This window comes from the organism of the source record quoted next, unplaced genomic scaffold, assembly GCF_019419815.1.
Source record: "Pyrus x bretschneideri cultivar Hongxiangsu unplaced genomic scaffold, Pyrus_bretschneideri_v1 Contig132, whole genome shotgun sequence".
Classification (NCBI taxonomy): Eukaryota; Viridiplantae; Streptophyta; class Magnoliopsida; order Rosales; family Rosaceae; genus Pyrus; species Pyrus x bretschneideri.
The window spans coordinates 219,462-345,254 of NW_025999427.1; the positions used below are offsets into that span (position 1 = coordinate 219,462).

The 125,793-nt window shown below is 37.6% G+C and overlaps 5 protein-coding genes and 1 long non-coding RNA gene across 9 annotated transcripts; 3 read left to right on the forward strand and 3 right to left on the reverse strand.

Moving 5' to 3' along the window:
- Positions 1-21,318: 21,318 nt before the first annotated feature.
- Positions 21,319-23,165, forward strand: LOC103963101. The gene is made up of 4 exons (XM_048579425.1): positions 21,319-21,478; positions 21,561-21,635; positions 21,817-21,900; positions 22,785-23,165. Exons 1-4 carry the CDS (start codon positions 21,385-21,387, stop codon positions 22,922-22,924), a joined length of 393 nt encoding a protein of 130 aa, XP_048435382.1. The 5' UTR covers positions 21,319-21,384; the 3' UTR covers positions 22,925-23,165.
- Positions 23,166-23,311: 146 nt separating this feature from the next.
- On the forward strand, positions 23,312-24,499 carry LOC125475086. The gene is made up of 3 exons (XR_007256403.1): positions 23,312-23,474; positions 23,571-23,639; positions 24,019-24,499. It is a non-coding gene; the product is annotated as an uncharacterized LOC125475086 (long non-coding RNA).
- Positions 24,500-73,107: 48,608 nt separating this feature from the next.
- On the reverse strand, positions 73,108-75,598 carry LOC103936489. 2 transcript variants are annotated; one of them, XM_018644806.2, is made up of 3 exons: positions 75,338-75,598; positions 74,681-74,749; positions 73,108-73,545 (listed from the first exon to the last, which is right to left on the reverse strand). In XM_018644806.2, the coding sequence occupies exons 1-3, from the start codon at positions 75,497-75,499 to the stop codon at positions 73,351-73,353; spliced, it is 426 nt and encodes a 141-aa protein (XP_018500322.2). In that variant the 5' UTR covers positions 75,500-75,598; the 3' UTR covers positions 73,108-73,350. The 2 variants fall into 2 exon arrangements, with proteins under 2 accessions (XP_018500322.2, XP_048435384.1); XM_048579427.1 differs by having other exon boundaries at positions 74,681-74,746; positions 75,338-75,530.
- Positions 75,571-77,793, forward strand: LOC103936488. Of its 2 annotated transcripts, none has more exons than XM_018644808.2 (3): positions 75,571-75,710; positions 76,056-76,143; positions 77,422-77,793. In XM_018644808.2, the coding sequence occupies exons 2-3, from the start codon at positions 76,094-76,096 to the stop codon at positions 77,654-77,656; spliced, it is 285 nt and encodes a 94-aa protein (XP_018500324.1). In that variant the 5' UTR covers positions 75,571-75,710; positions 76,056-76,093; the 3' UTR covers positions 77,657-77,793. The 2 variants fall into 2 exon arrangements, with proteins under 2 accessions (XP_018500324.1, XP_018500323.1); XM_018644807.2 differs by having other exon boundaries at positions 75,606-75,710; positions 76,043-76,143.
- Positions 77,794-77,944: 151 nt separating this feature from the next.
- On the reverse strand, positions 77,945-80,099 carry LOC103936487. Of its 2 annotated transcripts, XM_009346328.3 has the most exons (6): positions 79,817-80,096; positions 79,595-79,733; positions 79,366-79,467; positions 78,766-79,174; positions 78,576-78,669; positions 77,945-78,431 (listed from the first exon to the last, which is right to left on the reverse strand). In XM_009346328.3, exons 1-6 carry the CDS (start codon positions 79,928-79,930, stop codon positions 77,994-77,996), a joined length of 1,296 nt encoding a protein of 431 aa, XP_009344603.2. In that variant the 5' UTR covers positions 79,931-80,096; the 3' UTR covers positions 77,945-77,993. The 2 variants fall into 2 exon arrangements, with proteins under 2 accessions (XP_009344603.2, XP_048435383.1); XM_048579426.1 differs by lacking the exon at positions 79,366-79,467 and having other exon boundaries at positions 79,817-80,099.
- A 27,870-nt stretch (positions 80,100-107,969) lies between these two features.
- LOC125467958 (DIS3-like exonuclease 2) lies at positions 107,970-119,568 on the reverse strand. Its single transcript, XM_048579428.1, has 8 exons — positions 118,970-119,568; positions 118,054-118,445; positions 117,854-117,907; positions 117,669-117,737; positions 116,589-117,441; positions 109,593-110,977; positions 109,094-109,165; positions 107,970-109,007 (listed from the first exon to the last, which is right to left on the reverse strand). The coding sequence occupies exons 1-8, from the start codon at positions 119,079-119,081 to the stop codon at positions 108,624-108,626; spliced, it is 3,321 nt and encodes a 1,106-aa protein (XP_048435385.1). The 5' UTR covers positions 119,082-119,568; the 3' UTR covers positions 107,970-108,623.
- Positions 119,569-125,793: the final 6,225 nt, after the last annotated feature.

A 125,793-nucleotide genomic window follows, 5' to 3' on the forward strand; every position in this document is an offset into this window, starting at 1 on the left:
GCATTGCCAAGATGTTGAAAGCAAATCTCAATCGGCCAAAACAAGGGGACCTAAAGGATGATTATTGCCAGCAGCTTGCAACACCAAATAAACTATGACTGTAGAGTCCGATTCCACCAATAATTTATCAATTTGTAATCTCCATGCCAATTGTAAGCCCAAGTAAAGACCCCATAGCTCAGTAGTGAGAATCTCACATTGTCGGCCCAAATTGGCGTAAAACTCAAAATCCATTTACAATCAGCTCAAAACACCACTTGCTCCAATAGAATTATTACTTTCCTTCTTGCAACCATCAACATTAAGCTTAAACCAACTCGAAGGAGGAACTTCTGAATGGAGCAAAGATTCAATCCTATGTGGTTTATCAATCTTGTGAGTATTTGCCTTCAACCATTCAAGAAGATAAGTACAAATAACACTTGTAGGTTCATCAGTCATTGCAAAATCCAGCTCAAAAAAAAATTTATTTCGCCAAATACCAAATAAACCAACAAGCAACGGAAAAAACTAACCTCCACTATAAACCCCACCCCCCCCCCCCCCCCCCAATATGAGAGATTTATTGTTGAGATTAAAATGAAGTCAATCATGAAAATCAATGTGGTCTGATTTTTTTATTACAATCATTCCCAACCTTTGCCAAACTTCTTTTGCCTTAGGACAATCTTCGAAAATGTGAGCCACTGATTCAACGCCACAAGTACATAGAAACTCTAAACTTTTGGAGGAATATGAAGTTTCCAAATGAGATCCCATCGTCAATTAGGAAGACCACTTGAATTAGTAGAAAAATAATGAAAAGGGCTTCAAATATTTGCATTTTAATCAAAAACCATCCATTAACTTTACTTAATGATAAGGGACAAAATAAAAAAATATAAAAAACACCACATGCGCTGGCACACATACACCCCACCCCACCCCCCCCCCCCCCCCATTTCCACTCTGTTTTCTTGTCAGCTATCATTAAGACATTATTATTATTATTATTATTATTATTATTATTATTTTATATTTTTGCTTAGAATAAGAGAAAGACTTCAAATTGATTTACATTTTCCCAATTTTATTTTTGTGGTGTTGTTTTCCACTAGTAATCAAGATGATGAGAGGCTTTTCAATATGCCTGGAACACAGAATGATACACCACATCTCTATACAAGTGGTGAGATTCTTGTGTTAAAAAATAAAATTTCCCTTCACTTACATAATAACACGTGGTGTAGAAAGTTAAGATCGTAGGTGGAGAAGAAGAAGAAGCTGCAGATGGGCGGACAATAGAAGAAAATTAAGTAATTGATGTAGAAAGTTAAGGAAATTGAAGAGATACAGAGAAAATTTGATGAGTATCGAAGAAAATTAGAAGAAGAAAATGTGTTTGGAAGGTGAGAATGTGCCAAGAAAATTCAAGAAGAGGAGAGAGAAGACTGTAGTACCATTAAGTTTCATAAACAATGTAGTACCATTAAGTTTCATAAACAGTGTAGCACCATTAAATTTCATAAACAGTGTAGTACAGTTAAGTTTCATAAACAGTGTAGTAAGTTTCATAAACAATATATACAATGTAGTAAGTTTCATAAATAGCGTAGTACCGTTAAGTTTCATAAACAGTGTAGAAAGTTTCATAAACAATTTGTGTGAGGACGCATTGGTCCGCAAGTAAAATTTATTTATTTATTTTTTTAATATCAAAATTATGTCTTTTTCATTAAAATTTAAGTTCTTTTGTCATTTTTATTAAAATTTAAGGATTTTTCATTAAAATTTAAGTTTTTTAATTAAATATAAAGTTATAGTATGATTTTTTATTAAAATAAACTTAGCTCAAGCCATTTTCATGAAAATTCCCTCGAATTAATGATGAACATATAAACAAATTTAATAAAAAAATTACCATCACTTTGTTCCACTTCAGATACACTTATCAGCCAAAGCATCAAAACCAATTGGAATGCTAAGAGTTCGGCACAAACCACCCTCCATTATTGGCCACAAACATATGGACGTACGTATACGGAATAATATATAGGTTTTGATCTGAATTCTTGTCAACCTGATCACTATATAACTAAAACATTCAACCAATAGATATATAAAATCGTAAATACCCTAGAAATACTATATTTTTCTGCCCACGGAGTTAAAATATATATATATATTTTTTTTGTCGAAAGGAGTTAAAATTAGTAGTTATACATGCACAGCTATGTTCAATAATTTTGGAGCCAGTAAATTGTCTACTAGAGGTGGCAAGATTGGACCAATTTGGGCAAGTAAAACCACACCACCCCCCGGCCCGGTATATTCTGGTTAGGTATGGTCCGAGGACAACCTTTGAGTACTTACAAATGTAAGTTTATCAGTTTCTTCCCTTTTTCTTTTAGAAAAATTGATGGAAATATATATTTTTTTATATAGATTTTCATATGCTCACACATCAGATTATTATGGTATGTGTGTTATGAGATAAATTTTGATGGGTTGTGTCCATTTCGTGTGGGAAAAATTTAATGACATGTATCACATTCAGGTAAACACAATCATGTCATATGATAAAGAATTTGAAATATAAATAAAATTATTACATGTGACATATTTTAACTAGGTAATACTGACGTTCTGTGACAAAGAGAATGTAATTGAACGATAACCATTAAAAAGAAAAATAGTTGGAATCCACTAGAAGTATGAGAAATGCCTCAAATTTTATTGATTGATAATAAGATAGATAACAAAAATAATGCCCAAATGCTCTACTTATAACGCCTCTTACCTATAGAAGCTTTCGGAGACCAGCAAATGAAAAGAAAACATTGCTAACGATACAAAAAATCGATCCTAAAACTTAAAACCCTAATAAAACATTGCTAACGATATAAATTGGCTGAAAAAGCCCATATGTCACAATGAAGACGTGAGTATGATGCAAGTCATTGTTCTCTTCGAAAGCGTCGATTTGCCTTGTTCTTTTGACTCTAGGATCATGTTCTGCCTTTTATTGGTCTTTCATAGCTGTTCATTTTGATAGTATATTGATTGATAGTAAGACACAAGATAAATCTAAAGCGTAAATGTCTTATCTATAATGCTTCTTAGCTCTAAAAGCTCAAGGAGTTCACATAGGAATAATTTTTATTTTTAACAAACGGTATTATCTGCACTAAAGGGAGAGGTGGACTTAGCCTCACAATGGGCTAACAATAATTTGGTTCAAACTTGCATTTGTTAAGAATCGAATATAAGACCTCTCAATTACAAGTGAAAAAGAATATTATTAGATCTTAGTACTAAGTGGCCAAATGAGAATAAATTAAGTAAACACACAAAAATCGAAAATGTCCTTAAACTTCAAACCCTAATAAAACACAGTAAACGATGGAAATTAGACATTGAAGCCTTAATCTGTATTGCTCTATGCTTATTATTAATTTACGCATTTTAACTTGATCTTCAATATCGACATCAAATATTTAGATTGTGCCGAAAGCACTCTCTACCCAAAACTTTTTCGGGTGTCACAATTCTGCAGAATGCACAAACATGTTACTGACTTAATAATTTGGACCAACTGATCAAGTATTGCAAGCCAACTGAAAAGAAATTCTCAATACAAATCATTAATTTAATTAGGTATTAATTATATTGTCAATTATGTTAAGGTACACTGATTATTTTTTAAGAAAAAATTAAGTTTTCATCCTTATTTGTCATACTCTATTGATTAAAACTTTATTTATTTTTAATTTTTGATCAGGGTCATTAGATTTTAATAAACGCCATTAATTATTTCAATAATAAAATATTTTTTATTTCTAAATATATTCATTTAGTGTTAGAAACGTTACATTTGGTATGTCACATCCCGGCCCGGGGCGGATCACTTCCCGGTTCCCGGGCCCGACTCCACCACCGTAGCACGATATTGTCCGTTTTGGGCTTACCATTCCCTCACGGTTTTGTTTTTGGGAACTCACGAGCAACTTCCCAGTGGGTCACCCATCATGGGATTGCTCAAGCCCCTTTCTCGCTTAACTTCGGAGTTCCCACGGAACCCGAAGCCAGTGAGCTCCCAAAAGGTCTCGTGCTAGGTAGGGATGAGAATATACATATAAGGATCATTCCCCTGGGCGATGTGGGATGTCACATGGTATATTTATATTTATGGCTAAATTTTTTATCATATATTTTTATTTTTAGTTTGTATCCATTTTTAATTTGCAACCTTTTTTTTATTTTGTACCAATTTTCCTTTCAGTTTTCATTTGTACCCATATATTAATTCTTTTTTATGCCCATATTTTTTAAACTTTTATTTGTATTTGTACCCATATTTTTTAATTTATTTGTACCCATTTTTTATTTTGCTAAATGTACCCATGCTAATTATATGTTTTAATATATATCAATAGTTATTTTTTTAAAATATGTTAATAATTTTGTGGGTGCAGTATTTTTTGGATATAATTTTTGTGAAGAACAATATTACTCTAAAATTGATTTTTAAGTACTTATTATATTCTAAAAGTATTACTTGATTTGCTTAAATTTCATAATTTGTGGGACATTAAATGCATAAATGCATGAATTAAATCTCTTAAATGAGGCTAAAGACCTTGATCATAATATTTAAACAAACAAGATTTCAATCTAACGATTAGGCTAATTAGAGATTAGAACCAAAATGACCCTTATTTTAAAGACAAGTTCTATTGATGATTTTGTTGGATGGAATGAATGAGTTAATAGCCGAGTACTGTTTCTTAAACAACCAGCAGATCATCAGCGCAAAAATCTCATAGGCGAAGCCTGTTGGCGAGATTAATTAATTAATTAATTAGAACAAGACACTCAGGAACTTGAACTTTTTGTTTTTCTTTTGTCTTTGTTTGATCTTCATTGTTCATTTAAAAGATATTAAATTACTTACATTAGCTCATCTAATAAAAAAATGCACTGCATTATATATAATTAAATGATTGTTCTAGGTCAATTTAACTGAACGATATAAAGGATAGTGAGAGAGAGGGTGTGGCGGCAATAGAGAGAAGGGAGAGGTGTGTGTTAGCTTAACCTATTGTTCCTTTATTTATAGTAGTAAGGAAGGTAAATTTCTTATCACAATAGGTTACAACTCTAATAGGATAATATCCAGTCAATGTAAGTCATTCTGGAACTTTCATGTAGATTTCCATATTAAGTTCCCCATAGATACGCGGTTACCATGTCCATGAGCTGCATATTTAGTTTTTTGGAAACTACCAAACTTATAAGGTAGCAAACGTATTCACGTCCATTACGGTAGAATACGTCTTCTCATAATCAATCCCAGACTGTTGAGAGAAACCCTATGCTACAAGCCGTGCCTTATATCGCATTATTTCATTTTTTTCATTACAATTCCTCACGAAAACTCACTTGTAGCCAATGGACTTCACATGTGATGATGTGTGAGCTATGGCCCAAAAATCATGTGTTTCACAAGCGAATTGAGTTCGACATGGATTGCTTGTTTCTAGTTTGACTAGTTAATTCTACATCGACACTCATCAACGAAACTTGGTTCAATGTCAACGTTTAACATGATATGAGTAGCTAGTGTGTATGCAAATGCATCGTTGACTATCATCTCAACCTGATTCCAAACCTTACCTAAAATCGCATAATGGACCGAAGTTTCACAATTCTTGAGAGGCCGATTTATCTCGTTCAAGATGTCACCATAGTCTAGAATAACCCCATGCGTTGGAAAGGTTGAGTTGGCAATGGTCAGATTTATACAAAGTTCACTAGTTTGTGCTGTTTTCCTCTTCCAGGGTTATGAATCCTTTGAACCAAGAAGTTTGCCATGCTTCAAGGTAGGAGCAAATGATTGGCTAGTCGCAATGTACCTGGATGCATGGTAAGTGCGGCTGACCCTCATTTAGGGTTGACTCGTCCTTTTAGGGTGATGTTACGATGTACTGTAGGTACGTCAATCCTTGCTGGTGCATTTGTAGCTGATATATTTTATCTTGTCACCTTTGCTAGATTAGTAAAAGCATCTGGCATGCTTTGAGCAATGCTATATAGACTAGAATACAATGCACTTCAGTTTCAGAGTGGCTAGTGAAAGATCTAAATAAGACATAGTGGGGGTAATCCACGACAATTCGCAGCGTTCTACAAGAACGTTAAGATTCTTATCTCTTTACAACGATGGGAAGAATGTATCATCGAAGTGACAATCCACAAAATGTGTGGTAAAGAGATCTCTTGTCAAGGGATCTAAGTTGTGTGTAATCAATGGCAAATCATAACCGGCATAGATTCTCATTCTTTGATAAGGACCCAAACACTCGTAAGTGCAAGATATCAGGCTCGTACCCAATAACTAATGGTAATGATAAATGAGGTTGGGTAACGGTGGGCCTTAAGCGGGTCAACATGATTGCATGCAATATTTCATAGCCTTAGGTAGATACCAACAAATTGGTTCACATAACCAAGGTCTGAGTTATCAATTGAAGGCGCTTTATGAAAGCTTCTGCCAGGTTGTTTTGGGTATGAACATGGGGTACTGGATGTTCTACTTCAGTTCCAATAGACATGCAATCATCGTTAAAAGTCTATGACGTAAACTCTTCAACATTATCCAGTCGAATCGACTTAATCGAATAATCAAGGTGGTGAACCCTAAGCTTAATAATTTGAATCAGGGTGGACAGTAAACAGACATGTGACCAACATGTTGATGCATCAACTAAAACCATAAAGTATCTAAATGGTCTTCATGTTGGTTTGATAGGTCCACAAATATCCCTTTGAATACTCTGAAGAAACATAGGGGGTTATGAATAATCTTTGCAGCCAAGGGTTGAGTAATCAACTTCCCTAGGGAGCATGTTTTGAAAGACAGATGTCCAGAATAATTTTCAAACTTCGAGTTAGGAGATGCTCGTGCTATCCTTTGAGGATACAACGCATCATATCTTATCCTGGATGTTCTAAACGTTCATGCCAAAGCAACGAAATGTTCTGGAACCCTGGCACAAGGTCGGCCACATGGTGGGTCTAAATGGCTTGAATGGTCGTGATGTATCACCCACTTGGAAGACGTTCCAGCTTCTCGTGAATACTCTTCTGGCCATATTCGTAAAAAGTGAATACTCCAACGGTTTCAATATGATATTTATTATCTCAAATATCTCTAAAGCTCAACAACATTCTTCCGAAACGGCGAGAATATAGGTCCTCTTTAATGTTCAATTTGGTACCCTTAGACAACATTATAGGACCTTTCTGTATCCATCGATCAGGTTGGATGAACCTGAGAGGCTTGTTAGAGGTGCATTTTTAGGTACGAAGTTAGTAAAATAGTGTCGCCCATGTAAGATGGTGTGCGTAGACACACTATTAGCCAAACAACTAACTTCCCCACAAGACATACATAGAAATAAATTAATTGAATAAGTTACATGCATAAATATAATTCTATTGATTCAATAAACCAATCGAGAAATTTTGAAAAGAAAAATTAAGTCAATCAAAAAATAATATCCATAAAATATTTATCCATAATTCAAAACAAGCCAAACAAATCATTCCAAATACTTAGAAATTGTCTGAAAAAATAAACCATAAACTAAATGGAAAAGAGTTTTTTTTTTTTCTTTTTGTGGGGGGGGGGGGGGGGGGGGGTGGTTTGTGGTTTCCGCCACACCTAGTGGGTTTAGACACTATAGGGAATCCCTCCCAAACATGAAACATATCACTAAAAATAAATTTATTCTTCCACAGGAGCGATTTGCCTCTTGAAAATCTTAAATCTCTATACTGGTGGTGGCAATATCTTATGGATTTTCCACTTGTGCAAAGTTAGTCTTACGATGGGAATGATACTTATGTTCCCTTGTTTTTGAAGTTAGAGGCCTTAGGGGTCGAATTTCCTCTTTTGGCAGGGCCTCTGTTTTGTTGAACTTAAGCTCGTGGTTAGGATTTCTTCCCATTTCCATGGCCATGACGGTTCTTCTGTTGTTTGTGGCTGCCAGTGTTAATCGTATGTGCTTCAGGCATAGCGTTCAAGCCAGTGGGTCGTACTTAACGATTTTTTATTAACAGCTGGTTCGACTTTTCAGCGAGAAGTAAACCAGAGATTAAATTCGAAAATTTGGTGAACTTATGTTTCCTATATTGTTGTTGCAGGATAATATTGATGGCATTAAAGGTCGAATAAGTATTCTCTAGGAGATCCTCTTTAGTCAAGTCCTCGTTACAAAACTTGAGCAATGATCGGATTCTACAAACCTCAGAGTTGCATTCATTCACAGACTTCAAGCCTTTGAAACGTAAGTGCTGCCACTCGTGTCTTGCTTTAAACAAACAGATATCTTTCTTGTGATCAAAACAATTGGCCAGAGCGAGCCAGAGAGCGCGTGCATCCTCTTCAATGAGGTACTCGATTTGCAGTGTATCATGAATGTGTCTTCGGATGAAGATCATGGCCATAGCCTTGTTAGCTTCATCAACTGGAAGGTCTATAGACTCTTCAATAGTGACTCGAAGAATTTTGGTGGTGAAATGGAGCTTCACATCCTGAACCCACTTTAGGTAGTTTTTTTTCTGGATACTTCCAAAGTGGTGAAATCGAGCTTGTTCAAGTTCGACATGTCCTTCAAACGGAGGGAGTAGGAACGTGGTTATTCATATGGAAAGCCACAGACATATAGTTTAGAACATACGGGTTCTATAGGCATGTATTGATTTAATTAAAACATTGAAGCTTCGGGTTTCATGGAGTACGTTTTGATTTGGAACTTTGAGTTTCAAAGGCTATAAATTCAAAACTCTAAGTTCGATTTAGCATGAACTTCTGGTTCATAAAAGGGGTACTTTCAAGACACAGAATACAATAAACAACAAAGTGTAGTGAATTTGGGGTTTGCTTCAGGAACCCAAGTGTGAGTGTTTTGAGACAACGAAAGGAAGTCAACGATTCAAAGAAAGAAATAAAATATTGAATCGTTAATGCCAATAAAGTGGACTTTAGGCCAAAAGATTTGGATTTTTGTCAAATTAATGGACTACAGGTCATTTTAACTAATTCAATAGATCATAACCATTCAGGTTTGATTGTGGAAGCCAATTAATGACATTCAGGGTGATATAAGCTTTGTTGGCTTCAGGCCAATGATTATTAAGAAGTAGGGTATGCCAAAATATAGCGTCAGGTCGAAAAAGGACGCAACCCAGCAAAAAATGTTGGCTGTATACGGGTCACGATCCTGCAATATGTCTTGTTCTAGGCTTGGAGGCACAGGCTGGTTGCAGCGGGCCGAGAGGGGGCGAGGCTAGGCAACGCAAAGCTGCTGGCAATGGCCCAATACGTGAGATGCCCAATAGCTTATTGGCTTCTGGGATGGGTCATAGACGTGAAGCCCAGCACCAAGGACTCAGGTAGCATGCCTGGTCCACTTCGAGCAGCAAGCCTAAAAGGCTGATGATGCAGGGCTGACGTTATCCCTGTCGTTGGCTCAAGCTACAAGCTCAGCACAACTAGGATGTAGGCCAATCAGGCATGGCTTGGCATTGACGTGGCGTGATGGTGTGGCTGGGAGCCGCGGCTTGGTTGCGATTTCCCCTATTTTTTCCTTCTTTTTTTTTTTTTCGAAATTTTTAGTGTTTGATTAAACCTTAATTGCTTATATTTTCTTTTGATTCTTTGACTCACAAATTCCACATAGTAAATTCATAATTCTATTATGCATGAACATATTTAAGGTAAATATAAATGTAGGGGGTTCATATGCATCATGGGAAATGTTTTCATCCTCCATGGCCGTTGAAAATATCTAACTGGATTTTAGGAGAACCTGATTGGTAGAAAACAATTGATGAACTATAAACTTATCATGATCCTAACTCCACGATACACTTTTTTTAGGCAGCTTTAATGAAAAGGGCTTGGGTCAACAAATATTTAACCAAAAAGATCCCAAAATGTTATTTAACCAAAAGGGCTCAAAGTTTAATAAAAAATCATCCAAAACTATTGTACACGGGTCAAACTTAAAAGCCCAACCCACTACAAATCTACACTTCTGTAAATACCTCTAAATGATTTAATATTGTCTTAATTCTTCACCAACCTCAACCCAACACGAAACCGCGATAATAACTCTTTGTCTTCCTATCAAATCAAATTCTCCAATTTCAAAAACAAGCAAATCAAAGTTGAAAAAGTAAGCATTCATTAGAACAAAGCCGCCGAAACAAGTTCACAGAAGTTTAATGGCAGAAACCGGCAAAAAAGTGTCCGGAAAAAAAAGAACCAAAACATAAAACTGTTTATGGAGAACCCAAAACATAACACTGTTTCTAGAAAAAAAATAATAAAAAAATCAGATACAGTGTTTATTTTATCTGTGCACAAATAAATACTGTATTTGGAAAGAAACAGTGACTTAAATTCCATAAACAATCACTTAGATTCCAGAAACAATGACTTAGATTCCAAAAACAGTCTATGTTTTAACCTTTGACTGTTTCTTTTCTTTCATGCATTAGTTGATTATTTAAGAAACAAGGTGCTTAGTTTGCTTTGAATCCAAATACAGTGAATTTCACTATTTCTTTTCTAGATTACATTTAAGAAATAGTGTGTCTATTTCATTTGGATCCAGAAATAGTGATTTAGATTCCAGAAATTAGATTCCAGAAACAGTTATTTATATTACATAAATAATGTTACTTAAAATCCAGAAACAGTTTATTTTTACAGTCCAAAAACAGTAACCCGCCGTTATTATTGCATAGCATGCAGATCTCAAATTTATTTTCTAGAGAAACAAATGATGAACTCCACTGAAGAAGAAAAATTGAAAAACAGTACCTCGAATACACTATGAATAATAACGACGATCCCATTTCAACAAAATAATACAAAATATAAAGTAAATAGTATGAGGATCTATATTTTTGTTTCAAAGAAAAGGAAGTAGGTCTACAAAACAACGATGAACTCCATTAACGACGAAAATTTAGAACTCAATCTAAAAAAGTTAGGGGTAAAATCGACAAATCATAATTTATTATAGTTGGGTCATTTTTAGTTGGACTACTTTAATATAGGCTTTGTTCTAATCATTAAACATGGGTCATTTTTAGTTTGACTACTTTAATATGGGCTTTGTTCTAATCATTAAACAAAACTTATAATATGGTTTTTGATTAAAACTAAAAATTTTCAAGCCATTTTTATTATTCTTTCTTTTATTTTTACGATGACTTGCCATCTCGAGGATGAGCCATATAACATCACTAACCTGGTTACGCAATCGGTTTCTCTTTATTCTTTGCACTGGTCGTAACTCCTAAAACAAGTTAGCTTTTTAAAAACCCTAAATCATGACTAAGCTGATTTAGAGTAGAGAAAATTAATATACACATATTATCTTGATCAACTTCTTAATTTAGCCATATCATCATAAAATATTTCTAATATCTTCTTGAAAACTACATGCAACATTTTTGGTTTTCCAACAATCTGAACTGAGTACTCCCACTTTCCACATCTTTGAACTTAACTAATGTAGTGATTACATAATACTTATAATTGATTAAGAGTTTCTACCTCTACATATAAAGTTCAGTTCTCCCCTTTTTTAATATCTGATTCCCCAACATTGTTTGTATTAATTAAAACAAAAAGAGAATATCATATAATTACAAAAATAAGTCTTACCGACCTCTTGAATGTATATCGAATGTACTTTTTGATATTTGTATCAATTCTTAATTTTGTTATAAAACTACTATCATTTCGTCTAAAAAAAATTAATTGTTTTTCCTCAAAATTCAACAAAATAAGACTTTACACCACTCTGTTTTGCTTTTAACATATTTCTACGTTTGAACAAAAAAGAATTGTATTCCTACGTTATATAAAATGATGATATGTATATATAGGGTTAGGAATTGGAGTTGGAGATACCCATTTTTTCACGAACATTTTGACACCTATTTTGTATGGCCTAGTTAATTTTTTTTTTGATGGCCCAAACCGTTATATCTCAATTCATCATTAATAGATCATCCTTGTAAAAAATTTGACAAATTCAAAATTTTTAAGACATTCGCTTCACTTGTAGTGATTAAAATGGATAAATATGGTTTTATAGAGAAACACTAAAAATGACTATCATTTAATTCAAAGGTTGTTGTAGGCCTATTTAACTGAGCTATTCTAAGGGAATAGAGAGAGGGAGGCCAACGGTAGTGAGAGAGAGAAGAGAGAGATTTAATTGTGAGGTATGTGTTGTATTACCCCATTATGTTTTTATTTATAGTAGTAGGATAGGTAAAATCCTTACCCTTTAGAATTACAACTCTAATAGGAATTAGACTACTAAAGGGAATATACAAGATATCCCTATATACACTAGGATTTACATAATCACATTCCTATTCCAAATATGACTGCAACACTCCCCCTTGAGTGTGTAAAATAGTTGATGAAGTCGGTGGCACAATGGACGAATGTAGTGTCATATTTAAAGAAAGTATGCATTGGTAGTAAAACTCACAAAACCTCACTATGGTCAAACTCAAGGTGGGAGAAAAACCCATAGACTAAGGAGAAAAGTGAGAAGTATGCATACTGTCTAAAACAAAATTCAAACAAGATGAAAGTAGTGAACTCAATGGAGTATGATCATCCCAGGATGGGTGCCTCATCAAAACCTCGTTAGATAGCAAAAACCCAGTGGGAAAAATGCTCCTAATTGTAGGAAAAAAAGTACATTAAGATCAAGTGAGTATGCTTCTGGATACTCCCCCTGAGTTAGACATAACTTCCAAAATAAGAGAATTACAAGCAATTCAACTCAGATAACTTACGCATACCGATTTCTTAGACGAGCTTCAGAAAAGTAGACTTGGGCAATGACTTGGTGAAGAGATCTGCCAGGTTTTCCTGGGAACGAATTTGCTTGACTTCAATGTTCTGATGTTGTTGTTGCTGGTGAGAATAAAAGAACTTTGGCACTATGTGCTTAGTGTTGTCCCCCTTGATGCGTCTTTTCTTTAACTGCTTGATACATGCAGCACTGTCTTCAAAGATTGTTGAAGGAAGGTCAACGACGGAAGTAAGACCACTAGTACTTCGAATATGTTCCATGACTGCTCTCAACCAAAAGCACTCACTCGACGCTTTATGCAGGGCGAGAATCTCAGCATGGTTCGAAGAAGTCGCAACTAGTGTTTGCTTGGTAGACCTCCAAGATATAGCAGTGTCTCCAATGGTAAAGACATAGCCCGTTTGAGGACGTGCCTTATGTGGATCAAACAGATATCCAGCATCTGCGTAACCAACAAGGTGGGAATAAATCTGAGAATTGAGAGGGCGGCAACTCTCGTAGATTCGTGGGTGTAGAACAAGCCTAAATCCATCGTACCTTTGAGGTAGCGAAAAATGTCTTTAACACCATTCCAGTGTATGGGTGTAAGCGCATTCCTGTATCTAGCCAAAAGATTAACATCAAAGGAGATGTTGGGTCTAATGCATTAAGCCAAGTACAATAAAGCCCCAATTGCACTTAGGTATGTAACTTTAGATTCCAAAATCTCTTCCTCATCTTCCTTCGGACGGAAGGGATCTCGTTTAGCATCTAGAGTCTGAATGACCATAGGTGTACTCGAAGGCTTCGCTTTATCCTCATTAAAACGTTGCAACACCTTTTGGGTGTTGTTCAATTGATGTACTAGGATTTCATCCAAACAATGATCAATCTCCAAGTCGAGGCAATATCGAGTTTTCCGAAGATCTTTCATCTCAAATTCTGATTTCAAGTGCACGGTAATTTCCTCAAGCTCTACAGGAGTTCCACTGAGGTTCATGTCGTTGACATAAACTGAAACGATTGCAAATAAAAAATGTGACTTCTTTATGAACACGCATGGGCATAATTTGTTGTTCACATAACCTTGACTTGTCAAATATTCACTTAGACTGCTATACCACATCCGGCTAGATTGTTTTAATCCGTAGAGTGATCTCCTCAATCTAATAAAGAGAGTGTTCTGTGGTCTAGAACTATTTAAACCAATCAATGGAAGTCCTTCTGGAACTTTCATGTAGATTTCTGTATCTAGATCCCCATAAAGATACGCGATTACCATGCCCATAAGCTGCATATTCAGTTTTTCGGAAACTACCAAAATTGATTAGGTAACGGAACGTTATAATGTCCATTACGAGGGAATACGTCTCCTCATAATCAATTCCAGGGCGCTGAGAGAAGCCTTGTAGTACGAGGTGTGCTTTGTATCACACTATTTCATTCTTCTCATTACGTTTCCTCATGAAAACCCACTTGTACCCCACTGGCTTCACATGTGGTGGAGTAGGAGCTATAGGTCCAAACATTTTACGTTTTGCAAGCGAATCGAATTTGACCTAGATTACTTATTTCCATTTAAACCAATTCGTTCTACCTTAGTATTCATCAATGGAACGGGGTTCGATGTCATCGCTAAGCATGATGTCATTTCGATTCCAAACCTCATCAAATACTGAGTAGTGGACTGAAATCTTGTGATTCTCGGGAAGTCAGGTTGTCTCATCTAAGACATCACTGTAATCTAGAATAACCTCATATGTTGGAACAGATGAGTGACCAATGGTCGGATTCATACTAGGGTAACTAGTTGGTGTTGATTTCCTCTTTCAGGGTTATGAATCCTTTGAACTAAAGGGTCTGCCACACTTCAGGGTCAGAGCAGATGATTGGCTAGCCGCCAATGTACCATGTCACATGGAAGATGCGACCTCCTCACCTTCGGGGACGGTCCGACTTTCCCAAGTGGGATTGTGATGTACGCGGGGTACATCTATCTTTGCAGATGCGTTTACAGCAGGTATATGTGATCTTGTCACCTTAGCTAAATCATTAAAAGCATCTAGCATGCTCTAAGCAATGCTCTGAAGATCTATAATTGGTCGTACCTCAGTTTCAAACTGGGCAGTGTAGGGATCTAAATGAGATATAATGGAAGCATACTACGACAATTCATGGCGTTCTCCAAGAACGTTAGCATGCTTATGGGAAACCTCTCTCATCAAAGTGACAATCCATAAAATGTGCAGTAAAGAGATCTCCTATCAAGAGTTCTAAATAGTGAACAATTTATGGCGAATCATAACCAACATAGATTCCCATTTTTGTTTGAGGACCCATTTTAGTACGTAGTAGCGGCTCTATTGGCACTTAAATTGCACACCCAAACACACGTAAATACGAGACTTCATGCTCGTATCCAATAACCAACTGTAACGGTAAATGCGGTTAGGTAGCGGTGGGCCTCATGCGGACTATCATAGTTACGTGCAATATTGCATAGCCCTAGGCAAATATCGGCAGTTTGGTTCGCATAACCAAAATCCGAGTTATCAATTGAAGGCACTTTATGAAAGCTTCTGCCAGGCCAATTTAGGTGTGAACATGAGGCACAGGATGATCCACTTTAGTCCGTACTAACATGCAATAATCATTAAAAGTCTGTGACGTAAACCTTCCAGCGTTATCCAGTTGAATCGACTTGATCGGATGATCATGGTGGTGAGCCCTTAGCTTAATAATTTGTGCTAGAAGTTTCGCAAATGCAGTGTTATGTGTGGACAACAGGCAAACATGTGACCATCATGTCGATCCATTAACCAACACCATAAAGTATATAAATGGTCCACATGTTGGCTGGATAGGTTCACAAATATCCCCTTGAATCCTCTGAAGAAACTTAAAAAGGTAGTGAATAATCTTTGTAATCGAGGGTTGAGTATTCAACTTCCCCAAAGAACACTCTTTGCATGGTGGGAATCCAACGTAGAAAGGTACATGATGCCCATGTGATGATTTGAGGATAATGCGCTTCATATCACATCTGGGATGTCTCATACGGTCATGCCCAAGCAGCAAAGTGCTCTGGAAGTTAAGCACAAGGTCAACCACATGGTGGGCTTTTATGCCGCGAATGGTTGTGATGTACAACCCACTAGGGAGACGTTCCAACTTCTCATGAATACACTTCTGGCCATATTTGTATGAACTGATACAAAGAAATTCATAACCATTATCTTCAGTGGTTTCAATATGATATTGATTATCTAGAATATCTCTAAAACTCAACAACGTTCTTCCAGAACATGGAGAATAGGGGGCCTCTTTAATGGTTAAGGTGATACAGGCCATTTTGTATCCTTCAATCAGGTTGGATGGGCCTGAGAAAGTTGTCAGATGTGCTTTCTTAGGTACAAAGTTAGTAAAATAGTGTCGCTCACACAATATGGTGTGCGTGGTAGCACTATCAGCCAGACAACTAACTTCCCCACTAGACATATACCTAGAAATAAATTGATTGAATTGGTCACATGTATAAATATAATTCCATTCATTTAATTAATCAATTTGAGAAATAATATCCATAAAATAACAATCCATAGTTCAAAACAAACCAAAATCAAACAAATTATTCCAAGTACATAGAAAAATTGTCCAAAATTAAACTATAAACCTAGAAACTAGAGGGGGGTCCGGCCACTAGGGGTAAACTACCCTAGAAACATGTCTAAAATTTATTCTTCCATAGGAGCTGATGCCTCTTGAAAATCTTATATCTCCTTGGATGTAGTAGCATCTTCCAGATGTTCCATATGTGCAAAGTTAGAATCACGAGGAGAATGATACTTGGCAATAGCCTCGGGGGTAGCTCGGCATACTCGTGACCAATGATCCCTTGATCCACAGCGGTAGCTTGTCCTTTGTTCTTAAAGTTTAGGGCCTTAAGGGCAAGAGGTTGGTACTTTTGGGTCATGTTTCCTCCTTTGGGTAGGCCTTGATTCTGTTACCTTGGGCCTGTGGTGGGGCTTGCCACCCAATTCCATGGCCATGACAATTGTTGTGTTATTTGTGGTTGCTGAAATTGGTCGCATGCGCTTTAAGCACGGCGTTCGAGCCTAGTGGGTCAAGCTTGATGATTTTTCATCAAAAGCTGGTTCTGCTTTTCAATGAGAAGTAAAACAGTGACTCAAATCCAAAAATTTGGTGAACTTCTGTGCCCTATATTGTTGTTGTAGGACAATATTGCTGGCATGGAAGGTCGAATAGGTCTTCTCCAAGAGATCTGATTCGGTTAGTTCCATTTTACAGAACTTGAGCAGTGATCAGATTCTACAAACTTCAGAGTTGTATTCATTCACAGACTTAAAGTCTTAGACGCGAAGATGCTGCCAGTCGTGTCTTGCTTCAGGCACGTAGATGTCTTTCTAGTGATCGAAACGCTCGATCAAAGCAAGCCAGAGGGTACGTGGGTCCTCCTCAGTGAGGTACTCGGTTTGCAGTGCATCATGGATATGTATTCGAATGAAGATCATTGTAGTAGCTTTTTGAGCTTTGTTGACAGGTTTGTCATCGGTAAGCTCCTCGATGATGGTTCTAATACCCTTTGCAATAAGATGGAGCTTCACGCCTTGAACCCACTTTAGGTAGTTTCCTCCAGATACTTCCAAAGCAGTGAAATCGAGGTTGTTCAAGTTCGACATGTCCCTAAATCAAAGGGTACAACAAAACGTAGTTAGTCATATGGTAATCCATAAACATACATTATAGAACATTTGGGATCTATAAGCATGTATTGGTTTAATTTATGCATGAAAGCTACAGGTTTCATGTGGTAAATTTTGAATGAAAACTTCAGGCTTCAAAGGCACTAAATATGAAACTACAGGTTCAATTTAGTTTTATGAATGATTAGTTCATAAAGGAGAGGTTCCTACAAGAAACACAGAATGCAATATGCTAATTAAAGTGTAGTGGATTTGAGTTTCTTTGGGAATTCAAGTGTGAGAAATTCAGGACTACGAAAGGATGTTAGCGGTTCAAAGTATAAAAATAAGTTATTGAATCGATAATGTCCAGTGATCTTTAGGTCAATAATTTTGGATTAATTATAAGATTAATGGACTGCATGTCACTTTTAATTAATTCAATAGAATAGAGAGAGGGAGGCCGGCGGTAGTGAGAAAGAGAAGAGAGAGATTTAATTGAGAGGTGTGTGTTGTATCACCCCATTGTGCCTTTATTCATAGTAGTAGGATAGGTAAAATCCTTACCCTTTGAGGATTACAACTCTAATAGGAATTAGACTACTAAAAGGAATATAAAAGATATTCCTAGATACACTACGATTTACATAATCACATTCCTATTCCAAATATGACAGCAACAATGGTTATATTATTTCGGATTTTGGTGATTTTTGGTAATACATGATCATATTTGAGGGAAGACCTAAATACAAACGTTTTAGATCGTTGAAATACATTATAAAGTGGGCCCAACAAAATATGTGGCTGCGGATCCTAACCTCTATATAATACATACATACATACATACATACATACATACATACATACATATATAATGTGACTTCTATTTTATTTTTGGGACCGAAGATTAGACCGTTGCCAGTTAATATATAAAAATGGTATGAATGCATGATTCAAGTGAGAAAGCTAATTTTATTATTGTTTTCTCACTATCTTTGCCTGACTTTGTGGTGTAAACTATTATTGATTTTCTCATTATTTATGCCTGACTTTTGTGGTGTAAACTATTATCGTTTCTTGTTGATCGAAACATGCACAAACCACATGACTAGCGTGGAGTAGTCGCGACATGATGAATGGATCGATGAACAAAATTGAGGACTGCGTGATGGGCTGTATGCGCATGGACCTTAAAGTTATTAGTGTTTAACCATTTGTATTATGACATATGACGTACTAATCTGTATTTTTAGCACATTGAAAAATTTGATCTTAACACAAGCCACATGCTTAACACGGAGCAATCGAGATATGATGAATGGATGGATGAACACATTAGAGGACTGGGTGATGGGGAGTCCTTAACGTAGAGGTGTGTAGCAGTATGCGCATGGACCTCAAGTATTCAAACATCTAACCACTTGTACTATGTTATTTGGTGTATCGGGTCGTGTTGAGATTTTTCAATGTACCTGTAATATCCGGGCACATTGAAAAATATCCCATGTGTATCAGGTTGTCCTTCACGTGGAGTGATAGTTTTTATTTTGAGAGAGGTTTTGCACGTTATGCCCACTTACCAGTATGACACTACAAGAAAAATGAGCTTTGGGTACAAAATAAAGGGCACAATTGAGAATTTTGTGTCAGTTTGACCACCAAAAAGCTTAAACAATTCCCATTCCATAGAGGGCACCATCTATTGTGCCCAATGTTAAAAAAAGCAGACACAAAACAGTAATGGGCACGGAAATCGTGTCGAGTGGGATCACATGACAACTTTTTTACTGAAAATGGGCACAAAAAATATTTTGTGTCTATAAAAATTATTTGTCAAAGGCACTATATGTTCTCTCTCGTTTGTCTTCACCTCCACTAGCACACCAATAATTAAAATTTATAAAATTGTGGTAAATAATGGTATGAAGCTGTTTATTACCGTGCAATATTTTAGCCTCAAAATAAGTTAGCAATAATGTTGTTCAAATTTGTTTTTCCCGAAAGCTGAACCTCAGATCTCTCACTTACAAGTAAAGAAGAATACCACTACACCATAGTACTAAGTGGCATGTTTTAGATTTACAAAGGATCATTTACAGGTGCAATGAATGTTTGTTAGATTCGTATCTTTTTGAATTGCTTTTTGGATTGTTATCTTCTTGCATGTTTGTTTTTTATACTTGGTGATATGGTTTTTGGTTTTAAAGTCCTACCTGCAGTGACACATAACCAACAATTGTGCCCTTAGGGTTGGTCTCTGTGCAAAAGTTAGTTGGTCTTCAGATAGACAAATGAGTTAATAATTGTAGATTCCTTTTTATGACACTAATGATAGAAATTGTGTCCACTAAATATTAATAAATAATAAATCACTCTACTTCTCATTGGGTCTTCAAATAGAGAATATATTTTAATAATTATAAATTCCTCTTTTCTGACACAAATGTTAGAAATTGTGTCCAGTAAATATTAATAAATAATAAATACTCTATAGCAAAAGAATATGTTGGCACAATTATGGATTTGTGCCTTTATTCTACTATAAAACGTCCACACACTCCCTTACTAATTTGTATATGGAAATTAAGAAGGTTGCTTCATACACATATGTTTCTTTTGAATTTGAGCAAGTTCTACATCATTGACAATGGCGGACAGGCGACGTCGTGGAGTTAGAATTGGAACTGAATCTCCAGCATCACATTCGTATATTGCTTCCAACATTACAACAGAAAATTCCACAACGAATCCTCCAGTTCAACGTCCACGACAACCTGTTAATGCCGGGCGCATGCCTCGTCCTTTTAATAATCAGTACATTCTTACTACTTTTGTTGATGGTCGCCTTGGCTACGCATTACCCTTCAATAACGGATGCGTACGCGCACCTCAAGGACGTGTATTGCCAGCATGGGCAAACCCAGGTAGGACAGAACAATATCCTGTCAATTTGGTTTCTGCTGAAACAACAACTGAACAGTCTACCAATTCTGTCGTTATTATTGAAGAACCACGCACTTATCAAGCACAAATTCGTCCTAGAGGTCTGTCTGTCCCACAGTTGAGCTCACGAAATATGCAGAATGTTACCGTTGAGATTTTAAGCAGCGATGACGAGGACAATTAATATATTTTGTATTATGTTATATTTCACTGGTGTACTATGAAAATATAACTATCTTATGCTATGCTGGACTCCTCTTGGGTCCCTTTATCAACTTATGTCGTATTCCAATATAATAATGTTTTCTTTCTAATTAGCCCTTGTAGATTTACTCCTAGTATATATTTTTTTAGGTTATAATTATGTTTCTCGTCCGCTTCATACCGCAGAATTCAGTGAATTCACAGCGTGGCAACACAAAGGTTATGAGACATTTATTTCTATACTAAAACCCAAACGCCAGTGCACTGTTCACGGACAGTGTGCGGACGAAAACGCCCTCCAAATGCTTCTTTCTGTGCCATTTTTTATGCTTTTTTTCACAGTAAAAAGGCGGTTTTGCCCTCATTTGCCTATGCGTCCCTCATTGCTCCGCCTTCTTCGTTCGCTTTTCTGCTTTTTGTTTCTCTGTGCACAGCGTTGCCCACGCGTCCTCATCCGTGTGCCTTTTCGTTGGATTTTCTTCCTGCTATACACGTGTTGCTCATCCAAGAACGGAAGAAAGATGGAAAATCAGGGATCTTCCATTTGCTTCCACGGATCTCTCGATCTCTCTCGAGCTCAAGTTCGTCTCTCTCTCTCTCTCTCTCTCTCAATTTTTTTTTTTCAATTCGTGATCGAATTTTCTTTCCAAATAATGTTAGATCCGTTGCCTTCGGGAAGAAAGTTTAAACCTAGAAAAGCATGGTTTTCAGGAAATCGTCAATCCTGCAGAAACCTTGGGTTTCCTGGTGAGTTCTCCAGCTTATTGTTTTTGAGTTTTCTTTTATGTGTTCAAATTTTTGTGATTTTAAAACCTCTCGGTGGCTACAGATTTCATCGGCTATTTCATCAATTTTTCGATTCGATCAGGATCGGTTTTTTACCCACGAAATCTAGCATGTTCTGGTGAGTTTCGTGACTTCTCCGTGTGGCTGTTTCGAATTTTGTTTATGTGGTTTTCAATGTCCACATTGGTTTTTTTGTTTGAATTTTGTATTTGTGATTTTGCATGTTGTTTTGAATTTACAGATGGCTTTTCTGTTTCAATTTTGATTCTGTGATTTTGAGAGTTTGTTTATGTTGTCAGATCCAGCTTGGGTGTATGATCAGGAGACCTTGCTGTTTGTTTTTGGGCTTTGGTGTATAGACTTCAAAGCCCTTTGTGCACAAGGTAAATAATTTAGTATCTTCCTTTGAGGATTTTGTGTAACAAAATTTTTACTTTTTGTATATTGTGGAGGTTGAATTTTGTATATTGTGAACGTTGAATCTGTGCAAATCCATTTGTTCTTATTTTATTTTTTTTGTGTATTTGGAGAATGTTGTTTCCTTTTTTTATGTGTTTTAGGTGGTGTTGCATAAGTTAGTCTCTTTTGTTCTAAGTTGTAAATGATTTTCATTCCATGTTATGTTGAGTTATGTTATTGCAGTATTGAAAAGAGATTGAGGGTTTTGGTTTAGTCTGACAGAGGGGGAGATAAAGAGAGAAGTGGATTATGTTCATGAATGGGGGATGTAGTTCATTGTTTCTAAGTATTTGAATTTCAGTTTTTATTTTTGTGGTTCACCTGTATTCATTTTGGAATTTTTTTTCTTTCTATTTTTTTTACGTATTGTTTTGGATAATGTGATTGGAGCTTTTAAAAGAAAAATATAGAGGTTTTTCTTTAGCTAGAGAGAGGACGTGAATTGTGTCAGTCTTTGGCTATTCGTGTAGACCATTTTGATCATGGGTGTATTAATCTATGGAAGATTTAATGAAAAAGATGTAATGAAAACACCATGTTTACTCAAAAAGCATATTGATTCCGATTTCAATTTCTTACTGAAATGGGGATATAATGTAGGCATAATATACAATAAAGACTATAAACACGATAAAGAGGAAATCCTGATTAAGAGTGAGTTTTAAAACAAAAACAAAAGAAAAAATAAACACAATGCAATCTCCTTTAATTAGCTCTTAAACCCTAATTTCTCTCTCTCCTCTCTCTCTCTCAAATCCATTTTTCATTTTCTGAAAAGGGTTCAAGAGATAATTGTCTCTTTGTGTAGGTGGTAATCGAAGAAGTTTGTCAAGGGCCAATGGGACAAGGAGGATTGGGTTTCAGATTGGCAGAAATACAAGGCCTCCCTCTCTGTGCGTTTCCAATCTTTACCCTCCTATATTTTCATCTAAATCACAATTTATATGATTATTTTACTGATTCTATTTTTTGGTATTTGAGTTTTTATCTCCTGATTATTTTTTCCAGAGGTTGTATTAATTTTCCTTTGACTGGAAATTTTGGGTTTCTTCAGATTCGCCTAATCCTATTGGTACATAATCATATGAGAAAATTAGGATTTGAACATGTTAATTAGCTATGAATTAGTTTACATTAGAGAATATATGTGATTTTGGATTCGTGTTGGTGTAGCTAGGGGCAATTATATATGTGAATAGATGTTGGGTTGGAAGGTCTAATACTGTTTGTTATTCTTAACTCCCCTTTTAACCCTTGAATAAGGCATTACCAGTTTCTGGATTGATTCTACATTTTAGTCTGTTTTTATGCCTAATACTGTTTGTTATTCTTAAATTTTCCATTTTGTAGTTGTATAAGTTTTCCATAGGCTTCGATCATCTCCCCAATAAACCCAGAGCCTCATTTTCTCCTGCTAAGCAAAAGAAAATCAAGGAGGCCTGCAACTTCGTATGCAGTCCGCCACTGCAAATCAGTCTGGAAACTGGAAAATTCAAAGGTAAAACACACCAATATCTTTGATTTTGGTCTCTACTGCACAGTTTGACAGACAAATGATAAACCTAACACATGCATGCTCTGATTTCCTTGGTAGGTCATATTTTTCACTTTCTGGATGTGCAAAGTTTGGATAGTACACATCACCGGGCCAAACCTTTCTCAGGTAAGGAATTACATCGCGTTTGTTGAAAATATTTGCTTCCTTTCCTCTGATGTATGTATATGCATGATGTATGTGTGTGATTTTAGATTGTAATGTATCACAAATTTGTGGCATGAAAATTGATATTTGTAGACTTACCCTTTATTTTTTGGCTGTGATGGGGGAAAGGAAAATAAAATTTCAAAGATTGATACTTTTATGTGATTTCTTGGCTCTTTTTTTCATATGATTTTCATTGTATGTGTGCCAGTGTATGTCTCTTCTTGAAAAATGCATGTTGAAAATGGGAGAATTTTGGACATTGACATGTTTAGAAGTCAGGTTTTCTGAATGAAGATACTCTTATGATTTGTTTGTAATTTGTTTTGCAAATGGGTAGGAATGTCATTCTAAAAGGATATTGGCAGGAGGGGGTGGAATGTCATTCTAAGATATATATATCAGCAGCAAGGGTGTGGAAGCTCACACGCTCAGATTTCAACGCGTTTAGAAGGTGGAAATGACAAGAATGTGCAGTGTGGACCTCCAATTTCTAGTGCTATGATGCATGAGGACTGCCAAAGTGAGAATACTGGTTAGTTGTCATCAAGCAGCCCTTGTAGATGTGTATTTTGTTTATATATTGCTAGTTTAACCATTAGTACGTTTGACTTGGGGATACAAGCTTGGATATGTTATATTTTGTTGTATATAGAGAATCCCGGGTATGTCCAGCATAGGATAACATGTATTTTTTGGTTTAACATTTGGATGGGTTGTATTGTTAGGTTGCATGAATCGGTCTTAGCCGAGAACATGGGTTATGTAATATATTAACTTCACTATTTTAGTGCTAATGTTGATTTATGTTTAGTTTGTAATGGATGATTTGTAAGTTTCTAAATTTAGGTGGAAATTAGGTTCTATGAGCAACCTGATGATTTCCATGTTTAAATAAAAATATCCAATTATGCCACAAATTTTTAATTGTGCTGGAGTTTTATTGTATTTATTAAAATATAATAGTGGCACAATTTTAAAGTTGTGCCCTTGCTTTAACATTTATACAGCAATCTGAGCCTTTAAAATAGCAATTGTGCCCATCTTACACCATACATTCAGTAGCCTTTATTAGAGGTAAGACACAATAAAGGTTGTATTTGTGCTTAGCTTTGGGCACAAAACATCATATTGTGTGCTATAAGTAATGGTGACGCCCATAGAGGGCACAGATACAAACTTAGTTGCTGCACTGTTGCTATTGGTCTATGAGCACAAATGTTGGTGCTTTTTGGCCTCAAAAGGCACATATAATTTTTTGTGTGCAGTGCTCATTTTTTTTGTAGTGTGAGTTGGTTAAGCCTTATAATGTGCTAGCAATAATGTGATTCAAACTTACGTTTGGCGAGAATCGAACCTAAGACCTCTCACTTACCAATGTGCTTCTTGTATTTTTAAAATATACATCAATAAAAAATCGACAATATTAAAGAAAAAAATAAAATAGAAATTGGACAGGAATATGAAAGTTAAATGCAGTGATGTCACTGCCTGAGGTAGATTACACGATGAAACTGATAAGGGTGGTGGTTAGGGGTGGGCACATAATTGTCTTGCTAATCGAGATAGTCCAGTTGTTTATGTTTGAAATGTTTAATTAGTTCCTTAATTAGTTTTTAAAAAAGCATCAAATGGGAGCTAGCTCTCCATTGGAAAGCAGATAGTGACTTTTATTAATTTTTTTTTTTTTTTTTCCCAAAGCGTGACTTTTATTAATTAAGTAAGAAGTTGGAAATTGGCAGCAGTTTGGATAAACAGACCAAATGGAAAGATTCTTGACAATGTAGTTTTCTTCATCTGGTGACGCATGGTTTATTTTTCAAAGCAAGCGGTGTTTCTCGAATGAATCATCTTTGTGAGGATCCAGGAAATCTTCCAATCACATCAGTTCATCGTATATCCTGCGGTCAGAAATCATTGTAAATCGTTTTATTTAAAATTAAATATAAACAGAACCTGACGAAAACTAACTGCAATATGGACGATAAATGGATGCATCTTCACAAAGAAGATCCGGAGCGGATCCTCATTCGTGTTTCTCACCCACTGTCACAGAGTTTCAAATGTCTCATATTACACCATAAGGTATTGAAATTGTATTAATTTGTATCTTTGGTTTGATTGATTACATGATTATTTGAATTGATGACGTGCAAGTCATATTAGTTGACGATAAAAGGTGTAAATCGATAAAATCTTAAAACCTTAAGATGCTATATGAGAAAATTAAAACATCATGGCCCATTTTGGAAATCACTTCAAACTTGAAAGTGTAGAATATTTTTAGTCTTAAATTTTAGTACGACTTTATTTTCTTCTAAAGTTTTAGAAGCCGTTTGATAGCTAATTTTTTTTTTTTTTTTTTTTTTTGGTTCTTTAGATATAAGTCCATGCAACACTTATTTCGTTAAGAAAAACCCATCTCTTTTTAAACATCTAAATAAAACCCAAGATTGAAGTAGACTGTCATGTAAACAAATAAATACCTATTATTTTCAAACTATTTACAATTGTGCCACAACACTCTAATTATGTTAATGAATTTAATTATCCACCATAATTATGGGAAATAAGTGCCTTATTATTATAAAATTATCTACTTTATAGTTCTCTTACCATCATATGTTTCATTTATTTTATTTGTCTGACAATCATTGTAGGTAAATTATTTTGCATGTATGTATTAGGCATATTTTCTTAAAATTATATATATGCGTGCAAATAATTTATCTAAATTTTTATGTAAAATAATATGTAATTAATTAATTTTGAATCAATTGGCCAAAAACATTTATTTATTTTGTAGGTAAATTATTTTTCATGTGATATTACATATATACTAGCCACATTTTGTTATTATTATATAGAGTGTGCAATCAATCGACATTTGTGACAACCTGTTCCAAATTTTACGTTTTTATTTTATTTTAAAAACTTAAATTTATGAAAATGCCCTAGAGGCAAAGATTTTGACTTCCGTTGACCATCGTCTAGAGAGACGTATAACTTATTCTTTTAACATATCATCATAGTACTCGTTGGTGTGAACGTATAGGCGAAAGCCGTTTGCGAGTCCGGATTATAACAGTATAGTCATGGACGTTTGAAAATGGTTATTTAAAGTTTAGTTATAAATTATTTGAATTCTCACCTTGTGGGAAAGTGGCCAATCAGATTTTAGGCACAAATAAGAAGGACCAATCAAGTATAAGGTCAAGGAACCAATTGGAATTAGAGGGAGAGGGTGAGAGCCAATCAGAAAAGGAAAAAAAAAAAAAAAAAAAAAAAAAAAAAAAAAAGGGAAAGCTTCCCGTGCACCCATGCCCAACCCTGTGTGACCACTAGGCCTGGCAAACGGGTCGTGTCTATCGTGTTCGTGTCGTTTTCGTGTAACACCTGTTATCTTAACGGGTCGTGTCGTGTCACACCCGTTATCTTAACGGGTCCTTAACAGGTCGTGTCACTTTACCCAACGGGTAAAGTGACCCGACCCGTTATGACCCATTATGACCCGTTAAGAAAAAAATATATTTTTTTAAAATTTGCACATACCACACATTGCCACATAAATATTACTTCAAAACATTAAAACATTTCTCGTTCAAGTACTATATCTACACTCGAAAAATAAAAACCTAATAAAAAAAATAATACATACACTACTAATATATTACAAATATTAAATGTGCAAGGATAAAGAGTTTTTGTTTTTAAGATTGTAAGTCTTTCTCAAAAGTTTACACCTCCATTTACAAAATCTTCAATTTACATCGATCATCATGAAATTGTATTCAATTTACACCTACATCTATATAATTATTATAGTTTTTACTTTTTAGGGATATAAAATTATTAAATTAATGTATATAATTATTAATATTATAGTTGATTCATACTTTTATTAAGTATATAAATTATAACATAACATTTTGTGATATCCACATCTACTAGCGTAAATATTTTAAATTGAAGATCAAATTCATTCTTTGTATTCATATAGGGTCAAGGAGTGTAGCTGTAAAAATTCATCAAAATCAGAGTTAAAATAATCGTTAAATCTTGATTTTTCGTTTATAACCGTCGAAAAGCTTTGTCCCGTTACTTGATCTCTGAATGTTTTTTTTTTGTGATTTTTTGCTGATGTGATCTCCAAGCATATACAAACAATTTTGACGGTTTGGATCATTGAAATTAGTTTTGGAGAATTCGTAAAACAATAGATTGACTAACACTTAGAGTTTATTTATACTTTCATTAAGTATAACATAAGATTTTGTGGTATCCACTTGTGTAAATATTTTAAATTGAAGATCGAATTCATTCATTGTATTCATATAGGGTCAAGGAGTGTAGTTATAAAAAATCATCAAAATCGGAGTTAAAATAACCGTTAAATCGTGATTTTTCGTTTATAACCGTTGAAAAGCTTTGTCCCGTTACTTGATCTCTGAATGTTTTTTTTTTGTGATTTTTTGCTGATGTGATCTCCAAGCATATACAAACAATTTTGACGGTTTGGATCGTTGAAATTAGTTTTGGAGAATTCGTAAAATGATAGATTGACTAACACTTAGAGTTTATTTATACTTTTATTAAGTATAACATAAGATTTTGTGGTATCCACTTGTGTAAATATTTTAAATTGAAGATCGAATTCATTCATTGTATTCATATAGGGTCAAGGAGTGTATTTATAAAAAATCATCAAAATCGGAGTTAAAATAACCGTTAAATCGTGATTTTTTGTTTATAACTGTTGAAAAGCTTTGTCCCGTTACTTGATCTCTGAATGTTTTTTTTTTTTGTGATTTTTTGTTGATGTGATCTCCAAGCATATACAAACAATTTTGATGGTTTGGATCGTTGAAATTAGTTTTGGAGAATTCGTAAAACGATAGATTGACTAACACTTAAAGTTTATTTATACTTTTATTAAGTATAACATAAGATTTTGTGGTATCCACTTGTGTAAATATTTTAAATTGAAGATCGAATTCATTCATTGTATTCATATAGGGTCAAGGAGTGTAGTTATAAAAAATCATCAAAATCGGAGTTAAAATAACCGTTAAATCGTGATTTTTAGTTTATAACCGTTGAAAAGCTTTGTCCCGTTACTTGATCTCTAAATGTTTTTTTTTTGTGATTTTTTGCTGATGTGATCTCCAAGCATATACAAACAATTTTGACGGTTTGGATCGTTGAAAGTAGTTTTGGAGAATTCGTAAAACGATAGATTGACTAACACTTAGAGTTTATTTATACTTTTATTAAGTATAACATAAGATTTTGTGGTATCCACTTGTGTAAATATTTTAAATTGAAGATCGAATTCATTCATTGTATTCATATAGGGTCAAGGAGTGTAGTTATAAAAAATCATCAAAATCGGAGTTAAAATAACCGTTAAATCGTGATTTTTCGTTTATAACCGTTGAAAAGCTTTGTCCCGTTACTTGATCTCTGAATGTTTTTTTTTTTTGTGATTTTTTGCTGATGTGATCTCCAAGCATATACAAAAAATTTTGACGGTTTGGATCGTTGAAATTAGTTTTGGAGAATTCGTAAAACGATAGATTGACTAACACTTAGAGTTTATTTATACTTTTATTAAGTATAACATAAGATTTTGTGGTATCCACTTGTGTAAATATTTTAAATTGAAGATCAAATTCATTCATTGTATTCATATAGGGTCAAGGAGTGTAGTTATAAAAAATCATCAAAATCGGAGTTAAAATAACCGTTAAATCGTGATTTTTCGTTTATAACCGTTGAAAAGCTTTGTCCCGTTACTTGATCTCTGAATGTTTTTTTTTTGTGATTTTTTGCTGATGTGATCTCCAAGCATATACAAACAATTTTGACGGTTTGGATCGTTGAAATTAGTTTTGGAGAATTCGTAAAACGATAGATTGACTAACACTTAGAGTTTATTTATACTTTTATTAAGTATAACATAAGATTTTGTGGTATCCACTTGTGTAAATATTTTAAATTGAAGATTGAATTCATTCATTGTATTCATATAGGGTCAAGGAATGTAGTTATAAAAAATCATCAAAATCGGAGTTAAAATAACCGTTAAATCGTGATTTTTCGTTTATAACCGTTGAAAAACTTTGTCCCGTTACTTGATCTCTGAATGTTTTTTTTTTTGTGATTTTTTGCTGATGTGATCTCCAAGCATATACAAACAATTTTGACGGTTTGGATCGTTGAAATTAGTTTTGGAGAATTCGTAAAACGATAGATTAACTAACACTTAGAGTTTATATATACTTTCATTAAGTATAACATAAGATTTTGTGGTATCCACTTGTGTAAATATTTTAAATTGAAGATCGAATTTATTCATTGTATTCATATAGGGTCAAGGAGTGTAGTTATAAAAAATCATCAAAATCGGAGTTAAAATAACCGTTAAATCGTGATTTTTCGTTTAGAACCGTTGAAAAGTTTTGTCCCGTTACTTGATCTCTGAATTTTTTTTTTGTGATTTTTTGCTGATGTGATCTCCAAGCATATACAAACAATTTTGACGGTTTGGATTGTTGAAATTAGTTTTGGAGAATTCGTATGCCATCAATCAAGTTCCGTGTGTGTGTGTGTGTATATATATATATTTATTAAGTAGATTTAAATCTATTTATTTTGTACGTATAAATTATAATTGACTGGTACACGGAATAGTATATACATCACGTGTCACGTGTGTCATTATAAAAATAGTGAGATATGTTATGACAGTCATGTGTGTGATAAAAAGTTAATAACTTAAAAAAAAAAAAAATTTCTCACCACTTCTATTAATTTTCATTTTTCCCTCTCTTTTTTGTTTCCTTTTCAATTTTTTCTTATCATTTTCACTTTTCCCTCCAACATCTTTCCCTAATTCCCTCACTTTTTTGTTTCATTTTCAACTTTTCTTAACATTTTCATTTCCCCTCCATTTTTTTTTTCAAAAAGGGCGGCAAGCTGGCAACGGCAAGAAATTGATTATTGAAATTTGAATGGAAAGAAATCACATCAAATTTCAATGGATGCAAAATCATGCAATGCATCATGCATATTAAATTATTAATTAATAATTATTATAGTTTTTATAAAATTTAATATATATATATATAATTATTATAGATAGACTTAATATTTTGGGGGTATAATTATTATAGTATATATAATTATTATAATTATTATAAATTTTATAGTTAATTTAATATATATATATATTTATTATAATTTTTAGGGGTATAAAATTGTAAAATTAATGTATATAATTATTATAGTATTTTTTTATGGTTATAAAATTATAAAAATAATATTCTGCTTATCGTGTATCGTGTTACCCACGTGTATACCCGAACCAACCCGTTATCTTAACAGGTGCTTATCGGGTTACCCGATAACGACCCGATTCGTTATCGTGTCGACCCAAACACCTGTTAATTTCGTGTCGTGTCGTGTCGGGTTATCGGGTCGTGTCAGAAATTGCCAGGCCTAGTGACCACCCATTTTCCAAGGCCGATTCTGGCCAACTCCGATGGAGTTGTTCGATGCCACCACCTCCAACTTGAAGCTCTCATTCCCTTCTACAAAACTCACTAAAGAACTACCTTGATTAACCATGGTATGTGGCGGTTGGAGGCCACAAAAGTCGACGAAAATCAACAGTGCTCGGGCCACTCTTTTCAATTTTCCGGCGAATCGGCAAAGTAATGGCCGATGCCACCACTTGGGCTTTATAGTCCATCATCCCAGGAGAAAATCCCAACCAACCTTGACCCCGTTGGATCACCGTAGATGACAAATCGACGTCGGGAAGCTTTAGGCACCCGCCGGCTTTGTGGGTAAAATTAACTATCTTTCATTCACTTTTGGACTTCATGGTAGGTATGAAAGTTGTTCCTCTCTTTGAGATTTTCATTCCTATAAATTTTGGTAATTTTTGGAAATAGTTGAATTTTCTGGCGAGTCGAGGCAGCCGACCGCCACCGGCAGCGGTGCGTGGCCAGTGGACCACCAATGCTATTTTTAGGCTATATTAAATGTCTTAAATTCAGTTTTGATATTTGAATGACGTAGGTTGATCTTTGGAGCCTAAATTCTCTACAATACGTTATTAGGTATTTATGTGAATCGACGATCCGACCGTTGGGTCGTCACCAATCTTTGTTACATTGTAGTACGTAATATTTGAAGAATTTAGGAACTTACAGATTGGGAATCCGACTTATGGATCTTCCCGAATTGGATTTGTAAGCTAATAAAATAAAACGTTAACCGCTAATCAGTTTTGGAAATTGGCGGAGATCCGATTGTTGGATCGAAATAAAGTTTTAGTATGTTATCTAGAAACATAATGTGGATCTTTGGAAGTTGCGGATTGGAAATTTGATATGCGGATCTTTTGGATCGAGTTATACAAGGTTATGGACCCTACCGTCGATCTTTGATCGATGGTTGACTTGTGGTCAATGAGTCTCAAACTATTTTAGAATATCCTTGAGGGTGTGCCTTATGCAAATTATGTATTCTATTGATAAGAGTTCTAAGATGTGATTCGATAATTGTTATAGGTGCCAATCGTTCAGGATGCTTCGATGTGCATGCTAGTGAATCATATCGTGGACTCCAGGTGAGTGGATCTTTTCCTTCTTATCATATGTATATAATTGATAGTTCCGCAAACGTTTCTAAATTGATTTATGCATGTCGCATGCAAATAATTAATGTGAACTACGAATGGCTTGATCCTTGTTTAGGGTACATAGGCAGTCTAACAAGATGTTGGATGCAACCATATAATAAATGAGAATAATTAATTGGGACAATAGCCTTGTTGGGGAATTGAGCAATGTGAGGGAGATTGGTGAAAAATGTGAGATTTGACCTTATGTTTTGGTGGTGAAATGTTGGTTATAAATCAATGTATGAAGAATCGAGAAATGGAAGTAAGGAAACGTAAGTAATGATAGTTAATTAAACTAGTATCTAGTTGAGCTTATCATCCAATAAATATTCCTAAAACTAAGTAGTTAAGAAGTGGGGCGTTACAGATTAAGTATTTCACGCTATGTTATATTATATATATTTGGAAGTACTATGAAATGTTTGGGTTTAGATTGTATCATGGCATATTCATACGTATATTACCTGAATCTAATTATTTTGAATGCTTTGAAGTGCCAAATGACGCTGCGGATGCTCAGGGAAGATTCAAGTAAGTACACTTTGATGATAATGATGGTAGTGAGTACGATTGTGTTGAGATATGTTAGAGCTCATAAACCTGCACCCCGGTATTAGTGCTCCCGCCCGTGGCCAGGGCCTAGCCTTCATGTGATAGTTCACCTCCCGCACCACATGTTCACCTTGGATCCAAGGTAGGTGCTAGCCTGTCGTACAAACCACATTAGGTGCTTCCGACTCGTAGGTGACCTGCGATACTTCGCACATCCTTCACGTGATCATAGCACTTGAGCGTATTTATTTACACCCAGCCTGTCATACAGACCACTTTAGGTGGTTCTGACTTATGTGCAAGAATTGATTGATGAGCTATATGTGTTAGCAATGGTTGATGAGATATGTGATGAGATATGGATAAGTCGTATCGGTCACTACAGGTGACTCTAACTTATATGTGCTAGCAATGATTGATGAGATATGTGATGAGATATGGATAAGTAGTACAGGTCACTATAGGCGACTCAGACTTATATGTGCTAGCAATGATTGATGAGATATGTGATGAGATATGAATAAGTCGTACAGGTCACTATAGGTGACTCCAACTTATATGCTAGCATTGATTGATGAGATATGTCATGAGATAGGGATAAGTCATACAAGTCATTATAGGTGACTCCAACTTATATGCTAACAATGTGCTAGCAATGATTGATAAGATATGTGATGAGATATGGATAAGTCGTATAGGTCACTATAGGTGATTCCGACTTATATGCTAGCATTAATTGATGAGATATGGATAAGTCGTACAAGTCACTATAGGTGACTCAGACTTATATGTTAGCAATGTGCTAGCAGTGATTGATGAGATATGAATAAGTCGTACAGGTCACTATAGGCTAGCAATGATTGATGAGATATGAATAAGTCGTACAGGTCACTATAGGTGACTTTGACTTATATGTTCTAGCAATGATTGATGAGATATGAATAAGTCGTACAGGTCACTATAGGTGACTCCCACTTATATGTTCTAGCAATGATTGATGAGATATGTGATGAGATATTGATAAGTCGTACATGTCACTATAGGTGATTCCGACTTATATGCTAGCATTGATTGATGAGATATGTGATGAGATATGGATAAGTCGTACAGGTCACTATAGGTGACTCCGACTTATATGCTAGCAATAATTGATGAGATATGTGATGAGATATGGATAAGTCATACAGGTCACTATAGGTGATTCCGACTTATATGCTAGGATTGATTGATGAGATATTGATTTAGTCGTACAAGTCACGTGAGGTGACTCCGACTAACATGTCGATGAGATATATATGTTTATTAAGATCTATGGCATGATATTCATGTGGACTTTGTTATGCCGTGTATGGGATTGAGATAGATATGTATTCTATTTTCTAGGAAATTATACAGGTGTTACGGCAAGGGGCTACTGCCTTTAGTAATTGAAATTGGTTTGAAAAGTTTTGTTTCACTCACTCACATTTTCTATTTTTGTACCTCTCCAGGTTTTAACAGCAGAGTTTCATATCGACGAGGATTCGTGGCACTTTTCAGTACAGATGTCTTCTTATGATGGTATAATAATTATCTTACCTTACTATATTATACTTATGCTTTGTATCACGCGTGAAATGGGTCCAGACCCGCTCACCGCACACTCATGTACTTAACCACTTTTAGATTTTAATTTATTCACATTTATTACATTATCACACTCATGGCTTCGTCACCTTCTAGGTGTCGACCAGCACGGCTCGATTCGGGGTCCTAACGGACATTCCGGGTATTTAATTAATTTTGGATAAAAAATATTTATTTATTTTGTAGGTAAATTATTTTGCATGTATCATTACATAATTTACTAGGAACTTATATTGTTATTATATATATGTTGTGCAAAATAATTCACCTATGTTATATTTAAAATATTGATATTTTTTGAATAAAATAACAATTTTATATTTGTAGGATATACTAATTTACCTGTTAGCATAATGTGAAAACAACTATATAAGGAACATTGGTATCATGTAAATTTTTGTTATTAAATGTATAGGAATCATGGCATTTAATTTTTTTTCCAAATCCCCGTAAGGCATTTGAAGTCATTTAATTGAATGAAATAATGTAAAAGAAATATAGATAATAAGTGAGAGACCCAAAGTAAGTGTTATTAGGGGTAATTTAGACATCCAAAAATACAAGTTTTGCCAAGTCAAACTTAATTATGGATATTGTTTAGATGGAGCCTAGTCATTGGGTTTTTGTTAGAGAAATTTACTATGATGGGTTTCAGTTAAAGAAAATTGAATTCCAAGGGGTATACTCATATTTTCAGTTTTTTTTACTACTCAGCATGAAATATGGGGAGAGCATATGGGGAAAAGAAGGGATGAAAAAGGGTGGTGAGAGGAAGGAGGAGAATCAATGAAAACAAAATTTTGGAAGTGCAAACCACTCTTTTTTTTTTTTTTTTTTTTTTTTAGTTTTCCTTATTTGTCATTTCCCTTGTACATTTTTTCTATATCTCTCCCACCATCCTTACTCTACTCTTTTCTATCCATCATTTTTCATGTTGATGGCTTAAATTGGTTCAAGAACAAGGTGATATCTAGAGACTGAAGTCAGACAATTCTTCAAAACTAGCTCGACGTGACCAGGTAGAACATCATCTAGAGCTTACGGAAAGCAAGATCTATAGAGGAACACTGGTGTGGTGCCAATTAAAGGCCATCTAATGCCTAAGTCAATCTAGTATGGCGAGCAAAGTGTATAAAAGAGCTCTTGTGTTTAGAGCATCTCTACCTGTTAGTGGAAGGCAAGGGCAATTGGAGGGCAAGGGTAATGAAATTGTCATTATTATTCACTCTAAACAGTAATTGTCATTATGCAAGTCTACCCGTTTGGAAGGAAGAAGGGCAAGGCCAAGGGCGATTACTATTCACAAATATATTGTAACATCCCACATCGCCCAGGAGAGTGATTCTTATATGTATATTCTCATCCCTACCTAGCATGAGGCCTTTTGCGAGCTCATTGGCTTCGGGTTCAGTAGGAACTCCGAAGTTAAGCGAGAAGGGGGCTAGAGCAATCCCATGATGAGTGACCCACTGGGAAGTTGCTCGTAAGTTCCCAAAAACAAAACCGTGAGGGAATGGTAAGCCCAAAGCGGACAATATCGTGCTACGGTGGTGGAGCGGGCCTGGGAAGTGATCCGCCCCGGGCCGGGATGTGACAATTTGGTATCAGAGCCTAACCCTGGTGATAGGAGCATATTCATGCGACTTAATTAGCTTGTTCTCGTGCATTTATGTTGTGTTTACTTATCTATTTTAGTGTTTAAGGCCACTTTTGTGTATTTTCAGATTATAAGGCCAAAGTGTGCAAGAAGATGCAAATTGGAGTCTTTTGGAGCGAAAGAGGAATGAATGAGTTGAAGACTTGAAGAAACGACGAATTCCTACTCCAACGATGAATTCTTACCAAAACGAGGAATCCTACTCAAACAAGGTTTCCTATTTTAGGAAAGTTAACCCTAAGTTTCCCGTTTTGGTAACCTTTCCTAATCTTAAACGTCCGTATTTTCTAGCCACTTTGATGTCCTTGTAGGCGCTTTAGGACACAAAACGAAGGCCCTAGCCCAAATTCTTTCCCTCTCCTAACCTGGCCCTAGCCACACCCTTTAATCTTTCCCTCTTTAATTTCTGATTTTATTTCCTAATTCTAGAAGCCTTTGAATTTATTTTCGTTAATAAAAATAAGCTAGGAACCAAACATATTTAAAACCCTAGGTTTTACATACTTAGCCGCACCTTTCCATATCCTCCCCTTTAATCGGTAGCCTTCCATTTTATTTTCATTTTTATAAAAAAACAAAACAGCCATTGCATCCAAATACATCCACTTTGGCCGTGCATCCCATAACCCTTTTCTCCAAACCTAGCCGCAAATCTGCCATTCACCCTAATATTCTATCCTAAGCCGTGGCCCCCTCCATATATAATAAAAACCCTAATAAACCAAAGAGGAGGGGAGATAATTCAAACAGCCGCAGCCACCCTTGCGGATTGGCCCTGCAATCCGTGCTGCCACCATCTCCAGTCCAGCCGTGCATCAATTCCAGCACCCTTCTCCACCCTTCCAGCCACCATACCAACCTTCCTCCATCACTCCACCACCTTGCCGCACCACCAATCCTCCCTAAATCCATCCCCAACCCAAAATAACATCCAAATCATCCATTTAACCTCACTGCCGCAACAAGGAGAAGAGCAAAGAGGACTTAGACGCGCAGAAATTCAAGTGGAATCGTTGGGCGTTCTAGGTGTAATCCATCCTTTGTTCTTTATGTTTAAATTCAATTTTATTTTTCTTGTTGTGAACATGAGAGGCTAAACCCCTATTTAGCTAGGGGGTGATTTGAAACCATGCTTATGCTTGCAATATGATTTGATTACTTTTGGTTGGAATTTCATGAATGGTGAATTCAATTTGTTTAACTGCTTGATCGATAACTTATTTATGTATGTTTATTGAGAGTGCACGCTTAATTTTCATGCATGAATATGACGCTAGAATATAAGTGAGTTTCACCTATTAGTTATGAATTTATATTCACAAGTAGTGGAGGTTGCTTATAAACAATCGCGTTAAATGAATTCTTGGCACTAGTTTCATGCTCATCATAGTAACGAATGCCTCGTCGACACTTATAGTTTTCATGATGCTTAATGATCTTTGATTGTATCTTTATTGTGCTTTTCACGTAAAGGACTTTTGGAGAATGTTTTGAATTGCGTGGCGCTAACCCATCCAATTCATTAACTTAAGGAAAACTTGACGGTTAATTTAAGCGGACCTAATTAACCCGGGGTGTTGAGTTTCATAATTCATCGAAAGACCAACTGAAAATCAAATTGTATGCAAGTGTGACATGTGTGGAGAAGAACCTTCTAGCTAGCATTCATCCATATTTTCATCACATTCATATTTACATTCTGCCTTTAAATTACAATCGTTGCATTTAGTTTAATTTCGTCAAAACCTCAATCCCCCTTTACTTTAGTGTCCAATTTAGTTAGAAAGTGTCTTAGTTTGTGTTTATAAGCGTTTTGTATTCTTTGAGTCTTTTGATTTGTTTTAGTGTTTTATTGTTTAGCTTTGCATTCTTTGAGTCTAGTTTAGTGTTTTTAACGTTTGTTTTACGTTTTTGAGTCAGTTTCCAAGTGATTTAGTAATCCCTCCTAATCCCCGGTCTAGAACGATCCCTACTTGCATCTTTACTACAATTGTCACAAGAGGGTTTTAATTTGTGTGCTTAATTAGTTAGCATCAAATTTTTGGCGCCGTTGCCGGGGATTAGCAACTTTGCTAATCCCTTGGTTCTTTTCTTTTTGGTTTAGTTGTTTTCGTTTTAGTTTCTAACTTAGTGTTGTTTTCTTTGTTTGTTGTTACTTTTGATATTTGATTTAGTTCTCTTTCTTTGATTTTAGGTACTAGAGAAGTAAGATATGGATTTTGCTAGCATTCAAGCTCAATTGGCAAATCTTACTTCTCAATTGTCGCCGTATGCCGAAAGGACCACAATGCAGAGTGTCCCTACATTTGGTGCTTCATATAGGCAAGGATTTCAAGCCAATCAATGTCCACAAAGAGATTGGAGGGATCATTCAAACTCTATGTGGTGGGAAGCTCAACAAGTTCAACGTGAAGCATATTGGCAGCCATATGAGGAGTTCTATTCAAGATCTATGCAGCCACCACAACTTCATACGCAATATGCTCAATTAAATTCAAGTTCGTCAATAGATTATAATCAAATTCTTAATGAATTAAATTCTTTGGTGCAGGGGTCACAAAATCAAGCCAAGGAGGCTCAACAAGAAGCAGATTGGCAACCATATGAGGAGTTCTATACAACACCTATGCAGCCACCACAACCTCCCCCACAACAATTCCAATCAAGTTCAAGTATGTCCATGGATAATGATAAAAAATTTCAATTACTAACCTCTTTGACGCAGGACGAACAAAATCAAGACAAGAAGTTGGGTAAATTGGAGGAGCAAATTGGGCAGATTATGGAGTTCATGAAACAAATTCAAGAGCAAAGTGAACTCTCCAACTCAACTATTGAAAACTCGAAGGAAGATTTTGAAATCCATAATGCTATCACTTTGGGAAGTGCTATGGAGGTTGGAGCTGACCTAAAAATGTCCAAACATAGCCTAGAAGTGGATGAGGAGCTGCTAATTGAGGAGGAGGAAGAAGACATGCACACGGTAAGGGTAGAACAACCTTTGCCGCAGCCCCCTAAGCCCTCTAAACCACCCACCACAAGTAAGGACGTCCCAATTCCATGTTATTCTGATGTTATTCCACCCAATGTCCTTTTTCCTAGCGGGTTTTTGATTCCCAACCAAGAAGAGAGTAAAAAGGACATCGTGGAAGCCTTCCCAAAGGTGCAGAATGCTATTCCAATTCTTGGTGCAACACAGCAAGTTTTAGATGGTGTTGAATTCTTCAAAGGACTTTGCACACCAAGAAGAATGATTCAAGAGAAGGTAGTGGCTGGAGAAGATGTAGAAGGCATCAAAGAGGACATATTTGAAACCACAAAACCCAAAGAAGTTGAATTTGATGACATTGGACAAGTCATAACCATCACATGCAATCTGGCCAAGTCCAATATCCCTGAAACTTTCAAAGGAGTGGTGTTTGTCATTGAGTTCTTGTCGGACAAAACAAGTAAGTCATCTTCTCCAAATTCCATTACATTTTATACTAACTGGCTGATTTTGATGAATCAGGCACATACACTAGAATTCAAACCAATGCCGGTTCACTTCAAGTATCACCTTCCATTCAAGGATCAATTCCATGCCGTGGGACCTAGGGAAGTTTGAATGGAAGTTTCGTCCGGCTGGAAGACGTTAAAGCAAGCGCTTCGTGGGAGGCAACCCATGCAATTAACAAAGGAAGAACTTGGGAATCGCTCCACACTCAGATTTGCGTCCCTAAACCCTTTCCTTTGTTGTTTACTTTATGTTATGTGTAATGTGTTTAATTGTGTCTAAAACATTGAGGACAATGTTTAGTTTAAGTGTGGGGGGGGTAACATTCTGTTTTGAGATATTTTTGCATGAAATTCGTAGGGTATTACCACCTAACATGTCTAAACTTGTTTCCCACTATTTTTAAGTGTTTTTAAGCTATTTTAGAGTGCTTTAGAGTATGTTGACTTAAAAATCCGAAAATACCATAAAAATTTGAAAAATTGCTTTGAAAAACCCAAAAAGAGTTGTTTTTGTGTGTTTGTTTGTGTAGTAGTTCACCTTCCAACGCAATGATGAGGATTTGGTTTTTAATTGCATGATGGTTAAAGAAAGTTACAAACATGGATGGACGTTTGATATACTCTTTGGTTTATGCTTGGTTGTAGTTATAGTTTATGAATTCACATGTAATCACAAATGATAAAAATCAGTTTTTGTAACATGCTTGAAGGAAGGAACTCAAACAAACGCTACATCCCTGTGAGACTTGAGCCTAAACGTTATTTGGAGAGTTAAAATCTGTGCATTAATGTTTTCTAAGTCGTTGCATGATCTTATTATTCATTGCTTGGTTACTACTTAGAAGGCGTTTCATCACTTAGTTCCAAATGCTAGAACTCATGCCCATTTCATTCAAAGCATGTTATTGATTTGCATACCACATATTCAGGATGAAGTTGTGTAGTGACCACCATCAAAGCCAAATAGCCGTGTGCCCTTCACTCATTTTGTGTTTAAGTTTAACCCCCTTTGAGCCGTGTTAGCCATGTTCTTTGTTAACCCATATCATCCTCACCTAGCCTAGATTAGGACCATCCGTACCCTTGTTCTTGAAGTATAGTAAGCATGAATGAATTCCTTTTGATTACTGTGTTGCAGAAAATAAGTGTGGGGGAAGGATTATTGATGTGAGTTATGTGCCATTGCCGGCTAGTGAAAAAAAAAAAAAAAAAAAAAAAAAAACAAAAAGAAAAGAAGAAAGAAAGAAAAAGAAGTGAAAAAGAGTTGAAAAGTATTGTTTGTTGAAGTAAGGGCCCAAAACAATGAATTAGGCCCTAAGAGTTGTTTGAATCTCCCCTGTTTGTCTAAAAGTTGATTTATGCATCCTAAGGGAATTCTAGGTCATAATTTCATTACTTTACTTACTATTGCTTAAAGAACTTTTGTTTATCCCTACCTTTCCTTGTGAGCCAATACCCCAAGCCCCGTTACAACCCTTGACTTCTATCTTGAGTGTTGTGCATTTCAATTGTGGAGTTTGAATTTGGTATGAGTATATGGTGTCACTGGTTCTCGCATCTAAGTAGTAGCATCCCATTCATGAGATCATATCTAAACACGTTTAATTACTCCAGAAATTGCGTTCTTTGTTATAACATATGTGAGTACTAGTTTTTCTTGTTTACATCAATCTTCTCACATATAACTAGTGTAGGGTGTGTAGTCAGAAAATCTGAGTGAAAATTGAGTGCATAACTAGTGAGGAATTGAGGGAATTCTCTAAGGCATGTTACTACATTCAAAATGTGTTTTAATTGATTAAATGCGAATTAGTGAATGGTGACCATGATTAAGTATGTGCTTGAGGGAAAGGAAGACTAAAAACTATGCGAGTAATGATCTTTGATATGTCATGTTTCATTGGAAATCCCTGAGGCAATCGTTGGAAGGTTTAGGTTTTGTTTGTTTGTTTTGTTTCGTCTTGTTTACTTTAGTTGTTTTGTTTTGCTCGAGGACTAGCAAAAGTTAAGTGTGGGGGAATTTGATAGGAGCATATTCATGCGACTTAATTAGCTTGTTCTCGTGCATTTATGTTGTGTTTACTTATCTATTTTAGTGTTTAAGGCCACTTTTGTGTATTTTCAGATTATAAGGCCAAAGTGTGCAAGAAGATGCAAATTGGAGTCTTTTGGAGCGAAAGAGGAATGAATGAGTTGAAGACTTGAAGAAACGACGAATTCCTACTCCAACGATGAATTCTTACCAAAACGAGGAATCCTACTCAAACAAGGTTTCCTATTTTAGGAAGGTTAACCCTAAGTTTCCCGTTTTGGTAACCTTTCCTAATCTTAAACGTCCGTATTTTCTAGCCACTTTGATGTCCTTGTAGGCGCTTTAGGACACAAAACGAAGGCCCTAGCCCAAATTCTTTCCCTCTCCTAACCTGGCCCTAGCCACACCCTTTAATCTTTCCCTCTTTAATTTCTGATTTTATTTCCTAATTCTAGAAGCCTTTGAATTTATTTTCGTTAATAAAAATAAGCTAGGAACCAAACATATTTAAAACCCTAGGTTTTACATACTTAGCCGCACCTTTCCATATCCTCCCCTTTAATCGGTAGCCTTCCATTTTATTTTCATTTTTATAAAAAGACAAAACAGCCATTGCATCCAAATACATCCACTTTGGCCGTGCATCCCATAACCCTTTTCTCCAAACCTAGCCGCAAATCTGCCATTCACCCTAATATTCTATCCTAAGCCGTGGCCCCCTCCATATATAATAAAAACCCTAATAAACCAAAGAGGAGGGGAGATAATTCAAACAGCCGCAGCCACCCTTGCGGATTGGCCCTGCAATCCGTGCTGCCACCATCTCCAGTCCAGCCGTGCATCAATTCCAGCACCCTTCTCCACCCTTCCAGCCACCATACCAACCTTCCTCCATCACTCCACCACCTTGCCGCACCACCAATCGTCCCTAAATCCATCCCCAACCCAAAATAACATCCAAATCATCCATTTAACCTCACTGCCGCAGCAAGGAGAAGAGCAAAGAGGACTTAGACGCGCAGAAATTCAAGTGGAATCGTTGGGCGTTCTAGGTGTAATCCATCCTTTGTTCTTTATGTTTAAATTCAATTTTATTTTTCTTGTTGTGAACATGAGAGGCTAAACCCCTATTTAGCTAGGGGGTGATTCGAAACCATGCTTATGCTTGCAATATGATTTGATTACTTTTGGTTCGAATTTCATGAATGGTGAATTCAATTTGTTTAACTGCTTGATCGATAACTTATTTATGTATGTTTATTGAGAGTGCACGCTTAATTTTCATGCATGAATATGACGCTATATAAGTGAGTTTCACCTATTAGTTATGAATTTATATTCACAAGTAGTGGAGGTTGCTTATAAACAATCGCGTTAAATGAATTCTTGGCACTAGTTTCATGCTCATCATAGTAACGAATGCCTCGTCGACACTTATAGTTTTCATGATGCTTAATGATCTTTGATTGTATCTTTATTGTGCTTTTCACGTAAAGGACTTTTGGAGAATGTTTTGAATTGCGTTGCGCTAACCCATCCAATTCATTAACTTAAGGAAAACTTGACGGTTAATTTAAGCGGACCTAATTAACCCGGGGTGTTGAGTTTCATAATTCATCGAAAGACCAACTGAAAATCAAATTGTATGCAAGTGTGACATGTGTGGAGAAGAACCTTCTAGCTAGCATTCATCCATATTTTCATCACATTCATATTTACATTCTGCCTTTAAATTACAATCGTTGCATTTAGTTTAATTTCGTCAAAACCTCAATCCCCCTTTACTTTAGTGTCCAATTTAGTTAGAAAGTGTCTTAGTTTGTGTTTATAAGCGTTTTGTATTCTTTGAGTCTTTTGATTTGTTTTAGTGTTTTATTGTTTAGCTTTGCATTCTTTGAGTCTAGTTTAGTGTTTTTAACGTTTGTTTTACGTTTTTGAGTCAGTTTCCAAGTGATTTAGTAATCCCTCCTAATCCCCGGTCTAGAACGATCCCTACTTGCATCTTTACTACAATTGTCACAAGAGGGTTTTAATTTGTATGCTTAATTAGTTAGCATCACCTGGCAGCGTGTGTGCCGACGAGGGCGTCAGGCCCCTAAGGGGGGTGGATTGTAACATCACAAGTCGTCCAGGGGAATGATCCTGAAATGTATATTCCCATCCCTACCTAGCACGAGGCCTTTTGGGAGCTCACTGGCTTCGGGTTCCGTAGGAACTCCGAAGTTGCTCGTGAGTTCCTAAAAACAAAACCGTGAGGGAATGGTAAGCCCAAAGTGGACAATATCGTGCTACGGTGGTGGAGTGGGCTAGGGAAGTGATCCACCCCGGGCCAGGATGTGACATATGTGGCTAAATTTTTTATCATATATATATATATTTTTTTTTTGAGTTTGTACCCATTTTTAATTTGCAACCCTTTTTTTTATTTTGTACCAATTTCCTTTCAGTTTTCATTTGTACCCATATATTAATTCTTTTTATGCCTATATTTTTTTAAACCTTTATTTGTATTTGTACTCATATTTTTTAATTTATTTGCACCCATTTTTTAATTTACTAAATGTACCCATGCTAATTATATGTATTATTTTATGTTTTAACATATATCAATAGTTATTTTTAAAAATATGTTAATAATTATGTGGGTACAGTATTTTTTTGCAATAATTTTTGTAAAGAACAATATTACTCTAAAATTGACTTCTAAGTATTTATTATATTCTAAACATATTATTTGATTTGATTAAATTTCATAATTTGTGGGACATGCATAAATGCATGAGTTAAATCTCTTAGATGAGGCTAAGGACCTCGATCAAAATATTTAAACAAACAAGGTTTCAGGTTTCAGTCTAACAATTAGGTTGATTAGAAACTAGAACCAAAATGACCCTTATTTTAAAGACGAGTTTTGCTAGGCCCTCACGCCCAAATTATATTACTTGAGAAAATATGCAACCGCTTAGGGGGGGGGGGGAGGGACATAGTACCTAAACCCCGGCAATCAAAAATACAATCATATAGAACCACTCCTGGCAAAGCTCCTTGATATTTCAACCTTTAAGAAATTGTCTTCTGGCATTTTTTGAAGCAAAATCATCAATTATATCATCATACTCCAAGTCTTCAATCTCATCCTTTTCAATGCATAAGATTGCTAATCCATTTAACCTATCTTGAGTCATAGTGGTTTGTAACTAAGATTTTAATAATTTCAATTTTGGAAAACTTCTTTATGCAGATGCCACAGTCACAGGTACAGTCAACAATACACGATAAGCAATCAAGAGATTAGGACACATGTCAGTTTCTTTTACAAAGTTTGCTATTTCCATGGATGTCCACGAGTTATCAGAGAGAAATGCTTCTTCAGGTAACATCATTTGCAAAACCTGTAATTCGAAACATAAGTCGACTCCATCTACATCCATGGTATTTCCATGTTTCAAATGTGCTTCAAGATTCATACAATTTTCTTTTAGCTCTTGATCATCCAATGAAATTAACTTCGTTGCATCAAACAAGAAGCCAAAAATAGATTCAAAAGCCTTTAATTGTTCAAACTTGTGTTTCAGTTGAGAAAGAGCAATATCCACTATAACAAGAAAATAATATGTTCTAAAAGATTCTTCAGTAGACTGTTGTTCCCTCTCATTACCATCAACTTCATCATGATGTCTTTTTCTAGGTCTGACGTTTAGTTTGAAAAACAGGGTCAATTTCCTAATCAAGTGCAATTTTTTTAGCATCACACATGGCAGAAGCAAAACCAGTTTCTCTATAGTTTTCAAAAATGTAACAAGTGCTTCCAATGCCTTTACAGCAACATCAAGATGCATGTCTTCAGATTGTAATTTTGTGTCCACCATGTTAATCTTCAACAAAATGTCGTATCAAATAACCAAACTTAATACAAAATTAAAACTGGAAAATTCTCCTGATGCTAAACATCCTACATCCCTACTCAACTCAATAATTTTTACCAATGTAAACAAAGCATTTCTATCCTGGGCTACTTGGGATTTAATTGCTTTAACACTTTCAATGTGACTTTCCCATCGAGTAGTTGACAATGGCTTCAAAGTTAAACCATCAAGATGTTCAAGCAAAATATTCCAACGCTTTGTAGAGTTGGAAAACACCGTATATATGCATTGACATGGTCCAAAAAAAGATTTTTCTTTAAGACATGAACTTGTCATATCACTAACTATTAAATTAAGACAATGAGCACCACATGGCATGTAAAAGGCTCTGGGATTTATGTCTACCAATCTTTTCTGGACACCTTGGTGTTTCCCTCTCATGTTAGATCCATTATCATAACCTTGTCCCCTCACATTATCAATATCAATATCAAGAGACTTTAGGACATCTTACAACTCATTAAAAAGTCCTTGTCCTGATGTATCTTCCACACTAAAAAACTCCATGAAATACTCCTTTATATTTATTGACTTACTTGACAAGTCAATACATCTCAAAATTAAAGTCATATGTTCCACATGACTTGCATCAGAAGTACAATCAAGAATGATAGAAAAAAAATTTGGCTTCTTTTACTTTTTAATGATTGCAGTTTTAACTTTTGAAGCTAAAGTAGCTATCAACTCATTTTGGATTTTATTGCGCAAATAGTGGTGATGAATCTCTTTATTCTCAATGAGTTGAAAATGCTTTTGCATTATTGGATCAAACTCCGCAATCATTTCAAGTAAACCTAAGAAGTTGCCATTAGAGTCTCATAAGGTCTTTTATTTGTTCCACAAAATGCTAAATTACGTATGGCAAGACATTTCACAATAGCAATAATTCTAAGCATCACTTGTTTCCAATGATTTGTCTCTTTCTTGATTTGCATTTGAAATTCTTTGTCAATTTTCTGATTTTCTATCATTCTACTTTTCAATTCAACCCAAGTTCTCGAATTAGTGAGATGCTCTTTACTCTTTTCATGTTGGTCAAGCTTCTCACCAAGATATCTCCAATCACTAATTCCATCTTCTGCTAACTCACTTTTTGAGGCAATTGTTTTAAACAATTTACAACAAAAGCAAAAGACTTTATCCAACTCTTTTAAGTAATGAGCCATTTCCTGTCATAAATTTCACCCGTTCGTAATTTTCTATCATAGTAGTGTGAGGAAAATTTTCTAGAGAGTTTGTCCTTAAGATAAGTGAGATTAGTTTCTCGAATTGGTCCCTTTTCTATAAGTAAGTCTCTCATTTCAGGAGATTCAAACTCTTTTCTACCATCCCAAACTCTTGGATCATAAATGTTTAAATGGAAAATAGGTTCAGGAGATTCAATATTTTCCTCTACACCAATATGATCATCATCAACATTTACTACCACATCACCACCATTTTCATGGTCTTGAGACTCATCACCAACATTTTCTTCTAAATCACTTCCATTTTCATGGTCATGAGACTCATCATTAACATCTTTCTCCACATAACCACCAATTTCATGATCATGAGACTCCCAAACAACATTTTGTGACTCTTCGCCAACATCATTTTTTGTCAAATTTTCAACTGACTCATTCTTTGTAGAGAAATATTTATTAAAAGATCCTCTTAAACTTTCGGCAATTTCATCATCCTTTGCCTTTTTTTTTTACTTTTCATATTACCAGAGAGTTGTTTCCTAAAAGACATAGTTTCGATAATTTGTTTGCAAAAATTTCCTACCAAAATTATCATTCCATCACATATTATATATTATAAAAACACTAACATAGAGTCATATTATAAAAATTGAACCTAAAAATTGGGTTTGAAATGAAATCAAATAATTCAATTAATCAAGAATTCAATGCATCATCAACAACAATTCTATACATCAATTATCATATAATTCTATGCCACTTGCAAAAATTTTTATTAAATTATGAATTGATAATTCACATTTTAAAAATTAGTTTACCTCAAAACTCAAAAGGGTTGGTGGTGAGTGAATGCACTTGCAGCCAATGTCCAATGGTGAATGGCACTGAGCTGAGGATGAGGGACGTCATGTTTGGCTATGCGCAGCAGCTTGCAATTGAGTTGCCAACTCAGGAAACAATAAATCACTCTTCTAGCCAATGGAATTGAGAGAAAGAAAAGGGAGTCATGGATGGCAGCAGGGAAGTGGGAGAAGTGGGGAACAAAAAGAGGTGGGGAATCGGGAAAAAGGTGGAAGTATATGGGAGTTTGGGTTAATTGGGGATTGAGTGGTCCCTCTTATGTTTTGTCTTTTCTATTTTTTTTTAATTTTTTTTTATAATGCCTAAAACCTGGGCCCTTTTTTTCGTCTCTTGTCAAACTTGCGATGTTGCCCTCCAACCCTTATTTAGGCTCTGGACATTTTTTTTATATACCTAGTTTTGTGGGGTTTTTTCTTTTTTTGGTGCCCCCTTCAGTTTTGGGCCTTGGACAGCTGCCCTAGTGGCACTGGGCCTGGGTTGGGCCTGATATCCATTATGGCAGAATACGTCTTCTCGTAATCAATCCCAAGGCGTTGAGAGAAACCTTGTGTTACAAGGTGTGCCTTATATCGCACTATTTCATTCTTCTCATTATGGTTCCTCACGAAAACCTACTTGTAGCCAATGGATTTGACATGTGGTGGTGTGGGAGCTATGGCCCAAAAACCTTATGTTTCGCAAGCAAATCGAGTTTTACATGGATTGCTTGTTTCTAGTTTTGACCAATTAGTTCTACATCGACACTTATCAACGAAACTTGGTTCAACGTCATCGTTTAACATGATATCAGTAGCTACTTTGTATGTAATGCATCGTCAACTATCTTCTCAACCTGATTCCAAACCTCACCCAAAATTGCATAATGGACTGAAGTCTAACGATTCTTGAGAGGCACATTTGTCTCGTTCAAGACATCATTGTGGATGCAAATTTCTTCCTTCTTGTTCTTGGATGAAAATGCACCTAGAAAACCAATTAACACCTTAGGTCAAGGCGAGCCTCACGCGCCCACAATGAAGTGTTTGGAAAATTTAGAGAATTTTGAAAGAGGATTCAACTATTGGAAGTATGCCCACAAAGCCATTCATTTGATGTAATAGCTTTTGGAATACTTATTATGTTGAACTATTATATGTTTAATGAAGGGCAAAGCTTATTGTTAATCACTATTTATTGTATTATGTGTTTAAGCAATAAGGGAATCCAAGGAATGTATTTAATATAAGAGAGAAGTGATCTAAGTAAGTTAGATTAACAAGACCTTTCTCTTATGTTCATTCTTAAAACTTTCCTAGCCATAGGATTACCAATTGGGCATTGACAATCCGCTAAGGTTAGTGTGTTATGTTAATTCAAGTGTGAGTATGACTAGTCTCAAGTCATTTAGTGTTGGACACTGAGACAAATAGATAGGTGCTCAAAAGGTAATTAATACATTGAACTATGATCAAAAGAGAGTTTAAACATACATCTCATGTAAGAACTCAAAAGTTGCAATATGAAAAGTATTCCTTTGACCTGAGGCATCATAGATGTCTAATGGTTAGGTCCACGATCTTTAATCATGTCAAAGGCATTCCATCAAGAGCGTCCATGACATTGTTGGGGTTAAGCTATCTAGTCATATAGGCATATGAATGCACAACAAGTGCTCTCTAACCTTCCATGGTGGAGGGAGAATACTCTGAGATATGATTCGGGAGTCTTTGGCCAAAGCATACGAATATGACTTAGGAAGTTTTGCTTCAAATCATATTCAATTGAATCATATAGAGAAGTATCACATTAAATAGTAGGTATGAAACAAACTATCACTCAAACAATGTGATTTAGAGTATTATATTAGAGAAAGACCGTATTGCATTGTAATTGTAACTGGATAGGTTCTCCAACCACTTCTACTTAGCTTGGGAAGCCATGACATACTGCTAGGTGTCACTTATGGCTTGTGGAAGCATTGAAGATTAGCAAACACTAATCTTCATCATAGGGAGTATTGAAATGTAGTTTCAATTCACAATCGATCGTTAAGAGTAACAATCACCCACTGCCTCGCTAATTGGAACCTAATGGATCGTACACCGAGTAAAGTGAAGAAATTATAAATGAGATGGATAAACAATTAAATGGTTTAATTGGGAATGGTCAACATTAATTAATTAGTTAATTAATTATACGAAAGGTTCGTATTAGGCTTTCAAGTTAGTTTTGGGTCTCGGGGCCCCAAAGGATTTTAGTCCACAAGGCCCAATATGTTTAAGTTATATGACAACTAAAACAAAATGGGCAATTAGCCCAATAACTATAGGATGGCCGGCCATAGGGTAAGTGGTCATGGACTTGACTTAATTGCAAGTTTGCCACTCACATGTGAGGTGGTATAAAGGCAACTTTATAGACATTCTCTCACTAGGGTTTTCTTTGAAGCAACAAAAGAGAAAGTTTTTCTCCTTTTTTCTCTATAGAGGCCAGCCACTTAGGGGAAAAATAGCTAGTAATCTTTTCTTCCTCTAAGTCATCGATTTCATCTTCACACCTCATTCTTGGTGTGGAGACTTAGAGACACCAAACTTTTGGTGTTCTTGGAGATCCTTTCCTCACATGCTCATGGAGCAAAGAAGTATCAAAAGGAAGAAAATCACAAGGAAGATATAAGGAGCTAGGAGGTGACATGAAGGCCCTCCACTTGGGTGAATCTCTTGTGTAAACAAGGATGAGCTTCAAGGGTAATGAATCTCAAAATCCTTTCTTCTCTTTAATGTTGTTAAAGAGTCTTGTGTTTCACCATTCACCAGGCTTTGAAAGTCATGGGTTTTAGAATTGTTTTTTAATGCAAGCCTACTTTAAAGTGTTATTAGTTTGCATATGTGTTCAAATGTTCTCACATGTTCTTAGCTAGGACAAAATATTTTTCCTTCATCAACTTGGGTTTTTGGAGAAAATGGGGTGATATTTATAAGGGTGTGGCTAGCCCCTTTGGGAGAGATGGGGACCGGCCACTTGGGTGGCTTTTTGGGTGTGATTCAAAATTTATTAGCTAATTAATAAATTAATTAAGTAAGAAATCAATTAATTAGCTAATTAATATAATTTGAAATGAATGATTTGGGGGTTACCTTGTGGAGAATATTTGATGAAGATGGATGAAATAGGTTTTGAATTATTACATATTTTGAGCACTTTTGACCTTGATTGAGTCATGATTGTCCACTACTCACGTGTAGGAGTTCCGGTATTCGTCAAGGGTAATTTTATCCTTTTTACCCTAGAATCCACTTGTCGCCTCCATATTTTCTCGATTATATTTGGCTCCAAAAATGCCCCCACACCTATTGGGCTACTCACAGGAAAAGGCAGTAGGTGTAGAGATTTTCTTGCTTTAGGAAACATAGGATTGTTTCCTACTTTGACGTAGATTCCCTCTTTAATTGGAAATTAGATCCTTCTAGGAAAGGGAAATAAATCACTTCCAAAGTCTATTTAAGTCTACCTTAAGTAGATGATTAAATCAACTTCAGAGAGCAATTTATTCTACCCTACAAGAGAGAGAAAACTAGATGATATTTGTTCCCCTCCCCTAGCAATCTTCTACACTTACCTATGCAAAGGACCGTTTTTCGTTGCTTTCTTCATCTTCTTTGCGCCGCACCAAGGTAAGAAAAATTTAATCTTCCTTGTCTTCTTCTTGGATACTGTTGTCACGGGGCAGCCATCGGGGTGGTGCGGCACGTTGGCTGGTAGGGGCTAGGAGTTGGTTCAGTATAGGCCGAGAAGGTGTTGTGGTAGAGACCACTGCTTGGGCTACTCAGCTTGGCTAGAGCCAAGGGCAGCTTGTGCGGTTGGGACCGCAGATTGAGGTGTTGGGCCGCAATGCTTGGTGAGCCACATGGCTCATGTCCTTTAGACTCTTGGACCTGACGCGGGCCAAGCCTGCGATTGAGAGAAATGAGAAGATCGCAGGCCTCATGGGCTATTGGAATGTTGAGCATGCAGCCTCTTGCCTGCTGGTCTAAGAGAAAAAAATGAAGGAAAAGCCAATATGGGTTGAGCTCCCCTGCTGAGTACCGTGAATGGTGTTTGTTGCTTAGTCCTCTTCGATAGGAGAAATGTGGGTTGTTCTTAAGAAATGAGGTAAAAAAGATCAAAGTGGATGCATTGGCTTATCTGATCACTGTCGTGGAGCCTACTATGAATGAAGGTGGAAAGAATAGATCTTCCCAGCCTGCTCAAGAGATGTCGGTGGAGAAAAAACTGAAGACTTCCTCCACTACTCGTGAGGGTCCACCTCCTGCTGAAAGGCTTGTGATTGACATGACTTCTTCTAATGGGAAGAAAAATGAGGCTTCTAGATCTGAACCTGTGGCGCCTACGATGTCGAGAATGGCTAGTATGATTGATGATAGGATTGTTCAACATAGAGGTCATGTCATGCCCCCAGTGTCAAAGTCTGTACCAAGACGTCCGTTGAGAGCCAATTCTAGTTCACCTTTGGAAAGGCTTGCTATTATGAAGAGCAATAAGGTGGACTCTGCTACTAAAGTGGTGCCAAGGCCCACTCCCTCTGCTGCTAAGAGTGAGTCGCTTGTTGGGAAGACTGGTCGCATGGGCAGCTGTGAGAAATCTACTAAGCCTGCTTCTGGGGAGGTTGTTGAGATCTGTGCGCTTTTGAAACCAGATCTGCTTAAAGACATGGATGTTTGTGCCAAGTTTGTCGATGGCATTAGAAAAGTTGTTTGCCCAAGTTCCTTTGCGAAGCATACGACTGAGTATAGAAAGACTGCTCTACTTGCAAGATGTAAAAAACGGCTATCCTGGCAGCTGAGTCTATGCTCTTTGACCAAAAAGATACTAAGGCTGCCAAGGAGGTGGCAAAGGTTGTGGCAGCTGAAGCTTACTTTTCTACCGAGAAGATCAAGAGGTTGGAATCTAAGCTCGTCGCTTTGAAGGGGTCTAACATCTCTGCCCAAACCTCTCTGCAACTTGAGACCGCTCGCTAAGAGATCGTTGACTTGAAGACTAGGCTTGACATGATCCAAGTTCAGAGTGTAAGTTTATCATCTCACTTTGGAGAGCAAACCCATGTGGGCGTTAGGAATTGGTTTACCCTCTTGCATTAGAGAGCAATTAGTTTATCATCTCGCACTAGAGAGTAGACCCAGATAGGTGTCGAAAAATTGGTTTACCCTCTCGCACTGGAGAGCATGGTTGGTCCACTGCCCGTCGAGCTACTTGAGTCTTCGAGCTTTGATGTAGCGGGAGGTCACACATGGTACTTCCTCAGAATCTAGGCATTCCACTACTTTTTAATCTCTTTATCGTTCATGGTAGCGGGGGTGTAACTACATTTGCCGCCTACTTTACTGTTCTTGTACGGACCTTCCCAAATGAGATCCATCTTTTTGGAGCATTCTCTGCAGGTAATGATAAAGGCTTTTCTTAGGACTAGATCTCCGGGTTAGAACTACCGGATCTTAGCCCTTTTGTTATAGCTGGAGAGGAGTTCCTGCTCGTAGGCTACCATGCGAGTGATGGTCTGCACACGCTTTTCCTCTGCCAAATCTAAGCTTATGGCCATTTCCTTACTGTTCTACTTAATGCTTGGTAGTAAAGTGCTGATACTTGGCACGGTGACATATAAGAGGAATGATTGCTTCTGAACCAAATGCCAAAAGGAAAGAAGTTTCACCGGTGGTGCAATATGCCCATAGATATCCAGGGAATTCATCTGGCCACTTTCCCTTCTTGTCAGAGTAGGACTTCTTGAGGTAGTTGAAAATCATCTTATTGGATGCCTCAGCCTGCCCATTGCCTTAAGGATATCTCAGTGTGGACATGTGCTACTTGATGCCATACTTTTGGTAGAACTTCACCAAATCTTTGCCCACGAATTACGAGCTATTGTCGGTGACGATAGATTAGGGATGCCAAATCAGTAAATAATGTTCCTCCATATGAAGTATATTCGCCTCAGTTGTGGTTGTCATGGGTTCTGCTTCTACCTATTTGGTAAAGTAATCGGTTACCATAATCATCATGCCTTTGCCCTCAGTAGCCGGCAGCATTGGCCCTATCAAGCCGATTGCCCATTACATGAACGACTAATGACTCATCTGTGGGTGTAGCTCGCTGGTAGGCAGTGCTAGTACAGGTTTGTAGCGTTGGCAACGATCGTACTTTTGCACTAACTCCTTAGCGTCTTCATGCATGGTAGCCCAGTAGTAGCCTACATTAAGAGCCCTATACGCTAAGGATCGGCCTCCGGAGTGATTTCCACAAACGTCTTTGTGGATTGAGCTTAGAACCTTTAGGTTGTCGGGAGGCGCTAGGCAGCGGAGATGTGATCCAACGCAGGATCACAGGGCGAGAATGTCGTTCCACATGTAGTAGTGTGCTACCTTTATTTGGAGATTTCTAGACTCCAAGCTTTCCATGGGGAATGTGTTATTGACCAGGTAGTCTATAATAGAACTTTGCTAGTTTAGAGTTGTACTAACTTATGACACTTCGGCTGCCAACTCCACCTCTATGCTTGGCTTGTCTGGATATTCCATCAGGATAGAGCATTTGAGTTGGTGGTCGAGGGCGGAACCTAGGCCGGCTAGTGCGTTCACGTGGGTGTTGTTTGCCAACGGAACTTGAGTGAGGGTGTAAGTCTGAAATGCCTCAAGTTGCTTGCGTACTTTCTTTAAGTATTACGTCATCCTTGGATGTTTTACCGTGTACTCCCCAGTAGTCTGGCTGGTGATTAGCTGGGAATCGAAATGAATTGCAAGCTTTTTCACCGCCAAGTCTTTTGCCATTCAGAGGCTTACTAGTAGGGCTTCGTACTCTACTTCGTTGTTGGATACCTTAAAGCCTAAACTAATTGCATGCTCAAGCATCAAACCGTCTGGGGTGACAAAGACCATACCTACTTCTGAGCCTTTGTAGTTTGATGCATCGTCGACGTGCAAATGCTAGAAGTCCACATCGGGCGAAGCAAGCGTGGCTAGGATGTGCTCAGCTACCTTCGGAGCGTCGCTGGGTCACTCTGTTGTGTCGCCTAGACTAGGTATGAAGGCGCAATAGGGAGTCGTGGAGCTAGGGCCATGTTACACATAGCAGAAGATGCCCAACTACAGGTATCGAGCCGCTCTAGAGCTGAATTATGGAGTAAGGGTCGGCTGGGGCCGTGTGACGCACAGCAGGAGGTGGTGCTCAACTTGCCGAAACATGTTGCTCCTATGTAGAATCTTCTAAAGCGATGAAGACAAAACTTTTTCTGAGTGTCCATCAGTGTTCGTGTGCCCTTGGCGTGCATTTTGAGCTGAGTTATTGCGTTCGTCAAAAAAACTTTGCACCGTCAGTGTCTGAGCCTTTATCGTCGCACGTCTGGATTGGGCAGAATAGTGCATCATGAGGATGATTACGTGCGTTTGAAGGTATAACTTGAGCTTTTGGGTTGCAACAACTATCACCAAAGTTAATTTTTGAATTTCTGGTAGCTGGTTTTTTGCATCGATAAGAGTTTTTGAACTGTGGAATACAGGTAGTTGGGCCCCCATCTCTTCTTGTATAAAGGTAGATCTTATTGCTGCTTCAGATGCGGCTGCTTCTCCAGTCAGACCTTGAATCTCCTTCAGAGTGGTAGGGGACTTCATATTCAAGATCGCTCAAATTTTCCTTGAATGTGCATCAGCGAACCTCGTCCCAAAGTGCATGCTTCTTTGTCAGAGTGAAAGAGTCTGTCAGAGTTAGATCTTCTTCCATGATCAATTCTCCGAGCAACGGGTGGTCTGCTGAGAGTTATTTTTGGAAGGCTGCTCTAGCTATTGAGTCGTTGCATCCGACTATCTTTACCTTCTCTGCTTTGAACCTCTTCACATAGTCACAAAGCGACTCATTTGGGTTCTTCTTGACGTTGAACAAGTGGTATGACTTTTTCTTGATCGAGCAATATAATGAATATTCTTTGGTGAAAACCAAAGAAAATTCATCTAAACTCCGGATAAATTGTGGCGGCAATGTGTAGAACCAATCTTGCACCTCGCCTTCTAGAATGGTGGCGAATGTCTTGCACATGAGATCGTCATTGTTTCGATAAAGGATCATTGCGCTTTAGTAGTGCTTTAGGTGTCTCTCCGAGTCTCCATCCGTTTTGAAGTATGTAAAAATGTGGTATGCTGAACTTCCATGGAGGCTCTGCCTGCTCGATCTCGTCTGTGAAGGGTGACCTGCTTATGTTGGTCATGTCCCATCATAGTGCCTAGTTAATGACCTTGTTGCATTGGAAATCGAGCAATCGCTCGGTGAGAAACCTTTCTACTTCTTTCTGAATTTGTCTTTGTTGGGGTAATGGAGCTCTCGGCTGCCCCCAGTCGTGATCTAATGGTCTAGACTGCTCTTCTACATGTTTGGCTCGTCTATGCCACAGCTGCGGTGCATATGGTTCGTTCCTAGCAGGCGACGAAATTCTTCGTAAGCTGCTAGTTGAGCTTACGCCAGACTAAGTGATTGATTTTCTCTATCCTTCGTACTGCCTACTCCGATGTAAGGTGGAGGATGCTCCTTGCAGGCCTAAAAGCCAATGAACATTTTGCCTGGAAGGTTAATCATGTTGACTATCGTAGCGTGGCCCCAACCGTGAATGTATGCTCGTACGTGGGCCTAGTTGAAAGTGCACACTTCTCTGCGTGCTAAGACGGGAGTGTACGCTATCTCGGGGGCCCAATTGGGAGTGTACACTACTCGAACGCTCAATTTGTGGCTGGTCGAGTAGCTACTTGCCAGGATGCTGCTGGAGAAGTTCTTCGTCTGGGCACTTTGCATCTCAGTGTGCTGCAAGAGCTAACTCACCAAGGTCGTCTGCTATGTGAGGGCACTCGTCAATTCTATGACTTGTCGAGACAAGTGTTATTCTCTACTTGGGTTGGAAGAGCTTGGAAGAAATGCCTCTCCTTAAGCAATAGAAGTATGGTAGACTCAGGGTGCGAGATTTAAGTTGGAAAATGTCAAATTCGCGGAGAAATGTGGTGAAAATGCCCTTGTTCAATCGTAGGCCCATAAATTTGAAACCAGGATGGTTGAACTAATCTTGGACCAAATTGGGCTACTTGGAAGGCCATGGGAGCAAGCTGGGTCGTGGGAGCAGGATTGGCCATGGGAGTGGGCTGCTAGTCGTGTAGCGTACGTAGGTGCAAGGCTAGGGCTCGGCTTGGCAACGTATTAGGTTCACGTCAGGCTTGAGTAGCTTAGGCCATCTCGTCTTGGGCTTGGGCCTGTGTGGGCTTGAATGGAAAGGGGTGGTGCCACTCCACTCATCATTATGTTGAGCCTCGTAGATCGCCGCAGTCCTAATCCTTGAACGTTGGAATTTACGTTCGTCAAGGTTTCCGAATCTCTTGCCATTGTACTTTTCTTTTATGTTTTATCGAAGAATTTTTAAAAATAAAAATTCCAAGATTAAGAACGTACAAAAAATCTACAAGTGAACAAGAAAACAAAAAACCTTGAAAGCGAGAGTCTTCTACGAGTGTTTGATCAAGACTCTCAATGAAAGCACCAACAATTATTACCTTAGGTCAAGGCCAAGAGCCTCACGAGACCATGATGAATGGGGGAAGGCTTTGGCCGAAGAGCCTCCGATGCCAAAGTTAGAATTTTGAGGGAAAAGTATTTGGAGAATTTAGAGAATTTTGCAAGAGGGTTCAACTTGGATTTTTGGAGAAAATGGGGTGATATTTATAGGGGTGTGGCTGGCCCCTTTGGGAAAGATGGGGACCGGCCACTTGGGTGGTTTTTTGGGTGTGATTCACAATTTATTAGCTAATTAATAAATTAATTGAGTAATAAATCAATTAATTAGCTAATTAATATAATTTGAAAGGAATGATTTGAGGTTACCTTGTGGAGAAGATTTGATGAGGATAGATGAAATAGGTTTTGAATTATTATCTATTTTGAGCACTTTTGACCTTGATTGAGTTATGATTGTCCACTGCTCGCGCGTAGGAGTTCCAATATTTGTCGAGGGTAATTTTGTCCTTTTTACCCTAGAATTCATGTGTCGCCTTCATATTTTTGTCGATTATTTTTGGCTCCACAGTCACCATAGTCTAGAATAACCCCATGCGTTGAAAAAGTTGCCATGCGTTGAAAAAGTTAAGTTGGCAATGGTTAGATTCATACAAAGTTCACTAGTTTGTGCCGTTTTTCTCTTCTAGGGTTGAATCCTTTGAACCAAAGGGTTTGCCATGCTTCAGGGTAGGAGCAGATGATTGGCTAGCCGCAATGTATAGGGATACGTGGTATGGTCCTTCTGGGGTGATGTTACGATGTATGGTACGTACGTTGATCCTTGCAAGTGCATTTGTAGCTGATATATTTTATCTCGTCACCTTTGCAAGATCGATAAAAGCATCTGGCTTGCTTTGAGCAATGCTTCATAGCCTCGAATACGACGCACTTCAGTTTCAGAATGGGTAGTACGGGATCTAAATAAGACACAGTGGGGGTAATCCATGACAATTCGCAGTGTTCTTATCTCCCCCCAACAATGGGAAGATTGTCTCATCGAAGTGACAATCCTCAAAAGGTGCAGTAACGAGATCTCTTGTTAAGGGATCTAAGTAGTGCGTAATCAATGGCAAATCCTAATAGGCATAGGTTACCATTCTTTTCTAAAGACCCAATAACTAATTGTAACGATAAACGAGGTTGGGTAGCGATGGGCCTCAAGGGGACCAACATGGTTGCATGCAATATTGCATAGCCTCAGGCAGATACCTGTTATGTTCCTTTCAAGTGCAAATATAAGGATAGTATAATGGCACAAGTAAGGGTATCGAACCACAGGGACTAATTAGACCTCTGCAAATTACTAGCTTTATGAAAACCCTAACTAAACAATGAAAATGCAAACTGAATTTAGATTTTTGTTTTGAAAGCTAAAGTAGCTTAAAATGCAAGACAAGATAAAGATGAAAGCTTGATTCAAAGATTGATTTCAGAAATGATGGGAACGGAACTAGGGATACCAATTTCACCATTACAAGTCAATTCCATGAAAATTAAGTCAAAACGTATTCAACTCTCCAATCTGCAACTAGGGTTCGTTTTACTCATTTATGATCATCCATTTGATGTGTGGTTGTGATCAAGTACTCCTAATCTGCAACCTGGTTGTGATGTTTAACTTAGATTACCAAATAAGAATTCATTAAGAACTAGAAAACTTCCAAGAACCAAAGAAAACACATGGTAGAATGTATGCATAGCAGTTTCTTCATTCATTCGCATGTCTACCAAGATTAAGCATGATGTGTACTATAACCTTGATCAAATAATTCATAAGTAGCCCTAATGGTGATCAAACATTAAGATTAACAAACAAATTATACTATAAAACCAATGAATGAAACAAGAACATAGATTGGTAGTTTGAATATTTTAACTTCATAACATAGAGTAGGTTTGCAAGGCTACATTAAATTCCCCAACTATAAACTCAATTACACAACATGATTACAAAATATATAAATATCAAGAGCAACATGAGTGAAATTAAAGTTCATAGAAGAAACCCCCTTGAAGCAATTCTGATGTTGAAATCCTTCAAGAATAGTGCAGCTGTGTGGTTTCTTCGATGGTAGCAGATGGTGAAGGGAAATAGGGTTTTGATTCTGGAAGAAAGGCCAATGAAAGAGAAGAGAGAAAGAGCTTTGGGCAACCCGTAAAGGGGCTTGTAAAAAAGTGATATGAAACCTTAGTAATTATAGGCTAAATTGGGTTGTAGCTGATTGCAAGGTGATCCCAACCATTAAGCCAAAATTTTGAACGTTTTTCCTTATTTGACTCCTCCAAATCAGGCTAGATATTCCAATTCCTTTCCCATTCTGGTCCTGGTCTTCTAACAAGCCAGATTCATCTTGGATTCTTTATTTGGGCTTCAAAACAGGCCACTAAACTTCTTTCCATGTTTGAATAAGGGTCAACCCCAAAAATGATATGTTTTCACTTCTTTTGCCTTCAAATTGATCCTAAAATACATGTAATTGCCCACTAACACAAAATAAGGTAAAATGCAACCAATTTAACTCAAAAACATCACAAAGAGGCTAGAAATGGATGGTATAAATGCATGAAATATATAAGTCATCAAATATCCCCAAACCTGATTTTTGCTAGTCCTCGAGCAAAACTATAACTAAAAACACACAAAAACAATAAAATCTAACTATACCACTTTCGCTGGCTAAACGATTGCAATGAGTATGTGCAACAAGCCTTTAAACCTCTAGGTGTCCCTAGTCGGAGGAGTTATGTCTCCTAAGGGTTTACAGTGATGATGCCCACAAACATCTATAGACTCTGCAAACAAATTGGTTAAAGCATACTTGAAACAAACTAATATGAACCAATACAAGCTTAGTCATACATCCAAACCAAAAGTCTGCCACTTCAAAGAATTGTATCATATGTAAAGTGTAAAAATATTACACCGATCATAAACACCACCAACTTCCCTTCGACCGGAGTTGGAGTTTTCATGGAACTTATCAACGATTTTACCCCATAAAACCTTTTTATTTTGATTGGTGCCGACGGCACCATCTTCGCTAATCGAAATCCATGCCAAACATAAAGCAATATCTTCGTCAAAGGTCCAATTACAACCTCTAACATGCTCTTTTGCCATCTTGAAAATTCGGGAAATGAGAATAAATGGTATAAAGAAAAATTGGAAGAATTGTAGGAGAAAAGTGAGTTTTGTGTGGATGTTTGAACAAATACATAGGTATTTATAGAGTTTTTGGTTGAATTTTAAGTTAAATAATTTTTTAAAATTATTCTAGTCGTTGGATTTAAATTTGGACTTACCGTTATATTTAATTATATTTGATCTAAGCCGTTGGATTATAAAAAGTAGCCGTTGGGCTGCTTTTTGGATTGATTGCTGAGGGAACACCCCCACGTGGGGCTGTCGGCTGGCTGAAGTGCCTCGTGCGTGCAGCGCGTGGGCGAGTCGGGGAAAGGGAACTGGGCTTCACAGCCCATGTTTCACTCACAACAAGTAGGGCCCATAATGACTTTTGGCCTAAAAACGGGCCGGTATTTGGCCTTCTTTTGAGCTTTGGGTTTTAGGTTTTGTTTAGCACATGGGTTGGAGTGGGTTTTTTTTTTAGAGGGGGGGGGGGAGGGGAATTTTAGGTTATAAGCCATTGTTGGAGTTGGTCAACCTGGTTAAGCAATCGGTTTCTCTTTAGTCTTTGCACTGGTCATAACTCCTAAAACAAGTTAGCTTTTTAAGAACCCTAAATCATGACTAAGCTGATTTAAAGTAGAGAAAATTAATATGCACACATTATCATGATCAACTTCTTAATTTAGCCATATCATCATAAAATATTTCTAATATCTTCTTGAAAACTATATGCAACATTTTTGGTTTTCCAACAGTCTGAACTGACTACTCCCATTTTCCACATCTTTGAACTTAACTAATGTAGTGATTACATAGTACTTATAATTGATTAAGAGTTTTTACCTCTGCATATAAAGTTTAGTTCTCCCCTTTTTTAATCTCTCGTTCCCCAACATTTTTGGATTAACTAAAAAAAAAAAAGAGAAAATAAAACTATTGAACTATCATATAATTACAAAAATAAGTCTTACCGACCTCTTGAATGTATATGGAATGTACTCTTTAATAGTTGTATCAATTCTTAATTTTGTAATAAAACTGCTATCATTTCGTCCAAAAAATTAATTGTTTTTCCTCAAAATTCAACAAAATAAGACTTAACACCATTCTGTTCTGCTCTTAACATATTTCTACGTTTCAACAAAAAAGAATTGTATTCCTACATTATATAAAATGATGATATGTATATATAGGGTTAGGAATTGGAGTTGGAGATACCCATTTTTTCACGAACCTTTTGACACCTATTTTGTATGGCCTACTTAATTTTTTTTGATGACCCAAACCATTATATTTCAATTCATCATTAATAGATCATCTTTATAAAAAATTTGACAAATTCAAAATCACTAAGACATTCACTTCACTTGTAGTGATTAAAATGGACAAATATGGTTTTATGAAGAAACACTAAAAATGACTATCATTTAATTCAATGGTTATATAGTTTCGGATTTTGGTGATTTTTGGTAATACATGATCTTATTTGAGGGAAGACCTAAATACGAACGTTTCGGTTCGTTGAAATACATTACGAAGTGAGCCGTACAAAATAAGTGTCAAAATATGGTAAGAATGGTAAGAATGCATGAATGGTAAGAATAGTAAGAATGCATTACGAAGTAAGCCCTATACATACATACATACATACATAAATAAATAAATATAAATATATATATATATATATATATATATATATCATGTGACTTCTATTTTATTTTTGGGACCGAAGATTAGAATGTTGCCAGTTAATATATATGAATGGTAAGAATGCATGATTCAAGTGAGAAGGCTAACTTTATTATTGTTTTCTCACTATCTTTGCCTGACTTTGTGGTGTAAACTATTATTGATTTTCTCATTATTTTTTTGCCTGACTTTAGTGGTGTAAACTATTATCGTTTCATGTTAATCGAAACATGCACAAACCACATGACTAGCGTCGAGTAGTTGCGACATGATGAATGGATGGATGAACAAACTAGAGGACTGCGCGTGATGCGCGTGATGGGCGTGTATGCGCATGGACCTTAAAGCTACAAGTGTTTAACTATTTATATTATGACATATGATGTACTAATCTGTATTTTCAGCATATTGAAAATTTTGATCTTTAAGACAAGCCACATGACTAACACGGAGCAGTCGCAATACGATGAATGGATGGATGAACACTCTAGAGGACTGGGTGATGGGGAGTTCTTAGGGTAGAGGTGTGTAGCAGTATGCGCATGGACCTCAAGTTTTTAAACATCTAACCACTTATACTATATTATTTGGTGTATCGGGTCGTGTTGAGATTTTTTAGTGTATCTGGAATACCCGAGCACATTGAAAAATATCCCACGTGTATCAGGTTGTCCTTCACGTGGAGTGATAGTTTTTATTTTGAGAGAGGTGAAGAAGTTGGTTAAGCATCACAATGAGCTACCAATAATGTGATTCAATTTCGCTTTTGGTTTGAGTCAATCTAAAATCACTTATTTACCAGTGTGCTTCTTGTATTTTTAAAATATACATCAATAAAAAAATGGACAATATTAGACAAAATAAAAAATAAAAATTAAAAATTCGACAAGAATATGAAAGTAAAATGCAGTGATGTCACTGCCTGAGGTAGATTACTCGATGAAACTGATAAGGGTGGTGACTAGTGGTGGGGACATAATTGTCTTGCTAAGCAAGATAGTCCGGTTGTTTATGTTTGAAATGTTTAATTAGTTCCTTAATTAGTTTTTATAAAGAGAACTTTAACGAAAAGCTTTCAATACTGTTCATTTTAACGAAAAATTATATTTTTACATTAAAAAGTCAATCTTTGTACTATTCACTTTACCCTTTATTTTATCCTTATCGTTAAAACTCAAAGTTTTTAACTTATTTTATTAGTTTTTCTTTTTATAAAAGCATAAATTGAGAGTTAGCTTTCCATTGGAAACCAGATAGTGACTTTTATTATAATTTTGTTTTCGAAGCGTGACTTTTATTAATTAAGAAGTTGGAAATTGGCAGCAGTTTGGATAACAGATCATATGGAAAAAATTTTGACAATGTAGTTTTCTTCATCTGGTGACGCATGGTTTGTTAGAACCAATCAAATGTTAAGGATATATTATACAACAATTTGCACAGTTTTATTTCGAATGGTAAAACTCAACAACAAATACAATATATTAAAACATAAACACTTAGTGTAATTATATATAAAATCACAAATAACTGACTTGTTCTTTGACGATAGAGGCTTGCAGAAGCAATCTCCTAAGACAGAAATTCGTCCCTACACCAGTGCAGCAGTTCGATGGACGTCTATCTTGCAGGATACAACTATCTAATCCAAGTTGTTGCACTCGAACTTGGATTCTTGGCGAATTGGTTGTGTGGTTCTCAGCGAAATATGGAGGAATGAATTTGGAAAAACTTGATTGTAGTTTCTGATTTTATTGCCATATATATAATGGCATAATGTGAACTTATCCAACCATTCATGCTTATCAGTTTTTTAAAAAGAAAACCGAATGCAACTGTTAAAAACTGAACGTAACTGTTCAGTCAGTTTTATCCTTTCGGAAAAAACTGAATCCAAAAAATCAAAAACGTAACTTGTGTTTTTCGTCCATCCGAGCCCAAGAGCCCCAAGGCCCAAGGCCCATCTTTGACATTTAATATATACACCCAAACTCTCCAAGTCTAAGGCCCAAGGTCCATGGCTTTGGCCCAATTCATTTCAAACTATAAGTGAGTGAAATCACTTATAAAGACTTAGTATGAAAAGAGTTTGGGCGATGTGGGACTGCCAGTCCCACATAACACAAGTTTCCAACATGGTTTATTTTCCAAAGCAAGTGGTGTTTCTCGAATCACGATTTTTTCGGATTCTCTTTGTGAGGATCCAAAGAATCTTTCAATCACATCCGTTCATCGTATATCGTGTGATTAAAAATTATTGTAAATCATTTTATTTAAAATTAAATATAAATAGTACTTGACGAAAACTGACCGCACGATGGACGATGAATATATGTGATTGGAGGATCCGGAGAGGATTCTTGTTCATGTTTCTCATCCACCGTCATGGAGTTTCAAATGTCTCATATTACACCATAAGGTATTGACATTGTATTAATTTGTATCTTTGGTTTGATTGATTGGGAAGTGTTATTAGCACTCCAAAAATCTCATTCAACACTCCTCACAAGTGTATTTTTCTTTCCTAATATAGAAAGTTTGGAGTGTAGAATGAGATTTTTGGAGTGCTAATAACAATTCCCAATTGATTATATGATTATTTAAATTGATGACGTGCAAGTCATATTAGTTGACAACAAAATGTGTAAATTGATAAAATCTTAAAACCTAAAACCTTAGGATGCTATGTGAGAAATTTGAAACATCATGGCCCATTTTTTAAATCACTTCAAACTTGAAAGTGTAGAATATTTTTCATCTTAAATTTTAGTACAACTTTATTCTCTTCTAAAGTTTTTGAGGCCGTCTGATAACTTTTTTTTTTTATTTTTTTTATTTTTTTACTACTCAATGGGGAGAGCATATGGGGGAAAGGAAGGGATGAAAAAGGGTGGTGAGAGGGAGGAGAAGAATGAATGAATGCAAACAAAATTTTGGAAGTGAAAACCACTCATTTTTTTTATTTTTAGTTTTCATTATTTGTCCTTTCTCTTATACATTTCTTCAACATCTCTCCCACTATCGTTACTCTACTCTTTTCTATCCATCATTTTTCATTTTGATGGCTTAAATTGGTTCAAGAGCAAGGTGATATCTAGATATTGAAGTCAGACAATTCTTCAAAACTAGCTCGACGTGACCGGGTAGAACATCATCTAGAGCATATGGAAAGCAAGATCCATAGGGGAACACTAGTGTGGTGCCAATTAAAGGCCTTCTAATGCCTAAGTCAATCTAGTATGGACGGCATAGTGTATAAAAGAGCTCTTATGTTTAGAGCATGTCTACCTGTTAGTGGAAGGTAAGGGCAAATTGAGGGTAAGGGTAATGAAATTGCCATTATTATTCACTCTAAACAATAATTGCCATTATACAAGTCTACCCATTTAGAAGAAGGAAGGGCAAGGGCAAGGACAAAGATGATTACTATTCACAAATATATTTTCTATGTTTTTAATGTTTTCTTCGTCTAATTCTCCACATGTTATTATTACAGTACATTTTTGTTTTATTTTAAATGTTTAATTTGTAAGTTTGTTGAACTCTGTAAGTTTTTTTAAGTATGAACTTTGTAAGATTTTTAAATTTTTTAAATAATTTGGATGTATCCTATAACATTGAATTTTTTTTTCTATTGTTTATATTCTTGAATTTCCATCCCCACCATGGGATGACAAATTTTCAATGTTCAACATGTGATAATTTCAAATGCTCCACATCTAAGATTCTAATGGCTACTTTTTTTTTTTATATTTTTGGTGTTTGGAATATTGTTTTAAATTCATCCTCAAGAACTAGACCCTGGCGTCAATTGGCAGGACAGCCGCAAGAGATCTTGCCTTTAGCCCAATCGCCTCCAATTTTCCCCCCGCACGGAGCATATTTTTTTCGGCCAAGGACAGTTCAAACCAATTTCCCTTGTAATTGGGTGACTATCGGAGATGCTCCTAGAAGTGCATGCTTTGGAGAAACGGCAGTGAGGTCTTGATATAATGTCGTTAAATGACCTAATTCATTTAGGAATAATATTCCATAATGATCTCATTTCATCCTTAGCTAATACTTAGGATTTGGTGATAATCTCATCGATCCTTAGCTGATGTGAGTATCCAACTCATTTAGGATTAGAATTATCTTTAGTCTACTACAAGTTGAATTAGTTCGATTCAAAACTTGAGATAATGGGTCACTTAGTACTACGGTCTAATGTTATTCCTCTTCACTTGTAAATGAGAGGTCTTAGGTTCGATTCTCGTCAGAGGCGAGTTTGAACCACATTATTGCTAGTCCATTATGAAGCTAAACTCACCCCTTCTTTTTTAATGGAATTGAAGTTAACAAATTTTGAGAAGTCAGTATCGATGTATGCTTAATTGCTCTCATAACCCCAACTCTTCTTAGATAGTATCAAATATGGGTCGAGCTAAAACGAGCTTCAATCACACTAAGGCCCAAAATCATTATCAATATGGGTAAAGTAAACATATGAGTGTTAATTAAAGAATCAAATCAAAACTTGTAAAGACACATGAAACACTGCCTTTTTGTCTTCATGTGAATTTCTTCCTCCTCTGTTTTTTTTTCATCAACGTTGGAGAGATAGACAAATGGATGTTGAAGGTGGGAGAATGAGTACTTGATGAACACGTTTCTTTGTATGAAAACTCTGGTGGGTGTCCAATTTGGATGTACAAGAAATTAAGGGGTGTATTCAATTGGAATTTTGAGAATTTTAATTCTTCTAATAAATTTATGGGTATACAATTAGTATTTTAAGTGATTCTTAAAAATTCAAAGTATCAAGATTTTAAGATAGTTTATTAAAATCCTTATAAATATAGGTGTATTCAATTAGTTTTAAAGAAATTTATAACATTCTAGATGTATTTAATTAGGAATTGATTTTGAAGAATTTTAAAAATTTGAGAAATTTGAGCAAAGTAGAGAGATTTCGTAGTGTATTTTAAGCAATCACAAATTTTACCTCTTCCCCTGAAATTTCGAAGGAATTAAATCAAAATTTTATATGGAATCTCTACAAATCAGTTAACCTCCATCAAAATTCATGGATTTATAAATCCATTAAACTCCCTCAAAATTCCAATTGAATACACCCCCTAAGATTTTGTTAAAGAGTCTAGTAAGTTCTTTGAAGTAAATTAACATATGGGTATAAGTGTCATTTTACTTTTACTTTGAATAAAATTGAAGGGTGCTCAGAGACAAAAGTTTTTTTATTTTTTTATTTGGTCAAACGATGGATTTTATTATATTAGATGTTAGATTAACCACTAATCAAGTTTGAACCCACACTGTCATGCAAAAGCTCAACACATTTCTACCACTGTTGGGAATAAACATAATTTCCCTTTTTTTCTAACAAAAATTCTCATGTGCCCATGCAGGTTTTGGGCATGGATTGCGCATGAGTCGTACTATATTGTATTGACCATGTGTCTCCATGATAGTATTGATATTACATATATTGTATGCCATTATATTGTCAAAATAGCATGAATACAACGTCAATACAGGTCATACACAACTCGTGCACACAACTCACGTTTGCAGGAGAGAATTCCTCTTCTTTCTAATTTGAAGTGGATTAGAACACACCTGGTCACCCTTGGGTCTCATTGGCCAAGAAATATTCAGTAGGATTGGTGCACTATGACAGTTTACATCCTTAGAGACCACAAAAAGTGGGTGCAACAAATATAGGGGGCAAAGCCAAGTGTGTTTGGGCAAACAAGTCATCAATTGTGTAATCTCGTTCCTGGATTTCACTATTATAATTTATATATTCATATTCGCGGAATTTACATTATTTTTGCGCAAATTTAATTTAATTTAGTTAAAGTTTGAAGTTTTGAAATCATTTAAAATCCGTAGACCTTTCGAGGTCACAATTAATGTTTTCAAATAGAGCTCGATCCTAAGACCGCGTAGGCGAAGGCCGTTTGTGAATCGAAGCTATAACAAAGAAGTTACGAGCAACGGAAATTGGAGATAAATATTAATTTAGGAATTTCTCTATAAAAAATTATTATTTTTGTTTGGAAGAAGGACCAATCAGATTGTGGGGAAAGCCCCATTTAATGGGAGGGTGAACTAATCAAAAAGGGGAGAAGGGAGTGAACCAATGGGAAATGAGAGAAATGAGAGAAATAAGAGAAAGGAAATGAGAGAGCCAATGGGTTGGGTCAGAGACTAACCCGTGTGACTCGATTGCTGACCCGACGGTAGCAAGCTCGAATTCAAGCGATTTCCACCCCCAAATCCTATGAGTTTTGGCCCCATTTTGCTGTGCATAGTGCTCACCCTCCAACGGCGATCCACCATTTCTGAAGCATTTTCCTTCGACCACCACCATCTTTAGCATCTTCTTGAGCCCATGAACAAACCCAAACAAGTTTGGGGGCGGCGGAACAACGAAGAAGACGAATCGACAACCACCCAATTCTAGGGTTTTTAATGATCCACGTCAAATTTCAAGTATTTCCCGGCCGAATTAGACTTCGACCCAGATATGAAAGTTTTTTCCCTTGTTGTGTTCTACAATCTTGTAAAACTTGGTTTCCATTCGTCGGAAATCGCCGCCATGCGGCACGTGGCCTGAGAAACCACATGATCCTTCTAGGCTGAATTTGATACCCCGGTTCCATATTTGACACCCAATTAGTGTAATTCTGTCATTTGAACCTAGTTTCATTAAGGAATACCACTTGACCATTGTAGCAAACGACGATCCGACCGTTGGATCGTCATCAAACTTTAGTATGTTATTGTACGTAATACTTAAGAACTTTAGGAACTTACGGATTGGAAATCTAGTGGACGGGTTTTCCTGATTGGATTACTAGGGTTGACTTTGGTCAAGATGTAGCATTATTAGAGACCTAGTGGAGCCTAGCGGGCCTATCTTAGTTAGTGAGTTATCATAAGTGATGTGCATCTTGATTTACGTGTAAGTGGCATCTTATTATGTTATACATGTTTACTAAACTTTTAGGTGATACAAATGAAATGTATGATTGCTAGTATAGAAATACGAGCCTAGAATCTCATTAGAAGTATTCTATATAACTTATACGTTGGTATGACAAGATAGTTAGTGGTCATGATAAGTTGATAGTGTAGGTGCTTACATAGTAAATCATAGGGGTTGAGGTAGGGGTAAGTAGGTTATGTGTTGATCTAACTGCACCAAGTAGCAGTGGTACATGAATGGTCCTGCTTGGTATATCCGTGATAGAAGACCATACATATTTCAAGGGTGATCATGATTGGTAAATCCATAATGGGTGATCACCGCCTGCACGATTAGACTATGCTTATGGTTCTGCTTGGTTTATCTGCAATGGGATGATCATGCTTGGTATATCCACGATAAGTGATCATTACCTAAAGCTATAGAATACAGTCATGCTTGGTATATCCGCGATGAGGGACTATACATATGTTAAAGGTGATCATGCTTAGTATATTCGTGATGGGTGATCACTGCCTATGTTATTAGACTATGCCCATGGTTCTGCTTGGTATATCCACAATGGGGGATCATACGCATTTTATGAGTGATCATGCTTGGTATATCCCCGATGAGTGATCACTGCATGCACGATTAGATTGTGCTTATGGTTCTACTTGGTATATCCACAATGGGGGACCATACGCATTCTAGGGGTGATCATGTTTGGTATATCCGCGATGGGTGATCATTGCCTACCTAGGGTTATGAGGATTAGTTGTACTTGGTACAATTCAACAGGTAACCATATTTTAGTTGGATTCCGTTGAGTTGTCTGGAATCCTCACCCTTACGCATTTCCATAAAGTTTAGTTTGAAGCCCTAGATTCAAGTGAATGAGAACTACTCACAGTAGACATCGTGTTTATAATTTAGTTACCATGTTATTACTTGGAATCCAGATAGGGAGTTATGTAGAATTCCTTTATTAAATTTCGTGAAATGATATGTGATCTTGATGATTGATTAGCATAGTTAAATGTTAATATTGTGCATCTTTGATTCATGGAATTGATTAATTGATGCAATTGTGGAATGGTGTTGGAAAGCATGTGTCATATGTGAATGACAAAATGACAAATCTTGGAAGGCATATGGTTATTATGTAGTGTGGTACTCTATGTTTCTGTTAGGAAGTGTATTGCAAAAAGTTTAGAGTTTAACAAAAGGTGAACTACTAATGGCTTGATCCTTATTTAGGGTACGTAGGTAGTCTAACGCACGTCTTAGATGCAACCATGAAATAAAAGAAAGTGATTGTGTGGTTGAACCATTGATTGTGTTTTGGTCTTGTCTCGGAAACGAGACATGATAGATAAACAGGGATGTGGTGACGTCACGGATCGATCTTAGATGTACTTTGGGATCGGGGTGTGACATCGATTCCCACACTGAAGTTTTCTCCTCTAAGCAAGTTTGCAATGAAAAACTTGAAGAAAAACTTTGACTATGGATAGATTATTTGAGCAACAAATGCATATATTTACAAAAGAAAGCATGAACTCAAAAACAAATCTTTGTCCCCAAAAACTCAAGGCCTAGTGAGTGGCGAACCAAGACTATTTCATAAAAGAAAGAAGAAAGATTAAGCTTTCATACCCTTAAAGTTCATCCTTGTTTTCACAAGATTATCAGCCATGTGAGGGCCTTCAATCGTCTTCATAGGCTCTATGGATTTGGCTTCCTGAATCCCTAGGTCTTTGCTTCTTCCTTACTTCTTTGCTTCTTGAGGATTTGATGAAAGGATTCTCTAAGCACAAATGAATGGTGCCTCTAAGGCTCCACAGCAAAAAGAGAAGATAGAAGAACTATTGGAAGATTTGATACTAATAAATGTCCTTATAGTGGCCTACTATGGTAGAGAAGAAGATGAGAGAATGTGCCTCCAAGTTTCTTGTCAAAACAAACATAATGAGTTTTGGGTTATAACAGCCCTTCTGTAGTCACTCAAAGTTAAGTGGCATAAGTGTAAATAAGGTCATCCTTTCTAGCATAGTTGACGTTGCTCTTTCTTAGGGCATTTGGCTCATTTGGTCTTAAGTTTTCATACAACTTAAGCCTAATGAGTCTTATGGACCAAAGCCCATTGTGCCTCGAGAATCCAAAACTAATTTAAGGCCAATACAAACTTATTTGTATGATTAATTAAATTTTAATTAATCTTGACTATGCTCAATTAAACTATTTAATTGATCTTATCAATCTCATTTGTATTTCTTCACATCCTTACATGGTTTACGATCTAGGTTCCAATTAGCGAGGCAGTGGGCGATGGTAACTCTTAATCGTTTGCGAATTGAAACTTCTTTAAATTATCCCTGTGATGAAGATTATTGATTGCTAATCTTCAGGGCTTGTCCAAACCATGGATGACACCTAACAGTATGTCATTACTACCCAAGCTAAGTAAAAGTGGTTGGATAACCTATTCAGTTACAACTACAATGCAATACGATCATTCTCTAAATCAATACTCTTGATCACATTGTTTGTTTGATAGTTTCTTTCATGTCTACTATCCAATATGATACTTCTCTAAATGATTCTAGTGAATATGATTTGGAACATTTTTCCTAAGTTATTATATTCATATGCTTTGGCCAAAGACTTTCGAACCATATATTAAAGTATTCTTCTTCCACTATGGAAGGTTAGAGATCCCTTATTGCACACTCACATGTCTTTATGAATAAATCAATGACCCCAACAATGCTAGGAACATTGGCCAAGATAAGGCATGTACTTTATTACACTGTCAAATGATCAAAGGCGTACGCACAAGGCATCAGTGGTGTCTTAAGTCAAATGATTACTTTGCATTATTACAACCAAGGAGTTCTTACATGACATGTATGTCAGAACTCGTTCATCGTTGCTTATACTCAACAACCATTGGAGCACCTACGTGTATGTCTTAGCGTCTAACACTAATGACTTTGAGGCCAACCATACTCTCGATTGAGTTGACATAACACATATTAGCATTAGAGGATTACCAATGCCCAGTTAACAATCCTATGGCTAGGAACATTTTAGAAATGAACTTAATAAGAGAAATGTATCGTTGATCTAACACTTAGATCACTTCTCTCTTAGGTTGATTACAACATTCGTTGGATTTTGTTATTGATTGAATAGATAATACATTAAATAGTGATTAACAATTAACATTGCCCTTCCATTAAATCATAAAAGATTTTAACACAAATAAGTCCATAAACTATTACATCAAATGAGTGGCCTTAATGTCATACTTCTACAAAACTTCAACGCGGTAAATTGAACGAAAATGTATTAAAATTCTGCTGAATTAAAGAGGTTGGTAAAATTAGTAGGGTGTTTTAACAAGACTAGGAAATTGAACTGAATTTGGGTTTCATTTTGTTACGGGTTGTTGCTATAGATTTGGGTTTTAAACAAATATAACTCGGCCGAGTCTATAGAATCCCCGACAGTGTACTACCGCGCTGCAAGCACATACGTAGCAGAAAACACCTCTACACTACTCGAACATTTCTCGGACAAGAAACAACAATCTACAGATTTCTAAACAACATTCATCGCGCCAACGATGTCCCTGCTTCAGATCCGTCAACGCAGCTTGCAATCATTTAACAGAAAAAATAGCCAACGCAATGAGACTGTCGATGCTATATTCTACAATAGAGCTCTTTGAGGCAACAGATGGTAACAACAAATGTAAGAACCAATAACTGCTGAAATGATAATATCAAGACAGATTCTTACAAACCTGTCGATTCACAAATAATAGCAAGCAAGTGAGCTGATGACCGCTGTGTTGGAATATATCTTAAAACCGTAGGAACAAAAGCTCTCCGTTTGATGAGTCATCTCAGGAAATAAGCAAGAGAGAGATCTGTTCTATGATTTCTATCCATCAAGGATGCACAGTTGATTGTTACATCTCCCTTTTGCATCAGACTAGTCAGCTTTCTTACTCCTATTACATGATTATAAGTTCCTTTTGTTGTGAAAATGAAGCAAAAAAACCAAAGGTTTATTATTTTAATCACGCATACAATTCTTGACATGGCATTTAGCGTCGCCACTCAGAATTAGAGTTTGCATCTTGATATAATATCTTTTACAGTATCAAGAAAAGTACAGGAAAAGACAATATTCTAACACTAAAGCAAACACTGCAGTTTCTAAGACTTTGTATTTTTCAGACTTTTTCCCGTGATTGAATTTACTGACCTTGTTCTCGACAAGACATACATCATTTGGCGTTTTGATTGCTATCAAGTGGTACTTCCTTTTTGTTTAGTGAACCATGGACGACCCTTGCTGCAGCCATGGCAGAATCTGCCCTCTTAACAACTCCCTCAAGCTCTCCAACCTTCTCCGACAACAACATGACATTTGAGTTTGTTGATTGAACTAACTTGTTTGCAGTTTGCAGAGCACTGCATAACTGGAATAAATAAAAGATAAACAGTTCAGAATCTTTACACCATACTATGAGTCACAGAAAAGATACTATTACCCTAAATAAACAAAGGATAATCTACAAGACAAATGAGCATTCATGGAAACGTAAAACAAAAGAATTACACAGGTGAAGTCCAACTAGTGTTTACAAATGCGTTTGCTCAAGTGAACAACCTTTTGGAAACAGATTAGGATATAGGAGAAACCAATGCCTCAACGTCTACGCACAAAGATGCATATCCCACCATCTTCCTTTTAAGTTACCTTGGAAGAATTCCAATTTCAAACTCCTAAAATCATGTGAATGTACATCCCCCCACATCCGAACCCATAAAATAAAATGTTTACCATGCAAGAACAAGTTTCTAAATGTTACAAAGCATACTAGACACTGCACAAATTATGGAGAACAATTAATAGCGTGGCAAGAAGAAGTGGAACACTAATCATCCTAAAACAGAAGGACTTCCATTGGAATCCCTATCTAAATTAGGACAAATTAGATAATCTTTCGTTCATATATACCTAGTTAATGTCTAATATCACATATACATGCCTTTCCCTCATACCGTAAACCAAATATTGTATCTTAGATTCAATGGGATTCAAGAATCCATTCTTCGAAACATGGACCAGAGTTGATTCCCACTATGAGAGTCAAAATAGGAACAAGAACCCATAGAGTTGCATAAACCTCTTTTAAAACTTCTAATCTAGAAAATGAATTGATATCTTGTACTTCCGGTGTATCAATTATCATTTCAATGATCAACTTCTCCCATAATGATATCTATACTACTTAGTATCGTCATGATATCAGCAAATTTCATTATTTTGACAAACTTTGGAAGAATTTGCAAATTGATAAAACCCGGCGGGCGGATTTTGCGTCTCCAAGGAAAACCACTCTGATCCCCTATGAGAAAAATTCCCAATTCTCCCTTTGGGGCTTCGACTCTCACATAAAGTTCTTATTTCAGCAATTCAAATGTAGGAGACGGCTTTTTACTAATAAATTGATATTCAAAATCATTCCATTCCGGATTCCTTTCTCTGTCAAAGTATCGCAGAATCTATAGATATGTCATTCAAACATTGTTATAAAGATCATCCATCACCTTCAAAGTAAGAGCTGCCCATGAGTGGTCGGTACCGCCAAGCGCCTCATTCAACTGTTCGTAGTTCTCCTAGAACAAAGATAGAATATGGAGTAAGGAACACTCACAAACAACAACAAGAGAAATGCAAAACTACTTTTCAAGACGCAGAAAACTCAGCTCTTTCAGAGCAGCAGAAGTTTAGCAAAATGTACCAAGTTAGCCCATGATCTCAAAAGTCTAAAGGCCTGTTTGGGACTATGTTTGGGAGAAAGACTTAAAATTGCTTATGGGGTCATAGAAGTACTTTTATTAACAAAAATTTTGACTGTGTTTCTAGTAAAAGCACTTCTAGCAAACGCATTTATGAATTCTCAAATGTGTTTCTAATGAAAACACTTCATTTTTTAAATAAAAACATAAACATATTTCTAATAAGAACAATTCTAGCAAATACGTTTATGAATTCTCAGACGTGTTTCTAACAAAAGCACTTTGATTTTTTTCAAAACAATCTCAAACGGGCACTAAATTTCACATATAAGTTCTACACTTTCACGATCCATCTTCCTATAAAAAAGAATACTACATCTGAAAAATCCACCTAACCACCAACCTGATTTTGCAATTCACAAAAAGCGAATAAAAAAAGCAAATGAGACTGTAAAACATGGAAACCTGAAACAACTTGGTGAGGTCCAAGCTCTGAGCGGAGCTGGAAACAGACGAAGACGACGGCGAGGGCTCATGTTGTTGCGGTGGTGGCGAAGCATCTGACTCCCCCACGTCGCTCAGCAGATCGCCAATGCACAGAAGAGGACCTCCTACACCTCTCATCATCTCTCTCCTGTTCCCCTGTAAGGGACTGAAACTCCTTTATATAGGCGGGCCGGTCTTTGGGCTTTTTGAGTTTGAGAATAAACCCGACCCGGAACGATTCGGCCCATGAAACCAAGGACCCGAATCGGGCTCAGGGGCACAAAATCAAAGTTGAACTCTTTGAGGACTGTGATGAAAGCTTCTTCGTCTTCCCGGCTCCGTGTCTGATCAGGTGAGCTCTCCATTTGCTTGCATTTCAATGGGTATTTTTGGAATATTCAAAATTGAATTGTTTTTTGTTCAGAGTTTAGGGTTTTGCTTTTGATTTGGGGTTTTACAGTTTCTCTAGGGTTTTGGTGATTAACGATATCCGGCGTTATCATTTCTTTCATAACTCTAAAATTTAGTAAAATGGGGAAGAGAAAGTTTAGTTTTTGAACTGACTAAAGTCGAGCGGATGTGAGTTAGGCCGGTTGGTCAGGATAGTGTGCCCGCCATTGAGTTTGAATTTCCGTGTCCATGTAGATTAGAGTAGTTTAAAACCTCGCCTTGTCGAAATGACAGAAGAGTGAAACAGGATTGAAGTGGATTGCTTGCAGCTGAAACCAGAGAGGAATGGGAAGCCAAGAGACTGTGAAGCAGCTTGAGGATTGCTCAGTTGCCAAGTCAGTTTAATCTTTCTTCCTTCCTGTGATTTTATTTAACATTATTGTTTCTGCTTTGTGCTTGGATCTATACTTTTTCGATGTTTGCGGATCGCTACTGATGTTGCGGAAGTAATGTTAGGGGATAATTTCGTGTTCAATTGTCTTTGACGTTTCAGTTTTTTGGCCCATTTAGAACAACACTGACTGCAGATTGTTTTCAAATATCCGTAATAAGACATCAGGAAATTAGGAATTCATTGGAAGCTTATGGAATTGGTGAAATGAGCTAAGATTTAAATGCATTCTACCTTTTTGATCATGCTTTCTTGGTTTTTTAAACTTCGTTTACGAACATTCTGCCGTTTCTTCGGCTGCAGCAGACACAAAAAGAAAACCATTTCTTCAGCTCTGGAGGGTGCCACTTGTTTTCTAGTGAAATTTACTTCAAATACTGGATCATGACACAATTCATGATTAACATATCGAAAGCTTATCTTTGACAGTATTGTGAATACTTATGTTTATTGGTTTATGGTACCATCAACTGGTGTTATTCCGTTGGACGGTTTTGTTTGTTACATCACCAGAGTTTTTATTATTTTGACAGGAAAAAGCTTATTTTGGTTACTCAGAGACTCTTAAGCTGTGCATATCTTAGGACAGTTTGATCGATATAATCTCATACCTATTGGTGTTCACCTGTCAAAAAGAACAACAAACAATTTGTTATTGAAAATTAGGTTAACAAATCTCCGCAGAGCAAGGAGATCACCAATTTCTTTTAAACTGCGTGGTTGTGTTATAAACCAGGATATTTATGCTCTTCTACAATTGACATTAACAACTTCTTTCTAGCATCGAGGATTTAGACCTATCTACTGACAGTTGTAGAGGTGTTCGGAACATGTTTCACAATGACCCATGCTGTTTTCTTCCGTTCTACTTTTTTATGGTTTGCAATCTGCAGAGATTTGCTTTTCTTTTCATTGTATTGCTTGTTTTATTGATCCATGCTGTTTCTTGGAAGAGAAAAGTGATTTTCTTTCCTTTATTACCCCTCTCCGATAAAAATGAACATTCGTAAATAAGATATCAAGATACGTTTGTTATTACATTCTGAATGTCATCTGGCTGAAACAGCAATTCATCGCTCAGCTTCATTATACAATGTCAAAATCATATAGGCGTATTTCTCTTTGTCATCGTAGATACTGTCTTTGCCGCATTAGCTTTACCCTGTTTTATTTGCTACCTTAAGGGACAGATGAGTAATACCGTGTACCTGATTTTCTGCAGTGCAATGGGCACTTGGGTATTCTCAGTGGCAGGGGCTCTACTAGCAATTCCGGTGGGGATAAAAAGGAAATCTCTAGCTCCGCTTGTGTTCTTCGGCACAACAGGTACCATGCTCGATATTATTATGGGGATCACTCAATGTGAAAGAGAACATGCAGAACGCCAAGCGAAGCTATTAGAAGCGCAAACTTGTGCAACTGATGCTTCTTTTGCTGAGACTGGGGCAGAGTCATAGTTTTAACTCGTAACCATATGGACAGTACACTCGTCTTTCGCTGCTGTCAGTTTTCTCTTCAAGTTGCTTTACTGTTTGTTTGAATTCTGCCTTCCCTTTTTCATGGGTTAATAATCACGCGAAAGTTGTTAATGATATGACGTCATGTCTAATCTCCATCGCATGGTGGCGATTCCATGAGTTAATCATTCGAAATTGCTCTGTTTTTATCTATCTTGGGAAATACCTGAACGAAAAATCACTTTAAAGGTGTATAGCAGCAAATGTTGTGATTCATACGATGTATAATTACGAAAAGAAACTCCTAATTCTTCTGGAGAAACAATAAGAGTGAAGATTATTTGGTTTCGAAGCATGGCAACTGTACAGAAACCATTTCAAACCTCCCATTTTCCTTGTCTAAACCGGCGTTTACATCGACTACAAATTTCAAAGGGCTGTTCTTTCCTCTCTGCAGCATTGTTTTCAGAAGAATCAACCAAATCCTGTAAAAGTGCATGGTTTCCGGAAAACAATGTTTTCCCCTTGATTCCGAGCTCTTCTTGTCTCCAGCTGCTGAACAAGAAACCAGAACACCTCCCTCCGCCGCTTTAGGTTGCCAGGCCGCTTCTGCATTTAGACTAGAATGTGTTGGGACATCTTTTGAATCAACTTGTCCGGCTTGCTTTTCCCCCCACGAATAGACTCTTTCAGCCTTGACGTTCCCGAACAAGAGCTCTGCGGCCTTGTTTCTGACCAGGAGCGGTGCATAATCCGATTCATCCCACACATATAGCTGCAGTAAAGAGAACAGCCGTGTTTAACATGTATTTAACAAACAAGAACTCAGAAAGCAATCAGATTGGAACAAATCATGGGGAATAGTAGGCGTAAACTGAATTCGGGACAACACGTGATCAGTGGGAAAACAAATCCCTACCATGAAGGGCCTGTATATGGAGCTTATGACATGAAGGTGGTTTGAGCTTTCTGAACAGTAAAGTGCTACTGCATTCTGCTTAAACATGTTCTCGCTGCAACAAAAGGCACCAAAACATTCGCCATCAACCCGTAATCATCTCTATTTTGCAATGGAACAAAGCGTATGGTAATCTGATTTCGATTCGTACCTGTCGAGCTCCAGAGGAGAACCACAAAGCTGGCAGCCTGTGCAAATGAGATCTCTCGCCAAACCACCATCACCTGCTTTATACAGTCTCCTACTAACAAACATGTCCTCCTTGTCGAAGGACTTGCATTGAACATGAGATGTCGAGTTGAAGGGCAGAAAAATTTCAGCAACAGACGCGTAAAAGAGCGCCTTGCAAGAACTGGTTAGAGTCGATAACTGCAAAAGTGAAAAGCAGTCCTCGGGTTGTTTCCTCTCCTCCGGAGGCTTCCAGTTTCGCGAGAGTCTTCCCTCCTGCAGTTGACATCCATGGAGCTGAGTGTTCCTCTTCTTCACCCACTCCACTACCCTTTTAAGCTTTTCCTTTGTTGCTACCCCATCTCTACACTCCTCTATCAAGTCATTGACCCCTGAATGTAAAAGCAGTCTTAGAATGTAGTCTCGAAAATTTACGTCCACGTATTATCTTTTATCATACTGTCTGATATGTTACGTGGTCTTACTATCAATCAAAATCATTCTTTGATTGAATGCAAGATCCCGATTGACAGTGTGACAACTGTTTCTAAACGTAACGCTTGCTATAAAATTACTATCATACCCTTTGTAAGTATGGATTTATAGGGGTGGAGTAAACATTTTAGGGATGAATACTGGTGGGTTCTGGCCTCAACAACATCACCATATTTCGTTATCTTCACATCTGTTGAATCAAATTAACCATAAAATAAAAATAAAAAAAGAAAAGAAAAAAAAAACTGATTAACAAAATTAAACTGGATTATTAATCACTAATAATAATAATTAGTAAGTGTTGGAGCTTCGCTCACTTTGAAACAAAACGACGTCGCCGGCTACGGCCATGGATCCGATTGGCTTCTGCCAAATGGATACGGAGAAGAAGGGCCTCGTCTCATCGCCGACTTGGATGTCAGTTCGGATCACCTCTCCGCCTTTCGCTAATTTATACTTTTGGAAAAACAAAAATTTTAATTTTTAAAAATAAATAACAATGAAAAAAAAGAAGAAAGAAAATAGCAGAGATACGACACCTGAAGGGGAGTCGTTCGGTGGACGTAGACGACGAGCTGAACGTAATCGCCGACGTGAAACGCCGCCTTGGACAAGTCGATGAGCGGCCCGTACCATCCGATTACTGACGCCATCTTCTCTCTTTGGTAGATTTTGCCGCTAAAACTTTCTTCCCCCTTGTTTGGCTGCGCAATCGGCCAACTTAAGTACTTAAAAAGCACTTCGAACAAACAAACAAAAAAAAAAAAGGCAAATCTCACTTTACTACCTCAACTTTCGTAATTTTCAACATTTGGTATGTCATATTCCGTCCCAGGCTCCGCCACGTCCCGAACTCGACTCTGCCGTAGCACTATATTATCCGCTTTGAACCCCGACCATGCCCTCACAGTTTTGTTTCTGGGAACTCATATGAGAACTTCCCAATGGGTTATCCATTTTGGGATTGCTCTAGCGCAAACTCACTTAACTTTGGAGTTCCGATGAACTCCGAAGCCAGTGAGCTCCCAAAAGGCCTCGTGCTATATGAAGGTAGGTATATACATATAAGGCATAGATGATCCTCTTCACTAGGCGATGTGGAATCTAACAATCCACCCCCCTTAGGGGCCTAACGTCCTCGTCGGCACACTTCCAGCCAGGGATTAGTTCTGATAGCAAATTGTCACATCCCAACTCGGGCTCCACCACATCACGAGCTCGACTCCACTGTAGCACGATATTGTTCTCTTTGGGCCCCAACCACGCCTTCACGATTTTTTTTCTGAGAACTCACACGAAAACTTCCCAGTGGGTCACCCATCCTAGGATTGCTCTCGCGCGAACTCACTTAACTTTGGAGTTTTGATGAACTCCGAAGCTAGTGAGCTCTCAAAAGGTCTCGTGCTATATCGAGCTAGACATGTACATATAAGGCATAGAAGATCCTCTCCCCTGAGCAATGTAGGATCTAACAATAACTGACACACCCCGACCAGGAAAGTCCACTTGGACTCTGAAATCGAGTTGTGTCAGTTTGTTATCAGAGCATAAGTTTGGGCAATATTGCGTTCATCACACGCGTGATGTAAGCATTCTTGGTTCTTGAACCTAAGTGTCGAATCTTGCCACCTCATTGAGCACAAAAAACGTGTTAATTTTCCCGAAGTTTTGAGTACTTTAGACGACTTATCGTCATTTTAGAAATTCATTTTGGCAATCGCCCCTAAACTTTAAACAATGAGCTCCCTTACCAAGGAACTTCTGTTTTGGGAAATGAGTTGCTAGCCCCACAGCCAGGCTAATGTATCAAGGGTTGAGTATCACCAAGGATTTACCGATCAATCTTATCACTTTTTTCCACCGTTTCTACCTACCCTTCTAGTTAGGAAACCATAAATGGTTTTGTTTCTTTGGTAGCACTTATTAGTTTACCCTATCTTATAATCCTTACGAAGGTTATTTTGTCAAGATTCTAGAAATGTCTGAAGTGACAACCTAGTGCTAAAATGGTAGCACTTGACAGAAGATCATGGACAATCACTTTTGGTCCATGTTAACACTAATATCTTCAAATGTACTGGTGTCCATGTTGGATCTTCACGAAGAAGATCGACTCCTGATAAAGTCTTTTTCAAAGTAGATCTTTAGCAAGGTCTTTTTCCAGCCCTAGAACTTTCTAACCAAACGCCAATTCCCAGGCTTTCCTTTCAATGTTGTATTCGTCATTTGGGTGAATATAAGCTTACGAGTATGAGTTGTCATATCCTGGGAGTAGTAGAACTCCCAAAAACAGTTACCAAATCCTCCTTGAATCAATGAACTACTTCACTTGACTAGTTCCTTCCCAATCATTCAAAGCTTACTACTTGAATAGGCTCTAACCTGTAATCAGCCTACGGTGGCGCTACTAATTGACAATGCTATCTGATATCCAGAGACCGTTAACCAGTATTCGGTGGTATGATTTCTGATACTGGATGCAAGTACTAGTATTTGGGAGTGATACCTTTAACCCAGAATGCCATTTCACAATTTCAAATAGCTAATAATATTAAAATATCCTAAGTGCGTTAATTAGTGACGCAATTGATAAACTGATCAACAATGGCTACTTGAGCCGAATAGATAAGGATCATGGAAGCTTAGGAACAAGCTTTGTATTAGGACAGTAAACTCATGGTTGTTTTTACCTTATCACCTACCTAGGTAAACGAAACCTCTTCAACTAGCCACCTCTTGATCACTTCCACAGGTAGACAGTAGAATCGACATAAGGATAATATCTCATTGTTAGAGTGATTTGAGTGTCGAGGAAACTGTGAAGACCTTTTAGTTCATGTTGCAGAGTTGGTTAGTAGTATTGTAAATTTTGAGGACGTATACTTTTGGCGTCATATTCCAAAATCTTAGCTGGGATATCACCAAATTGTGAAGTGAGGTACATCATCGACCAACTTCCTAGTATTACACCAATTTTCCTTGCTTCATATTGAATGTTTCTGACGTCATTGAGAAATTCGGTTACAAAGTTTACCAATTAGGAATTTACCCAACCAGGGACTAAACACTTTATCTTGGGAACCTCAAATCTATCCATAAAGAGAAAGGCTGAACCTTAGAGTCGTACCTAGACTTCAACAACTTAGTCGGTTGACGACTAAAACCGTTAGTCCTACTTCGAGTTGTTCTCTCCGATTAATTTTTGGAAACCGAGAGTTCTTTCATAGCTGATGAAATTCGGAGTAGTCTTACCAACGACTCTCTCCCCAAATTCAGCCTTATACCGTTCTCTCGAGTAATCATTGTTAAGTTGGTATTTTCTTGGAAGATGTGACCTTAGTAAACAATATTCTTATCTTTTTCCAAAAAAGGTTTAGCGGAAAAAAGTTGAAATTCTCGCAAAGTACTGCAAAGCTAAGATATCTTTGATCTTGTCGATTTATCGAAAAATTGTTGGCAAACTTTCCGCTACAGTGTTTTCCTTACTTACTGTAAACACAAATTTTCTTGAAACAAGAACACATGTACAAAATATATTTTTTATTGATTTTAGGGTTATAATCTTTTTTACAATTTGATCCTCTGATTCTATCTTCGTAAGTGTATATCTGTGGATGGCCTATTGATCGAAAAGGCCGTTAGGGCTTGATCTAAGGATGAACAGTTATGTGGATTTGTTGATGTTGTTGATCCAAAGGGCCGTTGGGGCTTGATCTTAGGATGAACAGTTGTGTGGATTTGTTGATGTTGTTGATCTAAAGGGTCGTTGGGGCTTGATCTTAGGATGAACGGATCTTGAAGGGGTTTCAGGGCTTGATCTTGATGAACAGATCTTCAAAGGCTTTTGGACTTGATCTTGAAGAACAGGTGTGTGGATTTGTTAATGTCGTTGATCCAAAGGGCCGTTGGGGCTTAATCTTAGGATGAACGGATGATAAACGATGAACACTTTCTTCAAGGGCTGTTGGGGGCTTGATCTTGAAGGTTGAGGGAAGTTTCTTCAAGGGCCGTTGGGGCTTGATCTTGAAGGAGGGTTTGACGAAGAACGAATAGGGTTTTCTTGATCCTTCAGGATTTGCTTGAGAGCTTTAGAGTTTCAAAGCTTCAAGGTTTTAGTGTGATGTGAATTGGTGAAGTGAAATGAATGAAATTGGCTTCTATTTATAGACTTTTTCAAGGCCTAATTTTGAATATAATATTCAGATGAAATAAATCATTTATGCCAAGTGTTGACACATGTCCTATTTGATGACTTTTCTAATTTTGTTCGATTTTTTGTTGAGTTACATGATACGTGAACATTGAAATTTTAATTATTGGTCAACATTTATTTCACCAAAATTTTGATGTCTACAAATGCCCCCACTTCAAGGAGTGTCGTATACATGTGTTTGTCATGTGTAGGAGATGTGTTTTGAAGTCCCTTAATGTAGATGTCGATCCAAGGGCCTTTACGGCTTGATCTTGAAATAGACTGGAAATTTTTTCAAGGGCCGCTGATGCTTGATCTTGAATTGGGCTGAAAGTTTTCTTCAAGTGCCGTTGAGGCTTGTTCTTGAATTTGGTTTGAAATTTCTTCAAGGGCCGTCAAGACTTAATCTTGAATGAAATTGGACCACAAGGAGCTTCACGTGGTAAATGATCTTTGGCTTTGGTAGTGGATGAATCGGCACGTATTTTGTTATGCTTGTTGACTTTCCACAGCTTTGATCTTGAACTGGGTTGGAGGATTTTCTGGTTTCCTCTAATTGTTGACTTTCCACAGGCTTATTCTTGAACTGGGCTGGGGGGGTTTCTTCTGCTAGACTTGCACCAAATGTTTGAATTTACTCATTTTATGTAGAGTTGAATTTGATTTAAGGGTGGTGGACACTTGATTTTGAATCAGACTTGTGATTTCTTCAAGGGCCGTTGGGGCTTGATCTTGAATTTAAATAAGACCACGAGCAGTTTCAGGATTCGGACACATGGCAAGCAGGCACGAGGTGAAAGTGATGGTCTATTTCTTTGTTCAATCTTTCCAATTCATACTTGAGCAGTTTGGTTAATGGTATGATTTTCAAGGGTGGTGGACACTTGATCTTGAATTAGACTTGCGATTTCTTTAAGGGCCATCGAGGCTTCTCGAGCTCTTCGATTAGAGCAACAATGTTGAGCTTGGATTTGACTTAGACTCTTCTATTTGGATTATACGGTTCTGCAGAGAAGGGCATCGTGCTATAGTGATTAGTTACAGCTCATCATGTTGCATTCTTCTCTGCTTATTTCTTTTGCATAGCAATAGTGGTGCGTAACCTTTTACCTTTAAATCATCCTTCAGAGCATCAACTCCCCGCGACTTGTCCATGTTTAGCAGCTTCTGTGTAAAGAGCCAACATCATATCAATTGTCCTAAAGTATTCGCTGAGGAAATTCGAGGCCTATCAACAGTTGAAGACAAGCACTCGAGAGCAATGCTAGGTAAACAACCAGGCAAAGGTTCTGGGCAATCAGTTCCAGATTGGAAGTTTGATTTCAGGTTCCAACTGATTGTTTTCTTTCCCCTCGTCTTGAGGTAAGAGCAAGGGCAAAGGAAAAGCCAGGGAAAAAAGCATGATATGTGATACCTTTGCTTTTGACCCTGATGATATACGATACTTTTGCTTTTGAAGAAGTAGCGGATGAATCAACACATATATTTGTTGTGCTTGTCTCCACATGCTTCAATCTATCGTTTCCACTTGCCTCATCAGTTCTCCAGGCATCTGGTATCTTCTTTGGAGGTACATAAATAGTTGAAGATGAGCACTTGAGAGCAATGTTGGGTAAGCAATTAGGAAAGGGGTTCCAATCAGTCGGTTTTTGATAGGAAGCTTGATTCCAAGTGCCGACTGATAGCCCTCTTTTTCCTTGTCTTGTAGGGAATAACAAGAACAAAGAAAATGACAGGGAGAAGGCATGCGATGAGACACTCTTACTTTTGACCCTAATGATATAAAATACTTTTGCTCTGGTGTGGCTTGGTTGAAGAAATGTTTCTAAGGAGGAAGAAAACTGAGTATGTTAAGAGGTTTGGTTGCAGATGCATTCTTGGCAAGGAAGAAGACTCAGGCGTTTTGGAAGTGTGTCTTGCCATGGAGGATGAAGGTCAACATATACAGGGATTTTCCAATAGCAGGTAGTAGTGCGGGTGCGGCCTTATCACCCACGCTTGTCGGCAAAAGTGTGGTAGTTGGAATAGTGAACTTTACGTGTTTTCAACTTTGTCAGAGATCTTTGACAAAGTTGCACATGTTATCTGACAAGCTGAGGTTGCGTCTGAAAAATGTTGACAGATTTTATACAGGAAAATCTGGCTTTTGAAATTCGGAAAGTGGGGTCTCTTCGATTTTTGAATTGGTTGATGCGTTGCCTCTCCTTTTATAGAGGTATCGATCACATCCAACATGCACACTTTGAAGATTGCCCGTTCGTGAAAATTGTCTCTGGTGTTGTGAACACGGAAAATTCCTGAAACAAGAGACAAGAATACGTGTACAAAATAATATTTTTTGTGTTTAATGATTTTGGGGTTACGATCTCTCTCAAATTTGGTCCTCTGATTCTATCTTCGTAGGGTGTAGGTTTGTGGATGAGTTGTTGATCCAAAGGGCCGTCGGGGCTTGATCTAAGGATGAACAGTTGATGAATGGATTTTCAAGGGGCGTTGGGCTTGATCTTGAAGAATGGGTGTATGGGTTTGTTGAGGTTGTTGATCCAAAGGGCCGTTGGGGCTTGATCTTAGGATGAACGGATGATGAATGATGAACACTTTCTTCAAGGGGCCATCGGGGCTTGATCTTGAAGGTTGATGGATGAGCGGATCTTCAAGAGCTTTTGGGCTTGATCTTGAAGAACGGTTGGATGTGTGGATTTGTTGATGTTGTTGATCCAAAGGGCCGTTGGGGCTTGATCTTAGGATGAACGGATGATGAACAATGAACACTTTCTTCAAGGGCCGTCGGGGCTTGATCTTGAGTTGGTGGAAGTTCTTAAAGGGCCGTTGGGGCTTGATCTTGAAGGAGGATTTGACGAAGAACGAAGAGTGCTTTCTTGATCCTTCGGGATTTTCTTGAGAGCTTTAGAACTTTAAGGCTTCAAGGTTTTGGTGTCTGGGTTTGTTGAGGTTGTTGATCCAAAGGGCCGTTGGGGCTTGATCTTAGGATGAACGGATGATGAATGATGAACACTTTCTTCAAGGGCCGTCGGGGCTTGATCTTGAATAATGGTTGTGTGGATTTCTTCAAGGGTTTTTGGGCTTGATCTTGAAGAACGATTGGATGTGTGGATTTGTTTGTGCTGTTGATCCAAAGGGCCGTTGGGGCTTGATCTTAGGATGAACGATGAACACTTTCTTCAAGGGCCGTCGGGGCTTGATCTTGAGTTGGTGGAAGTTCTTCAAGGGCCGTCGGGGCTTGATCTTGAAGGAGGATTTGACGAGGAATGAAGAGTGCTTTCTCCATTCTTCGGGATTCTTGGGAATTTGGGGGTTGGATGCTTGAGAGCTTTAGAGTTTCAAAGCTTTAAGGATTTTGGATGTGTGGGGAGTATTCTCTTCCATTTTGGGAGTAGAGAAATGTATTTGTGAATTCGTCTCAAGGTTTGTGTCTATTCCTCTTGATGGAGAAGCCTATTTATAGGCTTTGAGAGTGAATCACCACCATTCATTTTTTTGGTGAAGTGAGTGGATGATGTAGGTGAAGTGAGTGGAGGTTGTAGGTGAAGTGAGTGGAGGTTGTAGGTGAAGTAAGTGTGTGAGGTTGGTGAAGTAAATAAATGTTGTAATTTTAATACATTGGTTAACATTTATTTTACTGAAATTTCGATGTCTACAGGTGTATTTCTGAGATTTTTTTCATGAAAATTGTCTCTGGTGTATTTATGAGATTTTACTCCATCTAACCCTTTTCTTTTACCATTTTTTTGAAAATGGCATACCCGTCTAACATCTGCTTAGATTCGAGTCTCGGGAGCAACACAGGTGCGCCGTGTCAGGGTAATATATGGCGCCCGTCCTTCTTATCTTTGAACGGTCCTCTTACAGTTGAAGACTCTATGATGAGGGATGCAACAACGGCTATGGTAGTAGCTAGAAACCTCCTTACTCCTAGAGATAATAGGCTGCTTTCAAGATGGTCCGATGAGTTGGCTGTCCGAGACTCCCTGACTTTCAGTGTTTAGTGCATGGGCTCCGTGTCTGATATAGGCCAACGTCTACTTGCTCAAACTCGCCAAGTTGATTCATTGACGGCCGAGGTGGCAAATCTTAAACAAGAGATCAAACAGCTCAAGCGCGAGAATAGAGATTGGCACCTACTTGGAAATAATTATTCGATGAGCATGAAGAGGAAGCTTGATCAGCTGCAGGACTCCGAAGGTCGGATTCAAAGTGACCATTAAAGGTTTGTGGCTGTACTCCAGAGGCACTTTTTGCCTTCGTCATCTAGAGCTCAACCAAGTATTGAGGCTCCGAATAATCAACCTCTTGTGCTTCTTCTCCTTGGAGTCCCGCCAAGTACTGGGGCATCATGTGAACAACCTTTGTGAAGGCTTCCTCATTTTTTGTTTTTTTTTTTGTTGTGTTAAATACAATAGAGCATATATTTCACTAAGATGTGGTACTTTCCTTTTTTTTTTTTTTCTAATTATATTTTTAAAATGATGTCGTGCACCATCCCATAGCCCTTTTTTTTTTTTTTTAGATGGTGCCTAATGCACCATCTTCCCCATTTTTTTGTTTCTATCTTTCAATGATTTTGTCACCACCATCCCTCTTTTTTTTTTCTTTTGTTCTTTTTCTTTTTGACTCTCCAATAGTAGCATGCAATTGTGAGTGGCTTGAAGATGGCACTATTCCTCAGTGGGATTCCTCGTTGTATTGCATTCTCCACATGCAGACAATTTTCATTTGTTTCTGATATGATAAATAATAGCACTCAAATTAAACCGTCTTATTGACAATTGTAGTAAAGATGTAAGTAGGGATCGTTCTAGTTATGAGGGATTGCTAATCTAATAAAAACTAACTCAAGAATACAAAGCTAGCTTAAAAACACTTAGATAAACTCAAAGTCTCTTAACTAAACTTATATGACTCAAAACAACACAGAACAATCAATTAGACTCAAACTAGACTCTAGGACTTAATTTGGACGAAAATAGAATTGGTTTTGACTCAAAACACTTAAAAACACACAATAGGACAGATTTGACACAACAAAGTAAAGGGGATTGGATTTTTAACGAATTTAGGGTAAAAACAAGTAACTAAAAGACTTAAACAAAGTTTGGATGAATTTGGGAAAAACTATGGATGATTAGCTAGCCAGAGTATTCTTTTCCACACATGATACATTCGAACACAAATTGATTTCTAGTTGCTTTCTCAATAAACCATGAACCTCAACACCCCAAATTAACCGTGACATCACACCAATTAATCCTCATATTCTCCTTTAGTTATTGGATTGGATGACATCATTCGACAACCCAAATCATTCTTCAAAAGTTCCCTACATGACATCATAATAGAGATACAATCAAAGATCATTACGTTCTATGAAAATCATAAGTATTGACAAAGCATTCGTAACTATGACATCATGATAGGAATTTAACTTAACATGATTGTGAAAACAATCTTAAGTACTTGTGAATATAAGTTTGTAACTATTATGTGAAACTCCCTTATATTCTAGCATCAAATTCAAGCATGCAAATTAAGCGTGCACCCTTAATCAACAAACAAGAATAAGTTCTCAATCAAACGGTTAAGTAAATTGCATTCACAATTTATGAAATCACAACTGGAATTAATCAATTCATATCACAAATATAATCATGGTTTCAAAGCCTCCCCTAGCTAAAACAAGTTTAGCTCCTCATGTTTATAGCAAAACATAAAGAATATAAATTAAACATTAAAACTAAGATAGATTACACCTAGAAACGCTCCAACAATCCAAGCTTGAATGGCCAAAACATCCAAGGCTTCTCCTCTCTTCTTTCTTCTTCTTTGCTGCGGCACAAGGGTGTTTGGGTATGAATTATGGTGATGGATGGATAGGTTGGATGGTGGTAGGGGGTGGATGATGGCTAAATGAATGGGGAGAATGAATATGGATGTCTAGAATCCTTAATATGTGTGGCAGATTATGTAATATATTGGGAGAAAGATTTAAGGCATTAATTAATTAATTTAGGAAGGTTTTAAGACTCCAAATCCTCCAAGAAAAGGATAATAAATCAGAATCCTAAGAGGAAAAAGGAAAGAAACCTGCAGCAAGGACAGGAAATAGGAAATAGGAAAAGGGAAGATGTTGCCTTGCACGACAAGGAAGGGAAAAAGGAAAGGGAAGTGCGGCAACCTTCTTTGGCTGGGATTAATGCTTCTAAAACTTATATTTAAGTGTCCCAAATCAATTAGGAACCCTCCTTGCGGCTGGGAATTAAGTAGGAAAAGATTAGGATTGACTAAGTCAAAACAAGGAAGTTTGACTCATGTTTCCTTCTTTGTGATTGATTCCTTTTCTTCCAAGTCTTGAATTAATTTCTTCCATCTCCTTAGCAGATTCATTGGACTTCAATTTCGTCCATCCATCTTGCTTCAAGCATATGCTATCTAATCCAAGCCCAAAACTGCTCCAAAATGCACTTTCTTGCCACTTTAGCCAATTGGACCTACAAACACACGAAAATAACTTAAAATACTAAAATAACTAAGAACTCACTAAGTAAATGCAAGGAATTAAACTAACAAAGTCGCATAAATATGCTCCTATCAGTTTCTTTGGAGACCATTATTTGCACAGTCACCGCACCAATAGTTTTTATTTTTTTATTTTTTATGATATATATATATATATATATATATATGTGCTGCATGGGATGAAAGGCAGCCACCTGCAGGAGGGGAGGAGAAGCTTGTAGAGGCCAAGGAGGAGTGCCACGACAGCTTGGGCGATGAGGAGTGGCTGCACATGTTGTTGAAGTTGATGGGCAGAAGGAGGGGTCTTGCAGAGGAGAAAGAATGCACAGAAACTAGAGCAGCATGAGGCTAGCCTATGGTTATTTGAAGATGATGGAGATGACGGTGTCGCAGAGTGACGAGCTCGAGGTAATGCATAGTGTCAAGAAGGAGATGGATGCAATCCAAGTCTCACGACAAAGCAGCGAGGCAAGGAGATGGACGCAAAACGTCGGTTAATCACATTCAAAGGCAGCAACAGAGCAACAGAAGCACATCAACCTTCGAACCCAAGCCCAAGACATCAACCTTCGAACACTTTCGGAGCTGAGGATTTTAACCAGGAGACTATTGAATATATGGCGATGATTGAAGGCAGAGATGACGCCTAGTGAAAGAGCTGTTAAGGTGATGGTGGAGAATAGTTTCGGCATTTGAAAACTGGAGTAGAGCAGAGAAGGAGGTCTACAGTGACCTTGATGTCCGATCTAGCTAAGGCCCGGAGCACGGTCGGGTCGAAGTCGAAGACCTTGACCCGCTCCAAGCCTTAGGACTTCAGAACCTGCACCGCCTTGTATGTCGATGAACCATCGACACTCGGACTTGGTCTCGCCAGAGCTGAAACTAGCGGAAGGGTTGGTGCCGAGAGGGAAGATGTGTCGTAGAGGAATGTCTGCCATTACTGGATCCACAGGTCGAAGCCCAATTCGATTGTGGTGCACGCAAGAGGTCTCAGTGCATGTTCCGGCGGTTTGGGGATGGGTAGCAATGATGTTAATGATGCCTACCACTGTTTATGGCTTCTTTCGAAGAAGGGAGTGATAGCGAGCGAAACAAGAAAGCCTACCTTTACTTGCTGCAGTCTGCGGAGATGGCAGAGAGGAGAAGGAAAAAGATAGGCTGTGGAGATAGAAGTTGGCAGCACCAGGAGTACTAGAGCTCCAAGAATCCATGGAGAAAGAGCATTAGTGGGCCTGCTCCGATTGAATAGAAACCCAGATCTTGTGGCGGCGATTTTTATGCAAATCACAGCTTTGCACACCTTACCGATGCCGATTATGGAGGAGTCGTTGCTATGTAAGAGAGAGTGTAAATCTCTTTGCACACCCACTCTCAGAAGCTTCCTCTGGCATCACTGTGATGGGCCTGGACGTTGGACTTGACCCAGAATTAGGCCTAGGCCGGGTCCTGGACCTTGGAAAGGTAATTGGTTCTTGTTTGGAGTTTAACAAGCTGCCTCACAAACTCAAGCCCAATAAAAGGAATTGTCCTGATTACTGCACAACTTGATTTAGGACTGATTCCATCCACTTTAGTCTGGGGACAACATTTAAAGTGGGGAAAGACCCCATTTTAATATATATATATATATATATATTTGTTTGTTTGTTTTATTTTTTTATTTTTTTTTGGTTCATACAAAGAAATTGTTGCGCTTGTAATAAAATTGACTTTGATTAGTCAAACCTTTAATAAAACCCTTATTTTTTTATTTTGATGTGACTGAACTTGAAGTTGAATGTTTGAGCTGTCTATGTACCCTTCCAAAGAAGAGATCAAGTCATAACGTAGTTCAAATGAACGATGGGTTGCTTTTGACGGTTTTAATGGCGATTTTGATGATGATTTTACCGTACACAGTTTATGCTTTTGTGGGTCAGGAGCGTTTGTTGTCGCCTTTTACGCTCGTGAGGACAAGGAGCTTTTGGTGCCGTTTGCAGTTTCAACTCGTGCAGGCGAGGAGCATTTGGTGCCATTTGCAGTTTCAACTCGTGCAGGCAAGGAGCTTTTGGTGTCGTTTGCAGTTTCAGCTCGTGCAGGCAAGAAGCATTTGTTGTCGCCTTTTAGGCTCGTGTGAACGAGGAGCTTTGTGAATTTGTCAAACGAAATTGGAGAGGAATTCCTTCCAATCTTCATAGCAAAGAGTATTGACCAAGTGATTGAAGAAGTCTTTGGGGAAGAAATCGCGCATCGTGATGGCAACGAACGATCTTCGTGTCACAATTTCATCATCCTCAACACTTTCATGTAGCTTTGGAGGTCGACGAGAGCTGCTTTGCTCCCTTTCCGATTGGTGAACTTGTGGAAGAGACATATGCTTCTTGTGCATTTTCTTTGGAGTGACATGAGTCCATCCTTCAACTTCACTTGACTTGACTGACATGGTTTTGGAGCATGCCCCCAACGGTTGAGGTGAAGATTTTGAGTCGAAAGAGCCAGAAGTGATGGTGGTAAAGTTTGACTTCACCACATCATCAAGATCTAGCTCGATGATTCCTTTCTAAGCTAGCTTCATGATGAGATCTTTCAGCATGAAGCACTTTTCCGTCGGATGTTTGATGAAGCGGTGGAATTTACAGTACCTTGGACTGTTAATACAATTCATCTCTTCCGGCTGTCTGCACTCAGGTAGGTCGATCACCTTTTTGTCAAGCAAGTCTTTCAACATGGCAACCACATCAGAGTCGAGGAATGGATAAGTTTTCTCCTCAAGCTCCTTCAAAGTGCGTCTACGCATCTCTTGATCACAAAAAGCTTCGGTTTGAATCGCCTTGCCTCGTGTAGAGATTTTGACTGAAGTTGTGTTGATCGTCGTTGCTTCTTTGGTGGGTTTCCACGCAACTTTATCCACGTTTGGCCCCAAAACTTTGTCATTCTTGTAATTGGCGATTGGTTCTTTCTTCTTATGATAGGCGATGCTTAACTCCATATCATGGGCGCGGGTGGCTAACTTCTCAAAGGTTCGTGGTTTGATGCCTTGAAGGATGTAATGTTGTCCCCACTGCATGCCTTGAACACACATCTCAATGGCGGAGGTTACAGAAAGCCAATCTTTGCAATCCAGACTTAATGAATGCCATCTATTGATGTAGTTAACGACAAGTTCATCATTCCACTATTTCATACTGGTCGGCTCCAGCATGGTCATAGTACGGCGAGCGCTGTAAAAGCGGTTGAAGAATTCCCTTTCTAGCTGATCCTAACTGTTGATAGACTCGGGCTCGAGGTCGGTGTACCAGTCAAAGGCGTTACCTTTTAGCGAGCACATAAACTGCTTAACGAGGTAGTCTCCTTCTGTCCCAGCATTGTTGCAAGTTTTAATGAAATGGGCGACATGTTGCTTTGGGTTTCCCTTTCCATCGAGCTGTATGAATTTTGGCGGCTAATAACCCGTCGGCATCCGCAAGCTATCAACCCTCTTAGTGTATGGCTTTGAGTACAGCAATGCACCCTACGAAGTGCCTCCCACCTGTGTTCTGACAATGTTGGCAATCATGTCCTGGATATGCTGTATGGAAAGATAGCCTACAAGCATCATTGCTTGGTCTGGCTTCTCCTTGACTTTCTCCACTAGAGGTTTCTCTTCTTCGTCGGCTTCTCTCTTTAGTGGATCAACCTTTGGATCGCGGTCAACTTTTTTGTCATGCTGCGCTTTCAATCGGTTGATGAGTACGGTGATTTGCAAGTCTTTTTCCTCTGCGGTCCTTATGAGCCTTGCAATTGCTTCACTTATTTGAGCTAGTTGATCTTCAATGGAGGTAACACCGATGGTCATGACTTATGCAACCAATAGACACGACTTTCCTTTAGACATCTAGGGTGGTGACGAAGAACCTTGTTGGCTATTTTGGGATGTTATCTTGTGCGCCTCAGCAGCATGCTTCGGTGCCCCCAGCGAGGTCAAGTTGATGATGGACTCGCACCTTTGATGTTCCCCTTGGTCCATTAGTGGCACCAAATTCGAAGCGGCATGTTAAGGAGCGGTTGTGGAGCCAATGGATTGTCCGTTCGCGCCGGAAGTGCTCAAGATCCTTCCCTTGGTGGTTGCTAGAATGGCTTGTCCCTTGCTTAATGCCCTGGATTTTGAGGTGTGTTTGGATTCCTTAATAGAGAAAGAGATGAGAGGTAGAGATTGTCCCACTGGGCATGCAAAATTTGTAAACATAAATTTTCCTGAAACAAGAACACATGTACAAAATATATTTTGTATTGATTTTAGGGTTACAATCTCTTTTACAATTTGATCCTCTAATTCTATCTTCGTAAGTGTAGATCTGTGGATGGGCTGTTGATCCAAAGAGTCATTGGGGCTTGATATAAGGATGAACAGTTGTGTGGATTTGTTGATGTTGGTGATCCAAAGGGTCGTTAGGGCTTGATCTTAGGATGAACAGTTGTGTGGATTTGTTGATGTTGTTAATCCCAAGGGCCGTTGGGGCTTGATCTTAGGATGAACAGATCTTCAAGGGGCTTCGGGGCTTGATCTTGATGAACAGTTGATGAACGGATCTTCAAGGGCTTTTGGGCTTGATCTTGAAGAACGGGTGTGTGGATTTGTTAATGTCGTTGATCCAAATGGCCGTTGAGGCTTAATCTTAGGATGAACGGATGATAAACAATGAACACTTTCTTCAAAGGCCGTGGGGGGCTTGATCATGAAGGTTAAGGGAAGTTTCTTCAAGGGTCGTCGAGGCTTGATCTTGAAGGAGGATTTGACAAAGAACGAAGATGGCTTTCTTGATCCTTCGAGATTTGCTTGAGAGCTTTAGAGTTTCAAAGCTTCAAGGTTTTGGTGTGATGTGAATTGGTGAAGTGAAATGAATGAAATTGGCTTCTATTTATAGACTTTTTCAATGCTTAATTTTGAATATAATATTCAGATGAAATAAATCATTTTGCCAAGTGTTGACATATTTCCTATTTGATGACTTTTGTGATTTTGTTCGATTTTTTGTTGAGTTACATGATACGTGTAAAATTTATGTGATACGTGAACTTTGAAATTTTAATTATTGGTCAACATTTATTTCAATGAAATTTTGATGTCTAACTTACGACCTAGGAAAGTTAATTTTGGTTGCATTGTTGAAAATGAATAAAGTTTCTGACAACTGAACTGTTGTCTCACCTTACCTTTGCTTTACACCTTCCGATGACTTTGATCATTTTGGAAATCCATGATTACATGTTCTTTATGTGTTTTGATTGTGTAGATGTAGTATGATGGAGTATCACTTATATTTCCCAACAATTAGAATCGTTCGAAACGAACCATCTTATACATGACTTGGAGTCAACAGTCATCATCTTTATTCGAAAGCTGGATAACACTTATCTGTGGAGAAACGTGTTCAAAATCTTCACCAACCTCACAAATTTCTCGATTACCCTTTCGTTGGGAAAGAGCTAAATTTCTGATAGGGATGAATGGAAGAACTAAACCAACGTCTACGATTGCACTATTGTGTATTATCTCGGTAGTGCAAACATATTTACTGCTACAACGACAAATGATGCATCTACCCTTGAACGTCTTTAGCTTGTCTTATCCCATTCTAATTGGGATTTGCAAGTATCGATTTGACGATACTTACAAATGATCAAAATTGTTCAAGTCGTTATAATCAATTCCTATGTCTAAATAGAGATAAGAAAATATCATTATACGCTCCTAGTACGAGTTTCTTGTATATGTGGAGATTTTGGTGATGTATGGTGATTATCGATTGATGTGACAAGTCTATTCGCTTTCTGTTGGTTCAAAAGGACAACATTTTCACCTCTTGGTGCTGGAAGGTATTCTAGTTAACCTTGGGTACGTGTCTACCCTACTACACTTCGTATTGCCTTGAAGCAAAAGCACTGTTTAGAAGAACCGTTGACGTTGGAAGTACAATCGTGACCATTAATTATTCAATCACCCAGCAAATGCTCGGTTGCATGAATCTTTACCGTGGTGATTGAATATCTCGAAAAATACCGTTGTAGTTGATGTTATGCATTCGGTCCAATTTTCTCATACTCTAGATTTGATAGACTTGCTTTGATCCTCAAATTTTCTAGTATTATTCTAGCCTTCTTGACGTAGTTACTTTCTCACTAAGTTCGAGAGAACTTCACTATGAATTTGATGGCTAAGGCACTACAGACTACGTTGGCTCGACTAAATGATAGGTATGCCACTATTATATCTTATCAGGATACATGTTTTATTTCCAAGTGTTTGGGAAGCCTTCTTGAAGGCCACATGTTGTAAGTTGTAGTTGACTATATATTTCCCTTAGACTAACAACCAGTCTAAACAGACTATCCAGACTTTCTTGTTGTGTTATGTTTATCTGCTTTATAGTTGTAGCATGATCGTATTTGATACTTATCTTCGCTAGAAATACTTGTAACTAGGGTTACAAAATTGTTGGTCTTTGTTGTGACACTATGGAGATTTGGAATGGAGATTCTTTGCTTAGCACTTGCTTGACTAAGGAGTTTTACAAACAAGTGTTCAATTGTGAGAGTGCACGTTATAGAAATGTTATCTTATTGTTGTTGTTACCCAAAAGAGGTAGTGTGTGAGCACGGTAGAGGCTTGACTAGACGTTTTTTGTGCATTTCCCAAAGGGGGCATGATGGTAATATTGCACCCTCAGGAGTTATTTACTTGCTTATCATCACAATAGTAATTGTCACATCCTAGCCCGGGCCCTCACCACATCCCAGGCTCGACTCCATCATAGCACGATATTGTCCGCTTTGGGCCCCGAACATGCCCTCATGGTTTTGTTTCTAGGAACTCACACAAGAACTTCCCAATGGGCCACCCATCCTGGGATTGCTCTCTTCCGAACGCGCTTAACTTCAGAGTTCCGATGGACCCAGAAGCCAATGAGCTCCCAAAAGGCCTCGTGCTTGGTAGAGATGGGAATATACATATAAGGTTTACAGGATCCTCACGCCTGGGCAATGTGGGATCTTACAATCCACCCCTCTTAGGTAGACCTGGCATTTTCAACCCGACCCGATCCGACCCGTTAAAATTAGTTTTCGGGTGGGTGATAAACGAGTCGGGTGGTTAACGGGTCAACCCGTTAATCACCCATTAAATAACGGGTCATTTTTGGTAAACCCGCGAAACCAGTTAATCACCTGTTTCACCCATTTATTGAGGACTTTTGTGTAATTTCAATAGTTTTAATAGAAACCCTCAGAACTCAGTCCATTTCCACTCTCACCAGCCACTGCACAAATCAACAAACAAACAGCTAAAACCCATAAGTGGGTCTCGCGCACGTCGTGCTCCTTCCCTTCTAGCGTCAGGCCTCCGGTTATCTCCCTCATCATCTTCTTGCAACTTCTCTTTTGTCCTTCCTCAAGATTGCTCCTGGTAATCCTCTCTCTCTCTAAATATGGGTTTATTGTTGTTTTGGATCCGATTTCTTATGTTTTTGTTTCTAGGTTCTTCTAAAAGTGTGGATCTAGTTTTGTTTCATGCTGCTTTCGTTGTCTCTTTTTTGTGGGTGTTCAAAATTAAAATTGCTTCATGGGTTTGATGGTTTGAATTGTTTGCAAAATTGTGGGTTTTCGATTGTTTTCTGAAATGGGGTTGTGTGAAATTGGACTACTGAAATGGGTTGTGTGAAATTGGACTACTGGGTTTTTGATTAGTTCTTTTCATACTTGTGAATTTCATACTTGTTGCCACTAGATACTGCCAAAATGAAGACTATTTTCATACTTGTGAATTTCATACTTGTGAAGGACTCACGATCCTTCAAATTCAATAGGAAGACAGCTGCCACTTAATGAATAAAAGAAAGAAAAAAATAGTTCACAGACCATACTTTGTTATTTCACAATTATTGTCCTCTTTTACATATATCTATATATAGTTTACTTGTCATCAGTTTTGAGACGTTTTTCAAAGGAGAATTCTTGAGAGCCCTACTTTCTCACCAGTTTCCTGAACATCAATTTGAGTTTGGAGTTTATACTCCCTCAAAGTGAACTGCCTATAAGTTAATGGTTCATTACCGCAGTTTCGGACCACACACTTTCATTTTGAAGACCATTTTAAAAATGGTTGGCAGCAAGTCTTCATTAGTTCTTTCTCTTATTACTTGTGAATGTAATAAGAACTTGAAATTTCAGAAAACTATGAAAATAGTCTTATAAATATAGCTAATAGCCTAATCCCCAATCATAGGTTTTTGAATGGCTTGCATGGGGTAAAAAGAACACTCTAAAAAGAAACGTAAAACCGAAGGAAATAGGGATCATCCACCACAACAAGAGAGATTCATCCTGCTTTTTATTAAGTTAACTGTTAACTAACATGCTGCTCTGCATTTTCGTTGTCTCAGCTTCCTTGGCATCTATTGCATTTTATGTTTATGGTTAGTGCAGATGGATATTGAGGAAGAGAACACTGAGGCTATGGAAATGTCAACAGTCAATCTAAGTGATTACGCAAGGTACAACAAGTGCACCAAGTCCTTCAAAGAGAAAGGCTAAAGGTATACAAGTAGGTAAGATATGTCAAAAGAGATCTCGGGTTTGGACTTTGTTTGAAGAATTGCATGTTGGTCCTGATAATAAACAACACGCGAAGTATAAAAACTATGGGATAGTTTATGTATGTGACAGTAATTGTGGGATGAAAAACCTATTGAATCATATGGACTCGTGTAGTAAAAAACATCCCATTGATATGAAGAAATCTCAAGTTGGACTGCATTCTCCTCAATTTAACCATATTAGTCTTTGTGAGCTATTGATTGAGGCTAGAGTGAAGCATGATTTGCCTTTTAGGTTTGTTGAATATGAGGGCATTAGAACTTTGTTTAAATACATCTCCTGATATCAAACTGCCCTGTAGAAATACCGTTAAGAAACATATGTTGAGGATGTTTGAAGATGAAAAGATAAGACTTCGAGATTGTTTAAATACAATTGAGGGAAGAATTTGTTTGACATCGGATCTATGGTCTTCTGTTGCAACTGATGGATATCTCACACTCACAGCTCACTTTGTTGACAAAGAATGGAAAATGCACAAAAGAATTTTAAATTTTTGTCATATGCCTCCTCCACATACTAGGGTTGCTTCGTCTGAAAAAAATTAATGCCTTATTAGTTGAGTGGGCGATTGAAAAGAAACTGTTTTCCATTACTTTGGATAATGCCTCTGCAAATGATTGTTTTGTTGAGCTATTGAAGAAACAATTACATTTTAGAGGTTTGCTATTAATGGATGGAAAGTTCTTCCATGTTCATTGTTGTGCTCACATCCTAAACTTAATAGTCCAAGATGGACTAAAGGAAATTGATGGATCAGTGACAAAAGTTCATGAGTTCATCAAATATATAAAGTGTTCAGAAGCGAGAAAAAATAAGTTTTTTGCTTGTGTTGCACAAGTAGGATTGGCAGGTAGTAAAAGAAGGTTGAGACAAGATGTGCCTACTAGATGGAATTCAACATATACAATGATGGATAGTGTTATTTTCTATCGTCGTGCTTTTCTCGATTTGGCACTTGTTGATTCTAATTTTAGTTCATGTCCTCATTGGAAGAGTGGGATAAAATAGAGAAGATTTCCAATTTCTTGGGGTATTTTTATGAAGTTACTTGCTTATTTTCCGGAACAAATTACCCTACATCAAACTTGTTTTTCCCAAAAGTGTTCAAAGTCCATTATTGTATTCAAGATGCTATGGAAGATTGTGATGATTTCATGAGACAGATGGGGAGTTATATGAATATGCAGTTTGAAAAATATTGGTCAAAGTATAGTTTGATTCTTGCTACTGCAGTGATTCTTGATCCTCGCTATAAATTGGAATTTGTAGAGTGGGCTTATGACAAGCTTTATGGTAAGGATTCTAGAGAGTTGAAGGATGTTAGTGGCACATTGTTTGCACTCTTTAGTCGTTACATGGACAAGTTCTCTCATTTTCTTGTATCCAACCCAATCAATCAAACTCCTACTCAAAAAAAAGTTGGAGACAAACTTTTTGAGGTAGTATTCATATTTGTTATTCCTATTTTTATATTTTCAACATGCATCTCTAGATTGTTCGTTGACGTCATTGTTTCTATTTTGTTTTTATATGTAGGAATTTGATAATATTTACCAAGATGGGTCAACTTCAAATGAAAAAATTGAATTACGTCTATATCTTGAAGAAAAGAGACTTGATAGAAAACAAGAGTTGGATATTCTTTCATGGTGCTTGATCAATATCGAAGTTCTTTGTTGCCTGAAACCGTTCAAGCCTTGCTATGTACTAGAGACTAGCTTTTTGGCAAAGGACGTAAATTTTATATTACTTTGTATTTTTTTTCTTACACAATAGATTATAATTGTTTTCCTTTTTTTCCTTTTATGTTTAGCTTTAGAGAAAGAGAGTGCTGACTTGGAAGAACTCACTGAAGAAATTTTTGACATGAGCCTTAACGAAAAATTGGGACAATGCTCCAATAGTTTTAGTCTTGATTAAGCATGGTATGTATTTTCCACAATAAAGTGAAAACCTGTTTTGTTTTCCTATGAATTCAGTACTTCCAACATCTTTGTTTATTTGAATTTGATGTACTGGGTTGAGTTTAATTGTGTTTTGTGGGTGTGTTGCAGATTTTTGGGTGTTCGATATGCAAATTCTTCCTTGAAGTAGCGATGTAATTGGGCAGTACATCTTGGTGATGTTGAATAAGGCATAAGATGTTAGACTGTTAGTTAATTAGTTGATTTGGAAAACCTTTACAGAGTTTTATTAATTAGTTGATTTGGAAGATTTTTGGGTGTTCGATTGCCCCATGGCATATAGCTATGCTTCACATTTTGTAAAACCCTTATGGACTGTTTGATTGCCCCCATGGCATATATGTAGTCTGATACATACATACATACATACATATATATACATACATACATACATACATATATATATATATATATATATATTGTTAGATTGTTAGTTAATGTTTGTAATTTTGGGTAAAAGATGTGTAATTTGTATTGGAATGCAAATGTAAAACAAAAAAAACAAAAAAAATTGTTAACGGGTGAAACGGATGAAACGGGTGACTTATTAGGCTTAACGGATTGGGTTCGGGTGACCCGTTAGCTTAACGGGTTGAGTTCGGGTGGCCCGTTAGATTAACGGGTCGGGTTGAATCAGACCTAAACCCAATAAACCCGACCCGTTTACAGGTCTACCCTTAGGGGCTCGACGTCCTCATCGACATACTTCCGGCCAGGGATTGGCTCTGATATCAAATTGTCACATCCCGGCCCCGCCTACGCCGTAGCACAATATTGTCCACTTTGGGCCCCGACTATGCCTTAACGGTTTTGTTTCTGGGAACTCACACGAGTACTTCCTAGTAGGTCACCCATCCTGGGATTGCTCTCACGCGATATCGCTAAATTTCGGAGTTCCTATGGAATCCGAAGCCAGTGAGCTCCCAAAAGGTCTCGTGCTTTTACTTACTTTCGGAGTACGCAACACTCAGGAACGTAGTTGAAAATGTTATTTTCAGTTTTAAGTATCAGTACAACTACTCTAACTTTATGTAGTTATATGTATGTATTTTTTACGGGACATTAGTACATATAAATATTTTTTACTCTTTGTTTTTGAGAAAACTATTATATTATAGTATTGTACTAGAGAAGAAAAAGAGTATGAATTGGAGGCATGAAAAAAGGAATAATGCACTCTGAATTGTGACGAAGCGGCATTTGCCCTTTTTGTACAACCACTCGGACTTGATTTCTTCGTTAGTACATATATTTTATTCTTCCCTATTTTTGAGTCTTGTGTAACTAATGATTTTAAATTTCGGAGATGAAATTTTCTTAAGGAGGGTAGATTGTGACAACTTGTCCCTAATTTTACGTTTTTATTAATTTTAAAAATGTGAATTTATGAAAATACCCTAGAGGCAAGGACTTTGACTTTCGTTGACCATCGTCTAGAGAGACGTCAGACTTATTGTTTTAGCGTATCCTCATAGTACTCGTTGGTATGAACGCATAGGCGAAAGCCGTTTGCGAGTCCGGATTATAACGGTATAGTTACGGACGTTTGAAATTGGTTATTCAAAGTTTAGTTTTAATTAAATTAAATTCCCACTTTGTCAGATGAGGCCCAATCAGCCTTCAGATAAGGGAATGGTGGACCAATTAAATTAAAGGGACAAGGAACCAATTAGAAGAGAGGGAGAAGGCAGCAGTCAATCAGGAAAAAGAGGGATTTCTCCCCTCCATTCCTATCAGCCTTTCAACCCGTGCAACCTAGTTCGACCTCCCATTTTCCAAGGTCAATTCTGACCAACTCTGGTGGAATTTTTCAGCACCACCACCACCATATTGAAGCTCTCATTCCCCTCTGGAAAACCCACCCAAGAACCACCTTGATTAACCACGGGATATGTTTGAGGCCACGAGAATCGACGAAAATCAACAGTGCTTTGACCACTCTTTTCAATTTTCTGGCCAATTAGCAAAGCGAAGGCCAATGCCACCACTTGGGCTTTGTAGCCCATCATCCCTGGAGCAAATCCCAACCAACCTTGACCTCGTTGGACCACTGTAGATGATGAATCGATGCCGAGAAGCTTTAAGCACCCGCCGGCTTTGTGGGCAAAATTGACCATCTTCCGTCCACTTTTAGACTTTGTGGCAAGTATGAAAGTTGTTTCTCTCTTTGAGATCTTCATTTTTGTGAAATTTGAGAATTTTTAGAAATAGTGAAATTTTCCGGCGAACCGTGGCGGCTAACCACCGCGTGCGGTGGCGCGTGGGGCGAGACCCTACCTGACCATCTTAGTCTAATTTGGATGCTCCAATTCTATATTTGACATCCGTTTCGTGAAATTATGATGTTTTAATGTAGTTTCGTAGTTGACCACCTAGTTGGCCGTCATGGGGTCCTTACATGAATTGACGATCCGACCATTGGATCGTCACCAAACCTTAGTACCTTATAGTACGTAATATTTGAGATATTAAATGTGATAAACGCTGTTATATGGTTGGGATATTACTGTCATAACATTCATACATATTTGTACATGCTCATCTGTTGCACTCCGGTGTTAGTACTCTGCCTAGGGCCAGGGCTAGTCCTTCACGTGTATATGTTTACATCTGCATTATTCGCTCACCTTAGATCTAAGTTAGGTGCCAGTCATATCGTACATATTGCATTAGGCAATTCCGACTCATATGTGACCGCGCCTCGACGCCAGTCTTAACATGATCGTAGTACTAGAGCGTATTGATTACACCCAGTCCTGTCATACAGGTTGCATTATGAAACTCTGACTCGTGTGCTAGCATAGATTGAAGAGCAATTGATTATACTTGATTATCACATGATTATATTACTATGGCATTTGATATATCATGACTTGGCATATTTATGGTTATAATGTTGTTGTATTATTGTTTACATACTTATGTAGTTTGTTTTAAGGAAACTATACTTGTTTTACGGCAATGGGTTAGTATATTTGAAAATAAACATCTTTACAAAATGTTGTTTTGCTGACCCACTCAACTTTGTTTTTCACCCCTCCAGGTTTAGTAGTTGTGCTTACGTGTAAACGAAGATTCTGGCAAATCGCAATAGATGGTTATCTTTAGTGGTATTACCCTTACCCTAATTATTGTACTGTTCTTATGCTCTACCATCATGTGTGAAATTGGTACAATCCCGCTCACCTGCACTCTTTTGTTTAGGCACTTTTAGGTTTAAATTTATTCACATTCTTTTTCCACTACACTACACTTTATGGCTTCATCACCCTCCTTGTGTCGGCCAACACAACTCGATTTCAGAGTCCAAGTGGACTTTCCGGGTCGGGGTGCGTCATGGTACATAAAGTTTTTTTGGTCCTAGAGTCATACCTAAAGTGTTAATTTTGGGACAGCCTTATACATCCGTTAGTCTGGCTGTTAAATCTCCCATTAACTGATGACGTGGCGCCATGTTGACAATGATTGGGCACCACATGTCATTAAAGGGTCCATGTCAAAATTAAAAATTCAAATAAAAAAAAACCCCACCTGTCTTTTACCTCCCCCAAACCCCTCCCTCCCTTATTTCCTTTGCAACCCGTACCCTCCCTTCTCTCTCTGTAACCCGTACCTTCCCTTCTCTCCTCTGCAACCCCTACCCATCCTCCCTCATCTCCTCTGATCACAATTTTCATTTGAAAAAACTAATTAAACTGAAGAATTCACAAACCAATTTAACAATTTCAAAATTCAAAATCGCCAATTTCAATGAAATCCGCATTAACAAAAAACTTCAAAAATCTAAACTTTGATCTTGAACCGATCCCAATCAACTTTGCTCATCGAAAACACTGAAGGAAGATTTGTGAAAAACAAGTTCATTTGAGCAACATCAACAACATGCAATTAACAATTAAAAGGCGGAATCATGTTTATATGCACTCAAAAACAAAACTTAACCCATGAACTTCAAAGCCTAGTAGATAGGTGAACCAAGACTCAACTCAAAACAAAGTGAGTTGAGAAATCAATACCTTTGTAGATTCCTCTTTGCATAAGCAAAGGCTAATCACCCAAAGAGAGGGCCTTCATTCCTTGCATCTTAGATCCATGGATTTGGATGGATGAAAAGGTTTCTCCAAGTTCCCAAAATTGAGAACCTCTAAGTCTCCACACCAAGGTAAGATTGGAGAAGAAATGAGTGACCTTGAGGAAGTAAGATTGCTAGATGTTTTCCTCAAGGGTGGCCGGCCATTTCTAAAGAGAAAGGAGAGTTTGTGTTTCTCCAATTTCCCCATAAACAACCCTTTATGAATTTTGGCTATTAAGTCACACTTATACCTTAATTCATTTGAGTGGCAAACTTGTAAATAAGTCAAAACCCACTCTTTCTCTAAATGGCCGGCCTTAGGGTATTCATTGGGCTATTTGGGCCTTTGTGAATCATTATTCATTAAGTTGTCATACAACTTAAGTCAATGGACTTGACGTTCGAAGCCCATTGGGCCTTAAGGTCCAAAACTATCCCGAGGTCTTCAACGAACTTATTCGTTTGATTAATAATCATATTAATTAATCCTTGCCATAAATAATTAAACCATTTAATTATTCTTACTCATCTCCGTTGAATCTTCAATCTCTACCTTACACGGTGTACGATCCATTAGGTTCCTTTTAGCGAGGCAGTGGGCGATTCAAACTCTTTCAAATCGATTGTGAATTGAAACTTACTTTCAATTCTCCCGTTAGTGATAATACACTTTTAGGGCTTCCACAAACCATGGTTGACGCCTAGCAGCATGTCATGGTTACCCAAGCTAATCAGAAGAGGTGGAGAACCTATTCAGTTTTAGGATTACAAATGCAATACGGTCTTTCTCTAATACAATACTCTTGACCACATTGTTTGGTTTGATAGTTTATTCATGTCTACTATCCAATGTGAGTCTTGTGCTTATATGATTACCTTGAATGTGATTTGGAACACATTCCTAAATCTCATTCATACTTTGGCCAAAGATTCTTAATCATATCATAGAGTATTCTCCCTCAAACAGTTTGAAGGTTAGAGATCCCTTGTTGCGCATTCACTTGCCTCCATGGCTAAGTGGCTTAACCCCGACGATGCCGTGGACACCCTCCTGATGGAGTGACTTTGACATAATCAAAGATTAAGGACCTAACCACAAGACAACTGTGATGCCTCAGGTCAAAAGACTAATTTGCATTATCCCAACCATGAGTTCTCATGTGACATGAATATGAGAACTCTTCGTTGATCGTGTTCAGTGAACTCATTCTCTATTGAGCACCTACGTACTTGTCTTGATGTCACACACACCAATGACTCGAGACTAGTCACTCTCCCTGAGAGAAGACATAGCACGTACTGATCTTAACGGACTGTCAATGCCCAATTGACAATCCTATGATCAGGAACGTTTAGGATGTGTCAACGAAAGAATGGTCTCATGAATCTAACTTCTTTAGATCGCATTCTTCCAATCACATATTCCTTGGACTTATCGTTTAAGCATATAACATTTATATGAGACGGCTCAAACAATAATCTTTGCCCTTTACATTTAAACTACATTAGTTTGAAATGTCCGTAAAGTATCATTATATGATTGGTTTTAGGGCACATTTCCAACAAACACCACCAATCCCAATTTTCTCAATGTTTTAAGATAATAGAATATAGAAGCAAGGAAGAATCTGATCAAAATTTCAATCGGATTGAATTGAATCAATTTGGATTGACAAAGTCAATAATGGAAGGAAAATATGTACTTTTTCCTCACATTTGCTTTCACAAGAATCGGGAGCGCGCTGAGCATAGACGAGGAGATCTCGGGTCTGTCGAACTATGACGGCGGGGGTTTTGGGCTTGGACTTGAACATCCCCTTCATCTTGTTGATGTTGGCGCTTTGGCTGCGACAGGGCAGTTTATCCTGCTGATGGTGGTTTTGCTGTCGATGCTGCTGCGGAGGTTACGATGGTCGCTAAAGGAGCTGAGGCAAGCTCTGGATCAGAGGAGATGAGGGAGGGTGGTGCAGGTTGCAAAGGAGAAGAGAGGGATGATGGGTGGGGGTTGTAGAGGGGAGAAGGGAGGGTACGGGTTGCAAAGGAGAGAATGGAGGGTACGGGTTGCAGAGGAAAGAAGGGATGGAAGGTGTTAGGGGGAGGTAGAAGACGAGTGGGGTTTTCTTTTTTTTTAATTTTAATTTCCAGTGAACCCCTTAATGACATGTGGCACCCAGTTATTGTCCACATAGCACCACGTCATCAATTAACGGGAGACCTAACAACCAGACTAATGGATGTATAAAACTGTCCCAAAATTAACACTTTAGATATGACTCTGAGACCAAAAAAATTCATGTACCAAATGTTGAAAACTATGAAACTTGAAGGTAGTAAACTAGATTTACCCAAAAAAAAAAAAGAGCACTTTATTTACATATGCTGAGTTAATAGTACGAATTTTATGTAAAATTATCAAATTTATAGATATTTAAATAAAAAGTTTAATTGTAAATTTTTCGCATCATTCACTATAAAATAAGAAAATTATTTTATTAGACAAAAATGATCATTTTTATTGCAAAAACTAATTCTATAGCTTTTAAATAAGAATTGGTAGGAAAATGAAAGATTCTAGATTGAACCACATTGTTACAGAAGAAAATGGATGGACTATTTTGCATACAAGCGGCATTACGGATCAAGGAAATTGAACTCGAGATTTTGAGTGCATATTGAAGCTCTTATGACTGATTTGGAATTGTTTATTCTCGTAAGTGTTTCTACTAAAAGTACTTTTATTGTATAAACATTGAAACTTCTTATATAAATCAAAATGCTTTCTATAATAGCACTTCAAAGCAAATTATTAAGAAGTACGTAATGTGTGCCTATCTAGAGAGCGCTTGTACAACCTATAATCATGTGCAATTTTGTCATTTTGTTATCAGTCTCAAATATTGTCGTTTGACCAACTAAATATCTAAGATGTACGGAATAATTTTTAAGGAAAATGATAAATAAAAACTATTTTTAACTTCTCATACACCCACATTTAATTATATCCTGTTATTTCAATTTGATTTATTCAATATAAAGACCAAAAATAAAAATATGTTGAGTGGCTAAAATGATGCGTGAAAATCACTTTTTGTTTTAGTAACAAACCCTAGTAATGATTGCTTGTGAGTTCAAATCTTCCGCACTCAGGTTGTGTGGTCACTCAGTAACTTCTATCATTGATTGACCCGTTCATAAACTTTAATCTCGTTAGCTCTACTATCGTAAACTTAACACATGTCAATTAATGATAAAAGCTACGAATAGTCCACGCACAAAGGACTGTAGAAGATTGGCTCTCATTGCTCCTTTGGTCGATATCAACTTAATGTGAAGAATCATATTATTTAAAGAAAATGTAATTCACACAAGTGTTGTGCTTTCATATGAATCAACTGGAGACTGCCAGTCACTCATTTATGTCACTAGAACAAACCCAGATCATTACCCCTAATCCTGGCCACCCAAAGCCAAAAACCTTATTGGGCAGCAATCCAGGAATACCTACACACAGAGAAAATTAAACCCACAAATTTGGCTTATGAAACTCGGTGTCGAAACGCCAGACGCCGGCAGGACACATTCACCGAGTTACACTGGATGAGACGGGCCAGCAAAAACAGAGACCTATTCCAGCAAGCAGCTCTATCAAAAACAGCTGCTAAAAGCCAATGACAGAGACTAAGACACACCCCCTTCTACCATTATCAACACCCTCCCACAAAACGTTTCGGTATGAGACAACCCATAGAGCATCAGCGGAGATCTAAACCGAAAATTATTATTTTTCTTAAACTCTATCCGGACTATACACTAATGTCCCATCTACAACAGAACCTGCCCATTTCCAAGAAGAGCCTTGTTATCATTCATCTGTAATAAGTAGGTCAACCAATTCCAAAGCTCCGTTATCCATTCATCTCCGTAAGTTCCAACCATCGGCAACTAGGTTAACCAGTTCAAAACCCAATCTATCAGAGATATGAGCTCATGTACAGCCTTGCCCCAATATCAACGGGTCCATCATCCCCTCCGATTGCATGAAGCACTACAGGAAATGTTGAAAGAACACAGAGTGTAAGGGGGAAAACCACTGGATCAATTTCACTATGGGTGGCTACGCCAACATCTTGGACCACGGCACCCTCTTTAGGACTATTACCAGTTCCGCCTAGTTCAGCTTTGAGGTCATAAGGTCTTACAACCAAGGCAACATCTTCAAGCGCCCTCCACTTACCAGGACTACCTCTCCTATGTGAGCGTCTGTTAGAACATAAATTCAGCACCAATGTGGATGTAGCATCAAGCCATTCTACCATTAAGCCTTCAACTTCATCATAATATATTCGACGTTCAACCTGAAGACATGTAGTAACAGTAAATTGCATATGGGTTCCCATGCTATAGTCGCATAAAAATTACACAACTGAAAACAGCTACTTACAGCAAGCTTGTGAATATAAATGGACATGAATCTAGGCCCCACACCCAATACTCTTGCTTCTGATAATACAATCTGCAACCGATAAATGACAGCCAGACATTAAGCACAGAAGACAACTAAAACACCTAAAGCGTAAATGCAAAATGAAGGCAGCACCAAAGAACAATAGGACTGCTTGTATTCAAACCACCTAGCTCAGGTAGACAAGAATCAAGAGAAGGGTGGCATAAAAAGAGGACACAATGGGTCCGGCAACACCATTATATGAAGTCAGATAATGCTATGGTCAATACGAGACAGCACAGTTGGTCTATTATGGGAGTCATTACTTGTAATGGCACATAAAACTACAGAAACGTCATTCTATATCAGGTTACAGATGATGGAAATGAGGGGCAAAATTTCTTAGCACACTGCCCTCCAGCTAAAGAGTAACAATGAAAACAGAGATTTAACATTTAAAAATAAATCAGAAAGTATAAGTAGAAAACAACCGTACCTCCTTTTTCTTCAGCAGGGCCCACATGTAGAGCTTATCACACGCATCCTTGACATGTCTACTAGCCAGCTTTCTTTCATTGCAATAAGCAGCAACATCAGTAAGCATTTCAGAGCAGGGAACTCTATGCTTTATTGCTGCAGCAGATAGTGCTTCCTTGATTTCACAGGATTCAGCAACATTCTTATCAAAATAAATACCAGTGAAACATCTCATTTTAACTTCATCCCCCCTACTAAAATTATTCAACAGTCTCCGATGTTTCAAAAATAACTCCTCTGCCTCTACGGCTGCAGCCAGCGTGCGATGCACCACAATATCTGGATACCGACGCAGTGGAGATGTAAAATGAGTGTACAAAGGAACAGCAAGTCCATAGTGACCCCAATCATTTTCTCTGTCTTTTAATTCGCCGCTACAAAAATAAGAAGCCAACTGCATTGGTTTTGCAGCATAACTCATAAGAATATTGAATAGAACAGCATCATCCTTGAGCTCTTCCCTGATTCTCAGCAATGATTGCTGGAACTGCCCAGAAGACGACGTATCCAATTCCAAACCATGCTTAGAACAAAATGCTTCAAATTCCCTGAGTTTGCGCATATTAGGTTCTGGGTGCCTCCGCAATAATGCACTCTCAGGAAAAGCTCTAGATATGACTTCAGCCGCTGTTGTGTTTGCCAAAAGCATAAACTCCTCAACAAGAAAATTTGAGTCCTTCCGTTCAGAATACATGCTATCATATGGAACTCCACATTCGTCAAACAGAATAACAACTTTAGAGCTCTCAAGCTGAAGAGCCCCATCACTAAACCTCCTTTCCTTCAAAACTCTGGAAATTTCAAGAAGATCTTTAACAGATCTAATTACATCAGACCATTCAAAATGGCCATGCAACTGAGGACAGCCGTTTCCTAAAATGTTAGAACTTTCCAAATTAAGTTTCCCATTGATAATCTCCTGAGCATGTTCATAAGAAAGTTTGCAACACGATCTTATCACAGTGCGGCCAATCCATCGGTCAACAACATCCCCAACATGGTTGATGTCCAAGAAAATTGAAAATGCAAGTCTCTCTACCCCTGGGTTAAGCGAACCAATATTCTCTGAGAGCACAGGAGGCAACATTGGTAATTTCCGCTGTGACATATACACACTTGCTGATCTAGATTGAGCTTCTTCGTCTAACGGTGTATCGGGCAAAACAAAATACGACACATCAGCAATGTGGATACCAACTCTGAAAATTCCATTGGATAATTTCTCAACTGAGAGTGCATCATCCAGATCAGTAGCAGTTGAAGGGTCGATGGTTAATATGCATAGGTTTCGAAGATCCTTTCTACTTTTGATTTCCTCCTGAGGCACCTCCCACGTGAGATGAGGAAGTGATGTAGAACTGCGGTAGTATTAGGGTGAACAAGGGTGTGATGGGACCGAGAGGAAGTAAAAGATCGAGGAGACGAGTAGGGATCGAAGAGACGAAAGGAAAGGGAAAGAAATCAGGAAGTTCTAGTAAGGAGATTTTTTCATTCATCAAAAATTAATTAAAAGATTACAAACTGCTCTATTTATAGAGACAAACTTTGTTAAATTAGGAAAGTAATTTAACTAATAAGAATTCCTTTAACAACAGGGAATTCTTAACTAAAATAGGAAAACTAATAAAAGGAAAGCTAATCCAAATAGAATTAGGAGATGCATTCTGCATCATTCTCCCCTACTGAAAAGAACTCGACACAGGCGAGTAAACGAATATTAAGGACAACGACGACGTTTGTAAGTATGGATGATAGGAGGACGGGATGCTGCCAAATCAAGATCCTTAAGAGCATCTTGATAATGGTGCAAAAGACTGGAATCCAACTCGCGAAATTCATCTTCTGTAATCCAAGTATCCTCAGTAGCAGGTTTTCCCACCCAACGAACCAGATAACGGGTCAATCCTCCAGTAGACGAGGTCACAACTTCATGATCCAAAACATCAGCAATCTGCTCTGTAGGGGCAGAAATAGTGGACGGAAGTCGTGGTGCCATAGGAGGAATGGAACTCTGAGTAACATCCATCGACAGAGGTGGAGAAAAGGTTCCCCGATAAGGAGATAAATCAGAAACATTAAAAATGGGACTGATCTGCATCGTGTCAGGTAACTCAATCAAATAAGCATTGGACCCAAGCTTCCTAAGGACACGATAAGGACCCATCGAACGAGCATGAAGCTTTTTAAAAGATTGCTTAGGAAAACGCTCAGGACAGATCCGCACCATAACAAAATCCCCCTGCTGAAACTCCTGGTGACGACGATGAGCATTAGCTGCCAGTTGATAACTGTCGGTGTGCATGGCTATTTGCCGACGGACGTCATCATGCAGCTGTCTAATATGTTCAGCAAATGACGTAGCAGAGTCGGAGGCGCGGGTAGCCATAGGAAGAGCAACTAGATCCATAGGTGATCGGGGAGAAAACCCGTGAACAACCTCAAAAGGACTTTTACCGGTGCTTCGATTAACTGAATTGTTATAAGCAAACTCAGCCACAGGCAACAAGAGATCCCAATTACCAGGCTTGTCCCCAACTAAACAGCGAAGTAAATTCCCAAGACTGCGATTAACCACCTCCGTTTGTCCATCCGTTTGGGGGTGGAAAGCGGAAGAAAACTTCAAAGTAGTCCCGAAAAGCTTCCACAAAGTTTTCCAAAAATAACTAACAAATTTGACATCACGATCAGAAACAATAGAGACAGGGAGGCCATGCAAACGAACTACGTCCTTAAAAAATAATTTGGCCACATGAGAAGCATCGGTATTTTTGGCACAAGGTAGAAAATGCGCCATTTTAGAAAAGCGATCAACTACGACAAAGATAGAGTCATGGCCGCGACTAGTCTTAGGTAAACCAAGCACAAAATCCATACTAATATCCTTCCAAGGAGCATGAGGGATTGGTAGAGGGGTATACAGACCTGTATTACGTTTGCAAGATTTAGCTAGTTGACATGTGCGGCATTGTGAGAGAAGCCGAGCAACATCACGTTTTAACGACGGCCAATAGAAACGATCTTCCACCAAGGCAATGGTTTTATCTTTACCAAAATGTCCAGCCAAACCACCACCATGTAGTTCCCAAATAAGGAATTCACGAAGAGAAGTACGAGGAATGCATAATTGGGTTTTCCGAAACAAGAACCCATCCCGTGTGATAAAGTCCACATACTCATGACGGTTACCGTTGGAAACTTCATGGAAAATAATTCCAAAATCTGGACACGACGAATATTCGGCCTTAATACGATCAAACCCAGTGACCTCAACTGTCATTGTGTGCAAAATAGTAGCCACACGACTAAGGGCATCAGCTGCCTTATTGTCAATGCCTGGACGGTGTCGTAAAACAAACGTAAAAATCTGTAAATATTCGGACCACTTGACATGTCGACTGCTAATGGTGCGTTGAGAGTGGAGATATTTCAAAGCTTGATGATCGGAATATAGCACAAATTCGTTGGGCAATAGGTAATATTGCCAATACCGCAGGGCCTGTACCACAGCATAAAACTCCTTGTCATAAGTAGAATAACGTTGCTTTGCTGCATTAAGTTTCTCACTAAAGTAGGCTACTGGATGTCCTTCTTGGCTAAGCACGCCACCAATTCCGACTCCGGAAGCGTCGCATGCCACTTCAAAGACTTTAGTCAAATCAGGATGTCGAAGAACAGGTGCTTGACTCATCTTTTGCTTCAAAATTGTAAAGGCCGTGGTAGCTGCAGGGGTCCAAAGAAACACTCCTTGTTTCATACAATCAGTTATTGGTGCCATAATAGTACTGAACCCGGGAATAAATCGGCGATAAAAAGAGGCGAGACCATGAAAGCTGCGTGCCTCTGTTAATGTCGTAGGTGTTGGCCAACGGGTAATGGCCTCCACTTTAGTGGGATCGGTGCTAACCCCAGCTGCAGAAATATTGAACCCCAAAAATAGAACTTGCGGTTGAAGAAACGAACATTTGGGTAAGTTAGCATACAGTTTCTCCGCTCGTAATGTAAAGAATACTGAATGAAGATGTTGAAGATGTTCTTCTCTAGAGTGGCTGTATACAAGGATGTCATCAAAATAAACCACCAGAAATTTGCCAATATAGGGCCGTAACACATGAGTCATTACCCTCATAAACGTGCTAGGTGCATTGGACATGCCAAAGGGCATAACAAGCCATTCATATAAACCATCAGGGGTTTTAAACGCGGTTTTCCACTCATCTCCTTCACGAATTCGGATTTGATGGTAACCACTGCGAAGATCTATCTTAGAAAACCATTGGGAACCAGCCAAATCATCCAACATATCCTCAAGTCGCGGTATTGGGAAACGATACTTAACCGTAATTTTATTTATGGCACGACTATCCACACACATTCGCCAGGAGCCATCTTTTTTTGGTGTAAGGAGAACTGGAACAGCACAAGGACTTAAACTATGACGAATAAAACCCTTAGCCAGCAACCCCTGGATTTGTCGATTTAATTCCGCTCGCTCAGGTGGGTTCATACGATAATGGGGAAGGTTAGGAAGTTGTGAACCAGGAACAAGGTCGATGGCATGCTGAATCTCTCGTGCTGGAGGTAGTTCATCTGGTAAGTCCTCAGGTATAACATCAGAGAATTCCGTGAGTAGCTGCCGTATGGGTTCGGCCAATGGAGTGGGAGTACATTCCGAAACCGGTTTAAGCAAGAGAGCAAATACCACCCCCGTGTCTTGTATTTCCTGTGTAAAATCTACAGGTGATAAGATACTTAAACGATGCTCCGAAGCCTTTCCGTTTAAGGGCAGTGTCGGTTGAACCTCCTTAATAGGTTTGATGGCTGGATTGGAAGGCTTGAGGGTTATGTTTTTCCCTTCATGTTGGAAAGTATAGGTGTTCTCTCGGCCGCAACTTTTGACGTTACGGTCATAAAGCCAAGGCCGGCCTAGTAGCACATGTGCAACACTCATAGGTAGGATATCACAATAAAGTTTCTCGTGACAGGGACCCAATTGCAGAGGAACAAGACATCTTTCAGTAACAGGTAACCTAGTTTTATCTACCCAGCCGACTTGAAAAGGATGGGGATGTGGTTCGGCCTGAAGGTGAAGACGATCGACGGCAGCTTTCGAAATCACATTCAGCGTACTTCCCCCATCAATAACTAGCTGGCATCGAGTGGTACCACAAGGGACATAAGTCTGGAAGATACTTGTGCGTTTCCATGAATCAGGAGGTGGAGGTGTAGATGCTGAATAAATGCAACGCATAACACGTAGTTGTTGCAATGCTTCTTCCTCACAACAATTATCAAGGTCGGGATCATAAATAGGTTCAAGGGGCTCCACATACTCATCCACCCGAGGGTCCTCAATGTTGGAGCTAATATTTAAAGTTCTGTGGGGGCAACGGGATGCTATGTGGCCCTTAGCATGGCAACGATAGCATTCGAGGTGAGTAGCCGTGGCTGGAGCTGATCCTTTCTCTATGGCAGGTACCGTGGGAACAGGTGGACCAGTGATGCCATATTTGGAGCTTGGATTACTGCGGTTTGGAGCAGAAGTGGAAGGATACCCGGGAGTCCCGGTGTACCTACGTTGTGGGCGTAAAAAGATTTCAGCTTCCAATGCATGGCAATATGCATCTTCCAAAGTGTACGGACGGAACCGACGGACTTCACGCTTGATATCGTCACGAAGACCATGAATAAAACGAGACATGGTGATGTCGGGTTCTTCACGAAGCCCCGCACGTATTTTGTGTTCAATAAAACGAGCGTGGAATTCTGTAACGGTAAAACTTCCTTGTGAAAGGGTCCATAACTGATCATACAATTGATGGCGATAAAATGTAGGAAGATATTGTTCGCGAAGCTTGAATTTCATCTCGTCCCAAAGAATCACAGGCTGTTGTCCCAGTTGGTATAGTTGCTCCTCCACGGAATTCCAATATTGTCTAGCGGCTCCCTGTAATGACATCTTACCAATGCGTAGTTTATGAGCATCCGTCAAATCATACCAAGCAAAATAATCTTCCAAGCCTTGGATCCAATCAAGAAACATCGTAGGATCCCCACGACCATCAAAAGTAGGAGCGATAGGTTTGATGTGGCGGATGATCTCGTTGTCAAACTGGCGAGGAGGATGAGGGTACTGATCATGTGGAGCGGGTGGTAGGTTTAGAGCCTGAGGAGTCACTGGAGGAGGACCTATTGTATGTTGGTTATAATGGCGTGGCGGCATAGACCCAGTGGAGTTAAGCGGCATGCCGTAGGACACTGCCTTTAATTTAGGATCCACCGGTGGAGTGGGCAAAAGGCCACTTGTTGGTGGTGGCGTAGACGAGCTTGGGATCACGGTGGAGGAAGACGAAGTTGCAGCGTGTTCAACCCGAAAGTGGTTGATAAGTAACTGAACGGAGTTTTGAAGTTTAGTGATGGCAAGGTCCGTCGTTGAACGATGGGCGTGAGCCTGTACCAACTCTTCTTTGAGGTCAGTGCTGAGTTTAGAGAGTTGGGTTTCTATGCCCGCGATATCGTCCGTGACTTTGTTTTGGAACGTATGACATTGCTCTGCAAGGTTGGCCACGGTTTGGGGTGCCATGGCAGGGATCAAACGCCAACGAAAGGGATTGTAGGCTCTGATTACCAATTGATGTAGAACTGCGGTAGTATTAGGGTGAACAAGGGTGTGATGGGACCGAGAGGAAGTAAAAGATCGAGGAGACGAGTAGGGATCGAAGAGACGAAAGGAAAGGGAAAGAAATCAGGAAGTTCTAGTAAGGAGATTTTTTCATTCATCAAAAATTAATTAAAAGATTACAAACTGCTCTATTTATAGAGACAAACTTTGTTAAATTAGGAAAGTAATTTAACTAATAAGAATTCCTTTAACAACAGGGAATTCTTAACTAAAATAGGAAAACTAATAAAAAGGAAAGCTAATCCAAATAGAATTAGGAGATGCATTCTGCATCAGGAAGACAGGAAAGTGATTCATGAGAAAAATCTGATGAATTAATTGAATTTTGGAATAAAATTGCTTCAAGTTGTGGCTGTACTTCACCTGCCCGGCCAAAAGCATTCAAGATGACAGCTTGGGGAGCAGAACTTTCCTCATCCCATTCATCTATTCGGGCAGCAAACAACTCCATTTCGATTGACTCATCACCATTCTCCAATCTCTTCTTGATTGAATCAGGCAGGGTTCTCACAAGGACCACCATTTTCGGAAATCTTGGGTCAGTTGGGGTCATCTGAATGCACTCGTCACTAGAAAATAATGCATTTTTGTTCTTTCTCATGTTGTTTCTGCAAACTTCCCTGTAAGCAATCCACTTCTTAACATGAAGGAAACCAACAACAGAGTCTCGACGTGGAGACCTTTCAATGATAGCAACAACCCTGCCAGTTGGTCGTTTTGAAGGGAATGAACTGATCATGGCACATATCCTCTCTACTGCAACTGCAACTTCATTCTGCTCACCATGAGAACCTTCTTGTAAAAAATCTGAAGCTGTGGGGTACCTCCCAGCAACATGATCATAACTTGTTTGTCCAATTGGCTTTGAAGTAATAGATTCACCAGGATAAGTACTTTCCTGAGGAAATGAGCCCCTCTCAGGAAGCAGGCTTCTTCTACCATTAGCATACAAATCCACCTCGTCTACCTTAGCTTTACCTTTGCAGTTGAGACCAGAAATTTCATTAGCTTCTTGTGGTAAGTTAAAATCCTCCACCAGTGCAGAACTGGTACAAGTCCCAGCTGATCCTTTCATCCTCGTCCATAATGCCAAGGGATCAACCTTAATCGCCACAATGTCTCCTTCCATCTAAATATAAAAAAGTCAATGCCAAGCAATTGTGAGCTCATTGAACTGTATTCCCAACACAAAAGAAAGTCACCATAAAAAAATACATAGAAATCATGAAGGCTATGCGATCCAGTAAAATAATGAGGCTGTCAACTCCTTAAAAGTATAGTAGACGAAAAAGCAAACAAGCCAAAAGGTTTCCAAGTGAAGATGCAGAATGTAAAAGAAAATAATTCCAGACTTACAGCTCTATTCTGCTCAGCAAGTCCATCAATGAGAATGTCTGTTGGTACACCATCAATTTTGCAATAGGCCTACAAGCACAGAACACAGTATGCATACTACATAAGAAAGGTATGACGGTGAAGCATTGGGAAATACTAACCCCACAGAATATATCCAAACATAAACATAGAATAAGATCACAAACCTCAAATCGGTTGTGTGCATTGACTCGAAACAAAGCTTTAAAAGCATCACCTTTCTGAAAAAATAACATAATAAATGAGTCACAGTGATCATTTTCTTCAGCAACCATACAACTTCAAACAGGTTCATATATAATGATTAATGAGTAAACAGATTCCATGGAAAAATGAGTAAACACAAATCAAGACCAAATAAATATACCTCTAGAGCGTCATTAACAGCCTCCATGGGCCAGTGTGAAGTAAAACATTTTCTTCGAGCATAACTCTCAGCATGATGAGGAGGGAAATCCTTGAACATTCCAGGCGATCCTCCACAAGCCACAGGTTCAGGACAAGAATTTGAAATAAATCTTCCAGCAGGATCACATGGGAGAGAATGTTGATTTACCGAAATTTGCACATCCTCATGGTTGACTTGCTCATTGATATGCACTGTTGGCAATGAATTGAAGGCCAAATTAGATGCTTTTATCGTTCCGTGCTCATCTGGAGGATGCATGTCTAACTGAGGTTGCTTCAAGGATGTGGTTACATGATTAGAAATTCTTCCATTTGCCAGGCACTCAGATACTTCAGTTCTCGGACTAGCTGCTGCAATTAAAGAGACAAAGATAAAATTCAGAACCAAAGAACACAACGAAGATATAGAATAGAAAAAGAACAAATCACATCAAAATAATGCTTCACATAAGCATAAGAAACAAAATTCAGAAAGATATTCACTGCTAAGAATGCATATAACCCACTAAGTTTTTCCTAATATATATATAATATTATCTGATTAATTTGTACTTATTATTCGAGAGAGTAGTAGATACCTCCATCAAACTCCAAATTTATCCAATCAGGCAGTGATTACCTTAGCATTTGCAGGATAATCTCACTCCTTGACCAGGACTTAGATTACCCAGCAGCCAAACAGCACCAATAGGCTAGTGACATAAGGGATAAACAGAAACAACACAAAAACAAGAAGAAAAATACCAAAAATACATAGAAATCACCTTTCTATTTTAACTAATTCAAAAAACCCAGTTTGCACCATCAAAACTCAATAATTAAAATAAAAATTTAATCTTTGCTCAGTGAGAAAAAGGGGAAATTGATCAAAGTACCTGAAGTGGAATTTTTTTGTCTGGATCGGCGACTGGGTCGGCGATTCTTCTTCTTCTCCTTATCGCCGTCTTCAACCCTTTCAACCACCGCTTGAACAACCGCGTCTTTCATAATTTAAAGAACAAAAAAAAAACCCAAATTCCAAATAAACCCAGAAATTAAAACCCAAAAAAGATAAGATCTTTTGGGGAAGATCTGAATAGAATTGGGGCGTCTTCCGATTGGGAAAAAATATACACGGAAGAAACCGCAGAGAGAAAGATAGAGAGGAATTAAATTAGTTAAAAAGAAAAAATAAAACGCAAAAAAGGAGAAGAAGAAGAAAACGAGAGGGAAGAGAGGAACTTAGGGTTTTATAAGAACAGAGAGTGTTAGAGGAGTGAAAGAGAGAGAGGGGGAGTGGGGGCTGTTTGGTGGAGGAGGGGTGGCCTCTGGTGGGGGGAGAGGAAAAGGACGTGATGATTGGTCGGCTAAGCTAACGAGACATGACTCATGAGGCGCCGACTTTCGATTCCTTTGTCGTTTCCCTTTCCTTTCTTTCTCTCTCTCTCTCTCTGCTTTTGTTTTTCTTTTCTCCCTTCCTTTTCTTTGCCTTTGATTTTTTCTTTTTTGGAAATGCTTTTGCTTTTCTTTTCTCGCTTCCTTTTCTTTGCCCTTGATTTTTTTTTTTTTTAGAAATTTTGGTTATTAGGTGGTTGACAATAATTTAAGTGTGTGTGATACTAATATTAATATCACACTTAAATTTTACTCATGAGTTCAATATATTAATATCACATTTAAATTAATATATTAATATCACACTTAAATTTTTCGAACCATTATAAAAGTTTGTTTTTCGTATGAGCTAATATATCAGTATCACTCTCACTTTTTCCTTATATGAACTTAGAACAAAATTTAAGAAGAATGATATTTGACACTTGTTTCATAGTTGTGTGGTAAAAAAATACATTTTTAATACCTAGTGGGGGGTTTAAAAAAAATGTTTTTGGAGTTGAATATAAGATAGTTAGACAAATGGACATGTTTATAGTATGATATTCTATTCAGATTTTGACCTAAAAAGAAGAAAATTTAAAATATATATTTAGAAATGAAATAAGAAGGATATACTTCAAGAAAAAATATATTCAGTTTTTTTCAGACTTATGTCTCGTTGTCAATCAAAAATATATACTCATGTTACAATACAATTAGGTAATATTTTTGTTTCTCATAAAATTAAAATCGAGATTTGTAAATTAGTCCAATTTATTAAGAAAGTGTATTACCCCCGAATAACCATCTTTGTAAACTAGAATAATTTAACACTGAAAGATTCAAAAAAAAAAGATTAAAAATCAAAACCTCCATATAGGGATACAAATCTTAATCACAGAAATGTCATGATAGGGATAAACACACTTGAAGTTTATGCAAAAATCCTCAAGTGTATTGGTTTATTCATTGTCATTATTTCCAATTGTTAAAGAAAAATGTCACCATGTGTGTCTAAAAGAAATCCAGCTACTTTCTACAAATTATTTTTAATTTTTATAAATATGTTTTTTATTTTATTTTATGTTTTGCAATTAAATTAGTTTCAATTTGAAAGGGCCTAAGGTAGCTTGGGCCTAGTATTTTATCGGCCCGGCGTTAAGGCGAGGTTCCGTGATTTCATGTAGACATTGGTTCCAACCTTCTTTTTTTTTCTTTTTTTTTTTTTTATGAATAACGGTGATGCTATCTACACATCATAAAACTACCTCAATTATTGCGTCAGTTACAGTTTTATACCCTTTAAAAAAAAAATCAATATCATACCTTATCTTTGAATTAGTTGCAATGTCATACATTCCGTCAGTTATCTGTCAATTCTTTTGTTAAATGCTGACATGGCTTAAGACGGGTCCCACTTTTTATTAAAAAATATTTTACCCTTAAAAAACACCAAAAAAAAAAAAAAAAAAACCCCGAACACCCATCTTCCCTGACCCCTTGCCCTTCCCTGCAACCCAAATCCAAAACCCAGATCCCTTTCCCTTCCCTTTCCCTGCAACCCCCGACCCTTTCCTCACCCACGCCAACATCTACCCCCCCAGACCCACCTCCTCCTTCTCTACCGCCCACCCTTCTCCCCAAAATGGACCGACCCAAACGCCGTCGACGAAGAGGGGAGGAACATTAAAGGTTGCAGGGAAGAGGAAGGGGAAGGGATATGGGGGAAAGGGTCGGCAGAGAAGGAGGAGGTGGGTTTTTTTGGGGGGGGGGGGGGGAGATGGCGTGGGTGGGGAAGGGGTTGGGGGTTGCAGGGGAAAGGGAAAGGGAAGGGGAAGGGATCTAGGTTTTGGGTTTGGGTTGTAGGGAAGGGGAAGAGGTCGGGGAAGATGAGTGTTTGGGTTTTTTTTTTTTTTTTAGGGTAATTTTTTTAATAAAAAGTGGGTCCCACCTCAAGCCGCATCAGCATTTAACAGAGGAATTGATAGACAACTTACTAAATGTATGACATTAAAAAAATTTAAAAAAGGGGTATGAAACTATGACTGACCTAATAGTTGAGGTAATTTTATGTAATTTACCCTTACTTTTTTGACAATTTTTTTAACTTTTAGCTGTCAAATTAAAGGTAAAATGTATGTTTGGATAGCGCCACCCATGAAATTCATGTGAGAAAATGATAAAATCAGAAAGTGAAATGACTTATGATAGGGTTTTGAATGTATTGTCCTCCATTTATGCCTAGCCTAGCTTTAGCTAGCTAGCTTATATTGCTTTATAACTTGAAAGAGTTGGTAGTGCCACTTCTTTTTTAGTCATGCCGCACATCAAGAGATATGTTGGAGCCAGTCATCTATTACCATAAGCTTCTTTTACCAACTTCATTGCAAGACTACTTGCTACGCCACAATAATGGGTTTGTTTCATTCTTTGGCATGATAGCATAAAAAAAGTTTTTAAATCTTAAACTTTGGGAATTGATTTTCACACACTAGTTTTATTCTCTTATATCTTTCTTTTTATTCCTAGTCATCGAAATTAATAATCAAACAAAAACAACGCATGATTAAACATAAGTTTGTAGGAGGAGAAAAAATATGCGCATTTTTATCATTTATCTAAATTTTGCCTTGAGATATACTTTGCCTCCCTACTTTTTTGGTCAAACTAGATAACTTTCATTAATTAAAAAAACAAGTATATAAAATCTAAAGCCTAAAGGCAATTCAAAAACAAGTATAGTCCAAAAGTAAATACAACAGGAAAGCCCAGAAATATCAAGCCCACAACAATACAAACACTAGATCTAAAAGATAGGAAACTCCACCACACCAATTGCCTTACCATCACTGATCCACCATCACCACCAAAAGGAAAAACTCACCATGAATATAAAAAAAGGGGGTGAGCGAGTCACCCGCTCACAAAACGCTGCCATAATCCTGCAAAATAATGCTAAAAGCACTTTAACAACCACTTAACACCGAAGTGTGCCATCAAGAAGAGACATGCGACGGCCCGAGTAGAAGAGGTCACCGAAAAGATTAAAGACGGGAGAAACATCAGAGGAATAAATGGGCATAAAAGCCCAAATCTGAACAAGTTAGTGAGATTGAGACAAAAATTCATGAAAACTTGAAATTAAAGGCTAAAAGAAAAGGATATGCAAAAGCCAAAGAAGAAGAGGAAGGAGTGGCTTGGATTGGCAAGTAAGAGGAGTTGCCATTGACCCACACCAAAAGTAGGAGTCAGCGGCAAGAAGGGGGCTTACGGTTTTTTCTTTCGGCGAGGGTCGAGAGGAAAGAGAGAGCCTTTTTCTTTTACTTTACCTCGCTCTAAATGTTCTTTTATGTATCTTTTGGTTTTTTTTGAGTACCGATTTTTGCACTTTGGTGTTTAAGCCTTTATCACTCATTCTTCTCCCTTGGTCCAGATCTAGTTGATTACTTAAAGGAAGGGAAAAAGAAAGTGAGATATTTAGTGCAATGTTTTGCAGCTAATTGATTAGCCAAGGCCGAAGTATGATGTATAGGACACATAACGGACGGTTAGCATCCCACATTAACAATATTGTCTCTTAATTATGAATGTTATAATATGTCACTTAATCCTATAATTAGTGGTATTTTTTCATTTGTAAGTGTCTTAAGTTCAAATTTCATGATCGGTGAGTTTGATACTAATTTATTCATTCCATCCTTTAATATAAATATATATATCATTGTATCATGTACATGTTACAATGCCATTTATATTAGCTATTTCTCCATTCTCATGGCCTATGTATGTGGACATTTTATTTATGTAAGTCTTTTATAACACCACACTTCCAAAGAAAAATAGAACTTCAATTCTAATATTTTAGAAGAACAAAACAACCAACTTTGTAATGGGACATCAAAGAAATTTTACAAGTAAGATTTAATTAGAGCATTAATTAAAAAAAAAAAAAACTTATACTTGTGAAGTACTCTTCTAGTTTATTATATTTATTTTAGGTGATTCAAAAAATAGGTTTGTTTAGAAAAAACAATTGTGGAGCTTTAGGCAGAAAAATGTTAAAAGGGCTTATGAAATATAAAAGACATTTTAATGCTTTTTGAAGATGAAGTATTTGAATTTAATAAAAAAATTGAACATGCTTCTAACAACTGTACTTTAACAAAAAAAAGCTCATAAACACAGTACCTAAATTTTAATAAAAGTCTCAAACGTGTTTAAATAACTTTGTTGGAGTAAGTACTTCGAAAGCGACTAGCGGAAAGATCAATCAATGGTAGACATATGTTTAGCTAAGTTAGTTTGAACAGCGTACTTCACCTTTTAAATTTTTTCCTTTTAAGTTTGAATTCTTTTTCTCAGAATTTAAATGAATTTATTATAATTATTATATAATAAAAAGAAATCAACCAATAAACTTTTTCCTTTAGGGCCCATCCTTTTGGATTAACATCTTGAAGCTATTGGCGAGACTCGGCCCACAAAACCGCACTCCTTAGAACCAGACAGAACAAAGACAAAATATCACTTGACCATTCCAATCAAGTTGGAGGCCATAGAAAATATAGCCCAAAGCTCAGGTCAGTGCCCAAAAATAGGCAGCGAAACTTCCAAACTTGAATCCCTCGAACACTCATTGAGATAGGAGGGACCAAATTTTGAGAGATAGAAACTAAAGAAGTGAGTCGAAAGCTGAGAATTTGTAACACTTCGACTCACAAGAATTTTATGATTACATATATTTATAGTGAATTTGATACCTAATTATAGTTGGCCTGTTATAGTGACGCAACTAAAGTATCCCGTTCTATAGCTTGTCCAAACACAAAGGAACAACAAAGAGAGTGGTCAACCGCCTAGAACCTAGGTGGGGTCTACGCAATGCTTGGTTGGAATTTTTAAAACAGTAATTTGTAGTGAATTTGATACCTAATTATGGTTGACTTATGGTGAGAACGCAACTGAAGTATCCCGTTCTATAGCGTGTCCAAACAAAAATGAACAACAAAGAGAGTAGCCCTAGTCCTAATCCTTTCACGTCCCATTCCTATCATGTTGGCTAGTATTCAATAATTTCTTTGCCATATATTGCCACCCATGATATAATACAAAAGAGTATAGAATGAAGACTCGCATCACAATGTTGTTAACAAAGTCGCATTCAAATTATTTAATATCTTAATAATTCATTGTTTCTTTTTCGTACATTATAATATAAGATGAACGTGACAGCTGCGCAAGTATGAATCTTTGAGTTTTAAACCCACAAGTAAGTTACATTTTGTCACGTACGTTGGGCTATGTGTGACAAATTTGTTAATAACTTTAAATTCAGTGTTAATGTCAAAGAGTAATAATATTATACTCAAGAGAATTCCAGAAGAAAATTTTATACAGCAGGGGTCGGTCTAGTTGGTATTATTCATCATTGTGATTAATTAATTAATTTAGTTTTACTAGCCTTCATGCGCGCTCACGCACGTGCAGAAGATATTTTTTGAATCACGGCGTATTAGGCGTGACTTACATATTTTAAATGTAATTATATGCGTAAATTGATAAAAGGAAAGTCAAATATTTGAAGTAAATGAATCATTTTAGATTATGCTAGAAGTAACATCTCATAAACCAATTAAAGCAGCTGAATTCACATTAAGAATACATAAAATAATATTTAATAAACAATTGATTGAATCACATAATTGCTAACCATTGTGAGGCCAAGCTCACCCCTCCTCCCTTAGTGTAGATAATATCGTTTGTTTAAAAAAAAAATCATTTGACAATTAATTTAATCACATTATTATCCGCGTGCGAAAAATCTTTTTTATAACCGGCATTACATGCTTCTTACGATGTTTTGAATGTGTTTAAAAATACATAAAATAATATTTAACAAACAACTGATCAAATCACATTATTTCTAGCCCATTGTGAGGCTAAGCCCACCCCCTCCCCTTAGTGTAGATAATATAGTTTGTTACCTAAAAAAAAAACAATCATTTGAAATTTATTTAATAACATTATTATCCGCATGTGAAAGATCTTTTTTATATTACGTGGGCACCATCAACTTTGTTATTTGTTTATGATTTTCTCTCTTCCTTTTCATTTTTTTATTCTTTACACATGAGACAAAAATTTTGGTGCCACCCACTTTGACAAAAAAAATTGGACCAAACTGCCCCTCAGCCAAAAAAATTCAAAACCTGCCCCAAATCATATTTCAAATTATGTAAGGGTAAATTGGTAATTTGGCCATCAAAAATTTGATCTCCACTGTGATGCACTGTTCATCACACCTCCGCCCTTATATATAATAGATTTATAGTATTTTATCACG

Coding starts and splice junctions, on each gene's coding strand:
- LOC103963101 (XM_048579425.1), top strand. CDS start 21,385: ATGTTAGATCCGTTGCCTTCGGGAAGAAAGTTTAAACCTAGAAAAGCA. Junction 21,479..21,560: donor CAGAAACCTTGGGTTTCCTG/GTGAGTTCTCCA, acceptor CGGTGGCTACAG/ATTTCATCGGCTATTTCATC. Junction 21,901..22,784: donor CAAAGCCCTTTGTGCACAAG/GTAAATAATTTA, acceptor CTCTTTGTGTAG/GTGGTAATCGAAGAAGTTTG.
- LOC103936489 (XM_018644806.2), bottom strand. CDS start 75,499: ATGATGAGAGGTGTAGGAGGTCCTCTTCTGTGCATTGGCGATCTGCTG. Junction 74,750..75,337: donor ACCTCACCAAGTTGTTTCAG/GTTTCCATGTTT, acceptor TCTTTGTTCTAG/GAGAACTACGAACAGTTGAA. Junction 73,546..74,680: donor GGGCAGCTCTTACTTTGAAG/GTGATGGATGAT, acceptor TATTTATTCCAG/TTATGCAGTGCTCTGCAAAC.
- LOC103936488 (XM_018644808.2), top strand. CDS start 76,094: ATGGGAAGCCAAGAGACTGTGAAGCAGCTTGAGGATTGCTCAGTTGCC. Junction 76,144..77,421: donor GAGGATTGCTCAGTTGCCAA/GTCAGTTTAATC, acceptor GATTTTCTGCAG/TGCAATGGGCACTTGGGTAT.
- LOC103936487 (XM_009346328.3), bottom strand. CDS start 79,930: ATGGCGTCAGTAATCGGATGGTACGGGCCGCTCATCGACTTGTCCAAG. Junction 79,734..79,816: donor ACCGAACGACTCCCCTTCAG/GTGTCGTATCTC, acceptor TTTTTCCAAAAG/TATAAATTAGCGAAAGGCGG. Junction 79,468..79,594: donor CGACGTCGTTTTGTTTCAAA/GTGAGCGAAGCT, acceptor TTGATTCAACAG/ATGTGAAGATAACGAAATAT.
- LOC125467958 (XM_048579428.1), bottom strand. CDS start 119,081: ATGAAAGACGCGGTTGTTCAAGCGGTGGTTGAAAGGGTTGAAGACGGC. Junction 117,442..117,668: donor TTGCTGAGCAGAATAGAGCT/GTAAGTCTGGAA, acceptor TTTTATATTTAG/ATGGAAGGAGACATTGTGGC. Junction 109,166..109,592: donor CCCTGCTGAAGAAAAAGGAG/GTACGGTTGTTT, acceptor TATCGGTTGCAG/ATTGTATTATCAGAAGCAAG.